The sequence below is a fragment of the Electrona antarctica genome (assembly GCF_951216825.1).
Source record: "Electrona antarctica genome assembly, chromosome: 16".
Taxonomy (NCBI): domain Eukaryota; kingdom Metazoa; phylum Chordata; class Actinopteri; order Myctophiformes; family Myctophidae; genus Electrona; species Electrona antarctica.
Window position 1 is genome coordinate 17412892 of NC_136797.1, and position 144179 is coordinate 17557070.

Here is a 144179-nt window from a genome sequence, read left to right on the forward strand (position 1 = left end):
CATGACTAGTTGAATCTGGTAGTGATGACAGAAGGAAATGAGCAGACACATTTTAAATGTTTTTTTTTGTGGCATTCGCCTTTATTTTATATTTTTTATGGAGGAACAGACAGTAGGCTGACAGGAAATGGGGAGAGACATGGGGGGTGACATGCAGTGAAGGCCGTCGGGATCGGGAGTCGAACCCGTGGCACACTGCCAGACTGGATTACCAGCCAAGGTGCCTGGACCGCTGAGCCACGGCCCAGGCCAATGAGCAGACACATTTTAAACTGGAACGCATTCAAACTGAAGCTGAAAGGGTAATAATCTGAATATAAGTGGTGCCAATATTTAACTAATAAATATCTCTATACTTTAAATAAAGTCTAAATAAATACACATCTCTTTGTAACCATGACTTGTTGATTGTTAACTGCATAAGATCAACTTTAGTGTATTTGCCATCGCCAACAGTTGTTACGAATTATTACGGAGGCTCTAGACATTTTGCTGATTGTTTTGTTTTCGTTCCGTATCATAGCCTCCAACTGCCTAATTAAATCAGTTCAAAGTGTTTTAATCAGTGCCAAAGTGACACAGAGCTATTCCAGCAGAGAATTGTTGATGGTGAGAGTGTTTCTGGGAGCGTGTGTTGTGTCCGTGGCGTGCATATGCCTGCCCTTGCCTGCATACGAGAGAGAGAGAGAGAGAGAGAGAGAGAGAGAGAGAGAGCGCGCGCAATAGAGAGTATTTACTTCCTCAATCAACCATGACCATTGGCTCAATCACACCCTGACTCGACCATACACAGTGCCAGACAACCCTATAAGGAGGATGCATCCATCTAAACATCTGGCGTCTTGGGACAGAAAATAATATGATACAGAAAATGAAAGGCAAAAAGAGAAAATAGCAGTAGAAGAAAATAACAATATGATGATGAGTGATGGCAACCCAGTAAACCCATACATAACAGTATTTTTGTAGAGCTATAGTAGCTATAGTAGTAATAGAGCATGCAGTTACAGATGTGATGTTTTAAGTGCAAACGTGCAAAGTGCAAAGTGCTTGTCCTTTTAGTTATGTCTTCTCCTTTTTTTCTGCCTCTGGCTTGTGGCCAGACCAATCCTTTTGCCTCCTGATAGCTAAACGGAGAGCCAAATTTGACATTTCTAAGTGTTCCCGCCTCTTGTGAGTAGAGTAGAGCAGTAATTCTCTTCCATCCATTACAAATGTGACTGATCCCACCCCATTCTTTTTACTTTTACTACATTTATAAGAGGAAATGTTGGATGAAACATGTCATTGATACTGTTGATATACTGTTAAACACATTCACATCTGGATGTACAGTAGGTCAACTGGCGAGCCCGGTGGCCACATGCAACCCCCACCTTCACTTAATGCGGCCCTCGGGTTAATATCAACTGGCGGCCCCCACCTTCACTTAATGCGGCCCTCGGGTTAATATCAACTGGCGGCCCGGGGGCCACATGCGGCCCCCACCTTCACTTAATGCGGCCCTCGGGTTAATATCAACTGGTGGCCCGGGGGCCACATGCAGCCCCCACCTTCACTTAATGCGGCCCTCAGGTTAATATCAACTGGCGGCCCGGGGGCCACATGCGGCCCCCACCTTCACTTAATGCGGCCCTCAGGTTAACATCAACTGGCGGCCCAGGCCCAGGGGCCACATGCGGCCCCCACCTTCACTTAATGCGGCCCTCGGGTTAATATCAACTGGCGGCCCGGGGGCCACATGCGGCCCCCACCTTCACTTAATGCGGCCCTCAGGTTAACATCAACTGGCGGCCCAGGCCCAGGGGCCACATGCGGCCCCCACCTTCACTTAATGCGGCCCTCAGGTTAATATCAACTGGTGGCCTGGGGGCCACATGCAACCCCCACCTTCATGCAGCCCGCAGCAGATTAATATTGGAATACTGATATATTATTGATTTAAGCTGTTATACACAACATGCAAACATGACCCGCTTTAATTACTTCTGTCTATATTTGTATTGACTATAAAGTATTAAAATCTAATTTGCATTAAACTTCATAAAGTTGGCCCGGACTGGCACATAGGTAGCCTGACTCCCGTTCCTGGCAGTCATTGCTGCGTGTCTCTCCCCATCTTTCTCCCCCTGTTTCCTTTCAATCTCTACAAATAAAGGCAGAAAAATCCCCAAACATTATCTTAAAAAAAAGAAACAAAAAAGAAAAAAAGAAAAGTTAACATAAATACATTTTAAATTAAATACAAATTTTACTTTTCAGGATTCCAATTCAAAAATAGCAAAAAAAATATTTAGAATTCTAATTAAAAAATATATCATCAAAGTTGCCCACCCCTGACCAGTTTACCTAGAGCCATACAGAGATCAAAAGCATAGTGGTAGGTGGTGTGGTAAGGGAGGGAATTCCCAATGAGCCATCCCGCCCCTGCAGTGAGCCGAGAGCCTGTCCGTCCAACACCTATACACATTTCTCCTTCTCCTTTTAAACCACCCCACAGATGACACCCAACATTAATTGTGCAGTAGCCTACGTATATTAAATATTAATAATAATTTGGCCTATTAATAATTCCTCAGGTTGTAAGGACGACTCAGCATAGCTACAGTAATACAGTATTGAGCTGAATCTTGTGTGGGCCATTGGGAGGATTGGAGAATGAACACATCTTCTTGGAGATATAATAATCTCCTAAAGTCAGTGATGGTGGTGCAGCACGTCAGCACCTTGGATCGGATGTACAGTAATTGGATAAAGTTCTCAGACTTGTGGAGAAAAATGTAAGACACTATAGCTGGGCCAAAGTTTAACTGTCTGTTAAAGGCATATGAAAAAATACAAGCTTGTGAGCTTGTTGATTGGTTATTTTCAGCAAAGAGCTTTCAGACCAAGTATAGACCCCATGGACGCTAGTCAAATAAAGGTATGGTTTTTATGTGCGCACATATTTTGCTAAACTCAGAGAGAAATTGTTATGGCACACATTTTTTGTGGCCTTCAAAAAAACATACTCATTGGCACCACCTAGAGGGCTTTTTGTTACAAGACCAATAATTAGTATTACAGGTGATTTCAGATGTGTCAGTTCAGATCATTGACATGTTTCAGCCGAGCGGCGCGCACCTGTCAAATTATTAGCTTACAGTTTCATCATGCTCTTCTACATTTTCCTTCTGCGTGTGTGTCTTGGAAAGTCTTTGCTTGTAAGTTTTCACGTCTTGTTTTGAGTTAAAAACAACAATTTGCCATGGGTTCAAATTCTAAGCTAAGCTAAATGTAGCTTATTTTGGTCATATAATGCTAAGCTAAGCAGCTTCTAGTCATGACATTTATGGAGATAAAATGTATTCCATGAATCTTAATTTGTGCTGCTTGTATAAGTATGGTATGAAATTATACTATTGTTTTACAAAACAAATTTAATTGTGTTTAATAGCTATATTAGCCTAAAATAAATGTACATTCCTCTCTTTTATTCCCAATTCCTGAATTTTAAGAAACCACACTGCAGTGCCAGTATCTCATATCCAGCCAACATGTTGCAGAACTTGGACAGGTAGGCATCCATTTATGCTGGTCACATTCTCACACTCAGAGTTACAGACCTGTAAGGGTCCATTTGGAAGTGGAACACCCCCAAGGAACCCTGAGGGCTCTAGTCTAGACTAAAACGCATTCCCTCTTCTGTCAAACGACAACAAATTTACATAAACAGATACAGGCTACATTGAATGAATGTTCAAGACAAGTCATCGGCAATGCAAGCCACCAAATCACAAATGTCCTGCCATCTCATTTTGTGACTTCTAATGCATTGGTATTTGAACAATTATTGTTTAAATTGTCTCTCAGCCGCATTACGTCGCTCCAAAATGTTTTGTGATCTGTTATTTAAACATCACTGAATTTAAAATGTTCCTTTCAGAGGAACCATGGGGGTTGACATGCATGCTGCACAAATCCCACCATTCAACTGCTCTGCTTCACACACAAATATGTGACTAGAAGGCGCGGTCCCGCATTTGCTGAATGCGTAATAGCTGTTGCTTTGTAAATCAGACATTAATTTCACACCACTCATCCAAATTACACGATATCAGGCCCTGACAGCTCACACTGACAGCTATTTGCTCAACAATGGAAACGGGGTTTAAACGCCAAGCTGGATGTGCACACAGTCATGCACGCACGTACGCACAAGCACACTGTCTAACAATTGAATGTCGGTACAATTGCTCCCATTGACTGCATATAAACGGAGTGAATTATAGTCAAGGATGAAAATATAATATGCCCAGAAACCCGTTGTTCTGTGGTGTCACCTTTTCTCCTTTATACTGTGTGTGTGTGTGTGTGTGTGTGTGTGTGTGCGACTGTGCGTGCGTGCGTGCGTGCGCGTGTTACGTGACTGCACTTATGGGACTGCCTGGAGTTCAAACTTTTGTTCATCTGGTTCTTTCATCCACTGCCATAATAAAACGTACAGTAAGAGGAGGAAGGAGGTGGGGTTGACTGCTGACCCTGTGGGGACTGAATGCACAGCCAAGTACGACCAGTGGGAGTGGCGACTAGCTGCCACTGGCTTTGAGAGGCTCGCTGATCGAGCACCAGTTCATAGTTTCATACAAGCTGTGAAAATAAAATGGCATTTCCTCCAAAGATTAAATTGAACATTATACAGTATTGGCACTTTGTTGGCCGTTTGTTTCCCATGGCGATCTGTTAGAGGCTTAGAAGCTCAACAAATGCACATATAATTAGTGGGGCTCGGCACACTCGGGGATATAACAGTACCCTGGATGATTCAGGGCCCCCAGAGCTGGACAGACGGGACCCCTGGAACACGCCGATACCAGGCTAAAACTTCAGCTCTTTGTATCCAACATTGGGGATATTTTAATAGGGTACTGCGTAGCATTTTGCCAACTGTAACAGTAACTTGTAAAGAGCTTTGTTTACAGGCAGCATCTTCCTCATATTGTAGACCCTTGTGGCAGCATTCAACTGTTTTGAGCACCCACCGCCTGTGCGCGAGTGTGAATCACTCCTTCTCTTCGCACTATCCTATCCAAGGACATTCTCATCTCTCAATTACGGATAGGTTGAAAGTCCCTGTGCACTTCTGTTTGTGCGTGCACGGATGTTACATGGATGTCCATTTCCTCTCAATTACAGAGCGATGGAATGAGTGAGTCAGAGATCGTGTCAGGGGGCATTGAAGTCCATTCTGTTGGCCAGCTTTTCAGAGACAGCCACACGCAGTGTCAGCGGATAGCCTACCAATGGTTTTCAATGTCTGGTCCGGTGACCACCAGGAAGTCCAACTGGGCACTTACAGGTTAAATGGACCTGTGAGGGTCCAATTTGGTTCCATTTGTACACTTATAGAGTCACAGACCTGAAAGGGTCACTGGACTATATGGCTTAAAAGCCTTTTTAAAACTTTTAGTTAAACAAATGAAAAGAAATGGGGCTCAAATTGGCCAAATTTGGATACGGGTGAAACTTTCAGAGCCAAGCCGTCTACAAGGAAGGGCTGAAATCTTTCTCATATGGAGTCATTAGCCAGAGATACCTGATGGCAAGAACAACACAGCAACATGAAGTCTGACATCTAAGTGAATCCATTCCACACCATTCTTTTAACTAATCTCCTATGCCTAGCTTTGTGTGTTTGTGTGTACGGCCCAGAGCGCTGATTTGATTGGCTGAGGAATGTGTGTACCCCATAGCGATGATTTGATTGGCTGAGCAGAGAAATGTGTGTACCCCATCCCATAGCGACGATTTGATTGGCTGAGCAATGTGTGTACAGCGAGGATTTTATTGGCTGAGCACGGAATGTGATGTATGATGATAACAGCGCCCCTCACTTCACACGAGTGTGATCTTTTTTTAAAACTCGTCTAAGCAGCACACGTACATGTAAAACGTATGTAAATGGATCACAACTACCATACTTGCACTTTGTCTCCAAATATTTATTTATGCAGGAGTTCCATTTCTCCCATTCATGTAAATGGTATTATGTATTAACATTTTAGAATGGCTCCATAAAACCTGCTCTTTCTGCTTTTGACTTACGGATATACTCTCATTGCTTGCAGTATATAACAACAAATTATTCTCTCAGACCATTCATTGTCAAATTCCCATTGACAACGAATGGAGAATGTTACGTCATAGTGTCTGAGCAAATACTGTAGTCTATTTTACGTCATGATGAACGATGATAAGAGCGCCCCTCATTTCACACAGGTGTGTTTTTTTCTTTTCTTTTTTATAATAGTGCATAAATGGTTAACCCATTCTGTACGGGAACCCCTTTTGGGGTTTTAGCATTATGTTATACTTAAGCTATTGAAAAATACGAGCTTGTAGATTTGCTATTGTATTTTTGAAAAATCATGAAAATGTGGCACAAATCTTTGAATATATATTCTTTTCGAGTGAACGTTTTGAACTCAAATCTTTGCTTCTGGGGGGTCCCTGGAACTACATATTTTCAGATTGGGGTCGGTGGCCAATTCCATATATTCTTGCGGGTCCTTGACATGAAAATGTTTGAGAACCACTGATATAGAAACATGGGTTTTTCTGAAAACTGTTCTAAACAGGTCTACATGGGTTAAACTGCTCCTCATTTTGCTGGGGATCCACTGGAACCCCCCCCCCCCCCCCCCACCACAGACCCTGTGGGGTCCCCGTACCCCACTTTGAAAATAACTGCCTTAGTGTGCTGAATAACCATGATATCTAATTATGGTGATTGTCAGTGTGTATGTACTGCATATTTTACGTCGGTAGTATATGGAAATATCAATAAATTACAGTCACTATACATCTTATACATTATTCATGTCACTTCTATGTTTTTAATGTACTGTACTGATGTAGTCGTATAGTAAAAATCACACGCTTTTTAAACTACTCTTGCTGTGATTGCTGTGTTGCTGTTTTAGCCCCAGAGAGGGCTTGTTCGGGAAAATGGTTTAGCATGTTGTTTTTTGCCATGGGGGACCTCAATACGAGAATCTTTTTTAAAGACAGAGCTTTTATGTCACACATGGATTTTTCTTATGCAATTTATCATTACAAAAATGGACAGTCGCCCTGCAGTCTAGTCCCGTAAGGCTCTCCTGTGTAATACCTATTTATGTGGGTTAAAAGGAGCATTACACACAGACTTAAAATAAATAATGCACTTAGGGAATAATGGTATGATGAAATACTGGCATCGTGGTTGCTCAGCCATGCAGTGAACAACACCACTCTGGCACAGAGCTAATCAAAATGTTCTGTGTTCACATGCAGCGTGTGACCTGTGAATTCAAGTCCTTCACTCTCTCTGCCCTCTCTTCCCCTCTCTATCACTTCTGTCATTTAATTACGTAGAACTTCCCTTATAAATAACCCTTAAAAAGGGGGGGGTTTGACATATCGGTAAACCGATGGGACACGGCCTGGCCCTGTGCTGTTTGGACACCCTGAAGTTCAGCCAATCAGTTTGCTATAGGCAAGGCCAACAAAATGATTATAAATTCTCATGTGCTGCATCTCATATCCAGCAACTCAAATAGCTAAATAATGTATCTCCAGTGGTCAGTTGTCACTAAATAATACATTCAGAAACATTGTTTAAGTTATATTTTAATACGATTTTGTCAGCAGACCTTTTGCTCTCCTTCACCCTTGAGACAGATTTTCTTTTACTTTTCAGGCTATCCTCTGTGCACACGTCACGCAAGCAAATACAAGTCAAGTCAAACATTATTATTATTTGCCCATGGGGAGGTCTGGGGGGAATACATCGATGTCAATGACGCATCGTGTAGTGTTTTGCCTCAAAGCTCATTTCACACTGTTCCAATGTAATGATCCCGACACAGCATTCCATAGTGGCATCTCTTGCACCAGCAAGAGAATAAGGCAGAAGGATGGACTGGATTTTGAAATAGAACAATATAGTAACAAAATTACCCAAAGAAGTGGACATAATTTAGATTGGCTGAATCTAAGGGCCGATTCATACTCCTATTTTAGAGCCGAATAAAAGTCGGTTCGGCTCTGTAGAGCCTACAATGTGACGTCATTTGAGGTTCGGGGGGACGGGTACCGTCCTAAAGTCGGCTCTTTGGTGCTACTGAAAATTTCTGACGAGCCGAAATCATTTCGGCACTACAGTGCCGAAACGGCTGTAAAATAGGAGTACGAATCGGCCCTTAGGGTCAGATAGTTTTCTCCGGCATTTGAACAGTTTGTTTGAACCAAACGGTGTCAACTTTAAGGCCCTCACTCCACTCTGTGCGTATCCTGCCCTTAGTCCTTGTTTCTCCGCTCCCCTGTTTCATTGTCCATTCTAACCCCATTCTGGGCATGTGTTAATAGGCGGAATTTCAGCGGAAATAGTCGACAATCTGAGAATTTATATTAGAGAGAAGTCACTAAGGTACTGTAGCTTCATATTTAGCCACTGACTCTTTGCTTTTAAAGCTTGAGTTTTCACAATCATAACCACGTTTGTGTGACCTGTGTGCACAACACATGGAAAGAGAAAACGGAGACGGAGACTACTTTGAAAGTGTGCGTGTGTGCGTGCGTGCGTGTGTGCGTGCATGCGCGCTGTGTTTTGTAACTTCAGCCTCAGGCACTTGTGGTTTATAGCAGAATACAAATTCTCTTCATAGAGCACTGACTTATTTGGCCTTTGTGCAAAATAAGCGGTTGTTAGGAGTCACTGAAGAAGTTTATTACACATTTTTATTATTACTTACTGTACAGCAATTGCATTTTCAAGTGAATGCACTCAGAAATATTTTTCTCTTTCACTAATGAGGTATTTAATGTGTTTTAGGCAAGTCTTGCACATTGATGTGCTGCTCAGTGGAAGGCCTTTTACCAAGATTAGATCAGAGCTACACCTTTATTGTACCACATTTATGTAAAGAAAAGAAATATGCTTCGCAGGCAAAACATCTCTGCTGTCTAAGCATCTAAGCGGCAGCGGTGGCCGAACGGTTTGCGGAGCGGTCTTGATACCGGAAGGTCGCCAGTTCGTATCCCCGGACCGGCACGTTAAAATTACCACCGCTGAAGTGCCCTTGAGCAAGGCATTGAACCACTACCATGAAATGTTCTATGAGCAGGGCCTGGCTGTAAACAAGTATCTGATGCTTAGTCCAGTTACCCTGGGTAAATATAGTAACTTTGCTTTTGCTTTGCTTTGCTTTGCTGTAAACTACGTTTTAAGGTAATGTGCTCTGACAGCTCAACCACTTCATGCATTGACCATGCATGATGCATACATATCAGGAACCTGGGAATTTGCTGTTCGAGCAAAAACCGAGCTTCAACACTTTAATTTAACCTGGTCAGTCCTATGGGAATTTTCAAGTAATTTTCAACATTCCGTCATCTTCTCACAATACGAGCTGCAACAACAATGCAGCCTTTCCGAGCCATGAGGCCCATGGGGACAGGAGCCTATCTCCTGTTTCTGTAGCGTGAGGCAGCTTGATGCAGGCTACAAGTACACCCCCTGGACATGGCGCTAGTATGTCGCAGGGACTTACCCAAATCCAACCCTTGATGCTGAGTGCCAAGCACGGAGGCATTGTTGCGTCTTTGGTATGACCCGGCCGGGCCAGGGCGGACACTCTTAACCACAAGGCCACTGAGCTGGTAATGCAGCAAGTATAACTTTTTTATTTTTGAGTGGTGCAACCTATGTGACTATGAGTACCAGTAGGGGCAAAAGTGGCGCTGTTGTGCCAGAAACAGAGAGAGAGAGATAGTGCTGCACTGTTGCCTGCTAATGAGAGAGAGCGAGAGAGAGAGAGAGGGGGGGGGGGGGGAGTGATTTTTTTTTTGTAATTCTTTATTTCGGGACATCCACAATCATAGTGTTTCTTTGTCCACAGGTTTTATTTTTTTTAGCAAGTATAACATTTAAAAAAAGTTTAAGTTTTATATTATTTTACATGGCCTCTTTCAGTGCTGATGAGGCTTGTTGCATTGCTTTCTAACAGGGTGGTGAAACCGCAAATGGCCTTTGTTTTGTGACACCTTGCTTGCATTTAGCATCAATATATTGCCAAACAGGCTTTGTCTGGTTTCTTTTTTGACACCAAGTCATTGACTTTTTCGAGCAAAAGGACAGTCTGCTGTCAGGGGCCACTATCGGGAAGGAACAACTGTCATAGCTTGAAGCCAGCACACTCCTAACTCAAATGCCATAACATCAATATAAAATATGAATAATTGTTCAATAAAACAAATTACCCACTGGACTCTATCGCCTGGCTAAGATTTAAGGCTTTCATTTAACCAACATATTTCATGCATTAAAAGATTAAAAGTCAAGATTTTCTTTGTTTCATCCTAAATCTCCCATTACGGCAATCTCTCACACTCTTATTAGAGGTTAACCTGACTCCGCCAGATGGGGCAGCAGAGAGTACACTGGGTTCCCCCCTCCTGCTCCCATCTGGGAACTCTCAGGCAGACTTGATGCTCCGGCCACAAAACGGCCTGGCCAATCAGCGGCAGCTAGAGGCGGGATCAAGGCATACACATGCTGCCTTGATCCCGCCTCTAGCTGCTGCTGATTGGCCAGGCCATCAAGTCTGCCTGAGAGTTCCCAGATGGGACCAGGAGGGGGGAACCCAGTGTACTCTCTGCTGCCCCATCTGGCGGAGTCAGGTTAATTAGAGGTGAATTCTCACTAGATCACACTGATAAAGAAAAGTCTGAGTCCACAGCACAACTAACATGCCTATCATACTTGTGCATGTGTATGCACACACACACACACACACACACACACACACACACACACACACACACACACATTTATCTATATACAGTACCTGTCTGTCTGATATGGGGAATCCATCAAAGCGGTGAATTAGTGCATCAGGAAGTTATGAATCACAAATAATTAATGAGACACAGATGTTGTGTGGTTGAAAAGTATGTCATTCTCTCTCTTCCATCAAATTAAAAAGGCAGCTAGTGCATTCAAAGTTGATATATTCAAAACATTTTTCAAGTTTCAATTCACTTTCACATTTACCATTAGTTGTGTGAGAACATTAAAGAACTCACAGATAATTTTATGTTTGGTTGCACTCGGGTGTTGCGCTCTGAAAATAGCAACTAAACTAGAACATTTCAAATGACAAATGTGACTAAAACTAAATAAAATTCCTAGTCAAAAGACTAACTAAAACTAACTCAAAATGTGCTGTCAAAATTAACACTTGTCTACTACAGTAGATAAGACTGGTAGGCTTTAACTGTTACATTTGCAAAAGAAAACCGGGAGGCATTTTCTTAAGCCATAAATATACTACGTATGACAATTAAATAGTGAAAATATCAGACCTATAAACTCACAATGCGTCTTGATGCACATTCTGACACATTTGGAGAAATAGCCAGGGCTAGTGTTGTCAATATATATTTTTATTGAGATATTATCAAACACACACATTAGATCAGTCTATATTTCCCAAAAGGAAAGGCATTTTGACAGAGCAGCGTGCATGTGTGCGTTTATGCTCGCATGTGTCGTGTCTCGAGCAGTCCCACAGCCTTTATTTTCAAATCAGCAGGTACAGAGGTACATGGGAAGACTATCAACTCATTCGCCTCTTCTTTTTTTTGAGTGGTGTAAACCACTCCTACAACTGGCTTTGTTAGTTTACGTGTCTGTCCGTTTCCGTGTCTGTCCGTACCAAAAAAAATGAGCATGGTTGCTATGGTCACCCAGTTCACACGGGTGTGATTTCATTACGTCAGACATTACGTCAGACCACAGCTGATCAGTCTATATAAGACCTTACACCACTCAGTTCACACGGGTGTGATTTTTTCTGTACATACGGTAAATAATTAATCTGACTTATCTGACTTAATCAGAGTAGGTTACAATATGTGAGAGGGCAGTTTGGATTCAATGGTGTTGAGACCTGGGATCCCAGGGTACAATCTATTAAAATGTAACGTGTTACATTTGAACGATTGTTACATTTGTACAGTCTTTGTACAGTCTTTACAGAGAGAGAGAGATTTAATGAGACGGACTATGCAGAAATTATGGTGGCTAGTTGTTACGTACGTGAAGTGAATAATTAAAAATCCACTTTAGAGCATCCTATGGAAAGCAAACAATTATTCAGAAAAACGTTCTTATGGACATGCGTCTTGTTATCAAGCGCCACCTTGTGATAACTAATTTAAAACTAATTATAGGATGTAACCGGTGTCCATTTGTCAGTGTAATGAGAGGGGATCGAATTACTGTAGTGTCACATAACTTACCCATTGTGCATTATAGGAGTCTATGATTTATTATAATCAACTGTTTGAGGGTAATGGATTGATATGAATGTTGTGAATGCAAATGTTCACCCTTTTTTATTCTTTATGTAAAGCACGCATTGACCTGCCTTTGTGCATGAAATGTTCTGTGCAAAAAATGATATAATGATGCACTGTTTCTCAGTGTCGAGTATGGCGACCACAGGGATCCATATTGGGGACCCTTCAGGGTCTGTAACTCTGAAAGTGTACAATTGTAACTAAAATGGACCCTGGGTCCATTTAGTTCATTGGTACACTGTCAAAGTTAATTAAAAGGGATAGTTCCCCATGAAGCCTTGCATTCATGGAAATGTTTTTGTTGCATTCCTGATACAATATTCCACTATTTAATCAATTGAAGTCCAAGGCAAAACTACATACATGTACCGGTATACACTTTAATAGCATAATCTAGGGAGGACTACTACTGCCCTGCTTATAAGTGATAGTTTTAAATATAGTATAGCCCTTGTTAAGATTTGCCTCCTTGCTTCAATTAAGGGTGAACCGAGTGTAGATTGGGGTCCCAGAGATTAATAAAATTGCATCAAATGGGGGTCAATGGGGCTAATGCATCAAATGGGGGTAATACAGTAGTTATGTTCATATCATGCACTCAGACCAGCAGCGCGTTTGGTGCGACTGAGTCATCGTGATGCATAACCTTTGTACTGTGTGTGTGTGTGTGTGTGTGTGTGTGTGTGTGTGTGTGTGTGTGTGTGTGTGTGTGTGTGTGTGTGTGTGTGTGTGTGTGTGTGTGTGTGTGTGTGTGTGTGTGTGTGTGTGTGTGTGTGTGTGTGTGTGTGTGTGTGTGTGTGTGTGTGTGTGTGTGTGTGTGTGTGGTAAATGGTGCATTTATATAGCGCCTTTATCCAAGGCGCTTTACATAGATTGTGCATTACATTCACACACACATTCATACACCGATTGCAGCGGAAGCCATGCAAGTTACCAACCAGCACATCGGGAGCAATTTGGGGTTCAGTGTCTTGCCCAAGGACACTTCGACATGTAGACAGGAGGAGCCGGGATTCGAACCGCCGACCCATGGATCATTGGACGACCTGCTCTACCTCCTGAGCCACAGCCGCGTGTGTGTGGCTCATTGCCATATTGATCAGTTTACTAAAGCTGCATGCTCAGGATTTGTGGTATAGTTGTAAATGCCTCAATTTACCCTCCTTCCATCTCGCTTCAAATATTCATCAGAGAGAGAGAGAGAGACGCAGAGAGGTTGCCGAGGAGGGTGGGGGCGGATGCAGGCAACAGATCTAGAATGACAAATTTCAAATCTTTTTGTTTTTAGTATGCAGAGCACAGTATGGATAACTCATCACCGGTATGCAGGGTAACCTATTTTCTATTTATTTTTGTCTCTCTCCCTCTGTCTCACTTAGGTCGCATTCACGCCAGCAGGCTATACTGCGATTAAAACGAATCCTGCTGCGTATTGTCGCTTCGTTTGGCAGGTGTGAAGGCTCATTCGAATCCTGATCCGCATCAAAGAAGCGCATTCTACTTTGCCAATAAACGGGGGTTTCACTTTGCTTCAAAGCGCAGCAGAGTGCAGATCACCGCAGGTGTGAATGCAATCGCATTAAATATGGGGGATGAATGTGCCATTGTGCCAGTGACTTACAAGTATAACTATAAAGCAATATTATATCAAGGTTAAATCCATCATCAGTAGTCCCTGTGGTTATCATTAAAGCACCAGAATTAGAATAAGGCTAGGAGAGATAAAAGGAGACCTGATAAGTTTTCTGTAATGATATTGGGCCTAAATCACCAACCATTAAGAAGAAATGTCTTCTTAAGACCCACTTTAACAGTTTTCACAAAGTTTCTACAGTTGTATAACCAGTAAGGCGACTGAGGGCGAGAAGTGACCGCAGAACGCTGGGCGAGCGCTGGTGCTTTGGCATGGGGTTGGGGGTCAGATCAACATATGGAATGACTTCTGTACTGGCCATATGGAGCGTGTCTTGAGTGTACAGGGTTTGATGTGGTCAGATCAACATATGGAATGTCAGAACAGGTCAACTCCATATATGGAGATCTATGGGTAGGGCGAAGTTGCGTGTACACATCCGCCTAGGTGACAGGCGAGCTCTGGCACTTTGGCATTGGGGTCATATCAACATATGGAATGTATTCTGTACTGGCCATTTATGGAGCGTGTCTTGAGTGTACAGGGTTTGATGTGGTCAGATCAACACATGGAATGTCAGAACAGGTCAGTTCCATATATGGAGATCTAAGGGTTTGAGGTCAGATGTACAGTTGCTGGCCAATATTGAGGCATGGCCTGGGGTGACCAACCAACCAACTGACTGACGGGACGGGAAATGAACAATGTCATAGTAAATGCGACCTGCGGTCACAATAAATGAATAATATAGTCTGGTTCTCATGAGTGGGTCCCAGGGGGTCACCAGAAAAATGAGGAACAGTTTAACCACTTAGGTAAAACCTGTTTTGGCTATTTGAAAAGCTAATCTACAAGCTCATAACATGTGCCATCGCGGCCCATTTTGAGCTTGTAGATTGGCACTGATAGCTGGCGGACTGGATGGACGGACAGACTGACAGACAGACAAGACGAAGCCAAGGGAAATGCCCTGCATGAGGGTCAGATATATCAAATATAACATCCACCTGCTAATGTTCAGTCTACCGAAGTTGATTTTATGACAAGCATCATTTCAATTAGCACACGGGGGAGGATATCTATCAGGGAAATGGTCCAATTATTGTTTGGGACAGATGCTGTTTACAGAAACAACGCGTGTCAAGGGAGTGTTGCAGTCACACATGTACTCCATCACTAACTGTTGCATGTTCCAACAATTCAATATTCACCATGTTGACACACATCCCCTGCTATTTAGTAGTCAATTTATTTGGTCTTTCATAATTACAATCAGTATTGTCTTGCGTGTGTGCGTCCGGGGGAGTGTAGTGGCAGCTTAATTGATCACTATGAGAGCATCAAGAGTCCCTCTTGAATCGGTAAAAAGCCAACATTAGATCGTGTTCAATGAAACTTTATGCTAAGCTCTGACGGTTAGCATATATTATCAGGTCTATTGGACGCATACGCGCACACACACACACACACACACACAGACACAGACACACAGACACACAGAGCAGCAGCAGCAGCATGACACAGGACAGAATAATCTAGGCCTGGCTCATGCGTGTGTGTGTGAACAGAGAAGGATGGCTCAGGGTAACGAGTTGAACTGGCATCTTGCTATTGATCTGCGACGCTACAGTAATGGTGCTGCTGTCTCTATTTAATCTTCCAGTCCCCTGACACACACACACACACACACACACACACACACACACACACACACACACACACACACACAGTCACACACCCCTTCTCCATTATCTGTGAAGGAAGTGATACAGAAACCACTGGATCTCAGGTTCAGAGCTTAGTGGGAGGTCAAAGATGAACGAAGGCAAGGTGGTGTGCAGGTAGATGGATACATAGATAGGGGGAGAGTGACACGTATGATAGGACTGCATTACCCAGGGGGCCGAGCTGAAGCATTGGGTATTATGAAGCCTCAGGGCAGTTGTGAAGGTTTATGTGTATCTGATATGAAGTGACTACAACTCTGAGAGTGTATTTTGCATGCTATACTCATCTAAAGTTTACACTGAACCGTGCGTGCGTGTCTGAACATGTGTTATCAGCCTGCTGTCTGTCACCGTAATTGCAGTTGACAGTAAAGTCGCCTTCAATAGGCTCATTGGAGGCTCTCCAACAACCTGCTCTGCTCCGGTTACTGACTTCTCATCTGTTTCTCCAAATATCCTCCCATCCGTCCACTCGTTCTTTCGCCCCCTTTCTTCTCTCTCTCTCTCTCTCTCAATTCAATTCAATTCAAAGGGCTTTATTGGCATGAGAAAACATACGTTTACATTGCCAAAGCACAATACAACAATACAGCAATACAATCAAAACAAAAAATATGTACATTTGAGCGTCAGAATCTTCAATAGATCAATTTCTATATTGTACCAAGGTCACTGGATGCAGGTATAGTGCAGGAATATACACAATGATTAGTCTTTAGGGTGGTTGTGTTCCGTTTGATATCCTTCTCCTATCACAGCAACTCACTCACACTCTCACACTCTCTCTCACACACACACACACACACACACACACACACACACACACACACACACACACACACACACACACACACACAACTCTTCAAATTCACCCTCATCCATGGTCGTTTTTCTTTCTTCACTATGCTATCTTTCCTTTCTTGTCTCCGCCCCGGTCTTCTCCTCTCCCTCCTCCCTTGGCTAACTCCTGTAGTCCCCTCATTTATATTCTCTTTCAATTCTTCCTTCTCTCCATCCCTCCGTTAATCTATCTCTCTCCGTTTCAAAAGGTATTCCACCCAGGCATTATGAGACCTCTTCATGCTTTTACTTTCCTCTCTCTTACTTTCCTTTAATAACATTTTAGATTTTTTGATTTGATTTGATTTCCTTTCCTTTCCGGCCTTAACCTTTCTCTCTGCTTTCCTTACATTCGCTTAAATCTCCTACTCTGCTGCTTCATTTCCTTTTAATTTCATTTAATTTAATTTATTTTCCTTTCCTTAATTCCTTTTCCTCTACTGTCGTTTCCCCACACATCTCTGTAATTTTCAGTGACATTAGCACAATGCATAGATACATGTACGTTACATGACAGAACACACCTTGATGCCTTCTTGCGCGCGCGCGTGTGTGTGTGTGTGTGTGTGTGTGTGTGTGTGTGTGTGTGCTGAGGCAATGGATTTGCAGAGAGACCCCCCCCCATGTCCGCACACACAATGGGCTGCATTGTAGTTCAAGGGCCCACTTCCTGGTATTGATCCAACCAATCAAATGTATTAACCAAGAGAGAGAGAGGGGTGTTGGTTGACAGTGGCAGAGGAGCGGGCAACAGAAACAGTGAAACGAGCATGAAAAGGTGTGGATGATGAATGAAGTGAATGCAAGATGGATGAAAGGAAGATATAGTATGTTCCGGTGAAAAAGCCGATCTAAATACCTTGTAGATATGCACGTTTTTGACAAATCATGACGGACAAATGTTGACAAATCTTATCTTACGGTGGTCCCTGGCACAACATGTTTTCAAATGTGTGCCTGCGGCCAAATATGTATAGACCAGATCAGAATGATATGTTTAGCTGTTTTTGTTTAACGTGTGGAACAAAAGAATATATTTCTGATAGTCATTAACGTTTAGAAGAAGGTCGATGCACACCTCAATGATGTGCAAATGTTCAGAAGGGGATCGAACAAATCAAAGAAAAAGGTCCCGTGTCTGGAACTGGTCATTAGCAAAGGTGCCCTGTTCAAGGTTAATGAATACTACTTTTCCAATTAGATATATTTTTGGATGTGGTGATTTCATGATGATGGCCTACATTTGGCCGTCCTTGATAATGAACATGATAGAGAACCACTGAGATAAAGACGAGAAGAGGTTTAAGGGGATGCTCGCACACTGCACAATGTATGTCTCAAGACATGTCACCCTGTAGACTTGAAAAGGGCAGACCCGTCACCATAACTCAGACAACCTTAAACAAACCTGATACGCCCGTATATAGGCATAGTATGCCTTGCCGAGCCATGAGGCCCATAGGGGCAGGAACCTATCTCCTGTTTCTGTAGCGTGAGGCAGCTTGATGTACACGTACCTTAATCCGGTCGTTTTGTTCTACTGCCTACTGAGAAACGCCAAGCCTCCTCATACCCTCACCTAAACATAACCGCAAGCACGTAGCAGCGCGGTCCCAACCTTAACGCATGTTCGCCAACCTTGATCCGGTCGTTTTCCGAGTTTTTATCAATGCCAATCGCAGCCAGTAGGCTCCCAGACTACATGCAGTAGGTCGATAAGATCGGCTTGATAAGTAACCTACTGGGAATTATCGTTTGATAACATTCGAAGCGGGTGCACCGTTCTACTGTGTTATTACCATATAATCTGTCTGCAGCTTGAATCTTCAATTGTTTTAGCAATCTGATCTAGTGTGTTCCATCATGCAACCATTGCTCTATGCAGCACTGTGCGCATGATAGACCCTGTTCTTGCTTTAGGGACTTGATAGCAACCTCTTGTGGCATGTCTCGTATGTATAGAGCTCAGCCTTCAGAACAGAAATGAAACCGATACATTTGCTGCAGTATTTTCTTTGGTAAATGTAGCCGTTGCTACACACATACCGACATTCCCTTAATAAATGTATGCTCGCTATCAGTCTGACACTGCTGAAACTACAGGTCGTAGCCTACAGTACAACGGTGTAGATAGGATCATAGATGGCCATCTTTGACCCTGTCACACGCCAACCACTCCAGACACGTTTATGCCACGATGGCTGATATCGTACAGTGTTTGGTCACCTTATTGGGGAGAGTGTGTGTGGGCATGTGGATCAGGGAAAGGTTAAAGGATAAAGGGGAGGAAAGATGAAGGGTGGCAGAGGCCCAAGTATGCATTTTGGGAGAGGAAAAACAATAACGGAAGGAGTTTGAAAGCATTGCTGGCACATGTCAGAATGGTTCCCTTGACATTTGCCAGCTTGATGGCTATGTGGTGTGTGCAAGTATATTGTGTGCGCGTGTGTGTGTGTGTGTGTGTGCATACTTGTGTTGTGTGTCTGAAAAGTGGGATACGTACCTGCACTTCAAAAAATATATGATTTTTTCACACCTAGAGCATATCCGTTTTTGGATTGTATAGCAGTTTGAAAACTTGAAAACAGTATAGCAGTACTCTGTTATGTCGATGACACTCACCTGTCCCCCTTCCCCCCTCGGCACTCAGGTTGCAGAGCACATGGGCTGGCACATCTCATCTCACAGTGGGTGTCTTCCCACCACCGCAAGCTGAACCCAGACATGACTGAACTGCTCATCTTCCCAAGTGAGGTGAGTGCCACCTCATGCAGGATCTCACTGTTTCCCTAGACAACTCCCTGGTTGGCCTCCGACGGCCGAGATCCTTGATGTTGTCCTGGACAGTAAAGCTCTCATTAAAGGCACACATTGAACCCGCTCGTGTAGGTTTACACTCTATGTAACATTCGAAGGATTGGACCCTTCCTCATGCAGGAGTCTGCTCAGCTCATTATCCAGGCCTCAGTAACTCCCCTCCTTTCTGGTCTCCTGGCATGTGCACTTTATACTCCTCTCCAAATGACCCCGAATTCCGTAGTATTCAATGCACAGGTTTATTTTTCATAGGGATGCACGATTAATCGGTAGCATAATCGGAATTGGCCATATCGGCCATAAAAATGCCTTATCGGTATCGGAACAGTCTCAAAATAGTACAGATTATTTAATCAGTTTTCACCAGCATAAAATAAAATCTACATTTAATTTGTGTACACATGTCATTCTGAAGTCATTCAGTTGTGAAAACAGACCACCTTGAAATGAGTATAGGCTATTTATTGATTGATTGAATACTTTATTAATGGGCTTTGGGCCAAGCCCCTAGGCTTGTTTCCATTGTGGTTTGATTGATTGATTGAAGAATTTATTAACAGTTTGCAGAATTACAGTACATTTCAAGCACAAACTCAATACAAAGGCTGTTAACTGTGAGTGGACGACCCAATTAAGCATTACACTTGTTTCCAATAGGGTCCACCATGTTCAAATCATCAAAACATTTAGAGACGTACAAATAGACACTTCTATAGACAGAACAGGAATTCATCATAAAGGAGGTAAAAAGGGAAAAGAAACATATACAGTGAGGGAAAAAAAGGGGTGGGCGGTGGGGGGGATTCACGTTCAGCTCCGTTAATTTGTTTGTTTTCCTTGGAGGAGCTGCGTTGGGTCCCCAAGTCGGCTCCGTGGCCGTACCTTGAGTTGGCTGTGTGGCCGTGACCGTCTCTTGTGTTGTCCTTGTGTTGGGTCCCCAAGTCGGCTCCGTGGCCGTACCTTGAGTTGGCTGTGTGGCCGTGACCGTCTCTTGTGTTGTCCTTGCGTTGGGTCCCCAAGTCGGCTCAGTGGCCATACCTTGAGTTGGCTGTGTGGCCGCGACCGTCTCTTGTGTTGTCCTTGCGTTCGTGTTTGAGGGATTCCGATTTTACAGGGGCCAGTTTCGAATTGCAGCCGTCCGTAGGTGCCCTTTGAGAGCGGTTTTGAAGGAGTCAAGGGATTCGCATGTCTTAATGACAGTTGGTAGGGCGTTCCACATTTTGGTGGCATAGGAGCGAAATGCAAATAATCGGATATCGGTCAGAATCTCATAATCATGGACCCCTAATTTTTTATATTATAGCCTACTGTTTAGACTGCTACAGATGTGCAGTTTGAGAACTTCACATGTCCTGCCATTGGCAGTTCAGTAGATTGTCAGAAACAGAACAACGTCTGTGAGAAAGGGGGGCATTTGCCAAATGTTAATTCTATTCAGATTCCCTGAATAGAGTTCCTCTGCTGGACACTTCTTTTCAGTAGCAAAGCAGTAGAATTAGCATTAGGCTAATCAGTGAATGAAACCTGCAGGGAAAACATGGATTACTTTCATTTTTCAGAAAGTCTTGTGAAGTGAAGAGTTGGAATGGCACATCTGTAGGTTCTTGGTTTACCTGCGATCCTAGTTTATTGAGGCACTAATGTATGTGATTACCTTGCTTATTGCGAACGCAGTGAGCATTTACTATGAGACCCAGCAGATCATGTCTGTCTGTGTGTCACACTGTAACACCACCCGCCCGCCACCAGAGGGCGCAGCTGTATCACACACAAAAACACACATGCACGCACACACGCACGCACACACAAAAAAAACTTAAAATGAAAAAAACGAACTTAAAAAAACGAACTTAAAAAAACTAACTTAAAAAAACTAACTTAAAAAAATCTTTAAAAAAATCTTAAAAAATTAAAAAAAACTAAAAAAACAACCTTAACCCTTAGAAGATGAAAGACGCCAATTGGCGTCTTCATCAGAATTCCGTAAATGATCAATGACGCCAATTGGCGTCTTCACAGTTTTTGATGAATCTAAACATATTAATATGCTCCGAAGCGCTGTTTAAATTCCTGAGCTTATATTCCAACTACATTACCCAGAAAACCCGTGTCACGTGACACACGTGTACGTGTTGCCATTGGAAGCTGGTCCCACCCCCTGTAAACAGTGGGGGCAGAGGGAGTCTTCATAGTTTTCATTGTTTTGCCTGTTTGCCGTCTCGCCCGAGCGATTTTCTAGCAGAAAAAGTTGAAAGCAGTACTATTTATTTGAGCGAGTTTTGTGGTAGTAGTATTGATCCATACGCGTCCCAGTCGCCTTCTCCAGGCGGAGTAGCCCTGGTCCAGTGCTTACAGCGAGACTCGCTGCTCCCTCCCTCCTTTTTTCATTGTCTCCCCATCGTCGTCCGATGAGCTATACCGGGAAACCATTGAAGAAGACGATCAACCCGGAATGTTTTGAGGTAATCTTATTGTAGAAAATGCCCTTCTATAGTGATCAGAAATCATAAGATGATCGCTACAAATAGATGCTTGGATAATTACTACTACTAGTCAGATCATGACGCCAGAATGACTCACCACGATGGCCCCCAGCCACGGTGCTGGCTAATGGTGTTGGTCGGTGCATTGGTGCTGGCTAAGGGCTGGAGGGGGGGGTTGGTGTCGATCGGTTGGTTGGTGCAGTACAAATGTATCGTAGCAGGCATGCACGCATGGCAGTACAAGTATTTTATATTGTAGCGTGCCTTATAGGCGATCTGATCTTTAGAGTAATGTTCGCTCCTTTTATTTACTGTCTACAAAGACGGAGAACAAACATGCATCGTTTACTGAAGCAACGCGTGGTTATGATGACGTTGCTACAAGGATCGGAGGGGGGACGGGGAGTGAAGCTAACAGTAGCGTATTATATAAGATCTGTATGACGTTTCATTGACGTCTGAGCTTGCATGATAATTGCATTCATTGTATATTGTATACAATCATGATTGTACATTGTTTAGTGTGTCTCCGTGTGATGATGATGATGACGATGATGTCAGATAGCCTACGTCCCCCCCCCCCCCCCCCCCCCAACTGGCTATTGGCCGGGCTGACTACAGCTAAATGTTTATTTTTATATATTTAGAACTGGCATCGGAGGAGGAGGAGGAGGATGATGATGATGATGATGATGATGAAGACGAAGAGTCAAGACTGCGATGGAGTTCTCCGACACTGAACCGGATGCATTCATTCATTTCAGTTGTTGTTTTTTTTTAAATTTAGCCTACACACACACACACACCGTCAAGAACAACTGGAATGCAGTGGTTTGGGGACACTGGGGAGTTTGGGGACAACTGTTTTGTATGTAGGCCTATTTATTTTCTGTAATATTTATTATAATTGTATTATGTTAGTAGTCATAAAAAATAAAAGACAAGCTTTTACAATGAGTTAGACCTGTCATGGCTATTTTGTTCACTAGTCTGAGGTTTATGGTTTGACTAAGCGAGTTTCAACTGTGATTTACTCTGTAACGGTAGATGGTAAGAACCCAATTTTTTTGTTATAATACAGTATACATTCAAGTCTATATTTTGATACATATCATGGGCACAAAGTCATATCAAAACAATGTCCTTGGATGAGTTTTTTATCAAAACTGTTTCTTCACAACAGGTTTTTGGGATACATGCATGAATAGACACGGTACTGGTAAGACTATGTAAACATGGTATATATCAAAATGTGCGTTAGAATGTCTAATTTTACCCCAAAAAAGAATTGAGTTTATATGATGTTCCATTTCAGAGCTAGGGGGACTTTTAGCTGGATAGGTCAGATTGATCATGACTGACCATGCTATTTATAGATGGCAAAATATCTACAGTGGTACATGTGAGAAACTTTTTATTTTATTTTAATTGAACTAGACAACTCACCCTTTAAAATTAGATATTGCATGGCTATGTACGCCCAGCAGAAAAAAAGTTATTTAGAAAATAAAACTTCAACCGGTCATAACTTTTTTTGTTGTCCTAGAAACACTACCCAGTGTAAATGCAGGCTCTTTTAAATGGCTTCCAACACCACAACTAAACATTTTATCAACTCAGTTCATTTTTTTCCTGGAAGCAGACAAGCCAAGCTTTCTCTGAAGGTCTTTCGTTGTCACACATTCACAACAGAGAATTTTCAATAAATCATTCAAAAACGCCATTCTGCCATAGAGAAGTCTAAAAACTATATAGAAATCCATGAAACTCTCAAAGAGTTAAAGTACGTAATTTATTCTAATTGTTATTGCAATTTACGAGCTGCGTTCGCTTCCCGCGTTCGCGCGTCTTACTTGTTGTATGCCACTCTGGATAAGAGCATCCGTCTGCTAAATGCCTATAGAGAGTATGCACATGCATGATTTTCCCATCAGGACACGCCCCCTCATCTAGACTGAGTGGCAAAACATTGAGCAGCATGGGGTGTTGCAGTTTGGAAGCGCTCGTTGGAAATCACTCAACCGTCCTGCGTACCACCTGTTTCTAAATGTCACATAATGCAGGAGGCAGTAAAATGTTGTGTTATTGAAAACAAGCACTTCCAAAGTCTGACACTTAATCAAATGCAGGGCATTTCTTGACAGAAAGTAGCTCATAATGTTTCTATGGTTGATTTTTATGAAACAAAAACTTTGCAGGTCTAGAAAGAGGATAATTCAATCTTTTCGTACAGCTGCTGTTGGTGAGTTTAACATTGTTTAATGCAAACAGACAGGACTTTTCTGTTTGGATGAATGGGCTGTCAAGGCCAGAAAGTAGTTCCCGCATAACTTACAGGTACGATGATGTCATGTGCATGTCCTCTATTGACCTATAGCTAAGCCCATCCCAAAACTGCTGTGGTCCAATCACAGCGAAGCATAACATGGGTTAGACAAACCTCCACTAATAGTTTTCCTATATGATAAAACACTGTTTTAAAAAAGAAATGCCACGCACATATTTTTCCAGTGCATATGGCAGGCCTTGTTGATGGATTTGGAAGAGATTTTGAATGTCTGGTTCCAAAAATGAACCAGTATTAAATGTGTAAAATCCATGATATTTACACACACACACACACTATATACAGTAGGTCCATGTGTTCCTACTGTTGATAGTAATCAATGAGCTAATAATGGATATAAATGTATGTAGTCAAAGAGCACAGTACATAAACAGTATTAACAGTAGTATTAACATAGTGAAAGTGTAACAATGTATCTCCAGTAGCATGCATATCAACCGTGAATGAATAATGATAATGAGATGAAGGGTGCAGACTAGTCATTGGTTAGACCAGTCATTAGTCCTACAACTACAACCTATCTCAAACCCTCACCCTAAACCTAACCTCCCACGGGGCAGCACACCTAAACCTAACCTTAACCCATGTCTAACCAATGACTAGTCTAAACTAAGTATGCACCCCGAGAGCATGCACCCCGAGATGAATACAACAATAGTAGTTAAAAACATGTGTACAGTCAGTGAGTACTCCAAGACAGGGCATCTTTTTATGTTTTTATATTGACTCCCATTTTTTTTGTCTACAATTGCACTCTGAGAAAGGTTGCTTCTCTGAATTCTTCAGCTTTGAATTAATGATTGAAGTCTGATGGTGTTGCATTTGGCTTTGGTGGTGTTGCATTTGGCTTTGACAGTGTTTCAGGACATAGGCCTAGTTTGTTTTTACAGCGCGTGTGCGTGCGTGCGGGCGGGCGTGCGGGCGTGCGGGCGTGCGTGCGTGTGTGTGTGTGTGTGTGTGCATTTCCGTGGCCACAGTAAATCAGCCTGTACTGTATATCTCTCCTGTTATGACTTCAGTTTATGGGCAGACTTTACAACTGAGGATGGCTGACGGGATGATGTGTGGGTGGGCGGGCAGGTGGGCTTGTGGGTCACCGATTTTAGTGTTCACATACGTGTTACATGTTCATTCCTCTGTATGTTTATGTGTGAGTGTTTGAGCCTGAATAATAATAAACTGATGACCAAGGCATTTCATCAAAAGTTGCTGCGGCTGGAAGGACACTTCTTTGCTATCTGCGTTGGTCTTTCCTCTAAACTTTCATTTTCCTGCTCTACTCCTTGATCTGTTAGTGGTCCTTTGTTTCTATAGCAACAGCAGTCATTGCTCTTACTGTAACAACTGGACCATAAGGACGTTTCATTTTGAAGGTGAACAAAGGTTGTGTTTGAGTTATTTTGATCATAGATGGCTCCTCTAAGTTCTATATCATCAATTATCTACCTCTGCATGCAATGTTACAGAAGATCATTGTGCTTGACAATAGTTTAGAACAACACGACACACTTCAGGTGTCTCTTATCGGTAAACAACTACAGCCCATAAAGTAGAACTATAGCTCTGGATGACACTGTAACTTCCCAGAGACTTGAAGTGAGACTGCACTATAGTGATGCCAGCTGGGTTGACTGATGCTGCTGAGCCCACTGACAGAAGGAAGGCTCACTGCCCGCTGAACACCAGTTAGAAATCAGAGATCACATAGATCACCAACACAATGTAGGTGTGGTCCATTGAGCCATAATAATCCAGGAGTAAGTCCCATGTGCATGTAGTGTACAGCATATGCATGCATTGGGGGGAGGGGGGGGGCATTTAATTAAAATGATCAAATGTACCATCATCAGAATACTGAAGTTTATTACAGTCAGGGTATAGTTGATATTTTTGGTTAAAACATCAGAAGAATACTGCTGGTGATAGATCTCTGATATCATCAGTATATGCTCATATATAGGCATATCTGTTGGATTGGCGGTTCTGGACAACTTCCAAGTTCCTATCCAACCGACTTGACACCGGGCACCACTCTCCCTCATCGGGCAAGGGCCTACTCGGGAGAGATTGTACCCGTATGTCTGCGTCCATTATGCTCACATGCCCATCGGTTGGATCGGCGGTTATCTGGACAACCGCTTCCCACGACCGACTCGCTGCCGAGCACTGCACCGGTCGGACAGTTTAGGTGATAATGTGAACTTACAGACTGACAAAGATTCTGTATATTTAAGATTGATGCCTTTATTCAAGGTGAAAAATATACCTCGAGTCTTGTCTCTCATCAAAGTATCGATGTACTATGTTGTCTTTACTGTACTGGAACACTAAACCTAAATAATGTCCGCAGCATGTGTGCTCAAGCAAATACATAAATAAATAAAGGCCCTGAGTCAAATAGTGGTGAGTTAGAAACTCAGAAAAGCTTTAAATCTAACGCTAGCCAAACACACAGCCAGAACACATGGTAACGTGCTCTTAATAAACAACGAGGGAGCCAAGACATAAACACACAAAACAACACATCTTTACAAACTGGCAGAGGGAAGGAGCCGAGTTTTATATGCAGCATGTATAAGTAAGTAAGTATAAGTATAGTGGCAACGGGCGAGAAGATTGGCAAGGAACTGCAGGGCTGATGAGCAGTGGGAACATGTGTGTGTGTATAGGGACTATAGGGGTGTAACAATATTGATTAATATTGAGAGAGACGGTGAGAGAGAGAGAGAGAGACAATAACGGAAATTTAATTTGAAAATGAAGTCATGAAATTGCATCGATCCCGTCCCCCTCCGTTCTCCTATTTTCATTTCTTACTGTCAATCACTTATCGTTGCTGTCGGGTAGAAACCTGGGATTTTCAAAACTGTTACTTTCAGGTCCTCTGACCTGTCCTCTGACCAGCTTCTCCTGGTGGTGCCAAAAACCCTGCTGTTGACAACATCAGCTAGCAAGTTGCAACCCAATGCTAATGTAAGTAGCATTATGACTTGATCGATCATAAGCACTATAAAAGACCAATTGCATCTATGGCAATGGTGCTACGTGTGGTATTTATTAATTGCCGTAAATCTACGGCAATGGCATTACATTTGTTAATACCTTTAATTGTTTCAAAAACAAAAGTTGGAGATACAAGGTTTCCGCCCGACTGCATCGTTATGATGACCCTGAAGTGACCTGGCGGGGAAACAATGATCTCATTGGGAGGACTTAACGATTCCAGCGGACTCATTGCCTAGTCGTGCAGTCTCCTGAGGAATGTTTTTGAGCCCTTGCAATAAGGGAAGGCAAAGATATTGCAAGAAAAAGAAAATCTAGAAATTCACAGATATAAGTCTTTCCTCCCATCACATCCCCTCAGGGATTGCGTAATCCCTTTAATAGAGATAAAATGTGAAATTCCGTTTCATTAAGTCTGAGGAGTCTCCATGTTAGATAAAAAGACTGGAATAAATATGAGGTTATGATGAGTACTTTATGGTGGCCCAATCAGTTAGTGTGCTGCTGACCTGGGTTCAGTTCACAATTAACAGTATCCACACTCTTAACAGTACTCTGTTCACTCTTTCCACTGCATCTGTAAAACCCAGATTGTTGATTTAACTGTTTAATTTCATCAGGTATCTATAGATGAAGGTCGGTGCAACCGAAACATCGTATTTGCTGCATTAAATTGTTGCCGTAAGTCAAGACGGTGTGCAGGATTTATTTTCTTGTCTTTCCTTTCCTTTCCCATCCCATCCTGTCCACAGTGCTGGAGAATGGACAGACATGACCAACTTTCCAACCAGGTTCCAGTGGTACCAGAGAGCCGAATAAAAGTGCAGTGGTGGAAAAGGTATATACTCAATTGTTTTGTTTAAGTAAAAGTATCAATACTGCAATGTAGAACTACTCTGTTACAAGTAAAGGTCCGGAATCCAAAATGTACAAAAAGTACAAAAGTATTGGCACAAAAATGTACTTAAAGTCAGACGTGTGATGTCAGTGGGCCCCGACAGGCTGATCAGCGAGTGCCCCCGACAGCAACGTGTGTGTGCTAGCAGCAGCCACCACCAGGCTCCGCCAAACTTTGTTCAACTCAACAGTCATTGCATCTCTGTAATTGAGTGGTGTAAACCACTCCTACGACTGGCTTTGTTAGTTTACGTGTCTGTCTGTCTGTCTGTCTGTTCGTACCAAAAAATGAGCATGGTTGCTACGGTCACCCAGTTCACCCGGGTGTGATTTCATTACGTCAGACATTACGTCAGACCACAGCTGATCAGGCTATATAAGACCTTACACCACTTTATTTTATTTTACGGGTGGGCGGCCGGGTGCCCCCCTGCCTCTGGGCCCCCACGCAGTCGCGTTGTCTGCATCACGCTAGTAACGCTCCTGCTTAAAGTATAGCATACCAAAAGTAGAAAGTTCTCACTATGCAGAATGTCGCATTTCAAGTTTTACAATGTATAGCGATCTACAAGCCCACAATGTGTGGCATCATAACACATTGTGGGCTTGTAGGTCTGCTATTTTCACATGGCCAAAATGTATAGGGCGGAAGTGGTTAATGTATATTTTTGTTCTAATAATCAAAGTAACTAGTAACTAAAGTATTCAAATAAATGTAGTGGAGTAAAAGTACAATATTTTCCTCTGATATGTAGTTGAGTAGAAGTAAAAGTATTGGAAGTTGGAAATACTCAAGTAAAGTACAAATACCTCAAAATTGTACTTAAGTACAGTACTTAAGTAAATGTACTTTCCACCTGTAAAAGTGTACGTGCGGTGCATGCGTGTGAGACTTTTACCAGTACTCACAAGTGCCAACTTTAAGGCTCTTAGAAGTTTGTTTACCAACGGTCCTTCCTCTACAATCTCTTACCTCGCATGCCTCCCCTCTGATCGGACTATCTGTCCCCTGGCAGCTTAGCAGTTTAATAATTTATTACCATTTATTCGTTTACTCCAGCCCTTCCCTGGCTTTCCTTCGCCCTCTTATTTTCCTCCTTCCATCTATCTTTTTTTTCTCTATCTCAGTGCAGGACAGGTTAAACAGTCAAGATAGACAGTGTCGGGCTTTTAAAACTTTTATTATGCATGTCCCCTATATGTCCACCCCTATAGTACAAAACAAATATGTGCCTTGTGCAGTTGCTGTCTTGCTGATTCTCAGAGCATATTTTTCAATGCACCCAAATATTACTCTTGTTTTACCATTGATAGTTCATAGTGGTTGTCTTGAAAGGGTTAGTTCAGATTTTTGGACTTAATGGCAAGTATTTTAACAGATTTAAGCCAAAAACAAATTCTGAACTAACACAGGAATATAAGACACTGTAATGTTACTATGGGAAGCCACTGGGAGCATAAGACATGGAAAGGTAGACGCCTCTTCTGGCTCTGGGGGCGAATGCTCTCAAGTGAGCGCAAGCTTCCGCGTTGGTGCCAAGGAACGTAATGAAAGGAAGGGACGTGAGTCACGTGACTGGACACCGCCATGACGCTCATTTCCATATAACTATATATGGGCGCACTTCTGCCCTCAGTCCGGCGTCTACCTTTCTATGTGACTGGGAGGATTCCATTGTGTTTTAGGGGGTCGTCGCACACACACACACACACACACACACACGGATGTAATGTATCCAATATAGCGCCATCCATGGCAGCTGTGGTAACTATAACTGCACTGCATTTGTTCACCGAAACAAATTCCTAACATGTTTTACATGTATGGCAATAAAGGATTCAGATTCTGGGACACACTTGTGCGCGCGTGTGCGTGTGCACACAGGCTAATTAAGCAGAAATTCATTAGCAGTTATAGTTTGGAATGTACTGTCTAAATTTATGCATTTATTTTATTTTTTTAATCTCCCTCTGCCAGTTCTCATTCACTCTGTTCCTTTCTAAATTAATTTTATCCATCAAATGTCCTCTCTCATTCAATCACGCAGGCATGCACCTACGTGCACACACATGCACGCACGCACACAGAGATATAGCCATAAAAGGAGTGCTGGATAATTAGCTTAAATAGCGAACGGTCAGTAAAACAGATGCGATTTTATCGGCCATGTTTTATTGAGATTGTAAAATGTCTTTTCTCTCTTCCACCCCTTCTGTCCATCCTGGATATTCACTCATTTGATTGTCAGATGTCCCTTTTCTTACCCCCCCCCCCCCCCCCCCCCCCCCCCCCACACACACACACACACACACACACACACGAGACAAAGAAATGCAAATGATGTCCTAAAAAGTAATCTACATTTCTGCATAATATGGGGATGTATTATAATAATGGATCTGCAAATCGCATCATTCCCTTTAGTCTGCGTGTATGGGGCGCGTGTAATAACGTATTACATGCATACGTTTATCATTTGCATTTAAATCAAACAAATCATACCTACAGCATGTGTATTGTGATTAGACTCAACCTCGCCCTTGACCCTTGGCTCCTCATCTCTCAGTGATGGGCAACCTTTGATGCCATTTATTCTTTCTCCGCCTCCATCTCAACAGCATGCATATGGATTTTATAAATAACCAATTGAAAAGTATTGAGAAGAGCTATTTAACCAAAGCAAAGCATTATAAAGAGCTTCTGTTTATATAGCCTATAATTGAGGAAAGTCGGACAGCTACTGGTTGACAGAGCCCCCCCCCAGCAAATCTCTCCCCAGGTGCGTAATAGTGTCTCAGATGGAAGACCATAGGGCAGGACATTAAAGTTAAGGATTGGAGCTTTAACACGGGCAGTTTTACCTTCTCTCTATTCCTCTCTCTCGCTCTCTCTCTCCCCCCCCCCTCCACCTTTTCATCTCTGCTGTCACTTGCCATCCCCTCTCTGATCTCTTGCTCTCCTTATTTAGTGCCTCCGTGACCCCCCTCCGTCTCTCCACATGGTTCCATCTGTTCGCCATTCTCCCTCTCCCCCCCACGCCATTCTATCTGTCCGCTGCCTCCTCTCTTCCTCTCATCTCTGCCTTCCACCCTCTCCATCTCCTAACCCCCAGCTCCTCCTCTCTGTCCAATCTCTCCTTCTACTCGTCCATCTCTTTCCCTTCTCCCATCTGTCCATTCCTTCCCCCATTCTCTCCCTTCGTCACCGATCCACCCACCCGCCCCACCCCTCCCCCTCCCCCTCTCCCATCCTCCCCACCCCTCCCCCTCCCCTCCTCCCATCTTCCAGCAGTGATCATTGGAAACAAAGCTACTCCTCAACTCCTTTCTCTCTCTCTCCTCATTGTACTACACGCAGCAAAATCCACGCTGTTAATTGCCCACTTAAACCCTGAGTGAAGGCTTTAGATTCAATCAATGTTTTCTTCTGTGAAGCTTTCGAAAGGGTCAACAAGTTGGGAAAACAAAATGTCCAATGAAAATACTACAAATACTATTTACATTGTTTGAACTAATACGTGCATCTATAGCCCTGATAAATCAGGTAATAAGAATGCAGCCTGGCTCCAGCAAAATTTCTCAAAGGGCCTGAAAATGAAGGCTTAAGCCTAACTAAACCTGAGATGAAAAAAAAAAGAAAGATCGCCAGTGGGCAACACCAGTGGCTCAAATTCGTTCATAAAACATGCTAAGTTATGCACAAAATATGCTAAAATCCTACTATAAATGTGCCACGTCTGAGTGCGTGTGTGTGTGTGTGTGTGTACGGTTGTAATGCACGTAACTCGCGTTCCACACCCCCTAATCAGCCTAAATCCCCTCACCTGTGCAATTTCCAGCCTCTGCCTCAGCCAATTGATTGCCATGGCAACCCCACACCTGACAATTGATTAGCCTACTTAACCAGTCCACTCTTCACAGTCAGTCAGTTTGCCCTCTTCAGACACAGGCAGATACAGAGATCTCCATTTGAGACACAGTCTCCCCCCCCCCCCCCCCCCCCCCCCCCCCCCCGACGTTCTCGCTGCCTGTGTAATTTATATTCCGTCACAGCAGCAGAATTGGCAGATATATATAAACCCAAAACATGTTCATCTGGCTTATATTCGTGCTTGCAGCAAACACACAAAGCCACATGTTAGAACATTTGGCAGTGCTCAAAATTTTTTCTTAAATAACACTGTGAAACAAAATGAGTTTTTAGAAGTCTGCATCTGCATCCAGAATCAGCTGAGTTACTGTATAACAGGTGTATCTCCGGGCTATGGTCGATGCCTACACCCCTGCCCGACCACTTCGGTCTGCCACCTCGGGGCGACTGATTGCCTCGTCACTCAAGGGTCCTTCTGGCCGATCCACACGGTCACGACTCTTTTCTGTTCTGGCCCCACAGTGGTGGAATGAACTCCCCACTGATGTTAGGACAGCAGAGTCACTGCCCATATTTCGCCGCAGGTTGAAAACCCACCTCTTCAGGAAACACTACCCTTCCTCTCTGCCTGACCTACTTGTTGTTAACTAGTTGTACGAACGCTTGTTTTCTATTGTTGTATTGTTTATTGGATCTTGTTTAGTCGATACACTTAATTGTTTTAGCTCATGCTCATTTGATTTAGCTATTTTGTCTCATCTGGTTAAGGAAATAGGTAGCTGATATATTGCACTTTTACCTTAGCGCTAGGTATACTCTTGGTTGCTTGTTTTTGCAGAAAATGCACTAAAAACTTCTGGTGATTAGTAGTTTTTGTTCCCTACCTATGTTGAATACACTTATTGTAAGTCGCTTTGGATAAAAGCGTCTGCTAAATGACTGTAATGTAATGTAATGTGTAAGGTAAACCCAGTGGAAACGTGTATTACAATATCGGTATTGGTCGATTTGACCATGCAAACTATCGGTAATCGGGTACATCAGGGTAAATAAAAGTATGTCGTGCATCCCCATACAAATGTAGGCAAATGGACCCATATGGGTCCAAATTGCCACCTGTTATTTTCCAGTGTTGCCCCCCCCTCCCCCTCGCCTGCCAGTAATACTGCTGGCAGCATCAGTTTAAAGAGGCAGAGCGGTGATCACTGGAACAGTTTAGGTTTTATTGTCCAGTGGAATTAATGTGGTCGATACGGGGTCGGCATGGAGACCGAGCTGATAGCTGCAAGTCAGGACCCAATCCAAATCAATAACACTCTAAACTTTATTGCTCCTATAAAAGCGTGAGCGCGTGCACACACACACACACACACACACACACACACACACACACACACACACACATGCGCGCGCACGCACACGCGCGCACAAACACAGACATGGCACGGTGCACGTGCACGCACGCACGCACGTGAACATGAACATTGTAAAATGTCTTTTCTCTCTTCCACCCCTTCTGTCCATCCTGGATATTCACTCATTTTTTTACATTTGATTGTCAGATGTCTCTTTTCTTACCCCACACACACACACACACACACACACACACACACACACACACACAGACATGGCACGGCGCACATGCACGCACGCGTGCACAAACTGCACATGGACATGAACATACAGTTGCTTGAACACATGCAGACATACAGATGGATCCTTGCACAGCACCACCAAGAATAGGAACGCTAGGGTTCATGTGATTTAAACACGTTTGAGAATCACTGCTTTACAGACACGAGTGTGCAGACCTGTTGATTCATCTGCCTGTGGCACAAACCTATAGGAAGACGGACTCCATGCAGCTGTATACCTTTTTACCAGCTGTTATGCAATAGCAAGCTGAGTCTATAATCGATGTGCAAGCTAGTCCAGTAGTCCTCTAGTCCTGCATGTAGTCCAGCTGGTTTTCTCATTGGCTGATGTATGTGCGCACCCCAAATATGTCCGCTGTCCGGCGGAAATGATTGACTCAGAACACATTCAACACAATAGTTCCGCCTTAGAGAATTTTGGTTCCTACCTAAACTACTGCGCTGAAACTTATATATAGCGGACCCCCGCAAATAATAATAATGCAGCTGGTAATTAATTGATTTAATCAATTTGGGCTTGTTTAGATGTGGCTTTGTCAAGCGTCTATATGAACACAATTGGCCCGTGTTCAGGGGATGTAAGCTGTAGCCTGGCTAATAAGCCAGACTAATATCACACACTATGTAAGCTGGACGAGGAGGGTGACATTAGTCACTGCACATACTCCTACGGGCTGGGGCGTCACCTTTCAGCTGGGAGTGTTGGGCGGGAGAAGTAGGACGGAGGCTCTACTGTACGTCCTCCCATTGGGGGCTCCTCATTGACATGTAGTAGGGTACAACAGCTGTGACAACAGCAATGTGTACAAAAAAGATGTAGTAATTATAAAACCCACAGGAAAAACCCAACTACTTTGAACCTGGCATATTCGGGCATGTTATACAAGTAATTTTCAAAAATTGCATATCTACAAGCTTGCAATATGTTGCGTTGTGTTGTACATTGACTATAGTCAGTATTTTTGCACATGCATTCATTTATGAATATTACATTTTTTTACAAGGTTTCCGCCTGACAACGACGGTGTACCGGAAGCATGAGTGCGTGCATGCCTGTGCTCAGTCAGGCGTGCACATGTTTTTTGGTGTCAGCAGCATGGCATAACATCTGCCCCGGGGCAGAGATCTCCGGAACAACAGGAAGAGCACCGTACGGCCCACAGGAGGCATGCAGGGGGAGGAGAGAGATCTAAAACCATGAGTGAGAGAGATAGAGGCGAGGCGATGTAAACACTTGGATTGGATCGAAGATTCCTTTTAAACCCATTCAGGACGGGAACCCCTTTTCGTGTTTTAAAGCATCATGTTCAACTTTAGCTGTTGAAGAATAGCAGATCTACAAGCTCATAGCGTGGGCTAAGAGCTTGTATACTCTTCTATTTTTGCTTCTGAGGGGGGGGGGTCCTTGGAACAACATATTTTCAGATGGGGGTCGGCGGCCAATTAACATATATTTTTGGGGGTCCTTGACATGAAAATGTTTGAGAACGACTGACTGAAACATATAGGTTTTTCAGAAAACTGTCAGGATGTAGAATCGTCCTCAGGTTTAAATGGGCTAAACACTGCTGCTCAGTTGGCACTGGCACCACTATGGCTTCATTCTACCTGGAGAACAATTCCACCTCTCAATCAAGCTCTCCATCTACCCACATCCCCTCTGCCAGTGTGTCTCTGCCTCTGCGAATTGCTCTTTCTCCATGATGTCCTCTTTTTAACGTTTCTTTTCCTCCTTGAGTCTGGCACAGAAGTCCCCCTCCCTCGTTTGGTTTTTACAGCCCTGTCTTTAACTGCATTGTTGAGTAATCTTCAGTGTACTTGTGTGCTGTATATGCCATTCGGTGGCATGTTTATATAGATGAGGAGGAGGAGAGTGGGCAGTAAACTCCCCTTTTTATATTTGTGTTTTATGATTAAGACGCAGGTTATGGAAGCTGAGAACGAGACAGTGTATGAGACAGACGGTATGAGGGACAGACTCTAAGAAAGCAGGGAGGGAGACAGTGTTGGTAGGGAATAGGATGACAGTGTAGGAGAGATAATGTAGGGGAGACTGAGGGTATAGGAAAGCTGAGAAGGGAACAATATATAAAGTGTGTAATTTGCCATATAATACAGTCAGATCATAAAGGTGAATAAATCTTTGCTCAGCAAAGCCTAAAGCACAGCTCAGCATTCATCCATTGGCAACCGTAACTGCTGTGCGTGCGTGTGTGTGTGTGTGTGTGCGTGCGCTCGCGTGCGTGCGCGTGTGTTCCTTTCGTGTGCGTTCATTCTATAATCGTGGCATTGCATGACTCAACTTCATATATGCATACTTTTAGATCATAGGATGCATGCATGTGTATGCATGTCCATGCATGTACCTTTATCTGTGCACATGTGTACTGCATGTGTTCAAGCATGCATATGTGTGAGAGACACACAGAGTTGCGAGAGTGTGAGTGTGTACAGTACAGTACTTGCATGCCTTATCAGAGCTGTTGATTGATGTTCTGAGTGCATGTCAGGGTGATGCATGACTAGACACCTCTCTGTTATGACAGCTAGCAATGAAAAACCACTTCTGGTCTAGCACCTGCTATTGACATTGTCCTTCCTGGCCATCCATTCTTGTGTCAAGCAGCACATTAGTCACTCTGAACACACACACAGTGTGAGGCATGGTGGCCCGCTCAGGAGGAATATCAGGGAATATCAGGAACCTGTTTAGCGGCTAATGCTTAAAGACACTGACTAATATGGCTAGGTGCGTGCGTGCGTGCGTGCGTGCGTGCGTGCGTGCGTGCGTGCCAATGTCAGTGGCTAGGTGATGAAGACTCTGGGGGAAGGGTATTGACCCTGATTCAACCCATGTTGGTTTGATTAATGTTTATAGCGCTTACTCTGGCCTTGCACCTTATAAGTCGCTCGTGACTGCTTAATGCCTGAGCGGCGGTCATCGCCACATTGGTTTGTGGTGGACATTTTTGTCAAAATTCCATTTTTGCAACGGACATGCAAAATGAGCAGACAATAAAATGGACAGAAAGTTTCAGAAACACAAAGAGATGACAGATCTGTAACTCTTGAGTTATGGGGGTTCTTGCAAATACAAAGTTTGAGAACCACTAGTACTAGTGGACTCATAGTGTTTGTAGTAAAGTGGTGAGTGTGTGTTAACTGTTAAGTCCACATACATTTGTTTGCAAGGGTGATTTAGCTTGCAGGTACATCTGTGTCCATGTGAGTGTTTGTGTAAATATGTGGCTTGGTCGGTGAAATTGCTGAATTTGTACAGTACGTTAAACACCAGATGCTAAGGCTCTTTCGATATGGACCGGTAAAATGTGAAACTGATGAAACGGTTAATAAATTACTAAGTTTTTGAGTTAATGATGCCAAACTTTGTATTCCGAGTTCTGCAGATGAGAAGTGTAGAGTGGCTTTCTTTGGCACTATATAGCCGGGGAGCCAGTCACCCAACATCTGAGAGGACCTGTGATGTCATGACATACTTTTTATTTGTTATTTGTTTTTTTTCCTATTCATTTGGTCATTAAGGTCCACGGAAAGAGAGGTCTGCTCTGCCGGAAATATTGCGAAAAAAGTTATGGTCATTTTTGTATACCACACCGTAGATAAGGTAAAAGAAAAATCCAAATTTCATCATGCTTTAATGTCAAACTAGCGTTTTTCATGATTCTGAATCCACCCCAAGCAAGATGAAGGGCGAGGTTGCTTCTCGCCCTCAGAGTGTCTTACTGGTATATCATTTTTTTAATTTAATTTAATTTTTACGCCAGGACCACAATGTGAGGAGACATGATGTGTGGTTGTATATATATGTTGCTAGATTTAATGGCGGTTATGCAATTTGTGAGGATCAGAACTGCGTGAAATCACTCTGCATCTAAAATAACGGGTGCGAATTACAGCAGGCAGGCAGTGCTCAAGCTCCTGGCAAAGCCCACACGATATGTCATCTACCTGTACAATAGTCATCTACCTGTACAATAGTCATCTACCTGTACAATAGTCATCTACCTGTACAATAGTCATCTACCTGTACAATAGTCATCTACCTGTACAATGGTCATCTACCTGTACAATAGTCATCTACCTGTACAATAGTCATCTACCTGTACAATAGTCATCTACCTGTACAATAGTCATCTACCTGTACAATAGTCCTCTACCTGTACAATGGTCCTCTACCTGTACAATAGTCATCTACCTGTACAATAGTCATCTACCTGTACAATAGTCCTCTACCTGTACAATAGTCATCTACCTGTACAATAGTCCTCTACCTGTACAATGTTCATCTACCTGTACAATGGTCATCTACCTGTACAATGGTCATCTACCTGTACAATAGTCATCTACCTGTACAATAGTCATCCACCTGTACCTGTACAATAGACATCTACCTGTACAATAGTCATCTACCTGTACAATAGACATCTACCTGTACAATAGTCATCTACCTGTACAATGGTCCTCTACCTGTACAATGGTCATCTACCTGTACAATAGTCATCTACCTGTACAATAGTCATCTACCTGTACAATAGTCATCGCAGCTGGAACAGCCTACATTTGAGCCTGCACGTGCATACTAGAGCAGGGGTCCTCAACGTTTTTGGCCGGGGACCCCCGAAAATGATTTGGCAACGTCTCAGGACCCCCGCCCCGCCCCCTCCCGACCCCCAATATAAATTGACTGCTACAGTACAATAACCTTAATAATAGAGACAATACACGATAAATAAATACTGAAACCAGATATAATCATTAGGGAAGGTGTATGCATGTACTATGTGTACTATAAGTAAACTCTTCATTTCCATTTTCCAGCCATTCAGTTGCTTAAAGAAAATGTGGGGACCCCCCCCGTTGAGAACCCCTGTACTAGAGGGTATGCACGTGACATCATCATCATACCTGGCCAGACGTTATGCGGGAACGCAAGCTACGAAAGTGACAAAATCCTACTTTCTGGCCTTACATCCAAACAGGAAAATCATATTGCATTCAACGACGTTAAACTCACGTTGCCACTCACTTTACCACTTGATTTTGCCATTCATGTGCATGCAGTGCCCTCTATTAGATCTATTGTTGCACGCTCCACATAGAGTAGCCATGACAGTCTTTTTCATATACAAGTTTGTAATGGTTATTGTAGCCTACATTGGAAATTATTACATAACACATGGCACTAAGCTTACATAGAGGAAAACTTGACAGAACACGACTCGGCGCAACAGTTTTCTCAGCACTAAGCTTACATACACATTTATACTCTAAGGACAACAATTTCATCCTTTTGACAAATATATGTGCATATATGCATTTCTGGCAATAATAACGTCAATCAATCAATGCAACAGTTTCAGCCAGGGGATCACGCCAGCCTGTCCGCTATATACGCCTGTCATATTGCCCACGCCATACCTGCCCGCTACTCATTGAAAATGAATTCAGGCGTGTCAGTCGCTTCCCACCTGAAAAGACCTTACAGTAAATGCGGTGGCTGACTCATGGATAAATGTATGGGAAAATGAAACTACCTTCCCACGTAATGTAAACACACCGGCATGGATAACAGCGACAAAATGTTCACTGGAGCTTAGTTCCATTCAGAGAAGTAGACCATGGCATTCCCTGTTTCTCATATGAGAAAGACATTTATTTCCTACAGTTGGGTGCCACCGATATTGTCCCTTATCATTTGACCCATTTAGGCCTGACCTAAAAATTTAAAAAAATCCTTCTAAATCCTAAATCCTTCTAAATATCTTCACGATTTTTCAAAAATAGCAGACCTACAAGCTCGTAGCGCGCCACTTGGTGGCGCGCTATGAGCTTGTAGATCTGCTATTTTTCAATAGCTAAATTATAACATAATGTTTAAAACACCAAAAGGGCTTCCCGCCCAAAATGGGTTAACTGTCCTTTTGCGCAGATCACGCAAAACTCAGCAAAAAGAAAAGGACAATATCGATGGCCTCCAACTGTTATTGTTGTCTGGAATTCAACCATTTTGCCAAATGCAAGGCACCAAATCATCATCCTGCCATCTCTATTCCAGAGATCAGAGTGTATCCCTCCAAAATGTTTCAGTTTTCAAACATTTTAGCTCTGAATTAAGCTGTTCTTTGTATTCCTGAGCTGGTTGAGGGCTCGGCAGTATGTTTCACAAATCCCAGCATTCCACTGCACCTTTTAAGCTGTGCTTCAAGTGATGAATGAGACTAGAAGGCTGTCTAATTAGCTGCTGCCTTAGTGGATCAAATGTTAAATCCATGCACCTTTTGCATGCACAAATTGACATACAAAAACATGTCCCTGAGACAATGTAAGGCTGTCAGCGAAACAGTTTGACAGCCCTAGAATTCTGTCCCATATGACCTGCTTTTGCATTAGAATGGGATGCAGATTTCGAGCGAGAGTGAATGTGTTTACTGAAACCACCCCCAGGAGCATCTTGCAAACACTACTGGAAAGTTTTACTCAAAGATGCCATAACTTATAATAAATATTTAGTTAATCTCATGTGATGGCAAGGAAGGGCCCACGCACTTCACAGAGAACTCTACACACTGTACAATTCTGTCTGACAAATGAATACAGTATCCTACACAGTCTGCCAGGCAGGGATTTGAGTTTTACCAGCCATGACAACATGGCTTGCATTGTTTTCACCTTGTGATTCTGCATGTGTTTGATAATGGCAAAACATCTGGTCCTGCTGACACCTACTGTAGTGGGAACTACCATACAAGCAGTTTGCAGTATACTTTGCCAGGTGGCTTTCTCTGTCTGTGGAAAGATTTTGTTTATGTGACAGAAAAACAACCATGACCAATATGCAGTTATAGAACTTTTGAGTTCACAATGAAGGTAGATAGAGTTTGAAGATGGGTGTGGTGTGAGGAGGCAGTGATGGAAAGTACATGTTCTCAAGTTTTATCGATTACAATTTTGAATAGAGGACATTTATTCATAAGTATAAGAGTATTTCTACATTGTGGTATTGCTAGTAGCTACTTAATTAATCACTTAAAAAATAATGACTAAATATGAAATCAAATTGTGCCAGATTTAGAGGGGGAACCGTGAACAGTCAGATACTGGCTAAAAAAAGGGGTTTCAATTACCGGTATTTGACTAATACCTCAGTCATCAAGATGCGATTTGCTGTGTGTAAGTACTACATTAATGCACGCACGCACGCACGCACGCAGCCACGCACGCAGCCACGCACGCACAGCAGATGCACCAGCTCTGAACGTCAGCTCAAGCCTCTGGTGCTCCAGAGTGCATGTGACATTCAGCAAATGATTAGGGTGATGCCCGTTGGGAATGCATGCATGCCCCTCGGTTATGCAACACGCGTTAACTTGTCAGAGTACTTGATGCAGTACCATACAGTACATTATCATACAGTAGAACTACTTCTATTGTCGTGTGTGTGTGTGTGTGTGTGTGTGTGTGTGTGTGTGTGTGTGTGTGTGTGTGTGTGTGTGTGTGTGTGTGTGTGTGTGTGTGTGTGTGTGTGTGTGTGTGTGTGTGTGTGTGTGTGTGTGTGTGTGTGTGTGTGTGTGTGTGTGTGTGTGTGTGTGTTTGTATAGCGCCTTTATCCAAGACGCTTTACATACTGTAGATTGTGCATCAATTCATACACCGATGGCGGCGGAAACCATGCAATCAACCAGCACATCAGCAGCAATTAGGGGTTCAGAGTCTTGCTCAAGAACACTTCGACACTAACTCTGGGGGAGCCCGGGTTCGAACTGGCAACCTTGCGGTTACCATCCGGCCACTCTACCCCTGACCCACCGTCGCCCCTGTGTGGGTGGTGTTACTAGTTAATTATTTATCCATCCATCAATATACATTGTTTCTCCAAGCAAACTGAAACGGATTACTTTGAGATGTAAAAGAATGGCTGTTAATTGGATCCCCTTTATATCCACAATTTCTGTGCTCCGCTCGCTGTAAGCTATACGTATCCTTGTCTCGGCAAGTCTGTTTCCACCTCTTTCAGCAATTTGCTTTAAGCCCTCATATTGTCGCTTTGATCCTCTGTGTGTACTGGAACATTGCCTCAGCTGTGGTCTTTTGATCACTGGACACTGGTAGTCTGGTAAGTGATGTGATCTGTGCATTGAAGCTCAGTGCGTTTTAACAGTGGGCGAGCATCGGCCGACACATCGCCTAATCGACCAGTATCGCCCAAAAAGATGAATTATGTTTATCTTTTCGGGTGACGTTCCTCCGCCCACTTTTTGACTATCGGCCGTTCGCCTGCTATCGCCGGTAGCTGGGTCCCATAGACAAATAATGCACTTCTGGAAATTGTCTGGCTGTCGCCCGCTGTTAAATCGTACTGTTATTCTGCAGCAGTTGTTGGAGGTCTCTAGATAGGAGCATATTATAAGCTAAATTCTTGAACCACTTCAACCTTAGAGTCTAAGATCTGGTCATAAGAGGCAGAAATTCAGCAGATCAACAAGTTCACAAAGCGTCACGTTGAGCTTGTCTTTCCAAAGAACATATCTGGTGCACGCATGCACGCACGCACAAACGCACGCACACTGATCATTAGTCAGTAGTCACACATGCTTAAAAGACTAGAGAGAGAGATGAAAATGTGAGGATTGCAGGATTGGAGGACGTACAGGACAGGAGAAAAATGAAGAACAGATGGCAAAGAAAAAGGCTATGATAAAGACTTGTGGTGGTGAACTATATAAACAGAAAAATGGTTCTGAAATAGTTCTTTAATTAATTCATGAAATAGCAGGTCTACAGTATCTGAGCTTGCAGCTTTGCAGATATGCTACAGACCGAGACATTGGTCTTCTATGGCATCCCTCTATAGAACCAGTTAAGGTTCCTACACACTTTGTCAGTGTGTAGGAGAAGAGAGGTGCCGGGAGATGACAGCTTGACCTGGCAAATGACCTGTATTTCTGTGGAAATGGAGAAAAAGAGGCAGACCCACGCACGAGAGGAGAGGGAAAGAAGAGAACCAGACCCTGCCATCTATGCAGTTAAAATCCTCAGTGTTAATTTAATCACTTTAACCGTGGTGTCCCTAATTCCAGCTTGTCATGATAGGCGAAAATATGGAAACTATAGACGGTTACTGTATTAGTGGATAAACCAACACTGAGACTGTATACGTATATATTTACAGTTGGAGGCCATCGATATTGTCCTTTTCTTTTTGCTGAGGTTTGCGTGATCTGCGCAAAAGGACAGTTAACCCATTTTGGGCGGGAACCCCTTTTGGTGTTTTAAACATTGTTATAATTTAGCTATTGAAAAATAGCAGATCTACAAGCTCATAGCGCGCCACGAGCTTGTAGGTCTGCTATTTTTGAAAAATCGTGAAAATATTTATTTCAGAAAACTGGAGGATTTAAAAGGATTTTAAAAAGTTTTGAGGTCAGGCCTAAATGGGTCAAATAATAAGGGACAATATCGGTGGCACCCAACTGTATAGACTGTTACTGTATTAGTGGATAAACCAACACTGAGACTGTATACGTATATATTTAAACCCTACTGTGCATGTGAAGTACGGTAGGAGTCGGTACTCTTATCGTACGAGACAAATAGAAAAGGCTTTGGCTTTTGGCCATTTCTCTCTTGCGTTTCTTCTTCCTGTTTTAGTTTAGGTGTTTTGTTACGTTCCATGATTGTTTACTGTAGTCTCTGTAGTTCAGTGTGTTCCGTATAGGCCTTGCAATTCTGGTCGCCTGTTCTTCCCCGGGTGTTATGTATTTTATTTTGTAGCAAAGCCTTCCTGCATGTCTGCCCTTGCCTGACCTGTCGTCGAAACCGTTCTTTCTCCTTTCGTGCTACTCCTCACTCACCGTGCACAAGAAAAGAACAGAACAGAAAAGAACGAGCCACAATGGCGATCGCCGGAAAATCCTGAGTGTTCGTTTAACTCTGAAGCAGTGACCCGTAAGGGTTCAAACGAAAACCCATTTCCATCTCATGCATTTGCATACATGAGAGTTGGGGAGAGCAGTACGAACAGTGAATACGCAAGCGAGAGAATGGCATCATCTACATCTAATAGCCCTGTAGATACGAGAGAGAAATAAAGCAACAACGAGAGAATGTGAGAGAGAGGGAGAAAGGAGAGAGAGAGGGAGAATTCAGCAGTGGGGAAAGCATAATGTGTCACTTACAGTTGTTTGTGTTAAACAAGTGGAGCGTTAATGACAACAGGCTGATGATGTATATTCCAATGGTATAACCTGCTATTAAACTGTGCCTGCAGGCAATGTGCAACTAGACGCGCACGCACACACACACACGCACACACACACTGTGCCTCGACAAGTGGTACAAATACACACCTACATCAGAGAGGTTCAATCTCAAGGTCGGGAGTGCCGCAGTAAGCCACACGAGAGTGTGTGGTTTATTGCTTTATAATATACAGCTGTGGTGACAGTCGGACACACTTGACACGATCAGCTATGATGCAGAAAACACCCAAGCACGTATTCGCGCACACACACACTCTTATCGGTCTCTCATGCACACACTGGGGGTCTAACGCCGTACACTATACATGCAATACAAACGCACAGGCTATACACACACTGTGCACAAACAATCATTATTCCCCACAGCTGTACCACTGTTGGCTCTGAGGCCGTTATGGCAAATCTACAAGCTCACAGCACATATCACACAGTACTGCTGTAAGGCTCATGAAGCTTTTTTTGTTGTAGAAAGTTTCAACAAGTTAAAGATATACCAGTTTAAACATATACCATTTTTTTCCCCATTTTCTCCCTCATCCCACAGTTATCGTCATAATTCTTCCCCCTTAAGACAATATATAAAAAATAATAATAACTAGAAAAAGTGCCCTTCCGGGCACAGGTCTCCACCAGGAGGATAGGAGTGTGTGTGATGTTTGGCAAAATGTTTAGGAGAATTTTTTTTTCCTTCATTTTGTTGAGGAAATGCAGAGCCAGATCACTCATAGCATCTCTGAGGATAGAATTCTGGATGAGCAGGACATGTGCAGCATTTTGTACAAAACGGGCCACTCCTGAAAACTTTGGAAGGCAATCTTAGCCAATCAGTGTACAATCTGAGAAATCCAACAGACTCGTCTTGATCACATGACTACAGAGATCATGTGTACCGATTTGAGGCATTTTGTTCCAAAAATGTGTTTTGCAAAAATCAACCTGTTGGTGGCGCTATAACAGGCCAATGTGAAAAGGGTGGGATATATTCCTCAGCCTAGTAAGAAAATGTGTGAAAGATTTCACGTAAATTGCATGCTGCGTTCATGATTTGAGGCTATTGTTCAAAACGGGGCAATCTTGCAAACTGTGAAAGCCAATTATAGGCAATTAGGATGGAATATGAAATATCAGACAGATCCGACTTGAGCACATGACCATAGAGATACTGTGTAACGATTTGTGAGATTTTTGGACAGAATCTGGAGGAGTAATATCAAAAAATGTGTTTTACAAAAGTCGGCCTCCTGGTGGCGCTAGAAAGGCAGGTAAAAGGTTTGTCCTTGGCCTCTAGGGAGTGTGCATGCAACGTTTCACGCAGATCGGTGTAGTTTTAGGTAGAAAATGTGAAAAGCTGCCTCATGGTGGCGCTATAACAGGCCGTTCTGGAAAATGTGGGGCAGAGGTTCATCGTTGGCATCCAGGGAGTGTGTGTGCAAAGTTTGGCATCGACCGGGTTAACGGTGCCGGAGATTAGCTGTTCACAGACGGACGGAAGGACGGACGGAAGGACGGACACACGGACGGAGTGCAAAACATACTCTCTCCCCATGCCTTCGGCCTGGTGGAGACAATAAAGTGGACTCTAATAGTGTACCAGCTTGGGGCAAGACCAGAACATGAGAGAGCACACCTATCACATTTATCATCAATTTCAGGATATATTGTGGCAAGTTTAGATTTGCAGTAATGAAGTCTATGAAAGACTTTAAATTGAATAAGGCCTCGTCTAGCACATGATGTTGATGTGTTGACTCGATCAATAGCCCTATCCCACCATTCATCAAGAAAGGTTTCACCCAACTCGGTCTCCCACTTATTCCTATTCTAGGATGTTTAATCTCATAAGAGATTGATAAATCACTGAAATATGTCCCCTTTATTATTCAACTTTTTATGTATTTATTTTGTGTAAACCCTGTATGCCCTACCTCATCATTCTAGGATCTACAGTGTCACACAAGTATAGCAAAACAATTTTTTTTAATCATTTTTCAAAATAAAACATAACATTTAAGTGAACTTATATAAGAGTTCTTATAAATGTTGTGTAATGAAAAGTATTAACACAAGCTTGTGAGTGATTGATAACTACATTGGTTCCATTGAAACTGTGGGTTATATAAAAAAGAAAAGAAAATTCAACTAAAATAGTACAATTCTTTGGACATACAAGGTTTCGTCCTAACAGAGAGGTTATGCAGCTTCATGCTCAGAGAGGCTGGGTAAATAATGGTCATCGGCAGACGGGAACAGCGTGGATGAACCTCATGTTTATCAGCTTATGTTAACTACACTGATAACCTTGGGTTAGGTTTGGGAGAGTGGATCGGAGTGTGTGTGTGTGTGTGTGTGTGTGTGTGTGTGTGTGACTGAGACAGAGATAATTAATGAGACTGTACTACTAACTCAAGTACTGTACTTAAATACAGTGTTAAGACATTTGTGGCCTAAATTTCAGTACTTTTACTTCTACTCCACTACATCTCAGAGGCAAATATTGCACTACTCCACTACAATTATTGTCTCCACCAGGCCGAAGGCATGGGGAGAGAGTATGTTTTGCACTCCGTCCATGTGTGTGTGCGTCCGTCCGTCCTTCCTTCCGTCCGTCTGTTACCAGCTAATCTCCGGCACCGTTGGCCCGATCCATGCCAAACTTTGCACACACACTCTCTGGATGCCAATGACAAACCTCTGCCCCAAATATTCCTCAACGGCCTGTTATAGCGCCACCATGAGGCCGATTTAGGCAAAACACATTTCTGTAGATTACTCGTACACATTTTATCCATACATCACACAATTCGGTATACACTATCTCCATAGTCATGTGATCAACACGGATCCCATCTTCCTTCCTGATTGGCTAAGATTCGCTTCCAAAGCTCACATGATTGGTCCGTTTCGAACAAAATGCCACAAATCACAAACACAGTGTGCAATTTCCGTGAAATTATACACGCACATTTCCACTAGGCTGAGGACGACATGACACAATTTATTTTCCAAACCAGCCTCATGGTGGCGCTATAACAGGGCAATTCCTGTTTTTACCTATAACTGCATCGATCTGTGTACAACTTTGTATGCGCACTCCCTAGAGGCCATGGAAAAACATTTTCCCTGCATCCCTCCACATCTGCCGGTTATAGCGCCACCATGAGGCCGATTTCTGCAAAACACATTGTTTATATTAGTCGCACAGATTTCATCCAAATCTCATGCAAATCGGTATACATGATCTCTGTAGTCATGTGATCAAGACGAGTCTGTTTGATTTCTCAGATTCTACACTGATTGGCTAAGATTGCCTTCCAAAGTCTTCAGGAGTGGCCCGTTTTGTACAAAATGCTGCACATGTCCTGCTCATCCAGAATTCTATCCTCAGAGATGCTATGAGTGATCTGGCTCTGCATTTCCTCAACAAAATGAAGAAAATTGTTGCAAAAAACAAACAAACATGTTTATATCACTCCTAAACATTTTGCCAAACATCACACACACTCCTATCCTCCTGGTGGAGACCTGTGCCCAGAAGGGCACTTTTTCTAGTTTTAAAATGTTTTTGAAGGATTTTTGGAAATTGTTTTGAAATAATACTGTTTTCTCGCGACCCATGAAAATTGGTCCGCGACCGAAGCTTGGGTTCCGAGACTTCCGACCCACTGGGAAACAGTGCATTACTGTACCCACATGCCGTGCAGCAGATGCATACACACAAACGGATGCTCTCACACACACACACACACACACACACACACACACACACACACACACACACACACACACACACACTTAGGCCTCGCGGGTGGTATACAGGATGAATTGCTCAGCTGTCTCGTATTGACACCAGGTCCAGGATTGATGTTGATCCCGGGTGACTCATTTGACCACATTCAGAATTACAATTTACAATTTACAATTTAGGCATTTAGCAGACGCTCTTAATCCAGAGCGACTTACAATAAGCAAGAACAAAAGCATGGGAATACATCACATATGTAAAAAGCATTTATCGCGAAACATGCGTAAGCTAAGAACGTGACTAGAACATATCTATATAATGACACTATACATATAAACTATAACTAGAACATATCTATATAATGACACTATACATATAAACTACACATATATGCTATACTATGCTGTACATATATACTATGAAGTGCTATGACTACTATACACTATATACTATGAAGTGCTATGACTACATACAATGCACTTATTGTGCTGTCTACATGACATGCTATAAGTCTGTTTCAAATGCTATATAAGTCTAAGAAGTGCTGTCTAAGGGGGGTAGGGTAAGTGCTATGGGCCATGATGGAGTCTGAAAAGGTGGGTTTTCAGACTACGGCGGAAGATCGGGAGTGATGCTGCAGTTCTGATTGCAACGGGAAGTGCATTCCACAGTTTTGGGGCCAGAAGGGAGAAGAGTTTGGGACGTGTGGAGCGTTGTCCCGGCGTTTTTAGTGAGGGTACTTCCAGCTTCCCTGCGTTGGCTGATCTGAGTGCGCGGGAGGGTTTGTAGGGTTCAATCATGCTGGCAAGATATGGGGGAGCCATACCTTTGGTTGCTTTAAATGCCAACATCAGAGTTTTGTATTCTGTGCGGGCAGCGACCGGGAGCCAGTGCAGGGAGCGGAGCAGGGGGGAGACATGTGAGAATTTTGGCTGGTTGAAGACCAAGCGAGCTGCGGCATTTTGGATCAGTTGGAGAGGCTTCAGTGCACATGCCGGTAGGCCAGTAAGGAGAGAGTTACAATAGTCAAGTTTTGACAGGACTGTTGTCTGGATTAGGAGCTGGGATGATTCCTGGGTGAGGAACGGTCTAATTCGTCGTATGTTATAGAGTGTGAACCTACAGGATCGAGTGACAGCTGTGATGTGAGTTTTGAACGAGAGCTGACTGTCCAGGACAACACCAAGGTTCCTGGCTGTTGGGACAGACGTTACCAGGGCGTTGTCTACGGAGATAGTTAGCTCCCGCATCGGGCAGGACTTAGCTGGGAAGAAGAGAAGCTCAGTCTTGTCTGGGTTCAGCTTGAGGTGGTTGGAGGACATCCACTGTGAGATGTCAGCCAGGCAAGCAGTGATGCGCTCTTCCACCTGGGTGGCAGAGGGGGGGAAGGATAGAAACAGTTGTGTGTCATCGGCATAACAGTGATAGGATATATTGTGAGCAGAGATGATAGTGCCAAGGGATTTTGTGTACAGTGAGAAAAGGAGGGGACCAAGTACAGATCCCTGTGGGACCCCAGTTTGGAGGGTTCGGGGGGATGATAACAGACCTTTCCAGGAGACCTGGTAGGTCCGGTCGGTGAGGTAAGAGGAGAACCACTTTAGTGCCGTCCCGCCGATGCCTAGATCCGCTAGGGTGTCTAGGAGCAGCTGGTGGTTCACTGTGTCAAATGCTGCTGATAGGTCTAGGAGAATCAGGACTGCGGAGTGGGAAGCAGCCTGGGCAGCATGTAGTGCTTCTGTGACTGCCAGCAGGGCAGTTTCTGTGGAGTGGGCCTTTTTGAATCCGGACTGGTTGGGATCCAGCAGGTTGTTATGTGAGAGATGGAGAGAGAGCTGGTTGGAGACAACACGTTCAATGCTTTTTGATAGAAATGAAAGGAGTGATACCGGTCTGTAGTTCTTGACATCTGAGGGGTCAAGGGTTGGTTTCTTGAGGAGTGGTGTTACTCTGGCTGACTTGAGGGCAGATGGGACGCAGCCTGAGGTTACTGAGGTGTTGATGATGGAGGTGATGAAGGGGAGCAGATCAGGTGCGATGGTCTGGAAGATTGGAGACGGGACAGGGTCGAGAGGACAGGTGGTAGGTCTAGTGGAAGTCACTAGTTGTAGGACCTCGTCTGGGGAAAGAGGAGAGAAGGAGGACATACATGGTGTGTTGGGGTTAGTGTTGGTTGAGTCAGATGCCACTTTATGGGGGAGAGGGGGGAAGGAGCTGCTGATATCGTCAACCTTCTTCTCGAAGTAGTTGACAAAAACATCAGCAGTGAGGGATGAAGGTTGGGTGGGGGGAGGGGGCTTAAGGAGGGAGGAGAAAGTGGAGAAGAGCTTCCTTGGGTTAGAAGTACAGGATTGGATTTTGGTGTGGTAGAAAGAGGTTTTAGCAGTGGTTAGTGAGAGGGAGAAGGCAGAGAGGAGTGAGTGAAAGTGGGATAGGTCATCAGGTAGCTTTGTCTTGCGCCACTTCCTTTCGGCTGCTCTTAGAGGTGAGAGAATGGACCTGCTCTCAATGCTTCACTGGCTCTCTGTGCGTGTGCGTGTGGGCATGCGCGCGTGCGTGTGTGCGCTCTCAATGAGTACGTATTGATAAGCATTCATTAGGAATGACATGGCAAGGAGAGGGGGAAGAGGAGGCGGTTGACAACGAGGTTGGAAGAGTGTGTAGGAAAGGGGAAAGGCTGTGTGTGTGTGTGTGTGTGTGTGTGTGTGTGTGTGTGTGTGTGTGTGTGTGTGTGTGTGTGTGTGTGTGTGTGTGTGTGTGTGTGTGTGTGTGTGTGTGTGTGTGTGTGTGTGTGTGTGTGTGTGTGTGTGTGTGTGTGTGTGTGTGTGTGTGTGTGTGTGTGTGTGTGTGTGTGTGTGTGTGTGTGTGTGTGTGTGTGTGTGTGTGTGTGTCAACTTGAACTCCGATCTACAAGCTCAAACGTGCCGCAACACAATGCGTTTTGAGCTTGTAGATCGGCCATTTCTGGTGCAGAGATTCTGTGTCGAAGTGAACGGCAGACCAAGTGAACAGCAGACCAACCCCCTTTTTGAAACTAGCTCCTCGCCACTCGCCCTACACACTTCCACTCAGTTTGAGCATAGATATATAAATAATAGAGACGGCACCGGAATCCCCCTCCCATCCACTTGCATTGCGTCTCGGTTATTTATATATCTATGCTCAAACCGAGTGGAAGTGTGTAGGGCGAGTGGCGAGGAGCTGGTTTCAAAAAGGGCCCAAGTGAACAGCAGACCAAGTGCACTTGTAGTTTACAGTAGATCCATTTAACTAACAATACAGGGCTTAAGTGGTTATGCAATCCCAGCATTCCTGGAGAGCATTCTAAGGTGTCCTGCTGTGAAGTTTTTGCAGCTTAATTCCCCTCCTTAAAAAGAATCTGCCGTACAGATGGAGTGAAGTCAGATGTGAGTGAAACGGTTAACCCATTTAGACCTGAGGATGAAAAACCTCATGTTTCTATGTCAGTCGTTCTCAAACATTTTCATGCCCAAAATATATGTAATTGGCCGCCGACCCCCATCTGAAAATATGTTGTTCCAGGGACCCCCCCAGAAGCAAAGATACTGTATGAGTTAAAAATGTTCGCTCTGAAAGAATATATATTTAAAGATTTGCGCCACATTTTCAAGATTTTTCAAAAATAGCACATCTACAAGCTTATAGCACGGCACTTGGTGCCGCGCTATGAGCTTGTAGATCTGCTATTTTTCAACAGCTAAAGTATAACATACCGTAATGCTTAAAACACCAAAAGGGGTTCCCGTCCTGACTGGGTTGAGCAAGGCACTGCAGCATAATGCCATGACATTTTTTTAGCACGTTTTAACACAAAGCTACCACTAGCTGTGCTCGTGTTTGTTTCATGCTCACACCTTAACAGCGTTAATCCTGCTCCTAGTTTACAGTCCCTAGTGTCGCAGGTCAGAGCACTGTAAATACATTGTGTCTGTTTCTTTCTGTGCACACTGGACTTCATCTATTGTACTTTGTATTGTATTAAGTCATTTGTTACATTTCGTTCATTGGGAAAGAAACGTGTCACATTGTACAGTATACTGCAGGTTACCGTATATTATGTTGTTACTGACCCTATAGCTCTCATGAGTTGTCATTCATGTGAGTGGACTGTACTGTATAGGCCCTATAGGAGAGGTTAACCATAGTTGTTACAGCTCAGTAGAGTTTAATTTCCCTTACCAAGTGAGGAATATAGTCACGATAGTCAAAGCAAAGAGATTTCATGATGGCTACATGTCAATTTGCCATTTTGGATATTTTTGATAAAATTATGATTAATGGTTAATGATTTTAACTATTTGAGTGGTTTATTGGGTCTTTTTTCCACCTCTCATACCAAACGTCTTGTAGCCTACAACTGTAATACAAATAAAGTCAATTTATGTCAATAAACAGTCTAGAAAACAAAGCCAACTGTGTAAGTCAACGCACGTGAGCTGCAACTGGCCACGGCCCTCATCAAGTCACCTTTCGTGCAATGTGGCCCTTGCCCCAAAATGAGTTTGACACCCCTGGTATAGGGCCTAATGGTTTGTACATGGTTTGTTAAATTTTAAAAAAATGGTTAAATGGATGTTAAATTTAGTTAGGTGTAGTATAGGTCTAGCATGATTTTCTAATATAATATGGTATGCCGCAATCATATGATATTTTCACAGTGAAACATAATCATTGTTATATCTTTCACTGTGAAATTATAATCAACCAAAATGCAATATTCTAACTATTCATATCTTCCAAGGTATTTAAAAAAAATATATATTAACATTTCGGATGAATAGTTCATTGAATGTCGGAATATACATTTATATATATGTATTTATTTTCTACAGTCGTCTCTGAGCAAGAGAAGTTGGTAATGCTCATTCCCCCGTGTGTATTTAACTCAAGTGGTGGATGTGAAAGAGAGACGAGGATTGTATGAGTCCACAGAAATCACTCCCTACATTCATTATCATTAGAGAAGCTCTGGGCTGTAAATCAGTTTGGCATCACGGATTACTGTTTTGCTTCACTACCGTCTGTGTTTTGCACACAGTTGTTCAAGTTCACAGTGTAGCCTAATAACAGAGTTCAGTTATGTAATCACACCATCTGTTACACTGAGATAAAAAAAGATCTTTAGTATTATACCTGCATGTGTCACATATACCTTTTGTAGACTTACTCACCTATCTGATTCAAGAAAACGGGTTATGTACTGTACATTCTACAACAGCAGGACCACTGAATAAGAAAGCACTTTGCCAAGCTTGCTTACATGAAATGGCATTTGCCGTGGCTTGTTATCCCTGATGGGCGAACATAAAATAACAAATTTACGATGCAGGACTGCTGACCGCACACTAAATACAGGACTCACATTAGTGAATAATTGCTGCAGAACATACACAATACATTCAGAGATTAAATGTAGAGTATGTTGTATGGTTGGATAATAGATATGTCATCAAATCAAATAAGAAAAACTATTTCCATTTTAAAAGTGCTGAGCAGCAGCTTTTCCGTTGAAAATCCTCTTTTTAAGCAACATTTGTCAACAGAGTGTTGGTGACAAATAAGCTTTAAGGCATAAGATTATGTGGCACCACAAGTAGCTGTGAAAGAGAGCAAAAACATGCACTTCCCCAACCCAAGTTTGGAGCTTTGGACAGGTGCCTTGTGCTCGAAATATCACAACAGATAATCTTGGTGCACCTGTCGCATTGGAGAGTGTGCGATTGTTTTCTTGTTATTCTTTATACCACAAGTAGCTGTGTCATTGTAAATCAGGAAACAACAGACAAGGGACAGAGAAATAAATAAATAAATGACTACGCGGGCTAACAAGCATGGTGAACTAGCTATATTTTCTTTGCTGAAAGTAATAGTTTCAATTATCACGGTGGAAGGTCACATTAAATCTCTTACCCTGTCTGGATAATTTAGGTTTCCCTTCCTGCCAGGGCCTATTTGTGACTGTAGTAGAGACAGTTGATACAATTTAGAACAATAACATTTTCAATCCATACGAAATAACATTCTGACATGTGCAATCATGCTTTAAAGATGCCACGATTGTTTCCCCTAAAACATGATCATCAGGTATTATTATAATATAAGGGGGAAGAACTTTTTCCAAAATGTGTACAGTATTTGTTAAAATCATGCTTTTATGTGGACACGCCCACCAGTTTATTAAGTATGCCTGGTTTGCCTGGTGGGTGGTTATCCACCTGAACTGAAGCCGCACCCACAGCTGTAGTTGTATGATAAAGGAGGAGGGGTTAGGGGAGGGGCTGATAGTGTTGTGTCACTATATTACATTGGCCCGTTTGACTGTCAAGGGTTCAGCCTCCAGGAAGAAACCCTAAATACAAAGTTAATACACCATTGCACATAAAAACGACTCCAGGGTGTCTAATGAAGTACTGTCACCTCATAGACATATGAAAAACTGGAAAAATACAAGAATTGTGGCACTCCATCTTTAAGTAGCATGTGACATGTCAAACTAGGGTTTTTTTCATGATTCTGAATCCATTCCAAGCATTTGTTTTGCACGAAAAACACTCCTTGGGCTAAAAACGGCCTTAGCCGTCATCACAAATGTGATGAGGTCAGCACATTTGGGCACATTTGGGCAAGTGGCTATAGCTGAATTTAGGCCAAGGAGTGTTTTTCGTGTAAAACTAATGCTTGGAATGGATTCAGAATCATGAAAACCCCCTAGTTTGACATGTAACATGCTACTTAAAGCATACGGAAATTTGGAAAATGTTGTGTTAATAGGTTGTCGCAGTGTTTCCGGTCAGAGCAGGCCTCTCATTCTGTTGGCCTTAATGTCCAAATTAATAGAGAAAACACAACTAAAAAGTACGGCATGACATCACAGGTTAAACTCTATTCCTTGAGCTTTTGGGCCTGTGGCCCCCCGGCTACAGTGGCACCTGAGCATGGCATGGGTCTTCCAACTTTGACACAGAGATTGCACAGTCCTTTTATGCTTATGCTCGTTGTAAAGGTGACTACCGGTAATCAACGATAAAAATGATATAAAATACAATTCCAATTGGTATTATTGAAACGGAGAAATAATTGACAGAAGTTATTAGATTTCCAAACTTTTATTTTATGGCTTTTCTACCATGACACTGTGGAAATTATACACTGTTGTGCTGGGTGCAGTGCGCTGCTCGTAAAGATAATGAAAAGCAATCATTTGATTAGTCATGATTGAATCCACATGCAACACACTGACTGATAATATATTCAGCCTCAATCCAAACCATCTCACCAAAATGCTGCACCCCTCTCCACACTGTTGAGGAAGTGTTAATTACAAGCATGTCACTGTCTCTCACCTGCTACAGTACCAGCTGTATGGAATTTGTGTGACAATGAACATACATTTACATAACAATACACACACAGTCGTCGTCGTCGTCCCCCTCCACTCATGCAAATACACCCATGCACATATGCACACGCACACGCACGCACACGCACGCACGCATGCCGCCTAGATGTTTGAGGTTGTCAGTCTGGTGTCCAGTCACAGAATTACTAGCTCCTATCGGAATGTTGCAGGGACCGAAGTGGCACATTATTATCGTTATGTCTCTACTACAAAATAATGCTAGAAAAACGGTAGACCTTCTGTGGGAATTGCTGTTCTGGTTTTGCCCCACTGATGGCTGCTCAGAGGTGCTCAGTTGTAGCCATTTAGTGGTTACGTGTGTCGCTCAGGGGCACTTTGACTTTAACGCACAAATGCCATAGCAGGTCATCTAAGCGCAGAAGCTCCCATTTATTGCAGGTCAGTTCATTATATTGATTCTCCATACATTAGGTTTGTCTACAGAAATATGTGTGATCTGTTCTGTTGGGAGGGTGTAACCGATGGAACAGTTTGATCTCATTCAAGTGAGTACTATAGTGTACTCTGCTCAGCTGCTCAGTTCAGTGCATACCTCGGCCAATGCTATGCAAGTCAAGATATACAGTAGGCTACCATTTTCCACATGATAGTTTGATATAGCACTATATTTTGTTCAGAGGCTGGATATATATATAAATAAATAATGCATTCTTTTGAGAAACCACATCGCCACACCCCACTTTTGCAATCCATCAGAAAATGTAATCAGTTCTTCCTTATTGATCAACCTTTCGACAAAGTTTCACGGCGTTGCGTGAGTCCATTCTGAATAAGTTATGATATGCCACGCCCTTCACCACACCCCCCTTTGGCCAATCAAGTGTTAAACGTTAATCAATTCTTCCTTTCTCCATGACCAAGGAATGGGGCAAAAGCATCAACACTGTCCAACTTCATTAGGAGATAATGAACCAACCAACAGCCAAACAGCTGTTGGGTTGCAGGGTTCAGCTGTAGGGTTTTGGCTTGTCTCCTAGCAAAATGAGCTGCATTTGGATGAAACTGGGCCACATATGACGTAATGTACGTGTGGGTTATGTTTTTGCTTTTTTTTTTAATGCCAGTGTTGTTTAAAAAATATAAATAAACCTGACTTGAGTTTCATGACAATTCCATATGGACACAATGATAGCTACTGCACTTGTTATATTGGTGGAGGTGTCAGTTTCCCCCAGGTTTCTTCTGCTGGTTCTCAGGGATGAAGGTGCACAGTGCTCGCTACATTATAATGACTGTTATTAAAGTGAAATCCCACAGTCTTAGGTGAGCTGAGCTGATTCAATGGTTTTAATGACATGTGCCTTTCCGTCAGTACTAACGTCAAATGTGTGTGCATTGTGCAACACATGTAGGACACACACACACTGGCCTCTCACAGCAGGTCATTATCTGTGGCAACAGCCAGCACAGATTCCTCTTTTTAATCATGCAGTGTGCAGTGTGTCCATTGTGTATCTGTATACAGCATGCTCCCAGAAGCATGCAGCAAACACTCTGAACCTAGTTGTCATTACAAACCTCTGAATATTACAACCACAATAGATTAGAAATGCTCACCTAACTAAATCCACAAGAGGTGACCTTTATTTTCTTTCCAATCATATATTCTATTGAGCTGTTTTACACATAGTAGGCCTACATAATAAACTGGTATGTAGTTTAATCGTTACCAATAAAGTATTGTTCTATTCTGTTCTAGTTACTGTATTTGAACAGTCTATGGCTAAAATAATCAACACTGACAGAACTTGCTCATACAATTTAATAAATCATTGCTATTATAGTGACCAAAATGAAAAAGTCATGAAAAATCCCCACGGGGATTACTCTATGTTCCAAGTCAGATGCACATAAACTATTTTGTTCTCTATTAGTGTTGCCAAATAGGCTATAAAGAGCCTATGCCTTGGACTTAGGTATATCTTGGATAAAACTTATGGATTAACGCCTGGAATCCAGTGCCCTGTGAAATGCTTCTGGGGTCGACATTTCGTTTGAGATGACATGTACCGGCTTCTTAGTTATGGCAGCTTGGTGAGCAGTCATGTAGGAGCTTTCTGGAGAGTGGGACATATTTTGGGAATACATGCCTGTTTGAATACAGATGCCTCTGACTCAGGTTTCTGGTCCTGCAAACGGCAGACGTGAAGCGGATTAAACCCCGGTCCTTATCGCCTCTAAGGTCCAGATAAATGAATCGGTGATTACGTATTTCATATAACTACAGCTTCTTACATATTCTTCTTTTTCTCTAATAAACAATGTTGCACTGAGATCAGCGTGTTATGTACACTGTACAGTGTACAGTATGCAGGCATTGTATATGTTTACAGTGCATGTTGTAAAAAGCCTTTTTATAGGTTTGTTTTATGCTTTATAAAAACGGAAAAATGCCAGCAGTCACAGTGGTGCCTGGCAGTTCTTTATTCAAATAGGTATGTGTGCTGCCCATGCCCATCTAAATCAAATAGTGCCCGCAGGACGCTGCTGTGAGTGCTGGGCTGGCATTCTGTTTTTATGAACTCTTTACTCGTGACGTATAGCTGTGCTCTCATTCTTTCATATTTGTTTTATACAACAAATATAGCATTAATGTAGGCCTGTAGGCTATTTTCTTTCTTTCATGAAATGTTTTATGAAATGTATTTTAGCCTTAAGTGTACAGGTACTAATGCACAATCGTGCATGTGTAATTTTGTAAATAAATATCTATTCCAAATCCATTCAGCATTTTAAAGTTTGGGAAATGGTGTATTTCAAAATCTTTTGTGTCACATGTCTCCACCAGTAACATTGACGTTTATGTACTTGTCTTTTCTGTTCTAACACATTTAAAAGACCTTATGTTGACCTTAGACAATGTAGAATTAAGGTGCGTACATGTTGCTGCTTGTTACTGTTGTAAAACACTATCAGAGTTTGACAGAACACTTTGCCGTGCTATCTGCTTTTAGTTTTTAACTTGTTGCTTTTTTTATGGGTGCAACCGTTGCATCTCGTCACAAATAATAGGCTCCTTTTCCTTAGCCTGGCTAATAAGCCAGACTAATATCACACAACACTCCGCCGGCAGGCAATTTTATTTTGCCAACGGCTGATTCGGTCTGGCTTATTAGCCAGGCTACCTTTTCTTAACCATTATACTCTGTTGTACTGCAAACTGCAATCAGTGACTAGAAGCAGGGATATAACATATCTCGGTCAGTGATGGGGTAAAGGGGATAGGGGCTAAAGAGACACACACATGCACGCGCGCACACACCAATCCCCACAGTACATTGAGCCGTGATGTGGCAGCTGGCTGCTATTCAGCACCATGGACAGCAGCACAGACAAACATGCATATGCATGCATACAACCTCCCACACGTATGGTTCTTTCACAGGGTCTGTATAGTGTTCATTGATTACACTCTGTGTGGTCTGTGTGGTTACGCCACACACACACACACACACACACACACACACACACACACACACACACACACACACACACACACACACACTCACTCACAAAGTTTGGTCAAACGCTAATGGAAGTTCAGCGATTGCTGTCAGTGGTGGACTCAACTCGGTACTTGAGTCAGGTACTTGTGGTAAAGGCGCTCCTGTCCTGGTCAAAAGTATTACTCGAGTAACTATATTATTGCTCTGACAAATTTGTACTGGAGTAATTGCTTATCCTTTTTTGTTCAAAACTACAATGCACTTGGTACAAAAGTACAAAGTACATTTAAATGGTAAATGGTGCATTTATATAGTGCCTTTATCCAAGGCGCTTTACATAGATTGTGCATTACATTCACCCATTCACACACACATTCATACACCGATTGCGGCGGAAGCCATGCAAGGTACCAACCAGCACATCGGGAGCAATTTGGGGTTCAGTGTCTTGCCCAAGGACACTTCGACATGTAGACAGGAGGAGCCGGGATTCGAACCGCCGACCCATGGATCATTGGACGACCTGCTCTACCTCTTGACCCACAGTCGCCCCGACTGTGGGTATATTTTTAATTGTGCCATTTTCTCCCCCAAAATTCAAGAAAAACTTGTATTTTTCACACGACACTCCCTTCGTCGAAAGTACAATATTTGTCTTTGAAATGTAACGGAGTGAAGCCTGGCTTGTACACATCAAATACGAAACAGATAAAACGTCATAAGTATCCAAAAATACTAATATTCAATGTTTTGTACAGATACGCAACTAAACCTAGTTACTGTCCACCACTGGTCGTAATCTTTATGCCATCGTGTAGGTCCCACTATCTGCCCTACTGTACATCCATGTTCATAGTCACCTACTTTGCTGCAGGGCTTATGATTCTTATTGCTTAGTATTGTTATGGATGCCATCCATCCTTCATTTTGAATAATGCATCATGGAGGCCCCCATGGATCAATACATCTTCTAACAAAGAGCAAGCGCCAGGAGCGATTCTCTGATCAGACCTTTAGTGGATCTCAGGGAGCCCCTAAGCCACTGGATTATAATATTCATATTTATATATGTGATATATGAATATATAATTTATATTTTTCTAATACAGCAATAATTTGAATGAATTACTAGTAACAATTGTTACACCACAACCTTTTTTACGCCTGTGTAATCGAGAAGGTCCTTCTATATAAATACTTACAGTTCCAACAAGAATACAAATTCAAGCACTAAATTTAATAAGACAAATGTTCTAAAAACAAATGGTTCAAAATGCAACAATGTAGGAGTAACCTGAACCGTTTGCATAATTTATCTTTCTCTGCATAATGTGTTTTTAAGATTGTTAAACAAGATCCTATTTATAGCAGATTAATAAGGGGGATATCTGTGCTCCAAGCAGACTACACTTTTCTACTTATTGGTGTGCGTTAAACCATTTTGACCTGAGATCAGATTCTAAAAATGTCTTCTACATCCTGACAGTTTTCTGAAAAAGCTATGTTTCTATGTCAGTCGTTCTTCGATTTTTCAAAAATAGCAGACCTACAAGCTCGTAGCGCGCCACTCGGTGGCGCGCTATGAGCTTGTAGATCTGCTATTTTTCAATAGCTAAAGCATAACATAATGCTAATAACAAAAGGGGTTCCCGCCCAAAATGGGTTAAACCATGTATTGTGCTTTTGTGAATAACGATTGTAGAGACAGTTGTTGGTAAAGTTAGTTTACATTTACTGAAGTACTGTATTTAAGTACAATTTTGATGTTTTTTCTTTTTACTTGAGTATGTCCAATTTTCAGTAATTTTACTTCTTTTTTTTTTTTTTTTACGATATTTTTTTGCGGCTTACGCCTTTTATTGGTTTTTGAAGGGACAGACAGTAGGCTGACAGGAAACGGGAGAGAGATGGGGGAAGACATGCAGTAAAGGCCGTGTCGGGCTCGGGAGTCGAACCCGCGGCACACTGCGACTGGATTACCAGTCGGGTGCCCAGACGGTTACGCCACCGCCTGGTCCAGTAATTTTACTTCTACTCCACTATATCTCGGCGGCAAATATAGTACTTTTCCTCCGCTACAATTATTTGACAACTTCAGTTACTAGTTACTTTATAGATTTTGATTATTATTACAAAACATACATCTGTATACAGTTTGGCCATTTGAAAATAGCCAATCTAAAAGCTAAAGCTAAAAGCGTTGCGATGTATTGTGAGCTTGTAGATCTGCTATTTTCAAATGTTTTTCATATACCAATACTTTTGTACTTATCCGCAAGTACATTTTCAATCATGGACTTCAGAGTATTTCTACATTGTAGTATTGATACTTTTAGTATTGATACTTTTACTGAAATGTGAGTACTTTTTCCACCACTGGATAGTTACATCTACCCTGAAGGTGTTATTGCTGCCAACCATTATGAAGGCCAGCACTGCCACCCGTCAGCTGTCACTCAGTTGGACAGTAGGAAAGGAAAGCTTGTCATCCTATATTGCAGTGGTTCCCAAACGTTCCCTTGGGATTTTGTGACAGCCACATATTATTATTCCAAAAGTTAGGATTTTTTCCCACTTTTTTGCACACACTAATTTCCCAATAAGGAGCAAAGCCCATAGCCTAAAATAATAGACACATTTTAACCACTTTCCACCTGCCCCAGCTACGTTTTTAATTTAATGAAAAAAGAAATAACGTTTTTTCAAAATGACTGAAAATAGCAGATCTACGAGCTCACTAAGTGTCACAATGCGACTGCCATCTTCGCTATGAATACAGGTGTGCCTTGAGATTTTGACTTGCCCATTGGTTTACCTTGCACGCAAAAAAACTTTGAAAATTACATACTTCAATGAAGACACACTTGTGGACAATGATAAGCTGCCTCTGGTTTATTCACCCTCTGGTTCCCCACCGGACAGCAGCACGCCAGCACGGACACCAAAAGCAACGTTCCACCGCCCCTGCGGGAAGGCGACAGATGGTTGTATATTAAATTCTACTTTCTCCCCTGAAAGATGTTTCCCAGAAGCAGGGGGCCTGGGGAGGTTCTGCTTCAGTGGCGAGGCCTAATCTGTGACAAAGACAAACCTGGCCCAGCCGGGTTGGCTGCTGGCACTAGGTGAGTCGTTTGGGATCTTCAAGGTCCCTAGCCCGATGGAAAAGCTGCTCCAAAGACGGTGACGACAGACGGGCAGAGAGTGCCTCCTCCAGCACAGCTCAACACTCGGTAGTTTTCAACCACTGCTGGGCCAAGAGGGTAGAGGAAGAATATTTAATGATAATATAATATACAAAATAAATGACAATGGGGTGGGGGGGGGGGTGATACCAATAATTAGGAACTACCGTATATACTATATGCTAAGTTGGCTCCATTTATCTAACCCGAAACACAATCGATTATCACTTAAAGTAAACATGCTCTGAAAATGCACCATCTATCTGACCACAGCCGATAGATGGGCCGCAACACTTTTGAGACTTTCATTTGTTGTTTTACATAATATACAGTAGAGTAGTCCTTTGCAAAATCACATTTACATTTTGAATTTGCATTTCTTGTTGATGCACAAGGAATGAGTGAGTTTCCTGAAATGTGCTGTGAAGTCTGACCTGATTCACACAGGAATCCAGTGACTGGCAAATGGGACTCTGATCTATGATCATCTGGGGCTGACTGTAGCTCAACCGCTTACAGTAAATCTTATGCTGTGTTGGCCCGGGGTCCCCCAGGGCTCGTTGTGAGCTACAGTAGATCAGCTGTTTCCGCCAAATGTTCACCAATTATGACATGCCCAGACAGTATAGGTACGCAGGGTTCATGTGGTTAAACTGGAGTCCACTGACTGACTGGCAAGTCTCTGAACTATGATCTGACTGTAGCTTAATTTAGGGATGATCCGATCAGGTTTTTTGGGACCGATACCGATCACCGATTGTTTTTCTCATGATCGGCCGATACCGACAGGTCCGATACCGATACTGATCTTGTGAAATGTTGCACATTTTAATATTTCCAAAACGATTATATGTCAAAACCCATGTCAAAACTGTTCCGGTGTGCAGGGGAGGAAGGGGAGAATGTTTAGGCCTGTCACAAAAATGCATCTGATTTGACATTTATACCACTTAACTGGTGTAAAAGATCAGTTTCTCCAGATTGCCGATCATAGATGGGGTAAATGCCGATTACCAATCAGAGCCGATTATCGGAGCATCTCTAAGCTTAATAACCAACCTAAGGCCAACAATATTACATTTAACCATATTCCTCGTTCTGTTTTTGGTTTGTTTCTTTGCTAATCTTTTCAATGTTAAACGGAAACGCTCACACCAGTGAGCGTTTCCGTTTAACATTTAAACAATTTGAGTTAATTGTCGATGGACCACTGTTGCATTCGTAATTTCACGCGGTACCATGCCGTCGGCTCTGAGATTTTTCCATTGTGTGACCTGCACTGTAGGTGTTAAGCGACGTGCGCGTGGCGTCTTTAAAATAGCGTCCCACCAGAGATGGAGTCACCAATGCAACACTGTGACGGACATCATAGTCTATACTGTAGAAACCACAATATTGACAATACAACCCATTTTGACAGTGGCAATTCAGTGGCTGCCACAGGCATTGTCTGGAGACTGAATGGAACTGTTCAGGTTATTATTTGCTGCTGTGTTTATAAATTCCGGTGTATATAAACTCGGCAGCAAAATAACAACCTGAACAAATCTGGCCTCTATTTTACTTTTTACTGGTGGAGTGGGGGCGTGGACAATGTCACAATCACTCTTTCTAAGCCTTAAGAAAGAAGAGCTATGTAATGTCAGATTTCTTTCTCCTGCTTCCTGTCCCCAGCTTATCTTCGTTATTGTATACAGCCCCATGGTTTTGCACATGAGGTCATGAGCAATTGTAACTAACTTTTTCCCCAGCAGGACACAGACATGACAAAGCACAGTCCTGAGAATACAGAATACATTTCTCTGAGGAGAGACTGGCTGTTATGGATGTGCAGTGTAGTTCAGAAAGAAGTTGGGCTGTCAATGCAGAAACACTGAAATGTTACCCTGGCCCCACAGTATATGTTTAGCTCTGCGTTTCCTTATGTGTTTTTAATGTTCTGAGATATACTGTATGCAAGGTCTGGAGTTATATGGCATTTGGAATATGCACAGTATAGCTGAACACATAATTAGTGCAGGTTTATCTGTTCGGGTTTCAGGCATTGAGGCCATCATTCCTCAACATGGTTTTCTTTTTCATTTGGTACATGATCTGCTACTTCACTCATGGTGGGTTTTACAGTGTATACCATATTGTGTCGCTGTCGATGGGGTTTCCTCCATTTCTGGTCACTTGCTCAATTATGTTTAATGAGTCGGTTCTTATACGTGTCTTCTTGTCTGTTCCTCACTAGCCTCAGTGACCGCAGGCGTTTTGTTGTCAAAGGGGGAAAAAAGCCCGGGGCGAGCTCAGCAGGAAAAGTGGCACAGGAGTGGGAGTGAACCTTGTATCTCGCTAACCAATAAGAGTGCAGAGGAGCGTCGCTCCACAACATTACCGCGAGGTGGCGGGGAGGAGGGCACATAGGTTGGTGAACCAATAGGAAGTCGCTTTCCAGCGCTAGTTTGATCCGCCCCTCTATGCCAAGAAAAACACAGGGCTCTTTCAGGCTAGTTCCTCACTAATGTTTACGTGAATCAGCAATTTGAACACTTTCCATGCTTTAGCCATAGAAATAATGGCTTTTTCCACAAACCAGAGTACCTTGCATGGTCACTAATCACTATGTTTTCTTGCTTCCCCACAGTAGCGCAGTGTGGACATGAGCTAGCTATCAAGCTATTTGCTAGCTTGGGAGGTAATTTACATGTCATTGCACGACTATTTGTTCCGTGCAATGTCGGCAATTACCACATGTTATCAACAAAAACAAAATGTTGACACAGAGTAAAAAATGTCTGGTAACTTGTAAAACGGGCTGTGCGAGTGTGCGATTAATTTAAATGTGTCTTTAGGCCACTAGGCCAGAAACCATTATTGTCTTGCTGTGTGGTAAGGGCTATAAGGTTTGGATTTATACAGTATCATGCCCTTGACATTAAACCATTATTGTCTTGCTGTGTGGTAAGGGCTATAAGGTTTGGATTTATACAGTATCATGCCCTTGACATTATCAATATTTCTATTCATCTGTTAAGTGGAAGTGTTTATTTAATATTCTTTACTCTTTGTAACTTTGACAAATGAAGGTGAGATGACTTGCCCTTCAGCGATAATGAATTACTGTCTCCTTTCTTATGATGAAGATTGGCTCCATACACAGTTGTAAATCTAAACAAGTTGTGTTAAATAGACTATGGGGACCTGTCATGGGACTATATAGTGCCCCTATTCTGTGCAAGTTATATGAGGCATTCCAACATTCCACAAAAATAGCAGATCTACAAGCTCACAAGGCATCGCCTTGCAACGCAGTGTGGGCTTGTAGATCGGCTATTTTCCGTTAAGAGATTTGATGAGGGGAAAAAGGAAGGGGAAGTATAAACCCCTAGGGGCCCCGGTCAAGTATATAGGGTTGAAGTGGTTAACATGCTTGTCAGGAAAGCAGAAGCTAACTGCAAATTGAATCCTAGTCCTACCCCTCCCCCACTGCTTCTCTCAGTCACTCTTTATACCAGAATTAAAGAGACTGTTAAAACATGTATCCAACCAACCATATGTGGAATATTGTGTGTGTGTGTGTGTGTGTGTGTGTGTGTGTGTGTGTGTGTGTGTGTGTGTGTGTGTGTGTGTGTGTGTGTGTGTGTGTGTGTGTGTGTGTGTGTGTGTGTGTGTGTGTGTGTGTGTGTGTGTGTGTGTGTGTGTGTGTGTGTGTGTGTGTGTGTGTGTGTGTGTGTGTGTGTGTGTGTGTGTGTGTGTGTGGTGACCTTGAGGTGTTACCTCTATTTTGCTGATAGGAGAGCTTGTATCCAGAAGGTCGAGGGGTCAAATCCTACCTGAGTAGAGCTTGATTACGCCACACACTTGGCCTAAAACCACAACACTTTACAATGGCGGGTCATAGCCTCATATGTTACAAGGTCAGAATTCATAGCCACGGGTCAAAACCATTTCATTGGAATGCATTACATGTATTTAATTCATTTCCGAAAATATATTCGATACAAAAGGTTCATGCAACCCCTCACACCACCTCCAAAATACAGCTGTTTTAACTCACGAATAACCGGGTTTTAGTCGTGTTACAGGGGGAAAACAATAATGGCTTTGCCAGATTTGTTTCTTAACTTCATAGGATTTTTATGGTTGCTAGAATACATTATCATCTAAAATCTTTAGTCCAGACCTGATAAATTACAATTATACATTTGCACGCACGCGCGCACAGACCGATATTAAACTAGGAATTTCATGGCAGCACTCCGACTCACTCCCAGGCAGCAAAGACACATTATCATGTCCTTATTCATACGATAGCAATATTCATGAAAGAAAAACCCTGTTTTACCACATTTCCATTCGACATTCAGCTAATGGGTCGACCCTGCCTTTAGAGGTTGGTATCAAACTAAAGTGGAGCTATCAGTCACTAACGAGGGACCCACAGACAGTTTTCACCCTGGATTACAGTCAAGGTTAATAGGAGAAGGGGGTCGTGGTGATGTCATCACCCAGTTTGTCTTATGTCCCTGATTCACATCGCCATGTCTCCCTGGAGAACACAGAAACGCGCACGCACGCACGAACACACGCACAAGTCCACCTATGATGTAATTTCGTGTAACACTATCTCACATCTATCAGTGTTTAGTGCTGATTAATATATGCCTAATAGGGGAGTATGGGCTTTCAAGTCTACGGCTAAAACTCCACTCAGTGCTGCATACTGGAGATATCTTGTTATCTGACTTATACCACATACATATTTCGTATTTAAACGTTGTTATCTGAGCCGTGCGAAGCTCTGTGTGTTTGTCACTCCGTTTGCCAAACGTGTCTACCAGAGGGTGCTGAAAAAGCAAAACAAACTTGGGCTGAAACACATTTATCTTGTTATTCTGTGACTTCTCTGCCACTCAACAAGACACAATCAGATGATGTGCCGTGTTGTTGCGGTCGTGCGGATGTGTGTGCTGCATGTGTGCTGTGCTGGCCTTGCGCTTGTGATGCGCGTCTGGTGGGAATGGGGCATTAGTCGTGGTTTCTGTTATCTGGGCAAAGGAGTAATGACTCGCTGTTCATCTTACTCTACTTTTACCATCGCACAATAGCAAAAGTAAACTGACGTAAATTGTACGCCTATAAGAATCTATGGCCATAATCATCTCTCTTCCATTAAAGCCCCATCGAGCAATAAGTAGCCCTTATCGTTAAACAAGCGGAATCACATTTCTCATGTCAAAACAAACCAGCCTCTTCTCCCTAGTCTAGACCTACTCCCCTTCACACACACCGCTCTAGCAGTCTACAGCAAACCAAAGTGAGACAAATTTAGGTTCTCCCGGTGATTTTGCACTGGATATTCCACTTCCAGTTGGAAGCATATAGGTATGGGGGTGAGCAGGGAGGAAGGTGCCAAGGTGTTTCTACAGATCTTGGAGCAGCAGGGATGGGAGTGTGCAAAAAAGTAATAATATTTTTGCAACATTATTTTGTAAATCAAGTCAAGGAGTCTAAGCATTGGTAGCAGGCCAAAGTGGTTTGAACCAGAATACAGTGCATCCGGAAAGTATTCACACTCCTTCACTTTTACCACATTTTGTTTTGTTACAGCCTAATTTCAAAATGGATTAAATTGTTTTTCCCCCTCATCAATCTACACACAATATAGTACAGGAAATCTATGGAAAATACAGGATCAACCTCTAACTAATTGCAAAAAAACCGAACTCAGCTGATTTTGCATCTTCAATATATCCTGAATAACAGAAAAAAAGTTGCCTGGAATTGTCTGAGGGGAAAGTGTTGAAAATAGCCTGTACAGTGTGGCCACCATTGACATCCTATTATAAGGTAAAATGTTCTAAATGTCCTTATGCTTTAAGTAGCATGTGACATATCAAACTAGGGGGTTTTCATGATGCTGAATCCATTCCAAGCATTAGTTTTGCATAAAAACACTCATTGGGCTAAATTTGGCCATAGCAACTTGCCCAAATGTGCTGACCTCATTACATTTTGGCAAGTTGCTATGGCCAAATTTAGCCCAATGAGTGTTTTTATGCAAAACTAATGCTTGGAATGGCTTCAGCATCATGACAACAACCTAGTTTGATATGTCACATGCTACTTAAAGCATAAGGACATTTAGAAAATATTGCCTTATAATAGGATGTCAATGGTGGCCATACTGTACAGGCCATTTTCAACACTTTCCCCTCAGACAATTCCAGGCAACTTTCTTTCTGTTATTCAGGATATATTGAAGATGCAAAATCAGTTGAGTTTGGTTTTTTTGCAATTAGTTAGAGGTCAAATTACATTATTACTGGACTAATACCCCATAATGATGAAGTGAAAAAGGTTTTTTCAAATATTGTGTTAATTTATTAAAAATAAGAAACTGGAAAAACACATGTACATACTGTAAGTATTCACACTCTTGACTTAGTACTAAGTTGAGGCACTTTTGGCAGCAATTACAGCCTTAAGCCTTTTTGGGAATGATGCTACAAGCTTGGCACACTTGAATTTGGGGTATTTTCCCCCTTCTTCTCTGCAGATCCTCAAACTCTGTCAGGTTAGACGGGGAGCGTCGCTGCACAGCTATTTTCAGGTCCTTCCAGAGATGCTCAATGGGGTTTAAGTCTGGGCTCTGGCTGGGCCACTCAAGGACTTTCACAGAGTTGTCCTAAAAAAAACCCCAATCCTTCGTTATCTTAGCTGTGTGCTTGGGGTTGTTGTTGTCCTGTTGGAAGGTGAATCGTTGACCAAGTCGGAGGTCCTGAGCACTTTTTCATCCAGGATCTCTCTGTAGTCTGTACACTGCTCCATTCATCGTTCCCTCTATCCTGACAAGTCTCCCAGTTCCTGCTGTTGAAAAACATCCCCACAGCATGATGCTGCCACCACCATGCTTCACCGTAGGGATGGTATTTGCCAGGTGATGAGCGGTGCCTGGTTTCCTCCAGACGTAACGCTTGGCATTCAGGCCAAAAAGCTCTATTTTGGTTTCATCAGACCAGAGAATCTTGTTAATAATGGTCTGAGAGTATTAGGTGCCTTTTGGCAAACTCCAAGCGCGCTGTGACGCCCGGCTGTCATGTGCCTTTTATTGAGGAGAGGCTTCAGTCTCAGAAAAAACCCAATTTAATCCATTTTGAAATGAGGCTGTAACAAAACAAAATGTGGTAAAAGTGAAGGAGTGTGAATACTTTCCGGACAGGGCTGGACTGGCCACCGGGCATACCGGGCATTTTCCCGGTGGGCCGCGACCGTAGGGGGCCGCCATGATTTAAAAAAAAACCAAAAAAAAAAAACCTTTTTTTTTTTTTTTTTGACAGGCAGGCAGGCCAATAGGCGGCAGGCCACCAGGAAAGGTCCGGGCGTGCTGCCATTCTGGGGTAGTGCCCCCCCTGACCCCCCCCCGGCGGTGCAGTGCAGGGGGGGGGGCACATAATATTATGTTGCCTATCTGCGCGCTGGTTGTGGTGGGCCGGTCTGGGCCAAATTCACGCGAAAATGCCCGGGCCGAATTTTTGTCCCAGTCCAGCCCTGTTTCCGGATGCACTGTAAATCTCACTAGAAGTGGGCATTAAGAAAACGGGAAGTAATTAATGTATTAGTTGCGGAATTGGAGGGTCCATAATAGTCTATACACTCAAGGAGGTTCTACAGAAAAGGCCATATGGGATCACCAAAATTAGCAAGATTCTTCCTGCAGAACAGCTGACTTGGCCAGAGGAGGGTGGCACTAGGGCCAACATGATGGGGATAATTCAAACAAGCCCCCAGGATTGAGTGTTAGTTAAATTGATTTAAAGCAATGCTAATCATACCACACTTCTGATCTTGCATTGTGACTGAGATCAGAATTAGTGGCAGACCGGACCCATTGAAAGAGATTAGCGACCATCTTTGATCTATAGCCGTGAAGCGATCACATGTTTCACATGCTTCCTCAACACCCAAGCACCTTTTTATTGTTCTTGTCATCTCTGAGCACACCTAAACATGTTGCAAATCAACTAAGTTGTTTTTGTCAATAATTTTATTCATGGTTGAATATTGAATGTGATATGAATATTCTTAGTTTAAAATGTCCATGGGAGTGTCATGACTCTCAATAGCTCTGTCGCATACTATATAGCCATGAAATCTCATTTAAATGAAGATTGTGACCCCATATAACTAATTATTGGTGGTAAACAGTAACTTAAAGCAGTGTAGCAGATGTTGGGTACAAAGTTTCCATCAACTTCGTTTGTTATTTTGCTATTTGTAAGCAGTAAAGCTGTAAAGCAGAATGTTTACCAGCTGATTAAAATAGCCTATTCAACCTTTATTATTCATATTTTATTTTATTTAATGTAAGTGGTCATATTTTCACCTTAATAGTTTTGAATACTTGCCTAACTAGCCTATATAAATATGCGAATGGTTTCAGCTTCAGCATTATGTTTTTCATTGTCTATCTTGCTGACTTCTGCGAGTGATGTGGGGGAAAAGAATAGGCTCCACACAAATCTAGATTGCTGCGCCTGCTGCATTGCTCTGACTTGTTTACAAGATGGGTGCCAAAAGAAATAGCAAGATGTTCTGCAATTCTGCATGAATTGCAGACACATTTGTGTGTCCCAGACATTAGGAGGAGCTTAGACTCCAGACAGATTTTGACAACATGCTACAAACGAGGAGAAGAAATCAAAATAGCCTACTGTAGAAGGCTGGTGTGTACTGGTCCGCAGAGCGACGTCTCAATGAGTTATTGTCAAGGCCTTTTGACTACTGACTAGAATACACAGCATCACTCACATGCAGCGTTAATTTTTTATTTCTAACTCATTGAATCTGACACTATATATGGGTATGTCACATACTGTAGCGTTGTTTTTCCTCTTAGTTAAAATGTCCTGTTGCAGTGAGAAGGTACATTCAGTAGTAAAAATCTAAGTTTTTTGTATTGACCAGCATTATAGAGAGTCGCAGTCCCGCCCCCTCGAGAGACCCGGAAAAGAAATCCCCGTTCATTTTCCTCAGACTTTTCAGAAAGTATTTATTTAAAGACGTTTACGCCGCGGACAAAGCCAACTCTTGTCGTGACAAATCATGACAACAAACACAATTTTTCGGGCTGAACAAATAATTAGAAAGAAGAAGAAAACACTTTTTGTTTTTCTTCTTTGTAATTATTTGTTTGGTCCAAAATATTGTTTGTTGTCATGATTTGTCACGACAAGAGTTGGCTTTGTACGACGCTTATAAGGTCTTTAAATAAATACGCTTTGAAATGTCTATGGGAAAAATGCATTGGGAACTATTTCCTGGGCCTGGCGTCGTCATGAAAGGGGGCGGGACTGCGACGCTCTATAGTAATAGCATAATAGTCGATGGAATATGCAGAAATTACGATAAAGATGATCACTTAAGGAATCCAGGGAATGGTATTTGGGAAATAAATCAAATCAATGGATCCCTACAAATTCCTAAACAAAAAGAGGAACAGGGCTGCAGATGACTTAATGTTTTGCCATTCTTGACAACAATACCTGCAAAAAAACATGCTCAAGGTGCAATATTTATCAGGGAAACGCAGGTACCTTTTATTTAATGTTACACTGTACTAGTGGTTTACCAAGTAACATGATTCGGATGACTGTTGTACGTCGTGTACCGTATCATTACATTTCATACTCATTAGAATGTGTGTTTCCTGTTGTGGTCCCTAGAAAAAAGGAAGAGGTCACACAGCTCGTAGTCACGATGCAAAAATGTTTTATTTTAAAGATGACCAACGTTTCGGCAACAAAATGCCTTCTTCAGGGTATGTTGTGGTCCCTAACATTACATTCCTCATTATTACACACTTGCAGGATGGTATATACAGAAGCCCAGGCCCTGCGTCACAGGCCAAATTCCCTCTTTCTCTACCTGTGTACCTGACACACAGGTACACATCCCCACTCAATACACGCACACACAATGCATTCAATGACGCTCAGCCAGCATGCACACCTGCATGATCACACACATGCATGCACACACACACACGTGCACACACAAGCACACAAACACCAGCGGTTAGCTTGATGTTCTATGTTCCCATAGGAGATATTCTCTACAGTCTACACTAAAGATGCAGTGTTTTATACCCAGACATAATCAGAGGTACTAAAAGCTATGCCTCCTCCACACGGTTTTTACTGCCAATAAAGGCTGACACCGAACACAATCTTGCCAACTAACTTGGCCCTTTGCTAGGGCATGTGCCATGCACACGGTCACACACACACACACACACACACACACACACACACACACACACACACACACAGCGTGCTAACACACACATGCGCGTAAGTAAGCTCAGGCGCGCACACACACACACACACACACCCTGATATAGCTGACACATTCTTAGATCTACGGTATAGGTTGTCCCTACGTAACCTCCCACCGCACTAAAGAGCATAAATAAGGCAGTTCTCACATCATAAAGTCAATGGTTTAACTGCCGCACAGGGCTGCCAGGGGCGCATACCACTGCATGCATGGACGGTAGACCTCTGCTGTCATACCACTCCTCCCCACAGTGCATGCATGGACAGTAGATCTCTGCTGTCATACCACTCCTCCCCACAGTGCATGCATGTACAGTAGACCTCTGCTGTCATACCACTCCGCCCCACAGTGCATGCATGGACAGTAGACCTCTGCTGTCATACCACTCCTTCCGCCCCACAGTGCATGCATGGACAGTAGACCTCTGCTGTCATACCACTCCGCCCCACAGTGCATGCATGGACAGTAGACCTCTGCTGTCATACCACTCCGCCCCACAGTGCATGCATGGACAGTAGACCTCTGCTGTCATACCACTCCTTCCGCCCCACAGTGCATGCATGGACAGTAGACCTCTGCTGTCATACCACTCCTCCCCACAGTGCATGCATGGACAGTAGACCTCTGCTGTCATACCACTCCTCCCCACAGTGCATGCATGGACAGTAGATCTCTGCTGTCGGGCAGAGACCAGCTAACCCCAAAATGTAAAATTTCCAGGAGATATACTGTAACTTTACTAGGTACTGTACTGTAGTTTGCTGTACTCTGTACTGTAATGTACTCTGTACTGTACTGTAGAGTAGACTGTACTACTGTACTCTACTGTACTTTACTGTATGCTGTACTGCACTGTACTGCACTGTTCTGTACTCTGTACTGTACTGTACTGTGTTCTGTACTTTACTGTACTCTGCTCTGTACTGTACTCTACTGTGCTCTGTACTACTCTGTACTGTACTATGTTCTGTACTGCACTGTATTCTGTACTGTATTGTGCGCTGTACTGTAGTTTGCTGTACTCAGTCTGTACTGTAATGTACTCTGAACTGTACTGTATTCGGTACTGTACTCTACTGTACTTTACTGTACTGTACTATGTACTGTAGTTTACTGTACTCTGTACTCTGTTGTACTGTACTACTGTTTACTCTGCACTGTACTACTGTACTCTGTACTGTACTCTGTGCTGTACTACTCTGCACTGCACTGTTCACACGGCCGCGCTGCCCAACAGTACCACTCCAGGTGTTACTACTGTTGCTACTATCCCAGCTGTCCGTGCTGAAACGGACATACATACATAGCGACTGGCAGACACACATCGCTGGTAGTTGGAGCGCTTACCGTTAGGCACCGCTCAAAAAGGACATTTTGTCAGAAGCAACTCGAGGCCCATGTCTGGGCGGCCGCGGTGGGGATGGAAACCAGAATCGGAACAGAATAGGTTCCACACGGCTCTAGTTGAATGAGCTCAGCAGAGGGAGGCACTAGATGTAGCAGCGCACGGAAAGTAAAACATGAAGCCAACAGAACCGGGGGGCGGGGGGGAGAGAGAGAGAGAGGAATGGAAGTTAGAGAGATTGTTCTGGGGGTGGTGAATTACATGCCTATGGGGGACAGAATGAGGAGCAAGAGGGACAGACTACAGAGGTATAGGCTAAACAGAATGATCGCAGTGTTTATCACAATTTATCAATTTATCAATCAACAATTAGGATATATGCAGAAATAAAACGCAAAACAAATCTACAAGTAAGGCATAATATAGATATAAAACACTATCTAGCGCCACTCAAAAAATGAAGAAGTAAAAGAGGTACTGTTTACTGTACGTTCCAAGTGTGGCAATAACAACACAGTCTTCACATTACTGACCAGAGGGCCTGAGGACAGGCTCATATATCTGATATCATTGTCCCATTTATCGGACAGCTGCCTGCATTTACTTAATGGGACGTTTTCGCACAACTGATGGAAAAACAATACTTCACTATTCTTCCGAAAGCAATTGTCTTCCTCTTTTGGGACGTTAAGTCTAACGACAAGCCGTAGAACACACGCAGTTTGACAGTGAACTACAATGACCGAGGACGTAAAATGAAATGGCTACTATGAACATCAACTAGCCAACACATAATCCCCCCCCCCCCAACACATTCCCCTTGCCAAACACAACACAGTAACACAACAATAGTGAACGCAGATGGCATGCTGGGAAATCCCTCCTTAGCCAAGTAGCCGCCCGTGGGGACGCTACATTATATACAGCATGCGGTACGTATTCATAAGAATGAAAACACAGACAGACACAGAGAGTTAGAACAAGTGGGGGACAGACAGGGTAGGGTTGGGGGGGGGGGGGGGGGAGAGAGAGAGAGACACACAGGGAGAGAGTCAATGAAGGACACAGCGAACGAGAGAGTTAGAACAAGTGGGGGACAGACAGGGTAGGGTTGGGGGGGGGGGGGAGAGACACACACAGGGAGAGAGTCAATGAAGGACACAGCGAACGAGAGGCAGGGCCCCTGTGAGCTTTACAGAAGCAAGTATGTCAACAAAGTTCTAATTGCCATCTCATGGTGGGGGAGTGGGGGGGGGGGGGGTATATGGAGAAGGAGCAGATCAGAATGGAGGAGGGGTGTTGTCTCACAGGATTAGGATCTCTGTCTAAGTCAGAGAGAACACACACAAAATGTGAATAGCCACATGAAGTCAAGGATAAACTCAGCCTATTATTACCTTAAAAATCACACCTGTGTGAAGTGAGTGGTGCAACTCCGTGTTGGGGGTCCCTGGGGGTCCCCGGAACTTCCAGACCCACAGGAACGTGCCCAGGGTGCCCGGTTCCGGCGAGCCGCCCATGTCCAAAACGGTAGAGAAATGACAGTTACTGTGTGGGGGTCCCTCTACTGTACTGTACTGTCACTGTACTGTACACCCGAAATCATCATATATACAGTTGGTGTGCGTGCGTGCGTACGTACGTACGTACGTGTGTGTTAGGCTGCGCAACAGTGACACTTGGTTGTGAAAACCAACCAAATGCTATTTCCGTGCTCGGACACAGCCAGCCAGCCACTGACGGACAAAGCTCCGTAATGGAGTGGCTGCACCACTCAAAAAAATCACACTTGAGTGTGAAGCGCACACTGCATTCACATCGGCCACATGACGTCTTACGTGCCAGGGGTAGGCAACATTGGCACACTGGCAAGTGTGTGAGAGAGTATTTTTGGTTTTAAATAAACTATTTAAAAAAATGCAGTCAAATAAATAAAGTCCCTCACATTTGTGTGTAAATTACATCCTGCACTCTACATTCATTAAAACTGAACTCTGTTATTGCGCTGAGTCTAATGATCATTATAACAACGTGAAAGAAAATATTTAAAAATAAGGAAAAACTTTATATTTGTGGACAATCAAAATATGTTGGAATTTGTCACGTGGTCTCATTCAAATTAATTAATGTTGACTTGGCTGGCCATTTGACGTAATATTCAAAAGCCATGCATTGGAGGGGTTTGATTGATTCATTGATTGAAACCTTTATTTATTCGCGAAAAGAGCATTGAGGTCACCCTCATTTGCAATGTTGCCGAGATTACACACACAAAATCAACAATTAGGATATATGCAGAAATAAAACGCAAAACATATCTACAAGTAAGGCATAATATAGATATAAAACACTATCTAGCGCCACTCAAAATAAGGAAGAAGTAAAAGAGGTACTGTTTACTGTACGTTCCAAGTGTGGCAATAACAACACAGTCTTCACATTACTGACCAGAGGGCCTGAGGACAGGCTCATATATCTGATATCATTGTCCCATTTATCGGACAGCTGCCTGCATTTACTTAATGGGACGTTTTCGCACAACTGATGGAAAAACAATACTTCCGAAAAGCAATTGTCTTCCTCTTTTGGGACTTTAAGTCTAACGACAAGCCATAGAACACTTGCAGTTTGACAGTGAACCACAATGACCGAGGACGTGTATGCCAACACTGGGCCAGGGTCAGGTACGACCAAGAATGTCGGGTTTGGCCGGCGAGGAGAGATGGAGATGGAGAAGAGAGGAGATATCTATCTGACTCCAGACGACCAAGACGCCATCTATGCGACTGCCTCGACTATCTATGAAGATTATCAGGATGCAACACGGAACAACACTGCACAAGGTAAAATAAAAACAATAATGTACAAAAAGCTCAATTAACAGTGTAGTAGAGTTTCTGGAGAGAAGTGGGTAAACATTTTTCAAAAGCATTAGAAGTAGTGATGCACAATATAATCGGTAGCATATCGAAATCGGCCATATCGGTCATAAAAATGCCATATGGGTATCGGATCGGTCTCAAAATAAAATAATACGTTTTGTGTTATTTTTTTCAATAATATTTTTATTGATTTTTCCATTTTATGACAGACACCTACATCGAACCAAAAAATAAAATACAAAAATAATATACAAATATGGACACACAGTTTGGTGCTTGAAAGTCTAGATGGGTTAACAACTCCAGAGAAAATTAAAGAAAATAAAAGATATATGCATATATTCCATACATAACATACATACATTTATCCACGTTTTGTGTATTTCTAATGTTTGAAGGCAGCATAACCCGTATAATATCGGAATCGGTCAGAATCGGTGTCGGCAGATATGACCCTGCAAATAATCGAGATGGGATATCGGTCATAATTTATTAATCGTGCACCCCTAATTACATTTGTTGTAAATGTGACTCTGAATGCTACTCTACCTTCATTTCAGATCAGTCAATTAAGAACATAAATTACTTCACAACTTGTTAAAATGTGTCACTTATTTTAAAAGTCTTACTTTGTAGCAACACTCTGTATGATGATGATCTTGGTCTTAATGTAGGTGTGGTGTGTTTTTCAGGTTCTGAAGCCTCAAAGCAGAATCGCTACGTCATGGCTGCTGCTGCAGCTGCGGTGTGTGCAGGAGCTGTGCTCCTATTGGGTGGCATCATTGCCCTGGCCGTACTCTGTGAGTAGTAGCAGTCTATAAACACTGTCTGTACTGTTGGTGGATGTTGATTGGAATACTTAGTTTGGGCTCCATTGTGAGGCAGGTGGATCGGCGTGAAGCATGCAGTGGACTGGCACATTTTAAATCTCTGTAGGTGGCTGTAGGTGAAGTGCCGCTACACGCGTGCAAGTCGGACCCAAATATGTTTTTTTTGAGTGGTGTAAACCATTCCTACAAGTTTGTTGTTTCTCCTTCTTACAGATGGTGCATTGATTAAAGAGAAACACATCCTGCAGACCAGTTTTGACTCGTTACAGAACAGACATGACAACCTGACTGACCACTTTGACACGTTACTGACCAGACTTAACAACATGACTGAACAGAATGCCAATTTGCAGTCCCGCGTTGACTCCCTGACTAATGATAAAGCCACATTGCAGTCCAGTGTTGACTCCCTGACTAATGATAAAGCCACGTTGCAGTCCCGCGTTGTCTCCCTGACTAATGATAAAGCCACGTTGCAGTCCAGTGTTGACTCCCTGACTAATGATAAAGCCACGTTGCAGTCCCGCGTTGTCTCCCTGACTGATGATAAAGCCACGTTGCAGTCCCGCGTTGTCTCCCTGACTAATGATAAAGCCACGTTGCAGTCCCGCGTTGTCTCCCTGACTGATGATAAAGCCACGTTGCAGTCCAGTGTTGACTCCCTGACTAATGAGAAAGCCACGTTGCAGTCCCGCGTTGACTCCCTGACTGTTGATAAAGCCACGTTGCAGTCCCGCGTTGTCTCCCTGACTGATGATAAAGCCACGTTGCAGTCCAGTGTTGACTCCCTGACTAATGAGAAAGCCATGTTGACTGATGAGAAAGCCACGTTGAAGTCCCATGTCTGCAACTGGAGGCAACAAGTAAGACTTTACCTTCTACTCTACATGTTATTTTTTATCAAACTGCATTCCACATTATTTCCTCTTCACATTTCTTTCTAAATTGTATTAAACGCTATAATAAAACACATCTACTTTGTATCTATTGTCTATTTCATTGTCCAGTTAATTTATATATCGTTGCTGTCGGGAGGAAACCTCAAAACTAAATTTGAGGTTTTTGATTTTTTTTTGCATAAATCAGTGCTATTGACCACCCTTTGCGTCTGTGTGTTGTTTCGGAAATATTGAACCAATGGAATGTAGTAAAAAGTGCTTTGGAAAAAACCTTAACTCCATTGGACCCTCAAAATGTCTGCTAAAGCAAATAACTCCACCACCTCTCCCCCTCTCATGGAAGTAATTGACAATATATAAAGTTACAACACCAACTTTGATGAGGCTGTATTGCTTTGTTTTAAAAATATAAGGTTTTCTTAATTTCCTGAAAATGTTTTATTTTTAATTTCCTGAAAATTTTGGAGTTATGAGGTTTCCCCCTGACAGCAGAGATATGTAATATCTAATGAAATGTAATTTGAATTTGTGATTAAAGAAAAACAAAACATTCAGAGAAAAAAAACATTCTTGTGAAGGTATTGTTACATGCTGTACAGCAATATTATCATAAGCTTTTCATTAATTGTTGCTTCGTTGCAGTACTGTGACTGTCGTCTACCGTTCTGCTCTTCGGCGAACACGCTTCAGGTGGATTGGGGTGCTGTGAACACGCTTCAGGTGGATTGGGGTGCTGTGAACGGCAGGATGTCCTATCGTCCTGTTGCTGTGGTCACTCAACCTCTCTGTTCTGTGTGGACCCCTGTGTGGACCCCAGAAAAATTAGCTGCTGCATATCACCAGCTAATGGGGATCCTAATAAATCTCTAAAACTCTAAAACCTGGAGGGAGGGTGAAATCCATAAGACCTGACCGCCGCGTCGGTCTGCAGTGTTGAGGCGGCCATTCCATAGGGGGGGCGCTAGCCTTCATCAGGCAGCCTCTGTGGACATCTTTAAAGCACAGCTCAAGACCAATGTCTACACTCTAGCTTTTAGTTGAGCTTTTAAAGTCGTTGTTATTCACGTCCTCACTGTATTGCCTGGCTTAATTAGTTGTTTTATGCCTTTGCTTTTCTTTTCTTTTTCACCTTGAGCTGCATGTCATGTCATGTCATGTATTTTATTATGAGTGCACCGCACCACCATTCACACAGACCTGAATAAAAAAACACATTGAAATCTGCATCCTGTGATTTCCTTAAAATGGCCAGCAAGGTAAATTATATACAGTAACAGTTTGAGTATATAACCATTAACCAGTCAGTAAAAGGTATATAATCTGCCATGAAATGTCAAATGTTAATTAAAAATCACACCCGTGTGAAGTGAGGGGCGCTCTTATCATCTTACAACATCAATTACAACATAATGTTTGTTTAAGCAACAGGTGCTAATGTTTGTTTTAGTCCATTTTCTCTTTATTGTCTATGGCGTTTTCTTAAACAAGCATAGTTTAGAGGGGCTAGCGCCCCTCAAAAAAAAGGTTCTACAATGTGTAACGCTCTATTCTTAGTAAAAAAAAAACAACCATGCTGTTTTCGTGCTCAGACCCACCCAGTCAGCTACCCAGCCAGCCAGCCACACACATAGCTCCGTAGTCCGTAAGGGAGTGGTTGCACCACTCAAAAAATAGAACAAGATTTTGAGGATATGTATGTAATGGTCTTCTCTCAGGCTTCCCCAAACAAGACTGGTCTGGGAGACTGGGACCCCAGTATTATGGCTAGATATTGTATAACTAATGTGTGAAAGTGTGGGCATTAGAGGTATAGTTAGTAGGAGTGTCTATTATGCAAATTCCTAGATATGAAATGTTCATCTGCAATGTTCTATAGTGGTCCCGTCGGTACCAGGTCGTCTCGCCCCTTTTCCAACTCGCCCCCGCAAAAAGTGAAGACGGCTCGCCACAGAATTTCGAAAAGTGAAGACGGCTCGCCACAGAATTTCGGAAAGTGATGACGGCTCGCCCCGAGCCGTGGAGACAGGTGGATTTTTGAAAATGACTCAAATCATGAAGGCAGCATGCAATTTACGTGGAATCTTTCGGCTACTATTGTGAATCAGTGGACCATGACAGCTTAAACACAACTCTTCTTTACTTTCAAAACTCGGAGTCAATAATAAGGCAAAGCAACATCATCACACATCATGTTGTATGTATGTCAAGACTGAAGGGGCGACCGCTCTTCCCGTTGGGGACGACCGCTCTTCCCGTTGGGGCGACCGCTCTTCCCGTTGAGGCGACAGATCTTCGCCGCTTTGGGCGAGTTGGAAAAGGGGCGAGCCGCCTCGTATTCGTCCCGTCCCAGTCATAATTGTTGTCATTGCTGTCATCAGCGGTTAAACAATTCAGGTTCAGTCAATGAATATGAATAAATTCTATATTGGTTGGGTCAAGTACACACAGAAAAGCACGGATCAATACAATGCTGGGTCTTTGCAGAAAAGGTTTGTGAACCCCCTTGCATTCGACAGACGGCAAGGAGGAGTTCAGTTATTGTGGGTGATGGTTGTCCAACGAGGGCTGCCAAAAGTAGGGTGACAACTCTTTGTGAAAGAGCTGACAGTTGCTGCCCGTAATGCATGGACAATTAGCATCTCCCCACAGGAATGCTCTTAGAAGGATTGTTTGCCTGTGTGGGCAGTAAGTATAGGTGACATTCTGTCTGACCTTTGCAGGTCTCTGTCCAGGCCTCTGTGCATTTCCTGATGGACGACAGCTGACATGCAATGACTCTTTCTGTGTTGCAGAAAACCCCTGCTGCATTCGCCTAGTGACTGCCTTTATGGGGAGAAGCAGTGGTGTACATTTAATCAAGTACTGTACTGTACTTAAGTACAATGTTGAGTGTTTTTTTGTATTGACAATATTCAATACTAAGTATTGAATATTGGCAATAAAAAGAAAACTCTCCAAGATGCAGTGGAGTACTCCACTGCATCTTGGGATCAAATATTGTACATTTACTCCACTATTGTTTGACAACTATAATGACTAGTTACTTTGTATATTTTGGTTAATATTACAAAGCATGCCACATTGGTCATTTGATATAGCCGATCTACAAGCTCACAATGCGTCGCAAACATTGTGACGCACTGTGAGCTTGTAGATTGTCTATTTTCAAAAGATGTGAAATTGGACTGCATAATGCATACTTTTATTGTATATTTTTATACAAATAGTTGTATGCTTTTACTCAAGTAATTTTTTTATTCCAGACTTTTACTTGTATTTCTACATTGCAGTATTGATACAACTTGCAACACTAAATGTTTTTTTTATATGTTGAATCTATAGTTGCAAAGCCAACCATTGACAGCTCATACATCCAAACAGAAAAGCCCTGATCTGATTGTATAAACAACGTCAAACTCACCAACATTGCATTTGTATGGAAAGCTTGAATTACCCTATTACTATCTGCAAAGTGTTTGTTTCATAAAAATCCACCATACACATGTTATGAGCTACTTCATTATGAGCTTATTATTTTTACATTACATTACATTACATTATGAGTTTGGAAGCGCTTGTTTTCAATAACGCAACGTCTTGCTGCCTCCTGCATTATGTGAAATTTAGAAACAACTGTACAGGTATATGCATGCGGCACTACGCAGGAACATTCAGGGAGTTCATTGCATAGGGAGAGCTGTGGAGAAAAAGCAGCACATGTAGTAAATGTTCCAGGAAGTGATCACTGCCTGGTTGGATGGTTCCAGGAAGTGTGGTACCAGGAAGTGGCAGCTATAAAAGTACAGGACGTGAGGTGGCCATTTTAGCTGTGAAAGAGTGTTTGGTGTGGCGTTTTGACAAAGACACTCTTTTAAGCCTACACTGTGCACCAAAACTTTTTAAAACACTGAATAGTGTGGCCGATGAACTTTAAGACCTGAATAAGGGAAGTTTGATCGAAAGAAGATATCTATTCTGAACTGATGCAGAAAAACAGAACAAAGGAACCTCCTGGAGCCTCCTGACATAGAGCTTGGGTGAGGAATATCATGTATCCTTTTGTCTGTTTGACACGGGATATGAGAACCCAAGGAACATTTGAGTTTTTAATGAAGCTTAACATATTCTTAGGTTTTGAAAACAGTGTTGCGGTTGTCAATTTTACCCCATACCTCCATTACAAATTATGTTCCTCATCAAATTCAAGAACCCCTTTTGAAGCGAGAATAAGGGCCCTATTGTGGGGGAGCGTGTGAACGTGAAGTGTGATACTGTATTCAGTGGATGCTTCTTTTCTATCGGTGCAAATACTGCTAGCACGGATGGTTTGTCCAACGTGGGACCTGGACCTCTTATCTCTGGTAGGCCAGGGCATGCTCTGCCCATTGAGTTATGCAGAATATAACCAAAGCATGTGGCTAATTATGGGACTCAGATTCCGAAATGAGAATAGGAGAAAATAGCCTGCAGCAGTGAATACGAAAGTCAGTTTGTGTGTGTGGTGTGATGGTCAGTTTAAGTCTAAATGTTGGCAGCTTCCTCAGGCCATGTGTTGCACAGCTTTCACCAGTTTGGCAGAAGTTTTTCTGTATACATTCAGCAGAATTCTCTATATTCTGGAAGAATCTCCGCCAGGATACCTACCGCCCTTCATCTTTCAGTGTGTCTGGGGCATCTGGTGACAATGTTTTATTATGCTATGTTTTATGTTATGTAATGTTATGCTATGTATGAAAAGGCAGGGCTATGGGACAAAGGCATATAATAAAGGACGATCAGTGCAACTAGAGAGACATGTCTCCATGTCTTTAACAAAAAAGAACGAGAATAAGATGGCGAGAAACAGTGAGAGATCAACAGATAGAGAAAGAGAGAGGCTTTGACCATTTTATTACCATGGACCGAGACGAGCTGGACTAACTGCTGGTCAAGAGATGCATGCTTGCTGGTAAGGGCATTTTTGTAATGACGCTCTCCTACTTTGCATGTAAACATAACACTTTTATTCATGTCAGACTTGCCTCCTTGCTTTTCTTCTGTATTGTAATGACCTGGTCTTCTTTTCAACTTCATTTATTGACTGCATACTTCTGGCTAAGAGCTGCATCATACCTACATCGTACTCTTTTTCTTTCTTTTTTTCTCTTAGACCTGCAGTTTGCACTAGTAAATGTAGTATGTAGCTGCATGTCATGGCATCTCTCTAGTCAAATAAACCAATCTTCAACCAAAGATTCAACTGTGCTGGTCTAGCACCATTCCCATTTTGTTTTGCGCAATCGTCGTTGTGTATTGGCTGCATGTGCTTACAGTTGGAGGCCATCGATATTGTCCTTTTCTTTTTGCTGAGTTTTGCGTGATCTGCGCAAAAGGACAGTTAACCCATTTTGGGCGGGAACCCCTTTTGGTGTTTTAAACATTATGTTATAATTTAGCTATTGAAAAATAGCAGATCTACAAGCTCATAGCTATACGCTACGAGCTTTTAGGTCTGCTATTTTTGAAAAATCGTGAAAATATTTATTTCAGAAAACTGGAGGATTTAGAAGGATTTTTTTAAATTTTGAGGTCAGGCCTAAATGGGTCAAATGATAAGGGACAATATCGGTGGCACCCAACTGTAACGCATCAAACCTCTGTGGAATCAATGGTGTGATCATGGATTACTTTTACTTATTCATCAAGGTGAAAACATGGGATTTAATGTCATTCCATTCCAATGTGATGCCACGGGTGTGTTATCTTTTTTTTTATGTCTGCTCGACTCGAATCTCGGCACCTATTCCAGGGGTCCATTCGGGTTTGGGTCCGCCATGAAGAGTCTATTATCTAATATGTTAATTTTTTTATCATGAATTCCTTATTACTAGAAGTGATGTTTATGCAATCCAATTTTTCTTGGAGTTCTTCTAACTTTCACGAGTAGGCGCAAGAGCCTGAATGTCCATTAAATAGAAAGTCAGGAATTGACTTGGTCTTTAACCAGAGCTATTATAGTTAATTAAATTCCGAGGAGGACTCATCCATTTGTTTACCATCTTCAGAGCTACACGAAAACCATCGGTAAACGTCATGATGTTTGTTTGTTTGCTTATTTGAACACAATGATGAATGTATACAGACCAATATAATTGCAAAAAGGTATTTGAAATGTACAGGAGAGGTATGAATCTCATGTAGGCTTATACAAAGACCTCCCATTTTTATAATTAAAAACTAAATATATAATATTATATAATATAATTATAACATACGGTAATTAAAAAGGTTTAAAGGAGCATTCAGTGATTTGGGTGATTTGGAAAACCACCCAGTCTGCCCGGTAACATAATGTGCACATGCACACGCTCTACAGTGGGGGGGAAGTGCAACAGGCCAACAGCATGTGCCCCCACTCGATCATGATTGGAGGAAGGCCCCTCTCATCCTGATTGGATGAAGGCTTTGCCACCCGCCACCAAAACTGAAACTAGGGTTTTTTGACCCCAGGGGCTCACTGGGGACAGGGAGGAACTCCTTATATGGTCAGCACACTCTATGGTAGGGAGGATTATCCCCAAAAAAAAGGGAAAAAAAGTAATATTTGAATGAAGTGAAATCACTGAATATACCTTTAACTTAATTATTGTGTTTAAGATCTTCTCTGTCTACCTTTAGTAATTAGGGCTCATATTACAACATGTCTAGGTCACTGTCTAGGCACATCTTGATAAAAGTGCATAAATGGCAATGTTTCATTCTTTCAATTCATCAATAGCATTCAAAAAATTTCAGTGCAATATCATCAGAAGAAAGCCTTACTATTTGGTCATTTTCAACCGAAGAAATTCAGTCAAGCGATGCGTAGAAACATTACCTTGTGGCTTTTCGCTTCACGCATTTTAATTTACACTTCTGCGATCACAGCATTTCAAATGCATAGAATACTTAATAAAAAAGAACTAACAATTGCAGAAGATGCAACAAAAATGAAGCAATGGAACCCTATGAACAAAATCATACTTCACATTTCCTTTTAACAAAAAGAGAACAACTAAGGAACTAACTGCGTGTTAAAATAGCCTTAACATAAGTCAAAACTTTGTCAACACTGCATGGGATACAATCTGTTGCCACTTCCATGCAGTCTCCCTTAAAGGACCACTTCACCACTTTTCAACCTATCTTCATATAATAGGTCCTCACTAATAATCATGATAAAATGGCACCATTTTTTTCTACTTGGTCTGTGTCTCATAGGAGGGCTGTGGGCAATTCAGAAACCCGTCCACCAGTGACATCATCGATGGGGAATCCAAGCTAATAGAAACGGCAGGCTTTCTAGTCCTGTAAAGTTGCAATGCGAAAATGGAAGCCATCGTTCTCACGATAATAAAAATCTAAACATTTTTGTAAAAAAATATTGTTTAAAAAGAAATCTGCCTAACGATGATGTCACTGGTGGACGGGTTTCTGAACTGCCCACAGCCCTCCTATGAGACACAGACTGAGTAGAAAAAAATGGTGCCATTTTATCATGATTATTAGCGAGGACCTATTATATGAAGATAGGTTGAAAAGTGGTGAAGTGGTCCTTTAACTGTCTGAAGTATACTGTACATTCCAGGACATGACCTTTAGAAAGAAGCTTTAATCACCCATCCTGATTCTGAATATGAATGAGTCGATGAAGGCTTTTCAATGCCAGAGCCTCCTTTTGAGTGTCCACATACGTTTCTCTATCAAGTTACACGCTCTCTCTCGTTCTTTTTTACAAAACTGAGCTATGAACGAACACAGCTCCTGCCATCATAATTTAAAATTCAGTCACATAGCCTCATGGCCTTTTATCTCATGCGCAGAGCTCTCATAATCAAGACTGCAATGAATGAGTGTATTTTCAGAGCTTCTGGTTTGTTTTAGTAAGGTGACTTTTGGTCTTCCTGATTTATTTTCTCACTTTATTCTCTCCCTCGACTACCCACCTCTTCTGTCTCTTCCTTTAATCTTGTTGAGCCTTTTCCACGGACAGGTTTTTAGCTGCATGTCGATGCCGTTTTTATTCGCAATAGTTCATACTTTATTTTTATTTTGGTGACTGTTTTGTTTTGCCTCACGGCTATAGCTCTTGGAAAGGAGAATTATATCATCAAGGGACACAAGAGTAGAGAAGCTAGGACATGTATCACTCAAAGAGTTGGGATAAATACATGGGGAAATTAGATTCTGGACTTTCTCACACAACATAATACTACTAATATGTCTATACATTTCACAAATCTCTGTACATTCCACATTTGTATGCATGTGAGGACACTGTTCTTCGCATAATTGAGAGTCGTGACAATCGTCCAACCAATCGCCTCCACATTTGGCGAGTGTATTGCTGAATGATGATCTCAGGTTTTCTTTCGCATAGTTATAAGGACACTAAACAAATTGTAAAAAAGGAGGGAGTAGCTGATGGACTTTGCAGATCCACGGTCTCTCAGAATAGGGAGAAATATCTGGCAAAGAGAAGAGTACAATACTACACTACACAGCCATTTTAACAATATTTATTAGTGCAAACAATGCTGGCAGAGATGCTACGGGCTGTAATTAGACAAACTGCATTCATATTACAGTTAATGGGGATACTTGGCCCATTTTTAATGTGAATGGTATTGTTCTATTGTGAGCTGAGCGCATTATGTCAAAATCTGGAATAGAATTTCACAGTGTGTTTTGTGTGTCGAGAGCTTGCACTGCAAAACACCACCAACCCATAAACAACAACACCAATGAATTGTACGTAGGCTGGCACAGATTAACCGGTGCCCAGATCCCAGACACTGAATGCAATGGGAAGTGTTATGTAACATTTTCACATGCCCTCAAAATATAATTTTAACAACAAACAACAATTTAGTCCTCCTTTTGGGGTATTTTTTGTCACTGTAAATGTTGCACATAACAAATGTGTCCTCTGCCAACAGTATGCTGCAGTGGGTGCCATTTATACAGCCATGGTAGGTTAAAGGTAGGGTTAGTGATATTGTTTTGGTAAAAACAAAGTTATTCTTTTCAAGATCAAGATGTTTTGTTAAGATGTTGCTTACATTACCTTAAATACTGGTACTTGATACTAAATACTATTTCCTTGTTGATGATTAGATGAGACTACTCATCTAATCATTGCATTAAAAGTGAACAAAAGTAATCCTGAAATTCAGCTATAACCAGCTACGTGACTATGTGATGGACCTCATTCGCCTACATAGTATGCCTGATGTGTCACGATCAAACTGACCCTTGATCTTGATCCTGTGATTGGTGACTGACTTCCCCCGCAGTCTCACCCACGCAGTGGACATTCGTCTTGTAAATGTCTCTTAGCTGTCTAATTTAAATAGGTTACTCACAGCTCCACGCAGGACACACACACACACACACACACACACACACACACACACACACACGAGACGGCAGTCGTGCTGTATCTACAGTACCTGTCATGCATTTATGTGTAGCGTGCTACCCTGTATGCATATCACGCAGCTGTCTAGCTGTCGCCACCGACAAACAGACCTATATAGATGACAGAATGCCCCCCTACACCTCACCGGCCCATCTTCGCTGTGCTTTTTACTTCTATAGGCTATGACTATTCATTCGATATCACAGTGAAATGCACAACGTTTGCACAAACATACGTATCTGCATGTGACTGTGCGTAGCATGGCAATGTATTTGTACACTCTCTGAGTTACAACTGGATAGCCTAAAAACGAACACATTTACTGTGTGTGTGTGTGTGTGTGTGTGTGTGTGTGTGTGTGTGTGTGTGTGTGTGTGTGTGTGTGTGTGTGTGTGTGTGTGTGTGTGTGTGTGTGTGTGTGTGTGTGTGTGTGTGTGTGTGTGTGTGTTATCAAGAGTGCTTTCTAACTGCATCTTTTTATAGACTATATATGGACTGTGTTACATTTACAATTAACCATAGTACAAACAAGTTACACTCTCTCGCTCGCTCTCCTTTTTACAAAAATGAGCTGTGAATGAGAATGACACAGATACACCTGTCCTGGACATGCTCATGCTGCCAATCAGTACTGGTCCGGGAGTTGAACCTTGATGAATTGATCAATGACTTCTCTTCAAAGAAGAAGAGTCTGTGATTTCAGTAGGATATTAATATTGTACCTTTCAGCCCTGCTGTAAGAGACATCTGCTTTCTAATCTATTCAGATAACCTTGGACTTCCACAGACATTTTTGAAATAGGCTATAATTCTCTCCTTAAAAGTTAGTCGGCGAACTTGGCGCTACAATACTGTGCTGTATGTGAATATGGCATGTACTGTGTATGCTATAGAATAACACAGACTGGACTGTATACAGTACATGCATGTATGGACTGTATGTAGTCTACATAATATTATGTAGATGTCCCTCAAAAGTGCTCCAATTATTAGGTAGGTGCTAGCCTGGGCAGCATTCCATTTCGGGTTTATGATCCGGTCGGGAGCGGATGTTAACTTTCGTTATGTTGTAGTCAATGATTTGTAGTCACCTGGCAGGAAACCACAAGGCGGAATCAGTACTATGAATGGGTACTTCTTATTCCGCCTTGTGGCTTCCTGCCTGATGACTAGAAATCAGTGACATCACAAAACGGAGCAACCTCTCGACATGAACAATCTGCCCTTGCATCTAAAATTGGGCCTGCATTATATACAGGTATGCATGTAAAAACGGAGATAAAAGATTTGTAAAGATCACTACTTCCATTTGGCCAAAGGATTCAGACCATCCCCATAGTCAATATGCTCACAAACTGCCCCTTGGTAAATGCAGCGACAGTGCTGTGCAAAAGAATATCAATACGGAGGAGTATCACTGTGTTATTTCCTAAAATAAATATTATAAGATGCCAGTGTACATTGTAATACTCTATTGATTATCCAGCCCCTCATATTGATATGTATGTATAGCGCTGAAGGTTTGCTGGCACTATGCCGTAAACATCTTTAACTGAGATACAATTCTTTTTCACACTGTTCAGGAGTTTCTTTGTTGGCATTTCTTTGTTCATGCAAGAACAAGTGTTTCTGCTTCATGACACCATGGCATGCACGTAGCATCAGGAGCTGTGATTGGTCGACAGCCAGACGGACATCAAGGACACAAATTAAAAATGGTTGGGCAAAACTTGGTGGGAATGATGATACATACTAATTCCTACACGGGTTGTGCTTATAACCACGGTTAGGTTTAGGTATAGTTTTACTGAGGTTAGGGTTAGGTTTAGGTATAGTTTTACTGAGGTTAGGGTATAGGTTTAGGCTGTCAATCACAGCGACTGGCCAATCACAGCGCGTCGACTGCACAACCCGTGTAGGCTTTGGTATGTCGCGGGAATGATCAGCAGGCTGCCCTGAAGACATTGTACGATTTTGTGTCCAAAAGGATGAAAATGCCAAGGTCACCATCGTCTGTGTAAAAGAAGAGGTTCTCATCAGGCAGAGTTTGCACTCCCGGATTCATTTTGTTCAAGCAATGTTCTAGATGTGTGGTGTGCCAAGCGTAGAGACACTCAAATGAGAAGAGTACCAGTACAGTGTTGTAGCATTCTTTAATGCCGGTAGATGAAGAGTAGACAAAACAGGAAATCGCAGGACTGGATCAGGATTCAAACTCCATTATTTTATTCATAGTTTCTCAGTACATGGTCAGTACACAGAAGACAGAATGGCAGCATCACTGCCTCCCAGCTCCCCCTCCCCAGTCCCCCTCATCAATGACACACACACACACACACACACACTTATATTGACAGGCAATGTTCACGTCGGTAACAACAGATAGACAGACGAATCCTTACATGGACAACCTGTGTTGTTCGAATGACCAACAGATGGTCATCATTCAACAAATCCTTACAAGGATATGGGTTTTGTTAGGTGCAGTCTAGTTTGGGCTATTTGTAACTCGATTTGGTGAGAAGGTCTGCATCTGTCGCAGTTTGTCAGAGGAGAACAGGTGTTACAATTCCCTTTCTACTAGTAGGCCACATTCAATTAATCAATACTATAGTGTTGTGAATTTCTCCCACCACAACAGCCAACAACAAAACAGAAGAAGCTGGTTATGTGGTGTTAAATATACCAGAACATGTGCTAGGGTGGTGCAGTGGTAAAGTATCTGCCCTCCATAGCTGTAGCGTCAGTGTTTGACTTCTGCCTGCTACACCACCATTTGAACCATGTGTAGGGCTATTTATTTATCTGTTTTCATGGTAGGGCTGTCCCCGACTAAGGATTTGTATAGTCGAAATTAATATGAATAAATTTGCTGTTAGTCGACTGAACACCCCCCTGCACCCCCCCCCCCCCCCCCAAAAAAAAAAACAACAACACATTTGCATTAAGGTTGGGCGATATGCCAATTGTTTTCAATCGCCCATCGTCTGTTTTTGCAGCGCCGTTCGCTACGCGTTGAGAGCTTGTAGATCCGTCTATTTTTGCAGCGCAGCTGCGCAGCTGCGCAGCCAGGGTAACAAAATAAAAAATAAGTTACAGGTGGAGATGAAGTGAAGTTGGAACGGACAAGCAGCTGCAAGCCACGCTAACATCACAACCACTGGCTGGTGACAGTGTTGTTAGCCGCAGCAACATGTAGCCTGCCCTGGTAACTTCTCCTCCTCCCCGGAGAACTCTTGCCTCCCCGCACCGTCGGGGAGGCTGATCCACAAGCTCTCAAGGCATCGCGTCCTGCCTGTTTTTGCAGCGCCGTTCGCTACGCGTTGAGAGCTTGTAGATCTGTCTATTTTTGCAGCGCTGGTGTCGGGGTTCGTTCACGTTGTCAATAAAAAAATAACCTAGATTACAGGCGGAGATGAAGTTCAATCAGTGGGTTGAATCAGTAGCTACGCGCTAAGCTAACGATCCCCGACCCTACACTAACACTAGCAGCCTGTTTTTTATTTTCCCCCCGACTTCACGGGTGGCGCATTGGGATTGTGATGAGACACGAGACAGCAGTGTGCATTCTGTTGTGACTGTATATTATTAAACTGCATGGGTCTGGACTCCGGAGCATAAACAACATGTAGGCTACAGTACAGTAGCCTCCCTCGGCTCGGTCCCTCCCAGCCTTTACTCTGGCTGCCAGAGTGTTCCCCGATGCTGCGGTGCGGGGACTGGGAGCATACATTATAACGGAGGAGGGGTTTTTTCCACCCGGCCCAAAAGAAAAAAATCGTCCCGACTGTTTTTTTTGGTGAACATCGACTGAGAGGTTGTCAGTCGACTGAGACCCGTTCCGATCGATTAGTCGACTATTCAACTAATCGAGGTCAGCCCTATTTCATGGTGGACAATTCTAATTCAATTCAGGTTATTATATTTGTCCTTCAACTACCCACATGGAAAGCTGTGAAGCAACCCAATGAATAGCATGAGCTGAATGGCAATTCTTTAAAAGTTTGATTTATTTATTTGTCAATGAGGAGCCATTCCAGAAAATATCTGGTTTCCGTGTTCATAGACTGACCTCTGGCATAACCTAACCCTAGCATTTAATAAACCAACAATTGAACAAAACTTTTGACCTCCCTCTCACTCCCTGCGCCTTCTCAAACGTACACAATCAGTCTTTCCAATTACACAATATTGTATGAATTCATTTTGTCAGGGAGAGAGGAATTAGAACATTTGGACTACCAATATGTTTGTCAATTCTTATGGGAGCATTGAGACATCAAATAGGTCTGTGAGTGCAGGTGTGTGTGTGTGTGTGTGTGTGTGTGTGTGTGTGTGTGTGTGTGTGTGTGTGTGTGTGTGTGTGTGTGTGTGTGTGTGTGTGTGTGTGTGTGTGTGTGTGTGTGTGTGTGTGTGTGTGTGTGTGTGTGTGTGTGTGTGTGTGTGTGTGTGTGTGTGTGTGTGTGTGTGTGTGTGTGTGTGTGTGTGTGTGTGTGTGTGTGAGAGAATGTGTGTGAGAATGTGTGCATGTGTGCCGGCCTGTGTCCTTCTTAGGTGTCATATAGTGTTTAACTGATGTGTACTGTAGTTTAATCAATAGTACAGAGACCCTACTTGCCCTTGTCGTGTTCTGGGAGGGAAGCGGCATCACTTTCTGACTTCCTAATTCAGTAGAAGACCTCAGTGACACGCTAAAGGAAAAGGGACAAAAGACTAAAGAAGACCAATTAAGATCCAAACACGTTGATATTATATTAAACAAGCCAAAAGCCTTGATACAACCGGGCAACTGCTGATATAATCATCTGCTTTAATCACATATCCAGTCTTAATTTGCCACATTTGAGGGCAGTGAAAAAAGGAATGTGAGGGTGATATACTTTTCTTTCCTAGGGGTTGTAGGACAGCTGACAAATCAGCACATGCTAAAGCCATATCTCCCCTGGGGCTGATACAACAGTTGATCAATTGCCCACGCTGAACTGGCACCATGAGTGATCTCCCTGCTTAAGGAACTTGCAATGTCAAATATGGACGACCCAGTCACCACACTTGCTGACTTGCTGCAGATCGTTTGGTAGAATCATGGCTGAAAAGACATGAGCAAATCTATCTGCAAATTAACCAAAATGGAGACCTTCGATGGCTCACAGTATGGCTGCATACCTAGCTAATTATCTTCTAAAGCATACAATAATACACATTACATATAAGACATTGTTTACGATCTCTTGCTTTTCGATGTGCACAGTATCTTACACAGTGAGGACAGCAACATTCTATAGGCATTTTATGTTGACGCCTACAGATGGTTCACCAGCTCAGTGGCCTTGTGGTTAGAGTGTCCGCCCTGTGACTGGGAGGTTGGGGTTCAATCCCCGGCCGGGTCATACCAAAGACTTGGATTGGGGGTAAGTCCCTGCGACATACTAGCGTCATGTCCAGGGGGTGTACTTGTACATCAAGCTGCCTCACGCTACAGAAACAGGAGATAGGCTCCTGCCCTATGGGCCTCATGGCTCGGCAAGGCTACTACAGATGGTTCAAGCCCAATGTTTCTGAGACCGTTCCAGAAGTGAGGTACCACTCTTTGTCTTGGGGACGTTCATGTATATCTTTAGAGGATTCAAACTTTATTGTCCCATCATCACATCAAGTTTTCAAGTATAAGAGTGAGTCATATTTGCTTCCAACATTTATAGTATCCAGACCTGGCGGAGACCTTTATCTAGTTTGATTTGATTTCATCCTGCTGTTGTTTTCAAACCCGAAAAACTCCAGAACTTGGAAACTGCAGCCAACCACAGAGGTTTCAAAAGTATGCATACAGGCCAGAGATTTGACAGCCTCAAAGAGGCTTAATTGCTCAGGTGTGCCTTGCTGTCCTAATGAGCGCCATCCCCTACCACTGCCTGTCCAAAGAGTTTCTTGTCTTGTCTATACTTTGTTGTGCTTTGAGGGCACTCTTTATTTTAAGAGAAGAGAGTCAAGCTTACCCATTTGCGTACAACCGAGATAAAGTAAGAAACAAGAGGAAAACGAAGAAAGTGGAGTGATTAAAAATAAGAGATGAGAAGGAGAGGCAGGGGAGAAGAGCAGTTATCAGGGCACCACAGCCCTGGCAATTTGATATATCAGTTCAAAGTACAGTAAAAGTCTGTATAGGGAACCCCATTTGCATTCAATGAGTCGGTTCGTAGCCAAGAGCTGTAGACAACGTGCATCCCAGATGAGAATAAGCAACAGGAAGCTTTCCCTTTTCCATCTGTCGGTATCCCTTTCCCCTCATGTCCTCTCTCTAATATATGTGTCTGTGTCTCTCCTTTTACCTGTTCTTGTATGAAAGTTGCACAGAAGGAATACAAAGAAAATGTCTCTTGTCTGTGATCTCGTTTTCTGGCAGAAATGCCTTCTTTTCTTCTTATCTCTTGCAGTTTCTCTGTACCTCTTTAGCCCCCTTCTCTCTGCTCCTGTATATCGGCGTGTGTGCGTGCATGCACTTGCGTGCACATGCATTTGACTGTGGACTGTGAAACAAGCTTACATAAAGTGCCGTAGTAGGAGATTTAGCAGTATCGTGTGTGTGTGTGTGTGTGTGTGTGTGTGTGTGTGTGTGTGTGTGTGTTAGTTTCTTCATCCATCCATCAATTGTCAGCTCAGTCTCAGGACAGACTTGTTGGGGAGAGACAGAGATCAATACAGAGAAACAGCAGGGAAGGGATTAAGAGAATAGTAGAGTATTTAAGACATTGACAAAAGGCAGAGGGTACAGACAAAATGTCCAGAAATATTTTATTGACAACTAGACTTCACAACAAAAGTGAGGTTACAGTTTGAAGCAAATGCGTTTGCAAAGGAAACCAAATCACGTTCACTTGCATATAATCATAAAATAGTAATTGGGTCTATAAAAATGGTTAGACTCCTTTCGTCATGGGAGATGAGATCAAGGAATGAGTACAGAGACAAGAGAGGGGTGTAGACGGTGTAGGGTCGGGAAGTGAGCAGTGAATCGGAACAGGACAGACGAACCCTGGCATGTGTCAAGCCCGATTCATACTTTTTGGATGCCGGCGTCAAGCGCCAAAACCTCACAACGGAAATCTAGCGCATTGTGAGCTTTTTGTTGCTGCTTTTTTTTTTTGCGTGATGCCGATAACCGAGCATGGCCACACAGATTAGGCTTTATTCCGCGTTGTTGTGTTGCAGTATTGATATTAATTTTGCTGGACTGTATTGTTGCTTGTACTATTTTGACAAATAACACTAAGCATAATGCCACTGATTATAATAATACATAACAACAAAACAATACTTTCAAAAGAAAAGAAAAAAAGGATATATATTCTACATGTTTACTGTCAGTATACAGTCTGACTCTGACCAGTAACTGGTGTCGGATGTGTTTGAAGTATCAAGAGATGTGCTTCTCCCAGGCACACTATATAACTGAACTGCATGGATTAACCACAACTTGTATGCTGATGAAGCTGAGTTGGGCCAATGCATTCATATAGTGAAGATTATTGAGTCGTATTAATCTTCTGTTTGCAGTGGAAATGCATTACCTAAAGAGTATCATTTGAATGATAGCCAATCAGTTTGATTGATTGGTCCCATGGTCTGAGTATTAAAGAGAACAGAACATGGAAAATAAATGTATTGAACTTGATCTCTGTAGTCAGAACCAATCAGTTCAGAGTTTAATGTGGACTATGTCCAATGATGAATGTAAATTAATAAAATAATATACATTCATCAGTTGTTTTGTCACGGCTTGAGCACTAATTGTCAGGGTTACTACAATCAGCTTTTAAGGGTCAAAGTGCGCGTGCGCGCATGTATGTGTGCACGTGCGCTGTGAATTGGCTCCTCATCGCGATGCATCAGGGGCAAAACATGACAACACACACCGTGAAATGTTTGACCAAATTTGGAAGTACAAGCATTACAAATATCAATACAGCTCAATGTAACTTTAAACTGGTGGGCTTTTCCAAAAACCTTACAAACGAGCACAGCGAGATTTACACAGACATTATCCCCACAGCTGTCTTGTCGGCTGATGTGTCTGTCTCTAGAGCCTGCTCGGAGCTCACAGCCCTAATTGTCTCGGTTGTGGCGGTTACACCTTTTGATGTCCCTGGCCTGACTTCACCTTAGTTAAAGGTGCAGTGCAACGGAAATGGTGGACATTTTATTTTGAAGTTTCAAACGTTGCAACACCGGTCTGAAGTTTCTGAACCAATCAGAGCGTCGCATCCCTTCAGGCCAGCTGTACCAGGCCAGCTGTACCAGTTTACTGTTATGTGGCTTATTTCTACCCTATAATGTTTTCAGATACATATTTTAGCGTGATGATTAAGTTGAAACCGAGTAATACACTGTCTGGATGTTATCTTGAATGGGAATAAAAACAGAGGATTTCTGTAATCAATAGCAGCTGTGCTGCACGGATGCGCACATATGGGGAATTAAACGGGTGAGCTTCATTTTTATTGGCTTTTATCGATGTGGGCCTCGACACGTCATCACGCAGCACGTTTTCGTTTTCAGGAAGTAATACAAAATATATTTGTATAGACTTTTGATATAAAAACACAACAATGAGAATTTGCCCATTTCTTTTGGCATCCATTGTTAGGTATGCCCATATGATGACCACGGATATGGTCTAAAAGTGTGAAACGTATTTTTCATTTCACTACACCTTTAAGGGTCACACAAGACCCTCCCTTCCCCTTTCAGTGTTGACATCCCACTCACTAACTCCTCTCCTCTGGCTGAGCTTCTAGAACCTGTCGTCTTCTCCCCCGTTTCACCTCCTGCTTGCGGAGCAGACCGCATCCACGCCACCATCGGAAAGTACTCCACTCCTGCCAGTTTCACCTTGTCCATGGGCTTGCTGTCCCCTTCATCACCTCCCCCCCTTTCTCCCCGGTTGCAATCGTCCCCGCTTGTCACTCCTGCAGTGTGGGCCTGACAACCTGTTGTCAGTACCAGTGAGAGGTACTTCTCAGTACCCCCCCCCCCCACGCAAGCATCCAATCAGGTAAAAACCCAGCTAGGTCGTTGACGATCAACCATAAACTCTGCAGATCAAATATTTATAAACCCGGCACCACCAGTTCCTGGTGGCTCCGGCAGCGGCAGCAGAGAGAGAGAGAGAATATGCCTAAAGGGCCTTTCAAACGTGAAGCGATATAACGTGCCTATAGTTCATTTTCAATGAGACCTGTGTTTTTGCGTGGGCCACTGGGGAGCAGTCACGGTGCGACAATGCAAGCGTATTTACGTGAGCGTGGTCCTGTTTCTGTTTAGCTTTTTTTTACACTGCATTGTTGCGCCCCTCTTGAGCAGACCTGGAGGAGACCTGTCGTTGATCCAGGCAACAACGCCTGCGTTCCTCGCTTCTCGTTTGAAAGGCCCTTAACTCTAAAATGCATTCACTCCTTCAGGAAATCATGTGCATTGACTTGTTGGAGGAAGCGGATATTTCCACTTTACCCAAATCTAAACTGTTCATTAGCTTGTGTCTTAACTGAGTGTACTAAGACTCCTGTGGGTGGAAATGCCCTCTTCTACTTTCCTCCTCAGTGGGTGTAACAGTCGATCTGAACTTGCAGACGGCTGTTCACCATTGGCATACTAGCCATATGCAGTGAGTGTCGAAGATTCTTCACTTTTCCCAAATGTACTGTTGAGGCCTATTTATACTCCAGTTTTAGGTGATAAATTGACCACCGAAAACTACCACCTGACATCACACTGTGGTGATAAGGGACTCACCCCTCACATAACTCTGTTTTTACCAATCACCTTATCACCTAAACCTGGGGTATGAATAGGCCTTACGTTGTTTTTTTTAGCCTTTCTGTGAACTCTCACTCATTTAAGACGGGGGAGTGATTCATGGGAAAAGTGCTGGGTTTAATTGATTGGTAGGTGTTTCCAATTGTCTATTGTGCTCCCCGCTTCATAGTGGGGCGGCACTGGCTCAGGAGGTAGAGCGGCTTCTTGGGAACCGGAAGGTTCCCAGTTCGATACCGGGCTCCCCCAGAGTTAGTATTGAGGTGCACTCTACTGTACGTGTGTCACAATGGCTATACAGGAATATGTTGAAGATGACGGGAAGATGACAAGGATGTGTTGGACATATTAAAGACAAGGATAAAATATGAAAGGGCATATTCTCTTTATAAGACCACACCAATGCTCAAACTTTCATAAGACGTCATGAAAGATAATGTCAAAGAGGCATGTATGTACTACGATAGTGATATTTCTACTTGGTATGGGTGGTATAACGGCCTTGACTATTGTGTGTGTGTGTGTGTGTGTGTGTGTAGGCGTGTGCGCGACAGACAGACAGTGACACAAAGGCATGGAGCAAATCTGTCTATAACCTGAAAGGGTTTGATAAATTATGATGGCAAAAACCGCCAAGTTAAGCTACTGTATGCCTGGAGGGTGAAAGAACGATTCATATAGACTATAGGGATGAGAGAGCGAGACAGAGAGAATGTCCTTTTTCATACACAATATTTGACAGTCTAGCTATGATCTTAACGGGTTGGTATGCTGCCTGCATAGTGAAACACTTCACGAACAATTGATCACCACAGCAACGTAAAGTTCTTCTTTCTTTGAAGACGAATTTGAATTCTGGTCACTGAGAATCTTTTTACTTCTTTTGTCTTTGGTCTCATCACCTAGTTCTTTTTGGTTTTGGAGGGGTATGCATGAGGCAAACCTTTAACCCTTTGTATGTACAAAACGTAAAATGTCGGGCAGGTAACATTTCATTAATTCGAGCTTAATTGTGCGACGGCATGTCTGTATAATGATACACATTTATATTGAACCGCTTGGCACGTGGCTTTTTCAGTTCGGCAAACTATACACTCCTTTTTTTTTATCAACTTAGAGTGATGTGCTCTGCGCTCAACAACGTAGTCCAAACAATGCCAGGAAAGTTTCAATATGCATGTCTGTCCCTCCCACCCCCAAAAATAAACACTATACTCCAATCACAGAGACACACTGAGAGGCATTGCCTAAATGGAGAGACCAGAAACGGAACATCAGCAGGTCTGGCATTCCCTATGAATTATGGGTACGGACGGTGATGTCACAGTTTGACCGGGATTTCCCAGGTTTCAAGTTGGGTGTCCTGAGTCCAGACCAATCCAATCTCTAAAACACTACAATGCTGTCCCTGGCATATCTAAAAATTATTTCACTATTATAAAGGTTGGACTTGTTACCGCTGCCAGAATACTGTTGCGTCATTGGAAGGTCCCCAGAACACCTGGGCTTAAAGAATGGAATGAAGAAATGGTCAAAATAACAACATCATATGAATATATGTTGGGCAGGGTAGATGGAGAAAGCAAAATGAAAGACATGGGATGAGTTCTGGATGTATATGAACCTTAAATGATTTCCTTGTTATTTTTATTTTTTATTTTAACTGTTATGTTTCTTGGACTGGCTATCTGTAAGGTATGTTGTAATGTTTGTAATGCTGCTTTGTACTGAACCTAGATTTTGTACGATTTTGAAAAACAAATAAAAATTTGAATTATAAAAAATAAATAAAACACTACAATGTCCCAGCATTCACACCAGTCGTGCTGTATCTACAGTACCTGTCATGCATTTATGTGTAGCGCGCTACCCTGTATGCATATCACGCAGCTGTCTAGCTGTCGCCACCGACAAACAGACCTATATAGATGACAGAATGCCCCCCTACACCTCACCGGCCCATCTTTGCTGTGCTTTATACTTCTATAGGCTATGACTATTCATTCGATATCACAGTGAAATGCACAACGTTTGCACAAACATACGGGGTGGGGGGTGGGGGGTGGTGTGTCTGCACATTATACAGAGCATTGAGTCGAAAACAAGTGGCATTTATCGGATTTGTGCATTTCGAGTTTACTTACATTCCTTTCTAATGAACACCTATCATTTGAGAACCCCTAATGGTTTTCTCCAGCCAAGTGTCTTCATGTCTTAAACTCTATGTGAGATGATGGATGAGACTATCTGGAGACATTCACAGTGCAGCCTACTGACGCGCGCACACATGCGCGCACACACACACACACACACACACACACACACACACGCGCACACACGGTTTGTGGTTAATTGTGGCCTCATTAAGTTCCTTTTAAGTTCTGGGCACATGAGGGCAATGAAGGAATAAAGGGTACCGGAACCATGACCTCCACTGTGCCGTGTGCGAAGAGGGAACATAAATGGAAAGGATGGCCAGATAAAATGAATTGGAGGGAAAAGAGAGAGAGAGGCAATAGAGGGAGGTGTGTGAATGGGACGAGGAACTGGGGTGGCCGGGGATTTATGATGGGAGATGGTAATAGGTAGTGAAATAGAAATGGGTGCACACGGCACACGGCGGGCTGGTAAGATTGCATAAACAGACAGACAGGGGCAGAAAGCCAAAAAAAGGATGAGACAGATAGACTGCAAGGGAGCAGCGGAAGACTAAACAAAGACAGAGACGGACAAACGGACGGAGAAAAAGACAAACGGCGAAGGAGGATATTATAGGGATTGAAGAAAGGTTGCTTGGAGGAAGAGAGAGAGAGAGAGATGGGGTTAGACTGAGAGGGGGAGAGAGAGAGATGGGGTTAGACCGAGAGGGGGAGAGATAGGATCTGAAGTGTAACGGCTCACCAGCCAGGGAGCCCCTCTTGTGTGTGCTCACTGCTCAGTAACCCCATGCCTCTGCAAAATAGGAAATAGACAAAAGTTTTGGAAATGAACGAAGTGCTGACTCTGCATGCCTCTGCGAGCTGAGAGGGGTTCTATATTATTGAGCTGATTTCACGGAGTGGCTGGCGGAGATTAAAGGACCCGTTCAATGGACAATGACATGCTGTGTGCCCCACTAACTGGCACTTAATCAAAATAAAACCTGATAAATGCCAAGTGCGCTATACACCAGGAAATTGTGGTCGATCAACATACAGAAAATTCCGTCAAACTGTTCACCTCTCATTCCCATATTTCAAGCCACATGCAGTGATGTAAAATGGCATTTGAATGTGCAAATCCCAAGAATATAGATCATCATCATAACCTTTATTTCAACTTGGAGTACAGTTGAGGAGGAGCAGGCCCTATTGGTTTTCCAGACGATTGGAGTAAAATGGTTTATTACACACACTCTAAGTCTGTAGGATCAGGAAACTTGATCAGTATTTACAGTCATCATGTTTCACTAACAAGACAAGATAAAAGACCTGCTGGCAGTCCCTGTGCCTCCTTCCACCTGACTGAAATTGGCCGTTGGAGGTTCTTACAGGTAAAGCCTACAATTTACAATTTTGGCGTTTAGCAGAACCTCTTAATCCATTCCAGAGCGACTTAAAGTAAGCAAGAACAACACATGGTAATACATCGAATACATCAAAATAGTCATGAAGGAAGCTAAGAACCTAGCATCTTCTATCTATAAATGCACCACGTGTCTGTCTGTACGTACGTGTGTGCGTCTGTAATGCACGTAACTCGAGAACCGTTCGCCCCGTCGACTACAAATTCGACACACGTGTTCCACCCCCCCACAGGCGAGCGCAGTGCCCGGTGCCGAGTCGGTCGGACCCGCGGTTGTCGGGAAACCGCCCACAAAAGGCCTCTGCCCAGGGTCCATATATGGAGCTGGCCTGTAAATATATGAAATATCTCCCCTCAGTAAGGTTTCCCTACCAATTAAATGTGTCTGGGTGTGAGTTGAAGTTGTCACTCAGCTGTGTTGGTTTTAGCTGATGGAATAGTGCTTTCTGCCAATGGCAATTTGTCTGGATAAACATCTCATTATCACAGACAACACACAGAATTGTATGTGCGGCACATTTGATTATAGACTTGAACAAGATTCTTACTATTGTGTTGACTTTTATCTTTATACGTAGATATATTATTAGCTAAAACGAATTGGCTAATATATAACTAGTTTCATCACGTCCTACTGGGAGGAGACCCCGGGGCAGACCAAGGCGCAGTTGGAGGAAACACATCGACTCACTGGCCTTGGAACGTCTCGGGATCCCCCAGGAGGAAGTCACAAATGTTGCTCTGGAGAGGGAAGTCTGGAACACTCTGGTGGAGCTGTTGCCCCCACGACCCGACTACGGATAAGCGGTTGAAGATGGATGGATGGATGGATAACTAGTTTCATTGTAGGCGAGTTAACATTGGTGTTAATATAGACCTTTTTTGGATGATGATGTTGTCTGCTCTGGCCACCAGCCAAGCACAGCATGACTATAACCATTCCTCTGTGGGATATTTTCATCCCAATTTGTTCCAATAAAAAGGACATGGCCTCGACCCTCCCAATGCCAAACAGGCTTCGTATCACCGGTGTACAAATTCATGTCATGTACACTAACACAGGGTTTCACTGTTTCATCTTCAACAATGATATGTCACATGGCAGGGCATGTAATTTACAGTACATGTATAAGTTGCTATGCTTCTGGATGGACCATGGTCCATCCAGACTTTAGGCTTTCTGGGGAAAGCCTAAAGCCATATTTACCGCTATTTGAGTGCTTCCCGTGCTGCTCAGCCAGATGTCACTTGATATTTTGGAGACTTGTCGATGTGGGGATGGGATGGGGGGGGGGGGGGGTCGGACATTTGCAATTCAGCAGCACACTGCAATTCTAGTGTCAACCAGGATCACAATTTGCATCATCTGCTTGGACGAAGTAGTCTGTGCTATTTTCCTCAATTTAGTTGGCGGAGTCAGCGTTCTGATATAGACCTCAACAAAGTCAGACAAACCTGCTTTTTGTTATGCCTTTTGAGAATAATAATGTTTCTCCTTAAATATAAGGCTCACTGGCCCGGGTGGCTGAGGTAGCTGTCTGGGCACCTAGCCTTGTAAACCCCTATTCAGTATTTAAGTCCGACGTCATTTTGTAGTGCTACGTTACGTCCGGGTCCAAGTGGCACCAGCTCCCGTCCGCATCTAATTGTAAATAGAATATCTAAACGCGTGAATCTTTTTACAATGACGTTATTTTTCAGAAAGGAAGCCATTGAGGGTTAAAATGGGTCTTAATGCTTCCAACTTGAGTAGAATTATTATTGTTTTGTACAATTTGTCCATGACAAAAAAAATATATGATGTGGACTAGACAATAAAGACTTATTATCATTATTATTGAAGGTGGTAACAGTCCATTTGCTCAGTAAAATATTTCGGGGGCATATTTAGAATGTTTGCAGGCTTGAGTATGTTGAATCTAGTTTGCATTAATGAGGATCTAGTTGACACAATGAAATAAAATGGCGATAGTTTTCCCGTGTGGGGGCAGAAAGCCTGTCAGCCAGATTTGGGAGAGCAGCGCAGCTTTGTTGTTGTGAGGAAAGCGGTAAAATGAGACTTTCGTGGTTGTTTTCGTCTCAGATTTAGTCCGACGGAGCGTCACAGTATAACTCTATGGGGACACAAAAGCGACACAAAAGTAGGACCCGGAAGTATCTCAGGAGGTGGAGCTGATCGTCACAGCTAAAATACTGAATAGACTCCCGATTCCGACGACCTGTGCTGCGTGTGCCTCACTGATTGCTCAACTAAATTATTATTACACATACTGCCATGTGGTTTGCCTCATTGGCAGATATATTTGAACTATTTTTTTACACCAAGAAATGTTTCTCACTGGACCAATCCAGACGTATAAACGTTATGTCATCTATTATTTCCTCCACTTCAGCTGCTCTTAGCAGGGGTTTGAGGTTCTGTAGATTTGTTATTGTCGGATGACGACCGTACCTCCCATGCAGGCACATCACTTTGCTCTTGGAAGAAATTACGTTTCAGATACATTTCATCCATGACACGGTAGAAATGACTATAGTACACTGTTGAGCTGAGCACTGTGCACTGCCTATAGAAGGTAATGAAACAAGATCATTTGGTCGGTCATGATTGAATCCACCTGCAACACACCCACTGATATATTCAGCATAAGCAAACCCATCTCCACGTCTTCACCGCAAGTACTCCACCCTTCTTTCGTCCTGGAAATACCAAACTTGAACAGTGCACTCAGTGGAGGGTGAATCTCTGCCATAAAATCGCTAAAACAAAAGAAAGAAAATGAACACTCATCTTTCATATTTCTCTCTCTCTCTCTCTCGCTCTCTCTCTGCACGCATGCATGCATGCGTGTGTCAGTGTGCGAGGTATGATGGCAGCTTTTGTGTGATGTGATGTCTGTGGACAATGGGTTTGAGGTTATGAATTCACAAAAATAATATAGTTGTCAGTAACAGAAGTAAAAAAAAATATATATATATATTCAAGGATTCAGTTCCTTGGCCTGATGGCAGCACGGACAAGGAAGTTGATTCTGATCAGTGTTGTAGTTTACGAGAGTCCCTGCAGACAGGCACACGCACGCTCGCCCAAGTACAAACAAACAAACAAACAAATAGCTCAGGATAATGGAAGGATAGGGAAATGTTAGACACAGCATTCCCAGATCTCTATACGTCCATGGTAATTATTTTATACTAGAGCTTTGGGCTGTTCGCCAATCGTCAGGGCCCCTTCTGTTGTGTGTTGAACATCTCCATGGTTTCTGTCGTGTCTGACAGTAGTTAATGTTTAAAATCTCCACACCGTATACGACTATACGTGTGTTAATTTGACACGTTCTGTTGTCTGACATCAGTGCATGTTGAAAGTCTAATCTCCATATTATGTGCATTTGGGTTGATGTTGTATCTGAGATCAGTGCATTTGACTCCATACAAGTGCATTTGACCCCATATACAGTATGTGCATTTGACGGGGGGCCCCTGGGGGCCGCGATGGTCCACGGACCGACCGACTGTCCCACCCACCCATTAGGCAATTTTAATATACTGTAGGGATTAGGTTGAAGTGTGCGTGCACATATTTTGCAAGGCTGATATACTGTGTGCGTGTGCATATGAAGGACAGCTTCGTGTGTGCATGCGAGCGTGCAAACGCACAGTATGAGTATATGAAGTATGAAGGACAGCTGTGTGTGTGTGCGCGTGTGCCACTGCACGTGTGAAGGACAGCTCCTTGCTGTCGAGTGGATAAGCCACCACATAATCCACCATCAGAGGACCCTATGGAGATTTAGACATCTATCCTATAATACTTGACAGCGGATGAGACCAATCATTTCTTTTACAACATTGGTCACCTTAATGTCACCTTACAACAGTGACTGTATAATGACTACATTCTGTGTTTTTTGATCTTCCTGTGAGGAGATTTCCGTGTACATCGATTTTCCAACCACTGGCTTAGATGAGTGCCATTGAAGATCTGCGTATAGGAGGCCTATATCTTGATTTTATTTCCATGCGTTCAGGCTTAATCTAGAAAGTAATCACCGCAACAAGATGAAGTGTAATCAAGTGTATTCGCTTAGCATTTCGGCGATTCATCTTTATTTGAAATTTGGACAAGCCTGAGATTCTTGTTTCCACATAACTTTGTTTGCATTCATAGCACGTATAACAATGATTGGTTAGCCCTCTGATAAACAATGTGATCAACCTTTGCAGCAGAGTTGCAGTACAACATTAAGTGCACCAGCTTTTTCAAAAGGTAAACAACGGTTCATTTCTTGTCTACTTTAAGATATTATTTTGTTCTTAGTGGTACAGAGAATGAGATACCTGAAAGAGGGAAGACTCGAGTTCTATGACATTGGATCTGTGCCTATGTGCAATAACTGGCTAATGAAATGAAAAGCACTGTTTCCCAAACAGTGGATCAGGACCCATTTGTGGGACCTGATCCACAGAAAGTAGACATTTTTTGTGGGTCACAACTCGAGTAAAAATCACACCTGTGTGAACTGAGCGGTGCAATTATACTTGCATTTATAGTTACTGTACTGCACTGTGCTCTGTATACTGTATTGTAGTCTACTGTGCTCTCTACTGTACCCCAGGAACGCGCCCAGGGCTCGTACTGTGTACTAGTGTACTCTGTGCCACTTCACTCTGTGCTGTACTCTACTGGCCACTTTAGGTGTTGCAGCTGTCCGTGCTCGGACAGACAGACACGTACGGGGACACGTATACGGACACACACAGCTGCGTAATGGAGCGGTTAGGCACCGCTCAAAAATCCCATTTTCTTTTCCTACATTAAAAGGTATATATTTAAAAATGCCTTTTTTATAAAAAAAATAGATGACAAAGCAAACAATGAAAAACCGGACAGTATAAAAGATCACACAAATATACAAATAGTGTAATCCGTTGACTCCTGAAAAAGAACAGGAGGCAAGATGGGTATAGGAACATTATCCTAACCTTAACAATAATACAATAATAATAAAACTTTATTTATATAGCACCTTTCAAATTTGCATTACAATGTGCTTTACATAGACAAACAGCAAAATATGCAGCAGAAGACATTTAAATAGACTACACAATATAATAAGCAGCAGGGGAGAAGAAAAAAAATACTAAGGTATTAGATTGGCAGTCAAGGCTAATCTATAAAAGTGTGTTATATATATACTAATCCCATAGCTAAACGTAGCCATTCTAAGAGTGCCACATCTTTACTGTATGTATATATATATATATATATATATATATATATATTACGTTATATCACTCCAAACGCATGCCTAAACGTCACTTTAACCATTTTCAACCTTATCTTCATATAATTGCTTTTCACTAATTCTCATTATAAGATAAGATTGCACCATTTCTGTCTACTGACTCTCTCTGTGGTGGGCACTGGACAGTTCAGAGACCAGTTCAGTGCCAATTGATAGGCTAATTGAAACTACAGCCTTTGTCGACCTGGAAAGTTAGCACGTCAAATAGAAGCCTTTGTTCTTGCATAAAAAAAAGTCTTATTTGAAATTACCACTGATGGCATTGGTAGACAGATTTAATTCATGAAATCACACCAAACCCATGCCTAAACTCAACAAAACGATATCCCATCCCTGAATGTTCTGCTGGAATTCCATCCTTTAGAAGGTGGCCATCTAGTGAGTACCGAAAAAACAGTGAGCGCCCAATTAACACCTTAATTGCCCCGGGTTATTTAATCCATTCAATAAAGGTGCCCAGCGATTTATAGCAGCGGAGCACTTTTACCGACGGACCGGATGTGGATGTAGCAGCTAAATGTAGCCAAAACACTCTAACGGCGATCGACAACGGGTGGTATGATTAAATCTAACACGACTAGCGACTGGACAGCGGGGGGCCGTCTAACACATAATATTTTCTTAGAATTAGACGGAATGATTTAAATCGCGAGTTATTAACATTTTAAGATTTTCGTTCTCAGCGGTTAACAGGGGGGGAACATTTTCAATGACGTCTCACTGTTGTGCAACATCGAGGATTGGGCAACAGGCGCTCTTAAGCTGTGGAGCGATGCGACCGGTTTTGATATCATTTATCTCCGTCTTGTTAATCAATCTCTGTCTTGGGCATCAGGGCATACTAATTAACAGGACTGAGATCTCCGTCTGGGGCCCTTAAACTAATGCAGAAGCTGCTTCAATAGACCTCGACATTCAGCACTGAGGAACCAAGGAAGAAATCATCGCCATCAAATCATCCAAAAAGAGTAAATCCTGAATGAGGCGTGGAGGTCATTCTACAACTTGGCAGCCAGGAGGGAGAATCACTTGGATCGAGTGTTGGCCAGGGTGTCGAAGGGAAGAGAGGGACAGACATACTGTGTTTGCTGATCGAAAGTGTACAAAAATGCATATAACGTGTATAGTATGCACTACGCACTAATGCTCATGCGCACATGAGACTATAGGCTTTTGGCGATGATAAAATAATGTTTGGGACTAACGGAAACAAATTTACTAACCAAAACGAATTTAACTTTAATTAAATTTAACTTGATCTGTTCTGTTCCACATCTCGCTCTCTTATCCACTCCCTATACGCATACAATGTACTGAAAGGAGTTAAGCTACTTGCATAGCTTGCACGGGGAGATGAGATACATTTGGGAGGTTGAAGACCAGGGATGCTGTAGCATTCTGGATTTGTTGATGGGTTTGTAGGGCGTTTCACTAGTCAAGCCTGGAGTTGACTGAGGCTTGGATATTGGAGCTTGGTAGATTCCTTGGGGTTTGATCCTACGGATGTTGTAAAGTGAAGAATGAATGTGTGCCTTGAAGGACAGCTTGTATTCTTGGCTGTTTGAGCAGGAGTCACCAGAGGTGTTGTTAACAGATGTGGGAAGACCCTGCAAAGACGGGACTTTCAGTTTCCATGAAAGAAGAGCTATTTTGTGTTGAGCTTGAGGTGATGGTGGGGAGACATTCACTGTAAGATGTCAGCCAGGAAGGCAGCGATGTGTAACAGAGGGAGGGAAGGCAATAACATAGAGATCTTGAAAGCAGAGATGACAGAGCCAACATATCTGGTGTAAATGTAAACGGAAATGAAATTGGCTCCAGACACACAGACAGACCCTCTTCTAGATGGCTAGACTCCTGCAGAGCCATGCGGTAAAAAGTCCCCCTGGGGGATTCCGGTCAAGAGGGTATGGGGGAATGAAAGCAAACCTTTCCATGAAGTATAGGTCCGACCAGTAAGGTAGGGGGAGAAACACTTGAGTGCTGCCTCAGTGATGCCAAGGTCAGAAAGGGTGAAGAGGAATGGGAGGCAGCCTGGGCAGCATTGACTGCGATAAGTGTTGCTTCAGTGCAATGGGCTGGCTTGAATCCTGACTGGTTGAGATCTGGTCAGAAACAAGTGGTTAAAGGGGTTTGGAAAGAAAGCAAAGGAGTGATACCATCACTGTAGTTCTTGACTTTAGAGCGTTAAGACCTCGTGTTTGACAGCGATTGCTTCTTGTATTTCAGAATGAAAAATATTTCAATAAAGGTGAAGAGGACTTTTTCCAAAAGATGAAATACCGGTCATTTTAATTTGGTGATCTGAATGACTTGCTTGTTACTTGACTTGTACTTGTTTTTTCTTTAAGTGGTGTCCAAATTGTAAGTTTCTGTTGCCTCTGTTGAAGTACTTTGATCAAATTGGGCTCACTGCAGGTAGTCAGGAACGATTCAGGAATGACACAGACGTGACAGACCTCACTGACACAGGGATGATTCAGGGGATTCACACAGCAGTTCACAGTTTCACTTCAGGCTTCCCGAGTGATCTCTTTAATCTTAAACTACAGGCCATGAATTAATGACAAGAGGCAACAGAAGTAAACATATGAAAGTATCTCTCTCTCTCTCTCTCCCTCGCGGGCGCGCGCACGCACGCACGCACGCACACATAGGCTTATAAACAAATACCAGTATGCTCCAAGTGCCCAGTCTCGTTTTGGCTCACTGAGTATCTCTATCTCAACAGTCGGACTCATGCTATCTTGGCTGGCAATGAGTTAATCACAAGTGACATCTGCATTAGGGTAGTTGGAAGCACATGAGCAAATAGTTGTTCCTAATAGTTGTTTTATACATTTCTAAAGAATGAGATACATTTTACAATTTACAATTACAATTTAGGCATTTAGCAGACGCTCTTAATCCAGAGCGACTTACATTAGGCAATAACAAAACATAACAAAAGCATGGCATACATCACATAAAAAGTAGTTATCATGACTCAAGCGTAAACTAAGAACGTAACAGTGGAGTGTCTATGTAAACTATACATACTATACTATATTATATATTATACATGTGTTCTATAAAGTGCTATGACTACATAAAAATACAATTCTAGTGCTGTCTACGTAACAAGCTATAAGTCTGTTTAAAATACTATCTAAGTCTACATAAAGTGCTATCTAAGGGGGCTAGGCTAGGGCAAGTGCTATGGGTCATGGGTTTTCAGACTACGGCGGAAGATTGGGAGGGAGGCTGCAGTTCTGACTGTGATGGGAAGTGCATTCCATAGTTTTGGAGCCAGAAGGGAGAAAAGTTTGGGACGTGTGGAGCGTTGTCCCGGCGTTTTTAGTGAAGGTACCTCCAACTTCCCTGCGTTGGCTGATCTGAGTGCGCGGGAGGGTTTGTATGGTACGATCATACTTGTGAGATATGGGGGAGCCATGCCTTTGGTTGCTTTGAATGCCAGCATCAGAGTTTTGTATTCTGTGCGGGCGGCGACCGGGAGCCAATGGAGGGAGCGGAGAAGGGGGGAGACGTGTGAGAATTTTGGCTGGTTGAAGACCAAGCGAGCTGCGGCATTTTGGATCAGTTGGAGGGGCTTAAGTGCACATGCCGGTAGGCCAGTAAGGACTGGAGGGAGTTGCAATAGTCAAGTTTTGACAAGACTGTTGTCTGGATTAGGAGCTGGGCTGACTCCTGGGTGAGGAACGGTCTAATTCGTCGTATGTTATAGAGTGTAAACCTACAGGATCATTTTGACGCTGCAATTGATAATCACATGGCCAAATATATATACTGTATATATATGCTAAGGAAAAATATTTAATTGAGGCAAATGCTACCAACCATGTGCACAAGCCAACCATATTTCTTTGCTCTGCCTTCTACAGCATGTTGTCAGTCTAAGCTCCCCCTAAAACCTCAGGCTCTTCCCAAAGATCCAACACACAGAACCCTGGCTGCTTTATAATAGTCTGTTTGGTGCATGGCATGCTAAACAGGCGGTGAGATCTGGCACGTGGCATAATCCTGCTTTTGTACTGGTATGATATGCTAATGCTGATCAACATCAGCATTAGCTGATACTGGGAAAATGATACGTTTGTGTTCATATATTAAGCAATCGAAGAGGAAGTGTAAGAGCTAAGCTAAATAATTTAACGCATTCTTTCAGAGGTCATTGTTAACTATTCATAACATTAGCCCCTTGCTTGTTATCGGTTAACAAAACAAATTCACAGCTTTTGCAAACAATTCTGTTGGAACAAGACTAGGTCAAAACCAAGTATATATATGGCTGGAATGTGAATGAAATGCTGCAGAGCTTAATTTGATGGCAGTGGGGCTTCATTCAAACCTATATCACGCTCGCTATTACGAATAAGAGGTGTCATGATCTTATGAACCACCACATTCTTTCCTCAGAAATGTATATGGTCCAGACTGTAAGACAATAAATGTGTTCATGAAGTGCCTACAAATCTCTCTCTCTCTCTCTCTCTCTCTCCCTCTCGTGTGTCTGGACAAGGGCATTTTAATTGTGTGTCAAGTCTCACACAAAGACTTCAGACTTGACTCGGAATTGAGCTCAAAGACTTGTGAATGATCTTTATCTTATGTTTTTTTTGTGCATGAGTGAAATGTTTTGACATCATTGTCGCTCCCTTGCACAATGGGCACAATGGAAGGAAGCCCTGGTACATGCATCCAACCGGCCTAAGCCTCTGCAATGTAACAATCATGTCGAGCACAACAAGCTGCAGCTGCATACAGTGCGCCGGTGCCTTTCATCCTAACGCTTAATTATACAAACTTCACACAACAAGGCCATAATGGAATAGCTAAATGTAAAGTGTGTGGAATAAAATGAAATATAACGGATCCACACCAAGTAATGCCACTATAGCGCATCATGACTTTAATATTAGCGTCAATGGATGATTGTTAACAAACATGTTTAGCTCAGCATCAGCTTAACTTGGCATTTGGCTATCGGCTAACCGTGATCGTGAGTTTTTGTTTTTGTATCACGTTGCTTCAGTCTGAAACTTTTTAAACGGCTGCTCTCCCTATTGTTCTAGTACAAGAATGGTAGGCTAATGCGATTTTAACAACATATGTTTTGCCTAATCTCTGGCCAGCCAGACCCCTATCCCATAATTCACTGAATAGCGCATCTCGCTGTCTCTCGAATACCTGGAGCTCAAGATGAGGAAAAAAGCTCCCTTTTGTAAGCGCAGGTGGCAGGCAAATTTGGTTTGAATGGCTGACTGTATGAGTGAGGGGACACATTGCTGTGCAGTGTGGCTCCATGTTTGTTATGACTGAAACAAAAAAGGTTAGGCCTATATAAAGATCTATCTACAATATCAGTCTTCTGACAAATTTCTTCATAGCTAAGGTATTTGTTATTGATTTCTCATTGGCCAATATTATCAAAATCCTCTTTTCAACATGGTGCGATGAGAGGGGGTTTGGCTTGTGACAGAACTCTCAGTCTCGAAATACTGTGCAGCAGACAGGTCGTGACATCACGCCTCGTGACACGCCACACTACCATATATGGCCGTCTCCATATATGAAGATCACGACACTGACCTCATCAAACCCATAGTCATACATGGAGAAGACTGGATCATCACCTAGATCTGCATATATGGAGCCGGCCAGCAACTCTACATCTGACCTCAAACCCTTAGATTTCCATATATGGAGCTGACCTGTTCTGACATTTCATATGTTGATCCCTCCCCAACCGTCCTTCCTCTTCGATGTCTCCCTTTTGACTGATACCCGGGTGTCCATTCAAACCCTAGACGGGCCCACCCCAAAGTTATTAGTAGAGTTCTCAACAGGCCCGAACATTTAGTCCCGGCCCTACCTGGGCCCTCATCAAACCCTGTACACAAGACACTGCCCCGCTCCATATATGGAGCTGACCTGTTCTGACATTTCATATGTTGATCTGACCTCGTCAAACCCTGTACACCCAAGACACGCTCCATATATGGCCAGACCTCATCAAACCCTGTACACTGAAGACACTGCCCCCGCTGCCACCCTTAGATCTCCATATATGGAGCTGACCTGTTCTGACATTCCATATGTTGATCTGACCTCACCAAACCATGTACACTCGAGACAAGCTCCATATATGGCCAGTACAGAATTCATTCCATATGTTGATCTGACCCCCCACCCCGAAGTGCCAGCGCCTGCCCAGCAGTCTGCCGTTACCCAGGTGGATGCATGCACGCAACCTCGCTGCTTCTCGCCCTCAGGGCTTCTTACTGGTAGTAGTACTATCCCAGGCTGTGCAAATGTGTTTTATTACAACATATTGCAATCTTCTAGCAAATTTTTAAATTGCAAACCAGGGACCGCAGACTTCGGTAAATCAGCAATTCCGGTGTAACTAGCAATTTGCATTGATTAAAAACGTATACTCATAGGTTACAATACACACTCCCTGCCTTAAATTGACAGGCTAAACTCTGGTCTCTGCCGTCTTCATACACATTCATTGTCAAGCTCTCTTCATCGTTCTCTCTGAGTTACAACAGCTCACACTGAGTTGAATGTGTGTGGGCATTAAGGCTTGCACAGTAATACAAGGGTTTTGGCATGTTGTCACGCAAAGATATAATCAGACATGGGCTTGTACTAAACTCTCTCTCTTTCTCTCTCTCTGGACAAGAACATTGTGTGCGTGCGTGCGTGCGTGTGTGCGTGCGTGCGTGCGTGCGTGCGTGCGCGCGCTTTTATAGCCACGTCAGCACGGCAAAGTGTAATGGCTGTGTTGACAGGGCTGAACGGATGTGATCAGACAATTCCTGTAGAGACAGTTCCCTGAAGATGAAAGAGAGTTTTTTGTTCGACCAAGTGCATTAGCATGTGGTTATACAATTTGGATGGCTTAGCCTCTCTGAGACCAGGCAGAGGCAGTAGGCATTGATTCAGTTAACCCAACCTTTTATTCAGTTATTATTATTGTTCCTGATGAACAATACCTGCTTTAATGCTCCTAAGTAATACCAGTAAGACGCCTGAGGTAGCGTGCACCCATCCGCCTATATATTTAAAAAATGATGACACGTGTTAGGCCTATATCTCCTGAGTGAGTTTTGGAGAATGTGGAAAATGTATTTAGGCAGAAATGGACATATGGGTAGTTGTGACATAATCCATGGAAATGGGGGGTGTGTGTGGAAAATGTTTGCTTTGGTGAGGAGTGCTTCCAACTATGCATGTGACGATACACTCAACTCACGATACGTATCACGATATGAGGTTCACGATACAATTTTTCACGATATTTTCAACACAATTATTTTCCAGACAAATGACCAAAAAAATTCTTTTTTTAATGATTTATCCCCCCCCCCCAAGCTTTTTTCACAATTTTTATTGAACTACATTGCAAACATAATTGCCTTCCTTGATGTATTAAAGAGCATCAATTAACGACCATCACCTGGGCACAGTCAGACACATACAGCTCCCCTCTGCAGGCCTCTACTACTGAAAGTGACTGCATGGAGTCTGTCTCATTTCTCTCCAAAAGCATGTGAATATGATGGAATATGATTACAGCTCACATTTCATATCACACACTAGCCCCCCCGAAAAATCAATACATATCGTCGGGATATAATATCGATATTTCGCAATATACGATATATCGTTACATGCTACTTCAAACGCATTTTGCCACATTTTTACTGCTACGTCAGCAAAACATTCACTGCACTTTCTTCGTAATCACAAAAACAAATGGCAAAAAACAATCTATACCCTACATTCGAAAAGGAGTGAGATGGTGAGTATAAGTGACACAATAAACACCAAACTCTCTTTTAGATTAATTTGTTGGTGGAAATGTGAGTGAAATGTGAATGTTCTATGCTCATGACACTATGGCTGTACTATTACAGTAGTATAACATTAGCATTTTGGTTCCTTGGCACCATACCAATACCATATTAGTCAATAACTTCCGATTAGCATACTCATATGGTTCCCAGTGTCAATATTAGCATTCTGATCACCCTCTGTTACCCTCTTCTGTGGCTCATGACAGCTTAGCGATTAGCATGAAGCTAACGTCAGCGTTAGATTAGCATTTCAGGGACTATGGGTTCCTGGTCTGCATCAATATTAACATTGTCCTGCTCCTGCCAGTGGCATCTGTGGGATAGATGAAAATGCACATTAGCTGGTGTAATAAGAATCTGCTTGGTATGAGTGAGAGGTATTGATTAAAGTTTTGTTGATGTTTAGAACAGAGAATGGACCATGCACCACCCAGTATCTTGGAGTTTTTGCATGCTGCGTTTTTGCACAAGAGTGCATTTAACTTACTTTGTCTATGTCATCCACAAAATTAATTTGTGATTTACATGAGATTCATTATATGTAAATCACATAGGATGCATAGGCTACAGTATTAGTCTTGGAGACATTCTATTATACAAAAAAAAAGAGTTGCTCACATGCATTATTGTGCGACTGTGCGTGCAGGTTTGCGCGTGGCTGTTCTCGTCAAACCTGGCCACAGTGGGACATCTTTGTCATGCATTTCAATTTTTGTTCACACCGAGCAGGAAAAATAAATCTGCCTGTGAATTTGTGAACATTATCTTGTACACAAGTTCAAGTTCACAAAATCTAATTCCTAAATTGCATAAAATTCAATCAGGTTTAACAACAAATAATGACATATGATACAAAAAGTACAGTAGTATGGCTTCGTATTACAGCAGAGATCAACAGAATATTGGTAGTTGGCATCTGTAAACCTCCAACACGTTTGTGAGCAAGCTCGTGAATATAGCCAAGGCTGCCAAATTCCAGGAACATCAGCCATGAGCCAAATCAAAGAGTACTGTACTGTATATATTTATTTATTTGATGCTTGGTTCATTTGACACAGAATGTTTGTGCAATACAAAATTAAATGGAAAGTTTTAATGAAATCGGCAAAGATTTATGTTTCTCTGCTCTTCATTTTCCAAAATAAAAAAGTTACAACACACACACACACACACACACACACACACACACACACACACACACACACACACACACACACACACACACACACACACACAGAGGATGTGTGTGCGTGCGTCCTGATACACACGCACACACACACACACACACCAGTTTGTCAGCACCATGAACAAACTCAAACTTCTCTTCACTGACTTCAGTGACTTAACAGCCAGGGCTTTCATCATGCATACACCTTTAGTGATATCAGTCATGCACCTCATTTCAAGTACTCCTATTAGGCTCTGCTTTTGGCAGTAAAAATGTAATCTTACATCAGCCGTTTTTTACCCCTTCACAGCCAATCTCTATGAATCAGTTCCATGCTCTATAAGTCCCATTTAAATTTGCCAAGACTTGAAAGGAAAATGGCCTGATAATACTCATAGGACAATTAATAATATATAATGCACACTTGATTTGTTATCAGGACACACTCGCAGGCACGCACACACAAATCCTAAATGGGAGAAAGAAACTGCTGCTCAATACTTCAATATTTTGTAACGTCATTGTGAATTATTATGCCATGGTCATTTGAACTCAAAATGACTAGTGGCTGTAGCTTCTGAGTCTGATTTGTGGTTCGTTCCTGTGGCAGACATAATGCCTTCCTGCATTTATTAGTGACATTATGGAGAACCTGACTTGACAGTGGCTCCTGCATGACTTCAGCTTGCATTCGGAAGACCACTCCGACGTCCCGTCCAATGTGAATGGAACTAAGAAGTGGGTCACTGATCTCATTTTTCTCTGTCCCTCCCTCCCTCGGCCTCTATTCTCCAGCACCAGTCACAGATATCTGAACTTCTGAAGACACCCTTATTATCAAAGAGATTCAAAATGCCTCCTGCATGCTCTGTTTAGTCGCATCTGCTGCTGCTAGCTTGTAAAATGTAATTGATTATTTATTCACCTGCTTACTTAGTGCACTTTCAAGTCTTCAATATCAATATCATATCGGTAAATAATAAATATAGTCCTTTATTTGTATTTTATTTCAGTTAGTTGATTTCATTAATGTTCAATTTGTGGTTTTTTTACGTTGTATTTCAGACTTTTTTATTTTATACATGAATGTTGAGTACTGGTGTTGTTGTTTTGTCCTGTATCTGTTTTGTAATTGTTATGTATCTGTTGTTTGTCTTGTCTCAAACTTCAATAAAAATACTTGAATAATAATATAGTCCTTTATTATTTCCAGAAGGAAATTCAGGAAAGTCAGAGCTGAGACTGTAATATTATCAGCCACATCATCCTATCACCATGCGTGAAGATCTCTCGTGTTGCGTTCAGAGAACTACAGTAAACTTGATGGAGATGTATGTGTTAGTACTTAGCCCAAAGCCCCCTACCCCCCCCACCCCCACAGATTTTAACTCCGATACAGCCCTTTAATTCTGCCAGTCTATAACTTTCAATAGCCAGTAACAATTGTGAAATCAACATTAGAATGCTCCGATTTCAAGCTTGCCAACACTGAAAAATTGTACAGAAGACACACACAAATCAACTAATCAATTAGTCAACCAATTCCCATGGCTATTGAGCAACTAAGAATGTATTTAGGACAGCCCTGGCATATGCATAATGCATAATGCATGATGTTGTGGTGTTGATGGTGTTAGTTTCATATAGTTTGACTCAAGTGTTTACTATGCTGCATGTATTTCCATGCCCCACAAGGCTGTGTGCTGTTGGCCGTGACTAAATGACAGACTCCAGGAGAAACACAGCAGCAAAGGAGGCTACAGGAAACAAGACGAGAGGAGGGGCAGAGGAGAGATGGAGAATAAAAAGAGGAACGGCGTAGAAAACAGGACAGAGGAGAACAGGAAAATAAACAAGGGAAGGTCTACAGTAGCATAGCTACCAGAGAGAAGACGGGTGAAGAAGTAAGACCAGAAAGTGACAAAAACGGAATGAAGAATAAAAGGAGAAAGAAGTGCATTGTGTGCCACTGCTTTCCTCTGGGCAGTCCGGCTGCACACAGCTGCATTGTTCTCCAGAATCTGGTCTCTGTAATCTGGGGCAGTGGTCCAATGGGGGCTTCACACAGACGGCCCGTCTCTGAGATGGCATTAAAGCAATGAAGTAGGGGACTCTATCGTACTTTAAATGCTGATCAGGTGGCTGATTTAAACGAAAACACACTGTGTCACTTGGCTTCTCTTTTGGTGGAATCTTTGATTACATGGAAATTCTTGTTTTCTCTCCGTTTCTCTGAGTCCGTCTCTCTCCCTGCATGCCCTCCCCATTTCTTCTGTTGTTCTCTCATTCTCTGTGTATCCCCTGCTACTACCTTCATCTGTCTGTCATCCCGTATTCTCAGGCACGCTGCAATCTCACCGCACAAAGACTGGCAACAGAGTCAAAGTTGACTCCTGAAGTTCGTCTGAAATCAGGTCTATCTGTTTGCATACCCGGCTGGGTGGCAGACTAGCACACACACCGAGATGGACATAGAATACTGAAATCTGAAATGGGTTTTCCCTGTCCTCAGTTTGGGTTTGTATGGCTCGGTACGATATTTTGGTGTTCAGTTCGATCCTTTTCCGATACAACACAAAACCCAATACAGATTCTGATACACATAACTCGGACGATACCGAGTATACTATCCAATAGGCCTCTATGAGTGTGTAATAAAATAGATTTAAAGAAAAAATGTTAAAGTGCATCTACAAATTAGTAAAACAATAATGTAAATAGTACAGTAAGAGTATATATGTGCAACATCAACTAAAGCTGTCTGTCTGTGTCTCTCTCTCTCTCTGTGAAGTGAGTCTAACTCATTAGAGACAATATGACGTAAATGACACATTATGACGTACATTTTCCCTTCATTGTCAATGCGTTTACAAAACAAACATTGAACTAAAGACAAACATTTAACCTGTGTATAGGAGGGGCTAGCGCCCCTCAATAATAATTGGGAGTGGGAGAACTCATTATTCATTCAGCAAATTGAATGCATGGGTAATGTCCAAACTTAGTTCCTCGCAGTATCACGCAAAGCTGTCTTGGCAAGGAGGGAAGTCCATTAGTCCATTGATCTACTCATCCATGGCAATCTATACATTTGTCTGTTGCTCCATTTACTGACAAGGGGGTAGTCAGCTGTTTATTTGGAAGTGTAAGCATAGGTTTAGCTCACTCACTCACATAAAATCAATTAATCTTAATTTGATCATCTTGACAAGAACAAAAACACATGAACGATGCTATATGATAAGCAACCTTGACGGACATACTGTAGGCAGGAAACCGTACAGAATTTCACAGACGTAAACGCAAACACATAACATAATCCCAGGATAGACACATAAAAGCATAATAAAACACTTGCAGTCCTACAGAGGACCACAGTGTGACACTGCCACAATAAAATGTGTGAAATAATGTATTTCCTGGCCTTGCATGAGTATTGAGAGAAAACGAAACATACTGGGGAATAACAAGGGAATATATTGGTTAAACTATGGTTGAATATTTAACACTGAAATGTAGTGTACGTGTACACTACATTTCAGTGTTAAAGGAATAGTTCGAATTCCAGGAAGTGAACTGCCAGGAGGCTATAGTCTCGCGTTACCAGACTGTTGCCGCCGCGATTTCCAAACGCTTCATCATACAGTCTGGGCCAACGGAAAAGGTCTCATGAGTATCCGGATACAGCGGAAGTGGAGCCTCCTCGCCACTTCCGTTTCGTCTTTACAGTCGCGCATATTTATCCTAATATATAAATAGAAAACATCTAAGGCTATAGCTTGTTGCTTAGCAGAAAAGGAAATAAAAATATATATTTTCGTGAACGGAAATGGCAGCTTCCGTTATTCAGCTCATGGTTGTCGAGTTTATTCCGTGAGTGGGATCATTATAATATTAAGTGCCGGCCCAGCTTATATTTGTAACTTCATGTTGTGTCATTTATGTATAGAATGTTGGTGCTATTATGAAGTTCACTGCCTATACAGTAAATACTCTGTGTTATATAAGAACAGAGATCCTCTTATCAACCAATTACAGTATATCTCAGGGATGTAGATATTAATACAGCTAATTGGGGGGTAAATGTGTTACCAATGTGTTACTAATACTATATACCAGGAATGCGAGGTCTTACTACATGGTATGGGGATAGGAAGTGTCGGGTGACAGAGGAAGGGGCGAGCTATACCAAGGCACGATGTGTTCGTTCATTCTTACAGAAACAATGTAGCAAACGGGATGACGCGTTTAAGTAAGTCCTTTTAATGTGTTATATGTTCGTTAAATGCTCTAAATTCAGTCATAAATGATGCATCTATGCAGTCGCTATATCTGTGAATTAATAGTATGTATCTTGTGTTTCTCTTTGTGTTTGCAGTTATTACCTAAACGCCACAGTCTCAGGTTCCTTTGTTGTAATGATCATCAATGCTATTGTACTATCTAACACGGGCCAGACAAGGCAAATAAGGCTTTATACTGTACACAAGTGTAGTAGAAGTATGTTTGTACGTGTGTGAGTGTGTTATGAGATAATAGTAATAAAATGGCCAAAATCAAGTGATTGTTTACGGGCATTATTGCAACGTCGAGGCTATGTATGTTTGAGTAATATAAATGTTACAAGTGGTGTGTGTTAAATCACAGTTACCAGACCTGTTTGTTATAACCCCTTTGCGGAGGGTCTGAATCAGTAATTAAGCAAAGCTATGAAACAGCAAAGTTTAGTTATATCCGTACAGTAATAATTAATTGCGGTGTAACTCACCAGTAATAATTAATTGCGGTGTAACCCACCAGTAATAATTAACCGTGTGTAATCACCGGTGAGTAATAATTCATTGCGGTGTAACCCACCGACGGATTGCTGAAGCAACGGTACTTAATTCACCGTGGCTAAGTAATACGAGCATTGTGTGATCCACATGCTAATGAAAGCCATTGGCCCGTGTTAGCTTAGCTGTTAGCTTAGCTACTACGTGAGCAATGGTGGTTGTCTGCTGTTAGCGTGACGCTAGCTGAGAAGCAAGACAACGAAGGGACGGCCATCCAGCGTTTGCGGAGCATCGCTGACCCGTCATCGATCGCCGTGTCCAAGGACCAGCGACCGAAACCCGTAGGCTGCCGGAGGTAGCTGATATCTGCGGGAATCATCCGTGCCGTATTGAGGTGACCTGAGTTGACTCGGGAAAGGATGCTAGTAGCGTGATCCTGCTGCTAAGGAGGTTGTGCCCTGGGTGCTAGGAAGCATCCGGTTTTGCCGACCTAAATAAAGAGTTTCAGTGCCCACATGAGTGCTTGTGCATTGGGGGGAATATCGCTGGGATTGTGTGTTGCAGAAAGGAACTGTGCTTTGACTTTGGGGGGTATACCAGACCAAGCTAAATTGTAAACAAGCAAGAAGCTAGCCGCCTTCCCATTGACATTGCATTGTGCCTAGCAAACAACTAGCATTAGGCTAACGGTGGCTAACTTTGGCTGACTGACGCTAATGCTAAGCTAAAGGAGGTTAACTCCAGTTGGATGTTGTTGGGGCTAGCCTAGCCAATGCTAACGCTAATAGCATAGGGCTACCGCATTGTGTATGTTTCACAGCACGACTGGCCGCCAGGGAGGAACGCCGAACCGGCCATCTAAAAAGAGAGACAAGGTTGGTGGGGGGGGCGAGCGAGTAGCCATTTCGTGTAACCATGGCAGCCTTAGCTGCGTTAAAGAAAGCGCGCTCGGCGAGCCAAGGCGCGTTAACAAGGTTAACGACCAAAGCCAAAAGTACGGCTGCCCATAAGTCCGAAAGTGAACTTAAGGCTTTACTGAAAGACATGGATATAGGTTTTGATGAGCTTCTAACTTGTAGCACGGATTATACAAGTGCAATGGTAGAGGCTGATGAAAACGCTATGGACATAGCTGTTGTTAGTACGAGACTCGATGCCGCAAAGATATCCTATCTTTTGGCTCGGACAGAATTGCAGGAAAACTTATGGAAGCGGTTCATAGATGAGTCTGTGCAGCGCACCCTCAAGTGGGTGGCAGAGGCGGCAGACAGAGCGCGTCCTGACCGTTACGAAGAACAGGATATTAACCTAAGTCTTATTTACGGGCTAGAGGGTGTAATTGATCGATCATTAACAGACATGCAGACGTTACTAAACTCTTGGGAAGGTTGCATTTCTGACGGGAATTTGGCCAAGGTATTAGCTGAGGTGTATGCCTTGAAAGCACGTAAAAGTGCCAACCTCCAGGATTTAAAGCACAAAGGCGAAATAATAATAGAAATGAAAGAGGAAATTAAACAAGAAAGTGTACCTCTCGCCGTTGACAATGGAGGAAAGAAGTCAGCCGGTAGCAAGCTGGCTGCTCAGCCTATGAAATTACCCCAATTCAGTGGGGAACGCATGTCATACTTCAGATGGAAGAGACAGTGGCATAGGATTTATGCACTCTTTGACAATCCTGGATGGGGTGATGACATGCGTTACCAGCTACTGATTGATTCTATTGATAAAAGGATAAATGATGAATTAAGGCTTGATTATTGCCAGACTTCAGATGAGGTCTACCAGAAATTAGAACTCCACTACGGAAACGTAGGACAGATTGTCAAGGAGATTATAATGAAGTTGGAAAGTGTGCCCGCTGTAAGCAGTGGCCAGCCAAAGGAGACATTAAATCTTGTTAGATTAATAGAGCAATCGGTTCTAGATCTAGCGGATCTTAATGCTGGCGACGTCATTCAAAATCAGCTCGTCATTCACAATTTGGAGGCTAAATTGCCGCCAGAAATGCAAGAACGGTGGCTTGTGATGCGTTGTAATCCAAATAATAATATTGATAGCCAAAACAGGTTCCCGCATTTCATTGCCTTCTTACGCGAGCATACAAAGGTGCTCGTTGAACAAGAACAATTAAATGCAAAAGGCATAGGGACCAAACGAAGTGATCCGAGCCCACGTAGCCGTAATAATGACCGACAGAATGATAAGCCGGGGAACGGGGCGCGCGAGAAGCGTGCTTCGACAAGGGCTACGTTTAGCGGCGAGGAGGCGCGGGGTTCGTGCGTAATCTGCGGAGAGAGCGATCACTCAGGGGCATTGTTCCGTTGTAAAATGTTCATGAAAGCCAACGTTGAAGGCCGGCGAGCGTATGCGAAGAAACATAAAGCATGCTTTAAGTGTTTATATCTACATGACGGCCAATGCAGAGTGCGCAATGACAATTTCCTTTGTAGGTTAAGTGAGTGCAAAAGGGACGGCTCGTCGCCTCCTCATAATTTCAAGTTGTGCCCCAAAGCGCGTCCACGAAACGGGGATAGTAGCACTAATAATAATAGTGACAGCGCGAGAGGGGGGGCTAGTAGCGTGGGGAGGGACTCACGTGGGCCTACACATGAAATTGAACTTAAGCTTGCTGAGGCCGAGTTGACGCCAAAGCAACTAGCTATAGTGCGCAAAGCTTACACAAACAATACAGCCGCGACAGGCTGCACTGAGGGCGGAGAGTCGCCTGCTCTGATGATGACGCTGGAAGTAGCCACGAAAAGTGGTGATTGGGTGGGGGCTTTAATAGACCTCGCCTCTGATACGAATTATATCACCCACAAAGCTGCAGACAGGCTCGGGCTGAAAGGAAGACCTGTCACTCTGAGCGTGCAGGGCGTTGGGGGGATGAAAAAGACATTCAAGACGAAAAAATACTCCATTAAGTTGAAGACAATGGGGGAGAAGGGCTCTTCTCCACTGGACCATGACATGACTTGTTATGGTCTGGATGAGATTGCAAAGATCAATTGTCCAGTTAATCCTAGGCGCATTGCAGATCTTTTTCCGGGCACCGATCCGGAGGAGTTGCGACGTCCACTGGAAGTGGAAATACTTATCAGTGCGCGTGAGGGTCGTTTAGCCCCACAGCGGTTGGCTAGATGTGGAGATTTGGTACTTTGGTCGGGGATTTTGGGTAAGACGGTTAGCGGATGTCATCCGTCTCTATTCGACGCCAGTGAAATGATCACAGGACAGTGGGCGTCAACCCATTTTGCTCTTTCAATGAGAGGTGGAGCCGTTGAAATTAAGGCTGCTACATGCCATACTGACACCAGCGCGGCACTGTCTTGGTGGCGTTGGGACAGTATTGGGGCGGCATGCGATCCCCTGTGTGGGGGTTGTCGTTGTGGAAAATGCGCCCCTGGTGGAAAAGAGATGTCTCTCGCTGACGAGAGAGAAATGGAGATTGTCAAGAGGGGCCTGACTTTTAAGACAAGCGACGCTCACAGCGATGAGTCGCATTGGGACGCGAGCTATCCTTGGAAAGAGGACCCGTCTACTTTACCAAATAATAGGGCGGCGGTTGAGGCCACGTTCTTAAAGTCTGAGAAACGTCTCAGGCGAGATCCCGTGTGGTACCAGGCCTATGCTAGCCAGGTGCATGAGATGCTCAAAAGAGGTGCTGCTGTCAAGCTGTCTAAGGCTGCCATGGACATGTGGGACGGGGCTGTTTGGTGGATCAACCATCTTATGGCACCAAACCCACACTCAGTTTCCACGCCAGTTAGGATAGTCTGGGACAGTAGTCAAGAATTCCGGGGCGTGAGTTTGAACAGTATCCTGCTAAAGGGGCCCGATGTTTTTAACCCGATCCGAGCAGTGTTGCTGCGTTTCAGAGAAGGGGAATACGCCGCCATTGGCGACGTAAGCAAAATGTACCACTCCGTTTGGCTAGAAGAGCGGGAGGTACATTTGCACCGGTTCCTATGGAGAGACTCAGTTGACAGCAAGATTGAAGACTATGCAGTTGTACGGGTCAATATGGGAGACCGTCCAGCGGGTAGCATAGCTCAAATAGCGATGCGCGAGACGGCGTATCTACCTCAGTTCACCCACATGGTTGACGAGAGGGACGTAATCGTGGAGAACGCTTACGTAGACGACATTTTTCTATCTCACAACTGCCCCCAGAGGCTGGAGAAGGTACTGGCGGGGGTTAAAACCATTCTGGCTACCGGGGGGTTTCACCTAAAGCCCTGGGTACGGTCAGGCCAAAGTGGGAGGGAAGGAGATGGAGAAATGAAACCAGAGACTATGTTGTTTCCGAATCAGATGAGAGAGGAGGACAATAAGGCTCTGGGGGTTGGTTACCATGTGAAGGAGGACAGCCTCTTCATCATGGTTGCCATAAACTTTTCCGCCAGAAAAAAGAAAGTGCGGAGCGAGGAAAACCTTGCTCTGGAGGAGGTGGCGGAGAAGACGCCAGATCCTCTGACTCGGCGTATGTTGCTGAGTCAAGTAGCGGGGCTGTATGATCCCATTGGCCTTGTGACGCCTCTGAAACAGAAAGGCGTTATTCTAGTCAGGAGGGCGTTCCAAGAGGCGGGGTCATTGACCAAAGACACTTGGGATCAACCGTTGTCTAGCGATCTCCGCGTGAGAGCGGTTGAACTTTTTGAGGAATACGCAAAGCTGAGTGCGATCACGTTCCCCAGGTGTATCACTCCGCCCGGATGGGTGGGGAAACCCTGGGGCATCACCTTCTCCGACGGGAGCTCAGAGTCCTACGGAGCGGTGCTCTACCTGCGGTGGGAAACTGCTAGCGGGGTGGAGACTCGTCTGGTGGAGTCAAAAGCCAAGTTGGCTCCTCTAGACCAAAAGGGTGATGCAGTGAAAGCTGAAATCTGCGGTGCTGTCTTTGCCGCACGACTGAAAGGGTACGTGCTGAAGCATAGCAGGCTGACAATCGAGAAGTGGTATCACTTAGTCGACAGCCAGACAGTGCTGGGTGCCATTCAAAGGGACAGTTATGGGTTCCAAACGTTTTTCGCTAATAGGGTTGGGGAAATCCAGAAGGCGGGGCCTGTGACTGACTGGTGGTGGGTTCCCGGGGTGGAAAATGTAGCTGATCTAGTCACGAGGGGGGGTTCTCCTGAGCAATTAGACAGTGATTCCCTGTGGCAAAAGGGACCAGAGTTCCTAGCCAGACCAGTCGACCAATGGCCCATGAAGTCGGCTGCTGAGGTGGCCGCTTCATCGCGGGAAATCGTGAGTACATTGCAGAGAAAAGTGTTCAAAATGAAAGCCTTCTCTGCTGCTGTTACTAGATCCCAAACTAAGAACCAGGGGTCCGCGCCACTGCCAGACAGTGGCGGGTCCTCACCAGTCAGTGGCAGATCTTCACCAGACAATGGGGGGTCTCCAGCGGTCAGCAGGGGTCCTTCACCAGTCAGTGATGGGGGTTCTGTGGCAGCATCTAATGACGAAACTGAACAGCTGTGGGGGTCAGGCCTTGTGAACCAAATGGACTTGGCTAGATGCAGCACACTGTCAAAACTCTGCGGGGCAGTTGGCTACGTCCGCAGAGTGTTGCACGGCCACGGAGGCTTATTCAAGTCCGGCAGTCGTGTACAGTGGGGGGCGGTGCTCTCTGTCGGAGAGCGGGACACAGCATTTAAGGAGCTGTGCCTTGCCGCCCAAGAGGGAATTTCTTTCCCGACAACGACACTAAACCGTCTTGTAGTTAGTAAGAACGACAAGACAGGTCTCTTGCTATGCCGAGGCCGGGTTCAGACCGTTGACCAAGAAAGCCAGGGCGTGCCCATCATTCCTTACGAGGCACGACTCAGCACACTACTGTGTGAGGAGGCCCATCGTGCAAACCACGAGGGCGTGGCTGGGACACTCCTGCGAGTCAGGAAGAAAGCCTGGGTGGTTCAGGGGCCAAGGGTCGCACGTAAGGTGATCGACTCTTGCCTGTTTTGTCGCAAACGGGGGGCTAAGCTATCCAGTCAAGTGATGGCTAATCTTCCTACAGTGCGCACAAGTCCAGCAGCTCCGTTCGAGTACACAACGCTGGATTTGTTCGGTCCTTACACTGTCAGGGGCACTGTGAAGCGACGCATTAAGAGAAAAGTCTGGGGCGTGGTCTTCAGTTGCATGGCCTCACGGGCTGTCCATGCAGACCTAGTTGAGGACTTGTCTACAGAAGGCTTTCTGCAGACCTACCAGCGATTCACTGCTCTGAGAGGCCATCCAAAAAAGTTGTGGTCTGATCAGGGTACGAACTTTGTTGGCGCGAGACCAGCATTGGAGGATCTATACAAGTTCCTAGGGGACATTGACAAGGAGCAGATCCAGCAAAGAGCAGCAGTTGCAGGGACCGACTGGGCATGGGAGTTTAGCCCAGCGGACTCACCGCATCGGAACGGGGCGGCCGAAGCTGCCGTCCATGTTCTGAAAAGGGCGTTGAGCAGCGTCGGCGACACCGATGATCTGTCGGCGTTGGAGTTCCAGACTCTACTCTACCTTGCTGCTAACCTGGCCAACGAAAGACCCATCGGAGCCAGAACTCAGGTCGACGAGGATTCCGTGGACATCATCACTCCCAACTCTCTGCTGTTGGGGCGGGCAGGGCCCAGGGGAGACATCCTGGGCTTTGACTTCCCTAGCTACCCGTACAGTCGTCTTCGGGCGGTCCAGCGCGAGGTGGACAAGTTCTGGAAGCGGTGGAGCCAGCTGGCGGGCCCTCATCTCTTCATCCGAGAGAAATGGCACGTTCCAGCACGGAATGTGGCCGTCGGCGACCTGGTGTGGGTCGCGGACCAGAATGCTCTACGAGGTCGATTCCGGATGGGTCGTGTCGTGGAGGTGAATCCAGATAACCAGGGTGTCGTCAGGGACGTAAAGGTGCGGACATGTCCAAGTCTGCCCATCAGTTGGTCGCAGGTGGTGAAAGACGTGGTGGCATGGCCATCCGTCATCCTCCATCGTGATGTGCGGCGGCTGGTTGTCCTAATCCCGGTTGAAGATCAGTAAATTAGACTAGAAAGTCCTCTTGAGAAATACCCTAACGAACTCTTCCATATGCATGCTGTGCGAGTAAGACTAGTCAGTGGGTGTTTACTTGAGGCAGCTGGGTGATGGGGCATACTTGTCACTCAGTAAGGAGCAAAGCGGTGGTGCCTACCTCCTACAGTCAGATTGAGATCAAAATTAATTCAGTGCATGAAAGTAAACTAGGTTTATTATTTCATAAGTTCAGCTGGTGAGTGCCATCCGGAGGCGTTCATCGATTAGAAGCATGATTGATATACTTATTTTTTATTTTTGTTTGAATGTTTTTGTTTGCAAATGATTGTGGGGAATCTATTTAGCCTACTGGGTTTATTTCAAACCGTAGCCTAAAAGTGGGAGGTGTCGAGTTTATTCCGTGAGTGGGATCATTATAATATTAAGTGCCGGCCCAGCTTATATTTGTAACTTCATGTTGTGTCATTTATGTATAGAATGTTGGTGCTATTATGAAGTTCACTGCCTATACAGTAAATACTCTGTGTTATATAAGAACAGAGATCCTCTTATCAACCAATTACAGTATATCTCAGGGATGTAGATATTAATACAGCTAATTGGGGGGTAAATGTGTTACCAATGTGTTACTAATACTATATACCAGGAATGCGAGGTCTTACTACATGGTATGGGGATAGGAAGTGTCGGGTGACAGAGGAAGGGGCGAGCTATACCAAGGCACGATGTGTTCGTTCATTCTTACAGAAACAATGTAGCAAACGGGATGACGCGTTTAAGTAAGTCCTTTTAATGTGTTATATGTTCGTTAAATGCTCTAAATTCAGTCATAAATGATGCATCTATGCAGTCGCTATATCTGTGAATTAATAGTATGTATCTTGTGTTTCTCTTTGTGTTTGCAGTTATTACCTAAACGCCACAGTCTCAGGTTCCTTTGTTGTAATGATCATCAATGCTATTGTACTATCTAACACGGGCCAGACAAGGCAAATAAGGCTTTATACTGTACACAAGTGTAGTAGAAGTATGTTTGTACGTGTGTGAGTGTGTTATGAGATAATAGTAATAAAATGGCCAAAATCAAGTGATTGTTTACGGGCATTATTGCAACGTCGAGGCTATGTATGTTTGAGTAATATAAATGTTACAAGTGGTGTGTGTTAAATCACAGTTACCAGACCTGTTTGTTATAACCCCTTTGCGGAGGGTCTGAATCAGTAATTAAGCAAAGCTATGAAACAGCAAAGTTTAGTTATATCCGTACAATGGTCCCAGACACTATATAGCATTCGGAGATTGTGGAATAGTTGTCTGGCTACGTGAGACTAAGGAGGCTATAAAGGAACAGGAAGTGAGGCACCAAGCCTGGGTTCCATTTTGGGCAGTTAGAAGAGTGTTTGCCATGGTTGTCACTTGTTTGTCAAACACACTTTTCAAGCCAATACTAAGCAAATATCACAACTTAACTCAAACCGAAGAACTTTGGATAGGGGAAGCAGAAAAGTTTGGTCGGACATTTCTGAGGCTTGGTGCTCTGAACAAACAAATCAGAGCTTGTGAACAAAGGAACCAGCGGAGGACTCCTGACTTAAAGGTTGGGTGAGAAGGATATACTTTTCTTTTTTCCCCAGTGAGCAATGCATTGCCTTTTTGTTTTATAACTTTATTTAACAAAAGAGAGGATCTACAACGTTCGGAATACTCTGATTACTGTTTGGGGATTACTTTGGGATACTTTACTCTGGGACACCTTTAAAGGGACATTGTGGGGAGAATAGTTCAATTGTATTATTTTGGTTTGATCTACTTTAAACAAGATAAAGACTTTGCAATTTAGGTTAAAAAGTTTGTGTTTTCTTTGCTCGACAATACAGTTCGTACTGTCGCAGGTACAGGACCTTTATTTTATTTAATATAACTCAGACATAACTTTATGGTTCTGATTGTTATAACAGTTTGTTTATATTGGCAGTTTGAAACTGTCCCCCCGAACCTCAAATGAGGTCACATTGTAGGCTCTACAGAGCCGAACCGACTTTTATTCGGCTCTAAAATAGGAGTATGAATCGCGCCTAAGATTCAGAACGAAAATACATCGCATGGCTGGGACAGTGGGACGTATCTTCAGTGTTGTATCCCAAGGTCATCAGGGGTCTCGTGAACATCATACCCCTCAGTTGATCACCCCAGCTGGGTCACCCGAGTGAGGGCCCCTCACTCAGGTGACCCAGCTGGGGTGATCAAGTCCCGACTTACGTCCCAGTAGCTACCCTCGATCAGACCCACTAGGGAAAGACCAGGGCCACACAATCCGTTAGAACCACTCCGGAACTACTCTGCCGGGACTGGGAGACACAATTCTGGCATGTGGAGGGACTAGGGTTAACTCCTGTCTGGGCCCCTCCAGAGATTGTGTTTGCCAAACGGACAAATCTCTTAGTATTTTGAAACATATCACAGCTCGTACATTGTAAACCTAACCTCCGGGGAATTCTGGCTTGTTCAGCCAACATCAAGGAATCAAAGCTGGGGAGGTGGAAAGAGAATAATGAATGATAACCAATGTGTAATTGAGTGCACTTGTTTCGATTCGATTGCCTTATCGTGTGTGTGTGTGTGTGTGTGTGTGTGTGTGTGTGTGTGTGTGTGTGTGTGTGTGTGTGGGTGTGGGTGTGTGTGTGGGTGTGGGGAGAGATGGATTGAAACCTTTATGTTTTTGTCTTGCAGACTCGCAGTGTTTAATTCTTTGATTTTCTCTGTTTTTAGAACTGCAAAAGGGTGAGTACTAATTACTTTATCACCAAGGTATGTCTCTTTTCTATTCAGCCACCTACAATATAAAGTGTATGAGTTATAATGTATTAGTTAGGTTTTGAATAATAACTCAATCCAGAGAGGTTAATTCACACAAAATGTACATAAACCAACTGAAGAACCAGCCTGGTCATTGTGTCAGGCCAACACAAATCCCTGCATCAGCAAATCCAGCACGCTATAGTATTAATATGTTTGCAATCTGGACAAAAAAATAAAGAAAAGAAAAGAAAAATACTAAGCAGGTCCAGTAAAACAGCTTAGTGTTTGAATACCTGATGTGAGTTGTTGGGAGTTGTTGGCAACTGAAGTGCATAATGAAGGGGCATGAATAAAGCTATTGGAAACCACTCCAGTATTTCCAGAGCCCGACCTTGGCAGAGTTGCATTGCCAAAGTTGCATAGCAGTGGATTGATTGATCAGAAGGGCAAGTGGTTTTGTTTTTGCCTTATACTTAATTTGTTCTATCTGTCTTTGTTTCTGTCTTAGTTAGTTAGTTGGTTTGTTTGTTTGTTTCTTCCTTTTGCTCCGACGAGCCAGTTCTTTCTGTCCATATTTTTTACTTCTTAGTATATTAAACTAGAAAAAGTGCCCTTCTGGGCACAGGTCTCCACCAGGAGGTGGTGAGTGTGTGTGATGTTTGGCAAAATGTTTAGGAGTGATAAAACATGTTTGTTTGTTTTTTGCAACAATTTTCTTCATTTTGTTGAGGAAATGCAGAGCCAGATCACTCATAGCATCTCTGAGGATAGAATTCTGGATGAGCAGGACATGTGCAGCATTTTGTACAAAACGGGCCACTCCTGAAGACTTTGGAAGGCAATCTTAGCCAATCAGTGTAGAATCTGAGAAATCAAACAGACTCGTCTTGATCACATGACTACAGAGATTATGTATACAGATTTGCATGAGATTTGGATGAAATCTGTGCGACTAATATAAACAATGTGTTTTGCAGAAATCGGCCTCATGGTGGCGCTATAACCGGCAGATGTGGAGGGATGCAGGGAAAATGTTTTTCCATGGCCTCTAGGGAGTGCGCATACAAAGTTGTACACAGATCGATGCAGTTATAGGTAAAAACAGGAATTGCCCTGTTATAGCGCCACCATGAGGCTGGTTTGGAAAATAAATTGTGTCATGTCGTCCTCAGCCTAGTGGAAATATGCATGTATAATTTCACGGAAATTGCACACTGCGTTTGTGATTTGTGGCATTTTGTTCGAAACGGACCAATCATGTGAGCTTTGGAAGCGAATCTTAGCCAATCAGGAAGGAAGATGGGAAATGGTGCAGATCCGTGTTGATCACATGACTATGGAGATAGTGTATACCGAATTGTGTGATGTATGGATAAAATATGTACGAGTAATCTACAGAAATGTGTTTTGCCTAAATCGGCCTCATGGTGGCGCTATAACAGGCCGTTGAGGAATATTTGGGGCAGAGGTTCGTCGTTGGCATCCAGAGAGTGTGTGTGCAAAGTTTGGCATGGATCGGGCCAATGGTGCCGGAGATTACCTGGTAACAGACGGACGGAAGGAAGGACGGACGCACACACACACACACACACACACACACACACACGGACGGAGTGCAAAACATACTCTCTCCCCATGCCTTCGGCAAAGTTTGGCATGGATCGGGCCAACGGTGCCGGAGATTAGCTGGTAACAGACGGACGGAAGGAAGGACGGACGCGCACACACACACACACACACACACACGGACGGAGTGCAAAACATACTCTCTCCCCATGCCTTCGGCCTGGTGGAGACAATTAATACAATTATATATTTTGTCCCCCTATCAAAGGGATCAAATGTTTTTGTATTTGTCAAATGCCCCAGTATAATGCAGGGTCATTTTGAATAGTGAATTTAATTGGCCAGTGGCAATACATATAAGAAATGCAATTCAAGTATCACTGTTATGCTTAAACCAAATTTCATTTTATCTGGAGTAGGCTACTCTATATTCTGGTCATTAGGATTTGTATGGTATAGAGCGGTCAAGTGAGCCACAGAAATGTCTCATATACAACATGAATCATACTGATACTATATCATACAGTACTGCTGCGGCTTGGTGAACAAGGTTGTATGATAATGGTATTCTCAATACATATATTTATATGAATTGTATTGTAATTATTATATTTTTAATGATGCCTAGTAAATGATTTAAAAATAATTTGAATTTTGTTTGTATATTCTTTTTTTTTTTTTTTTTTTTTTTTACTTATCTCACCATATCCTACTTTAATATGTAGGTTATAGTAAGAAGTATGAAATTGATTAAATACCATGAATACCAACATACTTTTGCTTAGCATTTATTAAGGCAAGCAACCAAATGGCTGATTCATTACACAGCCCACGAATGTCCTTCATCAAGGTCCCTGCAGAGCTACTAAAACAGCTCAAAGACTCACTGGAGGAACTCAATCAAATTGAAGCCTCACTGGAGACATTATATATAATCTTAGCCTTGAACAGAGCTGAGGGAGAAGAAATAATAATCATTGATTTGTCAAGATGTTGCGATTGTTTTATGTTGTTTGGCAAAAAGTGAAAAATAGAGCGGAGCGACGTTAGTTCTTATTTGAATAATAACGGTCTACATATCCTCGTATGCTCCTGGAATCATGAATATAAACTTAAACTGCACAATATATTTTGGAGACAGACATTGTCTAACTCTACTTATAAAGTAAGCCATTAGCTTTCATTTTTAATGTGATTATAAAGCCATGGAATGGCTTGTGTTCTTAGATACATTCTCAGCCTTTCACACCCTGGGAAAGTCTACGCTAATGTGCTGGAAACTGGAAAGGGGGGCAGTCAAACATCAGATCCAGGAGGAACAATGTGGATTCTGTCTGGTCGTACAACAGACCAACTCTTTACTCTTGCAAGGATCCTGGAGAGTATCCCCATCCGGGCTACATGTGAAAGCTGTGTCATGTGTCCTGTTTGAGATATTCATGGACACAATCTTGAGGTGTATTCGTGGAGGGTGTACAGTTTGGTGAGCTCACTGCTTTTTGCAGACGATGTGGTCCTAATGGCTTCATTGGTCTCTGACGTCAGTCCCAGCTCTCAATGGATCGTTTTCCCCTTTTGATGTGTGTGATTGGACTACTGTACGGTGATCTGATTATTATCGCGTTCTCCTGTTCACTGTGTGATTCAGTGGTGTGTTCTAGGTTTTTTCAGAGAGCATACGATAATCATTCCCTGCAAGACATGTGCAGGTATAGGCTAGGCAATGGATGAAATGGTTAAACAGTATACACTTCTACACAAACATTTCTGCATGGCATACTACATATATAGCATAACACCACTGGTGTGATTACCTGTGAACCAAAGACCTTTTCTAAGAAGCAAAAATTGCCGACGGTAACAATCCTAGATACACAAGACTGCATGTTTTCTTGCGACATCATGTCCACAATCATGCCCTCAAGATTAAGCCTGCTTTCTGACGTGCTATTGTAACTGACTTCAGCCAAGAGCCTGATGTAATCATACGTTTGACACTCATCATTTGTTGAAATGCTGTTGCATTCAGTTTGGCTGTGTGACTCTGCTCCTGTGATCCTACAGATTATCTGTGCAAGCATAATATCTAAGATCACAACCCCCGAGCATAAGATACAGAGTTATAGCATAGCATGAACCTTAGGGCATAAGTTAATAGCCTATACAGATTAACATACAATCCACAGAACAAACATTTAACCCATTTAGGCCTGACGTCGAAATAATACAAAAATTCGCTTTGAAAGAATATATACCTATTCAAGATTTGTGCCACATTTTTACGATTTTTCAAAAATAGCAGACCTACAAGTTTGTAGATCTGCTATTTTTCAATGGCTAAAGTATAACAATGCTTGAAACACCAAAAGGGGTTCCCGCCCAAAATGGGTTAAATATCGAGCCCTTCTAGCATAAGATACAACATCATACAACCTACAGAATCATACATTTAACTCAGATGTCGCACCACAGGAGGAGGCTCGGGGTCTGGAATTTTATAACAGACAGCTGCAGGAACAGAGCTGAGACCAATAATGAGCATAAAGTATATACCTCAGTGTTCTGCGTATATACCACATAAATGAACTATGTTCGTTGATGAAGCTATCATTCCAAGACACAAGCACTGACTGTTACAGATATTAATGTTATGTTAACAATGAGTAGCTGGGGATTTTGCTATGACATAAATGGGCGGCTAAAATTCTGCTATAAATTGGTTAGCCAAATTGTTTCTTAGCTTCGTTTAACCATTTGAAAAGATCTCAGCTGCTGTCTAGCAGAGTAGGAAGTTACCATATCCGGGAGCATGCATGAAGAACATAATAATTATTGTTTCGACATGGAAAAGACTGTTTTGCAGCCTGTCTGTCCGTCCGTCATCCATCATTCTGTCTGTGAACAGCTAATCTCCGGCACCGTTGGTGGCTTGATGGCAGCGAAACTGTGCACACACACTCTCCCTGTCTCTGCCCCAAATCTGGCCTGTTATAGCGCCACCAGGAGGCAAATTTGTAAAAAAAAAAGAAGATTTGGACAGCACCCCTACAGATGTTGTGCATAAATCACGCAAATCGGTACACGTTATCTCCAAAGTCATTAAACGAAATAGATCTGTAAGACATTTCATATTCCATACTGATTGCGTAGGATTTTCTTTTTCTTTTTGAGTGAGCTTTGTGTGTCTTTGGCTGTGTCCCTGTGTCCGAGCACGAAAATTGCGTTTGGTTGGTTTTCATCACCAAGTGTCACTGTTGTGCAGCCTAACACACACACACACACACACACACACACACACACACACACACACACAAACTGTATGATGATTTTGGGTGTGACAGTACAGTACAGTTACAGTACAGTACAATAGACGGACCCCCTGGGGACCCCCACACGGTAACTATGTCATTTCTCCACCGTTTCAGACGCGGGGCGGCTCGCCGGAACCGGCCCAACCCCCTGGGCGCATCCCTGGAGGTCTGGATATTCTGGGGACCCCCCGGGGACCTCCACACGGTAACTCTGTAATTTCAAGACCGTTTCAGAATCGGGGCGCCTTGCCGGAACAGGGCTGGCACCCTGGGCTCGTTCCTGTGGGTCTGGACGTTGCGGGGACCCCCTGGGGATCCCCACACAGAGTTGCACCACTCACTTCACACAGGTGTGATTTCTTTTTTACCAAGGGTGTGCTTTTTTTTAGGCAAGAGAGCAAGAACATCAGAGTGGTTGGATGAGCTCGAAGGAAAGGTTAAAAAAGGACAAGAGAAAGGAGAGGTTCTGTGAGCCTATCAACTTGGTAGACACGGTTGTCAGCCAGTGAGAAGAGCTCCCTGGGGAGAAGCAGTGGAGCCTTTAGAGCAGAAGGCTGTGGTCATCAGCTGAGATGAGCCAGTATAGGTGGTTATAGCCAAGCTGGAGGTTGAGGGCCGTAGAGGTTACTGAGTCAGATGCCATTGTGGTGGATGTTGGCAAGGGGAGAGAAGCTGCAATGTGCCATGAGAAAGTGGAGTCACCAGTCCCCTCCTCTTGAGTTTGTGGCTAAGGTCACTGGAGAGGCCTGGGCCATGGCTCAGTGGTCCAGGCACCTTGGCTGGTAATCCAGTCTGGCAGTGTGCCGCGGGTTCGACTCCCGATCCCGACGGCCTTTACTGCATGTCTTCCCCCCATCTCTCTCCCCATTTCCTGTCAGCCTACTGTCTGTCCCTCCATAAAATATATAAAATAAAGGTAAAAGCCACAAAAAAAAACCATTTAAAAGGTCACTGGAGAGGCAGTTGTATCTAACGTAGTGCAGGCGGCAGTGGTGACAGCTGGTTGTGCGCAGCCCAGGTGGAAGAGACAATGCTGATTGTTTTTGTTTTTTCCCCACCTGGCGGAGACCATAGTGGTGGTTGCTAGGGAGGCCAAAACAACAACAACTGATGTTGCTGGGGTGGCCACCAATGAGGCTGAGGCTGTGACAGGCCATGTTAATATGGAGACTGAGGTTATGGCAATAGCAAAGTTGTTGGAAGGGCATTGAATCTGAGGTAGTGGAGACAGGTGTTGAATATATGAGAGAAGGACTGCTGCTTCAAGCTCGGTAGGAGCAGCTTTGTCACAGACGCTCAGTGGTGGGGACTGGGGAGAGTGTATTGAGTATTGACATGGGAAGATGCACAGGACGCTGAAGCACCACAGGGTGATGCCATTGTTGCAATGTGACTGTCGTATATTCCATCTTCTGTCCTATAGAGCATGCAATGGAACCACAGTAACTGTCCGCAAAGAAGATGTCCTGCAGAGTATGTTTTATGTTAGAGTGAGAAGGCAATCGGCTTGTTAGGCGGCATTCGTCATTGGTTGTCTGTTCTGTCAAGTCATCCATGATTCCACGTACCGCTGTGGGCAAACTGTGCTGGCGAACAGAAAGGTGCTGTAGTCCCACTGGAATTTCCAGACAGTGTGAATATTAGTGTGCCTAAAGTAAGCCCAAGGACTTTCCTATAGTCACCTGGAAAGTAGTTTAATACTTATTTTCTTTCATCCAAAGCGCTTTACATAGATTGTGCATTACATTCACCCATGCATTGCATACATACTGTACACCGATGTTGGAGGAAACTATGCAAGGCACCCACCTGCACATTTGGGAGCAATTAGGGGTTCAGCATCTTGCTCAAGGACCCTTCGAGAGTGTGAAGAGGGAGTTAGACGAGAACATGGCAGGTGCTACTTGTAGGAGGCTTGTTGAAATGCAACCATGCTCTGAACCGCAATGGTTCACTACCTGTTTTCCACTCTGTGGATTGGTTCCTTACTTCCTTTGTATAAAGTCATGGTTTGATTTGCTGGGGAGTATGAGGGGACATCCATGCCCCTGCTATCACCCCTCTGGTCATTCTCTTTTCTTTTTTTTTTATCTCCCTTGAGGATATGTTTTATCCCTGTTTCCGGCAAGAACGTAAATAGGCTACAGTTCATTTGGGGAAATATAGTCTGATGGGTTTGACATCTTTTAGCCCTTCTGTCCATATTTTGTACACGTTTTCAGTATTTGTCATAAATGTGCCAAATATCAAAAACAGCAGATCTGCAAGATCAGATTGCATCGTGTGATTATACATTGGCTATTAATGCTATTTGTAGTATGAAGAAGTATAGGGTTAAGATGTTTTATTTTAGTCATGGGTTTGATTTTTAAACAAATCAAAGCCTGGATAAACTCCTGTCTCCTCAGCCATGAATTCTATCACACCAACTTGGTTTGGGGGCCAATTTCTATCCCTGCTAACACTTTTCCAGTGTTGCTCCATGCGGTGTCACCACATGCGCCATGTGGTGACACTAGTCACAACATGGCTTTTCACCATGTAACCTGTGGGAGCATTGGAAATAGTGAAGCATGCTGTGAGCCAACCTCTGGAAGTGTGGGGAATTGGGAACCACGTTGATTCTCTGAATGCACAATCTTGCTGCATCAACGCTCTGCGTCGCAGAGACAGGTAATTATAAATAAATATGCTTTGATTTGTGTTAGTAAAACAAAATAATAATAATCATCACTTCAGGTATACTGTATCAAGTCGTTAGCGACGAATAGCCATTATCTATATATATATTATTAAAAGTCAAAATTGTGTGTGTGTGTGTGTGTGTGTGTGTGTGTGTGTGTGTGTGTGTGTGTGTGTGTGTGTGTGTGTGTGTGTGTGTGTGTGTGTGTGTGTGTGTGTGTGTGTGTGTGTGTGTGTGTGTGTGTGTGTGTGTGTGTGTGTGTGTGTGTGTGTGTGTGTGTGTGTGTGTGCCATCTGTCTGATAACTGCTGTAACCTTGGTTTATGCCTTCAGGTTTTATCTGCTCCAGAGTCCTGTGTGTCACTGGAGGGGGAATTGAACCATGGAGGATCCTAGCTGGAAGGTCAAAGGGTCAGTTAAGTCTACAGCTTCACTGACGATAGAATAGAAGTACACAGTCAGTCACTGAGGGACAGATTACAGACACAGTAAAGTCCTCAATGTTATCTTATTGAGTTGTAACTCAGAGAATGTATACAACATTGCAATTGCACACTGGATTTAAGTTAATATCCAGGCTTCTACAGTGCATAGCAAACAGCAGGATGTATGAACTATGTGCCTGTCACAACGATGTGTGACAGGCAAGCAGAGAGACAGACAGATAAACATGGATACAACCAGACAATTTGGCAAACCTCAAATCAGATTGCGTGATAGAAAGATTAGCAGATGAGTAAGGAGCAGGAGGAGGGCAGACGAAACTAGAGGAGAAACAAATGGGACAGGAGTGCAGACAACCACAGAGACAAACAAGGGGGTGTGCACCCAAACAAACAAATAGAATCGGTCGAGCAGATAGACGGGGAGGCACAGGACAGCCGCAGGACTTGGATGCATAAGTGGGTGGACAACAAAGAGAGAAATAGGAAATTAGATTGATATAAAGGAACAACAAACCAAGGAGATAATTGGGGCATGAAGATATCAGGGAAGTTGCTGCTAGGTTGACAGATGGACAGAGGCAATGATGGTATATGAAACCTTATTTTTATAACTGAGTTAATGGACTCAGACTTGAGTGCATACCGTATTTCCACCACGAAGTGTGGTCAGTCTAGGACGTATCTACAGTATGACACATGACTCTATATTTGGGAAATGTTTCAGCCTGCAGGTCCATTATCTATTGACTTCCATCCATTATTAAAATAAATAATTAAAAAGACAAATTGGTCCAGTGGTTTGCAGGTTTCGCACCTGAAAAACAAACACATGGAAATGGATGAAAACAAAACACCTCCCCCTTTGCTTTTGACCCGGTGGTAATAATTAAGATGTGATTATGGTGGAGTCCTTCTATACAGTGTTAATTTCCCCTGATTTTGTGGTGCTACACTCTCCGAAAATGTGGCCTGAGTCATTCCTCAAAGAGCTTATTTTTCACTTACTGTAGCAGGGATAATTTGGCACAATTACAATGCATTTTCACCACACACACACACACACACACACACACACACACACACACACACACACACACACACACACACACACATGCATGCACGCACACTCTACCATATGTTATGTATGGAATTGCTTTTTTTTTTTTTTTTTTTTTTTATCACACGATTTTGCAACCCAGTTTTTTCACCCAGTGCCAATTATCTAATGTAATCCTGGGCGCTACACTTCCTCTGCCAACCTGGGGGGCAGCGGACTGACCTCATGCCTCCTTCTATGCATGAGGAGTCCAAGCTGCTTCTTTTCACCTGACAGGGGGGAATTTCCCTGGCCGGACGTAGTGCGTGGAAGGAACACGTTATTCCGACCAGTTCCTTTCCCCTCCATCAGGCGCCCCGGCTGGCCAGGGGGAGGTAGTTTTAGAGATCAGGATTACTGCATGTTTTTGTGAGGGTACCTACCCTAGGAGACACGGGGAGAACATGCAAACTCCACACAGAAAGGCCCTTTTGCCAACCCCACCTCGGGTATGGGCACTGATAACGCGGAGGAGGGAACACGCCCCCAGCGTCCCCAGCGGAAATCGAACCCAGGACCTTCTAGCTGTGAGGCGACAGCACTACCGGCTGTGCCACCGTGCCCCCCTGGAATTGCTTTTTGGCCCAGCAACAGCAATGACAGTGGCTGTTTGAAAGATGCAGTCTCTTATCTCACTTTGCATCCCTCTCTATCCCCTTCCTGCCTGTTATTTTCTCGTACTGTTTTTTTTATTCCAGCACTTTATTTTCTTCTTTAACTGACATGTTATCTTTCTTTCGTTTTTACGGTGTGTGCAACTGAGTCTAACCCATAGGCGCCGGAGGGAGGGGTCAGAACTGTCAAAATGTCGTGTAGTGTTTGCAGTAGCACCGCCCACCCACCGCTCCCATTGTCAGGCATTCATTGCCAGCGGTGGGCAGCGGTGGCCGAACGGTTTGCGGAGCGGTCTTGTTATCGGAAGGTCGCCAGTTCGAATCCCCGGACCGGCACGTTAAAATTACCACCGCTGAAGTGCCCTTGAGCAAGGCATTGAACCCCTACCATGAAATGTTCTATGAGCAGGGTCTGGCTGTAAACAAGCATCTCGAGCTTAGTCCATTCACCCTGGGTAAACAATGAACTTTGCTTTGCTTTGCCTATCGGCCAAATAGCTGCTTGTTGTTCTGGAGCTTGCCGTGATCAACTGGCCAGACATGCTAATTACTTCTAATAAACAAGTCGTGATCTTTATCTGCCCCTTATTCAAAATGACGGCCGTCGGCCTGTGTAGCGTGTAAGCTGTGACTGTCTCCCGAGTCCTGCATCATGTTGACAAACTTCACAAACAGGCTTGCTGCCTCTCTTTCTCTCTCTCTCTCTCTTTCTCTCTCTCTCTGTCTCTGTCTGTCTGTCTCTCTCACTCTCACTGCTGCGCCCCATACAAAACATTAATTTATTGCAGATTTGCAGTTTGTCCAGCTGCGGACATAAGTTATTTTATTATTATTATGCATGTCATAAGAAGTTTGGATAACACTATTGCTAACATGTGTTAACTATACACAATTAAATTGTAGGCCTAACCTTTTGCCAACCTTTTGCCAACCCCGTTTCGGCCTAAACAGGCCGAAACGCGTTCGTTATCAACGTCAGAGGTAAATAAATTCATATCAAAAGGACATACAATGAGTGCTGGCATTTTCTTCATTTCAACTTATTATTATTATCATTTATCTTTGAGACACGTCTGTGTGTCCTAATTTAAAACCGTATACACTTTATTAAGACTCCTATAGGCTTAGCCTGTTCTTCGTTACCATGCAGAACAATTAAGCTACTGCGTCACAGCTGAGCGGATCAAGCTTCTCAACCATCCGTCACCTAAAAACTTACCTTCGTTCGTTCAATGATTACTGAAAAACGCGCGATTTTCTTGCACATAGACAAAGACTTGACTGATGAGTTGTATTTTAATGAAGTGCTGAAAAGAGAAAAGCTTCTGTTTGGGGAATGACAGTCGCACAAGATAGGTAGGCCACTTGAACCTGTGGCTGCTATCTATGCATGCATGCTGAACAAAAGGCTACATTTCAACCAAAAGCACAAGTCAACACAAAAGCTGCTACTTTGAGGACGAAACCATGAAAAGCACTAAAGCTTGAATTTCCCTTAAAGTCAGGAAAGTACCATTCAACCTTTTATTTATTTTCTTAGAAATGAATTGAGGGCAGAGCCTTCATTTTCAATGATGTTGAGATTACAGAAGGCATAATACAAGTGTAGCCTTAGGCTAATATTATTGAAATAAGAACAGCAGGATGAAACAATGTATGTATTGTGAAAACATTTATAATTTTTAAATCAAATTCTTTATCCAGAGCTATACAATCGTCATCTACACATTAAAGTGCTTATAGTTAGGTGTGCTAACTAAAGTCTGAGGAGTCTATTTGGTTACATAATAATTTCTCTCTGTGGACACCAAAATGGACTTGACGTCAACACATGACCACGCCCACCATGACGGCACAATATAGCCACGCCCCCAGAATTATCCCCCTACTTTTGTCCACCAGGCGGTGCCCCTGCAACCTCGATTATGAGCACTGAGTGGAGTGCCTGGCGCTAATCTTGCTGGATCAATCACAGAGCCTAATGCATTGTGCACACTGCCAGTAGGTCACAGAAGTATACTTCCAATATTTGTTTTCCACATGTTTTATACTTTTTTAAATATCTTACTGAGTTTTTAAGAAGATGCTCTGATCAGGCTGAAATCCTGACCAAATTTTAAGTCATATGTCATCGACAAGTCAATTGAGGCGGTCGCACAGCTCACACCCACGCTCCAAAAACACTATTATTATTTTAAAGGGCACAAATTACGTTTTGGCATTCCTCCGTTAAGGTCGAAGTAACATCATGATATACTGTATGACTGACAACGTCGCAGGCTGGAGGCACACTGTTCTCATGTGGATCCTGAGATTCACACGATGTGATTTTTCTTTTGTGTCTGCTCTTAAGGGTTACAATTTACAAATGATATGAACAGCGAGGATTTTACAGTGAACCCTGCCTCCCAACCATTGGTTTCTCTCCCTCCCCTCTGGACATCTCCTTTCCTATTTGCACCTCTCTTCGCCTCTCCTCATCAATCCATCTCCTTTCCCCCTCCTATATCTTCTCCTCTCTCCGCCCTATCTTGTCTTTCCTTTCTTCTGCCTGTCTCCTTTTCTTTCTTGTCCTTTTGGTTTTCTCTCACCCGCTCCTTGCTTCTCTCGCCAACGCTCTGCATTCTCTTCTGCCCCCCCACTCAGTCCTCTACATCTGCTCTGCCTCTTCTCTCCGCCCTCAGCCTCTGCCAATCCCATTCTCTGATGTCATACTGTATCGGATCAATCAGGGGTCATTGATCTTTCTGTATTTTAGTGGGCGTGTCCCTCATTATTAAGCCAGACTATTACTCTATCATTAATCTAGATCAGACCATTAGTGAATCATTAATCTGTGTCGCCGAGCCTGATGATTGGGTCAGCAGTAACCTTTGACCTGTTGGTTGCCGCAGCAACAGGAATTGCATTAGTCACACTACATTCCGTCTGTCAGCTGCTGTTTAACAGCTAATTGGCTGCTATGAGGAGTTGTTAAATAAAGACTATTACCATGAGGATTGGTTAATTATTCGTATCTTCTTCATATCAGATTTATCTGGCCAGAACTAGACCCTGGAATATGGGGGGTGGAAATAGCCTATGCTGTATAATATATTATTATACTTAAAAAAAAAGAAAGAAGAAAAATCCTGCTTTTTATTTTGTACTATGGACCTCATGTCTGCATACTTACCACAGGCTAGCACATTTTATACTGTACTGTATCTCTATATATCTCTGTCTTGTGCACGCACGCGCACACCTGCGCGTGCACACAAACAAACATTTACAGTTTACACAATTTACAGTATACGGGCAGAACTTGGTTTAGCTGTAAGAACAGTTAGCGATTTGCCCTATATAGTACTGTATGCTTTATATCTACGTACAACACAGTGCCTATACCCTACACAGTAACCTTTGCTTTCTTTTGGTACAAAGGCCTATGCCCTATGGCTTAGACAGTGTACTGTTAGGTGATGTAACACATTGTGAGCCAAATGTGCTGCTGTCTCAAAGCTGTTGGCACTGTGTGAATTTCACTGACAAACAGGTGAATCGGATTTGTCACTCACAGATGTTTTTGCACTGGGTTATGTTTTTCTTTCCCTCGTCTCTTCGTCTGATAGGCTATTTATTGTCTCCACCAGGCCGAAGGCATGGGGAGAGAGTATGTTTTGCACTCCGTGTGTGTGTGTGTGTGTGTGAGAGTCCGTCCGTGTGTGTATGTGTGTGCGTCCGTCTGTTACCAGCTAATCTCCGGCACCATTAATAACCCGGTCGATGCCAAATTTTGCACACACACTCCCTGGATGCCAACGATGAACCTCTGCCCCTCTTTGGATATTACTCCTCCAGATCCTTTCCAAAAATCCCACAAATCGTTATACACACTATCTCTAGGCATGTGTTCAAGGCGGATCTGTCCAATATTTCATATTCTAATTGGCCAACATTTAAAGTTTGCAGGATTGGCCTGTTTTGAACAAAAAGCCTCAAATCATGAACGCAGCGTGCAATTTACGTGAAATCTTTCACTGACTTTCCTACTATAGGCTGAGGAATATATCCCACCCTTTTCACATTGGCCTGTTATAGCGCCACCAACAGGTGGATTTTTGCAAAACACATTTTTGGAACAAAATGCCTCAAATCATCCAATTGCCATCCAAGGCATAAGAAGAAATGGAAATGTTCACATTGGCCTATTATAGCGCCACCAGGAGGCCACAACCTGACCTGCCCTGGTGAAGACCTGTGTCCCGAGGGGGACTTTATCTAGTTTGTATAATCTGTCTGTCATTGTCTTGTGTAATTGTATAGGCTGTAGCCTACTTTTCCGTTATCTTTTCTGTCAATGTGGCACTGCATTAATGTTAAGAATCAGAATGGCAATAGTCTTTATTCTCACATCACTTGTTTATAGGTGTAAAAGAAGTGGGTGTAATTCATTTCCCCCCCCCACCTTTTTTGCATACGCTCCATCACTTGTTTACAGGTGTAAAGAAGTGGGTGAAATTCTTTTTTTTTTTATCACTTGTGTTGTTTTCCAGAAGGAGGAAGAAGAAAAAGGAGGGTTGCGTGCAGGGAGAGGAGAGCAGCCAGGGAGAAAAAATAGTATATTAAATAGGCCTATAAGCTTGTCAGAACATACAAAAATCAAGATATCTAAGCCTATATAAGCCTATACAAAATCAGCAGATATCGCA

General features: G+C 43.1%; 1 long non-coding RNA gene across 1 annotated transcript; it reads left to right on the forward strand.

Moving 5' to 3' along the window:
• The first annotated feature begins 3065 nt into the window (after positions 1–3065).
• LOC306939197 lies at positions 3066–81064 on the forward strand. Its single transcript, XR_013791850.1, has 5 exons — positions 3066–3203; positions 3498–3556; positions 19235–19338; positions 27987–28072; positions 80748–81064. It is a non-coding gene; the product is annotated as an uncharacterized lncRNA (long non-coding RNA).
• The last annotated feature ends 63115 nt before the right edge of the window (positions 81065–144179 follow it).